The sequence below is a fragment of the Vidua chalybeata genome, chromosome 5 (assembly GCF_026979565.1).
Source record: "Vidua chalybeata isolate OUT-0048 chromosome 5, bVidCha1 merged haplotype, whole genome shotgun sequence".
Lineage (NCBI taxonomy): Eukaryota > Metazoa > Chordata > Aves > Passeriformes > Viduidae > Vidua > Vidua chalybeata.
Window position 1 is genome coordinate 4,997,613 of NC_071534.1, and position 136,906 is coordinate 5,134,518.

Consider the following 136,906-nt stretch of genomic DNA (forward strand, 5'->3'; position numbering starts at 1 on the left):
CCATCTTGCCCCTGTGCCTCCCACCAAGCTGGTGGGTCACAGGCACAAAGGCGCAGGTGTTCCTAGCTCCTATATGAAAACCCCTGAGTTCTTGGCTGTAATTTTTGTCTCTCTGTTTAACCATGGCACTCAGCTCAGACTTCCCATCAAATGGTTTGTAAACATGGGCTCATCCCCCTTTTCATTACTGCAGGCCCTGGACTGGCTTTCCTCGCCTACCCGCAGGTTGTCACACAGCTGCCCTTGTCCCCACTCTGGTCAATCCTCTTCTTCTCCATGCTGATGATGCTGGGTCTGGACAGTCAGGTGAGAACAACTCAGGGATAAAGTGGAGGAAGATACAAAAATGTCTTCAGGTACAATTGTGGTGCCCCCTTCTGCACTTGGGACAGTGCTGAGCAGAGTGGGTTTTTACTCTCTCATGGTGTGAGGGCTCTGCTTTCCTGCAGCATTTTGGCATTGTTGTTGATGCCAACAACAATGCAACCCTGAGCAGAGCTGCAGCCTGTGCCTGGGTGCCCTGACTGCTTTGCCATCCTACCTGATGGCAAAGTTTTACAAGATACTTGAGGGGGAAGAAGATGTAGCAAAAGGTCTCTACCCTGATCCCTCAGAGCCCTCACAAAACAAACCAAAAAACATTATCTCTGCATTTTTACAAGTGGTGATAGGGGTTTTTTTCTGATAATTCAGCATAAAAGTAGCTACCCAGTGAAGCAGTGAATTGCAGCATGCCTTCCTTTTGGAGTGTATCAAAATCAAAGGCTCCTGTGAAAACCTGCACTTGGTCTGTCATATCCACCCTTGTGCCCCCTTGCTCTTCTCTTGCAGCACAAACCACCAGTACAAAATGGATGCTCTTTTGGATTACAGGTTGTGTTCATAAACCCAAGCCTACTTCACAATCAGACTTAAACCTATTCTTGAAATGTCACACCTGGTTTCCAGGAAAATCTAATCAACCAAATCTGGTTTTCAATCATATTGCACTCTCATAAACACTTTATAAAGCTCATGAATGCATTACCATAGACATAATTTAGGAAAAAAAATTCAAATAAAACCTGACTGTTCTGAAAGAAACTACGTTTACAGAAAAAAAATTATCTGCATTGGTTATTCACTCAGTGCTGGCAAATCAAGACATGACAATAAGCCCTCTAAGCACTCTGTGGAATTTATTTGCTGCATTTGCTTCTGAAATACCCCTTGAAATTCTCCACATCCCTTCTGACAGCCAGTTTCAGAGGGCAGACAGTCTGTTGGGAGGCTATCATTGCCTGGAGGAAGAGGCTGGGGGTGGGGAATGAAGCAACAAATGGAAAATAAGCTTTTAAACAGCACAGCTAAATACAGGTTAAGAAGCTTTCTTGTCTGCATGCTGGAGCTCTGCTTCATTCAAACACACCAGCAACAGCATGGCAGCTTATGCATATAAACCAATGAACGCAGGCTGCTACAATGGCTGCAATTCCACATGCATTTTGAAGCACTCAGTTAAAAAAAACCACGGTTTTTCTACATGCTGATTACATATCCTTTGTGGCATTTGCAGATGGGGAGCAAGCATTTTTCATTTGGGTCAGCAGCCCAGTTCATGAGGCACAGCAGGGCCGTAGGGCATGTCCTGCACCCCGGGGCTGCTGGGCTGAGACTGTCGCTTGCCACCGGCAGGGCACAGCTCTGTAGGCACAGCGGGAATGCTCGGGAGCCTAGCAGGGGAAGGGAGACTGGGCTGAGATCTGTGTTTGTGATGCAGCCACGAGCTCCAGCCCTTTAGCGTCAGTGGGAGTAAGTCCAGCGAGTCTCCTGCAGATGCAGCACAGCTCCATCTGCTCTTCCTGCCAGGGTGCTCTGCGGTTCCTCGAGTGGGATGAATGACCTGTACTGACAGACACCTCCCTCCTGTGCCCTCACTCGTGTGCCTTGGTGTTTCCTCTGCTCTGATCCCATCCAGACCCTCTTTCATTATATGCTTGTGCTTCCTTTTAACCTACCAGTTTCCAGGTCAGGCATTTATTGCTCAGGGGAGCTGGCAAGCCTTGTGACTGCCAGCCTGTGTCTGTCCCATGTGAGGCTGCCTAGCATTGGTTGGTCATGAGGATTTCCAGCTGCCAGCAGTGAGACCACTCTCATGGCTCTCTGCTGCACATCTGGCAGCTGTGGTCAAGCTCCCCACGGGTCCATGCATCCCAATAGGGTGCTCTGTGTGGCTGAGGAGGGAATAGCAATTGGGAGAGGGTGGAAAAGAGACTCTCCTTCAGACAAAGGTGCCACACCTGCATTGACTCCCAAACTCGGATTACTGGACCCAGCAGCTTGTGTAATGATTAGGCCCCTAAAGAGGAAAAGGAGCAAAAGAGAGAAGTTAATGGAAATAAAATGCTTGGGAAAGAAATAATATCATGGGGTGAGGCACGAAGAAGAGAGGAATGTGTGCTTAAAATTGTTGCTGGATAGGGTTGGTGGGAAAAGCAGAATTTTTTGGAAAGCAAACTGCAGTGGCAAGAACAGGAGGCACCAATGCTCAGCTCCTTGCCACTCTGAAAGCAGCATGCTTTCATTCAGGTGTCTGCATGTGCAAGCAGCCAAGGTTTGGTCTGTAAGCTGGGAAAAGTGAGCCCCATGCCAAGCAGCTGCAGTCCCTGGGGCTGGAAAGGTAAGCCTCCTCCAGGCTGCATCCCCTATGAAGTCTGAGGCTGTCATGAGGCAATTTTCAGTGAATGGTATGAAGATCATTGCCTGTTCCATGGCTAGAAAAAAACAATGTATGACCATTTGTTTCTCCACTTTATCTGTTACACAGGAGCTTAATTCTGATAGGAGACAAAGAGAATTCAACTCACTTTGTAGCCCTGTTCCTTACCACCCGTCTCCCTGTCTTTCCCTCTATGCATTCCCTGATTTTGATTGTTCTTCCTGCACCAAAGGGCTGTCAGCTATACTCCATCCAATTATCTAAGGCATCATTTTCTTTGCTCCTTTCCTGCTGGACACCACCCTCTGCCCACGACCAGGGCTGTTCCCCTCCAAATGCATTTGCCTTTCTGGTCTCAGATCCCCTGGCCCTGCCGTGGCTCTGGCAGTGCCTGGCCATGCATCCATGTGGAAGGAATAGTTTTCAGCAGTGGTTTTTTAGTCATGCCATCTCTTCACACTGTGGTGCCACCTCAGTCCTGACTCTTCCAGACAACAAGCCAGGTGGGATGGGGTGAAGCACTCACTGTCAATGACTATAAAGGCAGCTTAACCCACGCGTGAACGGCAAAAAGATGCTTTAATGGCACTTGTGTCCAACATAAAAAGCTTAGCTCATTAAAAATCCAAGTGGAAGCAGTTGAGCTTTGATGCTCTGGGAATACTGGCTTTCCATGTGGATATAAAACCCTGGGCATACACATCTCCCTTTGCCTTGCTTTGCCCATGTGGAAGCCAGCCCCAGCAGTCAGCAGTGTGCAAGCTCTTCCACAATCCCTGCCCAGCTATAAGTTCAGGCACTCCATTTTTTTTTCCATGCATCTTCCCAACCCTCTGCTGCTCTTTTTGGTCTGTATACCTCTACCTTCACTCTAGGGGATTTTTTTCTTCCCAGGGACGGGGAAGTCCCTGACATCAAAAAGAAATGAAACCACTTTAATTTTCATTGCACTGGCTTGTACATTTGCTCAGCATGACCAGGGAAGCCAGTTTGCTGCCCTCATAAATTCCCAGGGTTGTTGCTAGAGGAAAGATGTGCTCTATGAGAGGGTGTGCTACCTGTAGTTTCTGGGAGTGAGATATAAAAGTAAGTCTCACAATTTATCAAGAGATAGGAGAGAAGAATGCACTTCACAAGGGCAGTCAAACTGCCCTTGTGCCAGAAGGCAGAACTAGTAGGAAAACTGCAAGGCAGCACTCATGGGGATTTTGTTATGTGTTATGGTGCAGATGACATTATTATACTGTGGCTGGTGCAGCTCTGCACAAACCATCCAGGGATTTCCACCTCTAGAAAGATGATGGGATTTCTAGAAATCCAGGGATTTCCACCTCTAGAAAGATGATGTTCTTTGAAGATGGGCTTTTGGTCTGCTACATGCATTTAATGTTGCTTGAAAAAGTGAAATGAAGTCGAGGACTGGGTAATCAGAGATGTTATTTACATGCACATGAGATTGGGTAATACAGGTCCTTATTGAGCATTTTAGATCATTGAACAGCACAATGCTGTTGCCACAGGCTGAGAAGAGCAAGAAGGGAAGAGCAATAAAGGTCCTGCACATGTCCCAGCAACAGCCAGACACACAACTCTGGCACAGGGCCTGGCAGTGTGGGGAGCAGGGCAGTGATAGGGAGGCCCTAGAGAGTTTGTGGGAAGAAAGAGGAGGCTTTCCATGAGAAGCAAAAGGCAGACATTTATCTGAGCTATGTTTAAGTATTTAACTTTGGTACTCCTAGCTCCATCTATACTCAGTGGAAAGAGAGATGAATTTTCAGAAGATAGTTCAGACCAACTTTGTGCAGAGATGACTCTTCTAGAGTCTGCAGAGTCTATAAATCACTAAGGTTCTCAACATTGAAGTTAAATTTGTACAGGTTAAGTTACTTATATATATATCCTCAGTGTATGCCTTTTCCCATAGTTCTGCACTGTGGAAGGGTTCATCACAGCCCTGATGGATGAGTATCCTCAAGTCCTAAGAGCCAGGAAGAAGATCTTCATTGCAGTAGTCTGCTTCATCTCTTATCTCATTGGATTCTCCAACATCACCCAGGTACAGTTTGTACAGGCTGTGCTTGTACCTCCATTCCTGACACCTTTCTGGCCACCTGGCATATCACAGCACCACCAAAGCTTTGGGAGAAGTGACAGCATTTCTCCTGTTCTGGGTAAAGTGGTTTGCTCATCACTGCTACATCTCAAGTGACTTAGGATGCCTCCATAATTTTACCATCATCCTATTGTCAGTCTGGCCTGTTGTTCTGCTGTTTGCAATAAGGACTCAATCCAACTGAGCTCAAATTTAGGGAATGCTTATTTCAAAGAGTTAAGATAACACAAAGAATACCTGTCTGTTGGGGCTTGAATCTCTGGAGCTGAAGCCGAGCTTCACATGAGGGCTGAGGGGTCTGGAGACCATTTGTGGAGCAGTGTGGGTTCATGAGGAGACAAAGCAAAACTCTGGGGAGGGGCAGAGCAGACTAAATGAACTCCTTCTAAAGCAGAGAAATCAAAGAGATCCTAGTGAATTTCTTTTCTCCCCACCTTGGGCTATGCCTGAACAGGCTGACTAATTGTCTGCAAGAGCACATCAGTTTTGCTGCTGGGATCCAAACTCCAGTGGAAACATTACTCTACTGTCCAAGGAAATAGACGTTAAACCAACAGACATGGACAGTAGCAATCCAATGCTGGCTGATATTGTTGATCATAATCTATAACTGAACTCCTTGACCCTGTTTTTGTCTTTTCAGGGTGGCATTTATGTCTTCAAGCTGTTTGATTACTACTCAGCCAGTGGCATGTGTCTTCTTTTTCTTGTCTTCTTTGAGACCATCTCAATTTCTTGGTGTTATGGTAAGCACAAAACACCTTGTTACTTTGTTTTCTCTGTGGGCATGGTGACTTACTGAAAAAGCCAAAGCCAGTGAAGACAATAACAATTTTGCAGCCGAAAATAGCTTAGATTGATAACTTCAGAAAATCAGGAGTGGAGGGCTGTCATCTCACTTCTCCAGCCCTCACAAAGACCTCAGCACAGACTGGCAGATGCCCAGGGTCCTTCCCTCTAGGCCCTCAAGAGGACACCAGGAACATGGAAGCTGTTAGCATGAATTTGTGTCCCACTACCCCATCCCCTCCAGCTAATGCTTCTCATGCCACACTGTCACCCTCTTGCTGTGCCTGGCCTGTGCTCTGCCATGAGAAGAGATGAAGAGCGTGGTACAGAGATTTTTTTTTTTTTTCCAATACTAATTTCTTCTTGTAGGTGTGAACAGGTTTTACAGGAACATTGAAGAAATGATTGGCTACAAGCCTTGCATCTGGTGGAAGATCTGCTGGGCCTTCTTCACACCTCTTGTCTGCCTGGTAAGACCTGGGGAATCCTATGTGCAGGAGCAGGTCTAGAAAGGCCTCTAGATGGGCTGTAGGGAAACATTCTGTTCTCAACCCAAGCACAGGTCTGGTGCAAGGGAGTCCCAAGCAGACTGGAGATGGGTAAAGTGATACAGGAACCTCTTTCACTCTGCCTGCTGGAAATCACCCGTAAAAAAGTTCTAGATGATTGCTTTTAATTTAAATAAGGCCATCGGTTCTTCTTTTTTTTTTTTTTTTCTTCTTTTTTTTTTTTTCTGAGATGCCAGAAGATAAGCAAATTAATGTAATATTTTAAAAAGCAATTATTGGTTCTGGCTTTCAGCTACTCCAGGTTCAGCCTCTGACAGGCTTATGAGAACAAAAGCTATCACCAATTGCAGGATAACTGACTGCAGAGCAGTTTGGCCTTTGCAGGTTCCTGCCCTTCCAGCAGAAGTAGTGCAGGGAGTGGTGTGATATGAAGGCTCCTGAGACCAGCTGTGAGGATGCTGTTTACTTGCATAGGAACTGCTGTGGAGGCACTGTGGAGGCACTGCTTCTTCACTGCTTCTAGTGAAGAAGGAAATGTGGGGTATTCCAATTCCAGCTTACTGGAAAGCTTAGGATATCTTATCCAGCTTAGGATAAAAAGAAATTATATGAAATTACCAGTTGGTGGGCTGAAAGAATCTAGACTAATGAAAAGAGCTGTTGGGTTCCTGTAAGGCTGTTGGGCGCTAAGAAGATAATGAAGGAAAGAATGGCGGGACCCCAATTTTGCACTTTCCCCTGCAATGGCTGGTGTTCTTTTCTAGGGTGTGTTCTTCTTTAGTGTGGTGGAAATGACCCCTCTGACACTGGGAAAATACGTCTATCCTGTGTGGGGACAAGGCATCGGTTGGCTCATGGCTCTGTCCTCCATGCTTCTGATTCCAGGGTACATGCTCTACTCTTTCTTCACCTCAACAGGGACTCTCCGGCAGGTAGGAACAGCTTCACCACCCTGCTCTCTGCTCCCTGAACTAAACCTGGACCAAGCAGACTCTGCTCTGACAGAGTTGTCAGAGTGCACCAGGTTGGTGCTACAGGAGCTCTGTGCGCTGTCCCCCCCAGGAGAGAGGAAGGGTTCAGATCAGTCCCAGTGCACTGAACAGCCTCCAGTGACACGGGCTCGCTGGAGAGGACCTGCCTCTAACTCTGGGAGCTCAGCTGAGCTGTGGCTGGGCATGCAGATAGACCTTCAGATGGTCTACCCTTATGTCTGTTGTTCTTCAATGAGATTTGTGCGACCATCACCACAAAAATGTAGCCCTCCTCCCCTGATTACCTCTTTGGCATGGTGCACTGGAGCCATGGAAGAGTTTGGGAAGAAATCCTTGAGGTTTCTTGATCCAGAGCAATCCCAGCTCCTGGCAATTCCTGTCTATGAACATGTTTATTTGGCACTCCTCAGCAGGGAGATCATCACCTCCAAGCCTGAATCCTGAAATGTCTCAGGCTAGGCTCTGCTAGCAGCAGAAACAAGTGCAGGGGTGGTTTGTCATATGCCTTTCACAGAACACTCAGTGACTGAGGCGTTAGGAAGCAAGAAAGACCCACAGTACCCACCACACTAGTCTTGTTTAAAACATTTTCTTTAGTAATTGGAGCAGGATTTTATGAAGCAGTGAATCATGAGTCTCTATGTCATACCCAGTACTTACTGTTAAGATTTTATGTACAGTGTTGACATTCAGTCTTGAGAGCACTGTGCCCCAAATCCCTGGCTCAGTGCTTACAGTTGTAAGAAGTCACCCCAGGAACGTTGATTTATGGCTTTCCCAGCCCAGGAACAGCAACCAGATGCCATCTAAATCACATGAGTTTATTTTCAAGATGCTGTATTTTTAACAAACTTTGACTCAAAGAAGTCGTGGCTGGAATTACTGGGCTGAGGTCAGCTTCAGGTTCTCTTCCTTTGAGGTGAAGTTGCAGGTGGATTTGAGTTTTCTTCCTTCCAGCATTCCATTTGGATGGGCTCTGATGTGGGTGAACTGGGTGGGTTTGGGATCTCAGATCTGCTTTCAGTTTTTGGTTTCTCATCTGAAGCTGGGTTTAGGTACTTGTCCTTCCTGCAGGACTCAAGCCAGGGTATTATGTCAAGCCACTTTGTTGATTTTCGGTTTAAAGCCAACTGAATTCCAGCTGTAGAGCCTTTCTCAGACATTTACAGGGCTCCTTATTCACTCATAATGTAAGTTGGAAAAGGGGAGGAGGGAAGCTTGAAAGTACAGGTATGGGTTCAACCCTTTGCCTAGTCCCAGTCCTGTTTCACTGGAGATGGAAGAAAGCACACCACAGCATCTGGTGGAGCCCAAACTGATCTGTGACCTCTCCGGAGCAGCTCGACTCCTCCTGACCAAAGGCTTGTGCCAGTTATATCCATAGTCCTTCTAAAGTGCTGTGTATTCCTGTGCTGCCCCAGGGGCTTGGAGGGAAGCTCCTGAGTGTGTTTCCACCCCTCCCCTCAGCATCTTGTTCAAACCATCAGCACCAGTAAGCAGCATGAGTGGCTGATGTGCACCCTCCCCGTCTGACTCTTCCTCTAACATTGCCCACAAACATCACGAGACCCAGACCCCCTCTCAATCATTCATAGACCTAGGAGTGAGCAGCAGATGGCAGCAGGAAGAAAGTAGGCTAATCTGTGTGTGCATGTGTTGGTATCAGAGAGACAGAGAGAATTTTTGGCCTCTTATATACACAGATCCTGGATTAATTTGTAATAGAGTTGGAGCTGGAGGGAAATTAGATGCCAATCCTGAATAAAGTGGTTTTGACAGACAGGAAAGATTACAAGTAATTTTGATCCTACTGAGCCTGAATGTTAGAGGGGGAAAAAAATACAATGAATGGCAGAAGCAGTTCAATGAACATTTCAGGGAATTCACCCAGAAGCAGGCACTTCAGTGGTATTGGAGGGTAGGAGTTTGTTTCCCTTTACTGGAAAGAGGTTCTACTTGTCTTAGTGATGTCTCTTCAGGTTGGGCTTAATCCTCCTCTGCATTCTCTTCTGCAGCGCACAGCATCAGTCCCTCCCTGACTGGCAATAGTGATTCATTCTTTTTCATCACTCCTGATGCTCAATCCACACGCCTCCAGTAATGGTTGGCTCCTCCATATTTTCGTGGGCTCTTGCTTCACTTTACTTGACTCTGCAATTTCCCTTTGATCAGCTCAGGCTGACAGGAATTGCTGCTGTGCAAAGGTTTGTGCAGGTAGATCTTCTGACTGGCATCAAAGGCACAGACCTTAAAGGCACCTTGTTAACCTGCTGTAGTTACTTAGTAATGCTTTGTAATCAACCCTAATTGAAAAATAGGTCTACTCTGAAACCTGTGGCGTTGCAGCTCTCTCTTCTTCCTCCTTGCAGCTGGTCTTGCCTGGTAACAGTTTGCCTCTTATCAGGATGTTCCCCATATTTCAGATAAAAGGAGGAGCTGCTGTGCTCTGTGCAGCATCAAAGCAAAGGTGACTCGCAGAGGCTTTTGGGGTACTACCAAATGCTGCTGGAGGAGTCACTCCATGCACCATCCCTTTGCCCTGCAATCAGGGTCACCTCTGAGCCATGCCCTGGCTGTCCCAGTGCTGCTGCCCCCAGCCCTGGCTGACACACTCTCTCCTTTCATTCCCGGGCAGCGTTTGCAGCAGATGACACAGCCCAGGCCAGAGGTGCACGCTCACAACAATGGTCTCCAGCCGAAGACGTCCTTGAATGGGAGGAGCTCCGATGCCGCCGTGTAGGAGGAAAGACCCAACTCCTCGCTCTGCCCTGTAGTTGCTCACTCCACATTGTCCCTCGAGCTCCTCTGGCACAGCTTGCTGTCCCTGGCTCTGCAGTGGCTTTTGTTTGTCCAAGAGAGGACCTGGTGGAGGAACCTGTTCGTGGCTCTTCCGCCTGGCTGGCTGACCAAGGCCCTGAACAAGCTGCCACCAGGGCATTGTGTGGTGACCACCTTCATCCTGCAACATCCTGGTCCAGGCCCTCAGGGAGGAGCAGCTGGTACCCACATCTTCCTCCTCCTGAGGAAGATGTCTCTAGAGAGCTTAGACTGATTGTTATCCACTTCTCTGTTTTTCTTGCCTTTCCATGTGAAACTCCACAGAGCATCCCCCAGCACACAGCTGTGTTTCACCCCAGAGATTGCTATCACTAGGTTCAAATCCCAGATGGCTGTTGATTGATGGAGCATAAAAAACCAGCAAATACATAACTGGAGGGGATAGGCAGAACAAAGGGTTCTAGTGCAGAACAAGGGGTTCTAGTGAGAAATCCTGCCTGCTGGTAGCTGTAGGACATCACCCAACACCTGGAGAAGGGCTTGGGGACAGTGTGTGCTGCTCACAGAGCCATGTTTCATCCCTGCACAGTCTCCAGACATGTTTGCTGCATCCATTGGGGCTGGCACTGTGAGCCAGAGCCCAGTGGAGCAGTCAACCTTTCTTTTCTGGAGCATCCTGCCCTCTGTAGCTGTGTGCAGTAGCCACGCCCTGACCCTAAAAAGCAGCTAAAAGGGTAAATGGAGGGCTCTTTGCTACAGGCTGTTCAAGTCTCCCACACTGACCACAACAAGCTTCATGCAGGGGCAAGGCTGTGTGATAAAGAGATTTTCCAGCACTGTGAAAATCTCCACCCAAGATAAAACAGGGTAGTTCCTGCCAAACACCCTCCCTGGCTGTGTCCCTGGATGGGAAACAATCAGATGGAGCATGATGCCCATGGGTGGTTCAGTTTATACTTTTTTTAGGAAGTGGCCACTCCTAAATCCCAGCTGGTGGAAGGCAAGAATTCCTGAGGCAGTTGGCAGGATGTAGCCAGCGTGCTTAAACTCACCCCTGTGAAACAGTGCTGACTTCCCTTGGGACGTGTCTGTTCAGCCAGATCGGTCACTGGCACGCCCCAACTCCCAACACATAAACCACAGAGGGCTGTGAGCTCTTGTAGATGGTGCTGGAGGAGTGCAACACCTTGGAGAAGGCTGCAAAGTGTTTCAGAGCCTTCCTTAAACAGCAGCATATTTCTTGGTAGTAAAGCTTTGTGAAAGGAGGTGGCTGATCATAGTGCCACGTGTAGGTGTGACAGTGATGCTCCCAGTTGTGCCAGCCTCCAGTGACCCCACATAGAGATATCCTTGTACACAGAGTGTTTGATGAGCACACGTACTGTGACTTAGTGCTGATTAGTCCCTCCCTTCCCCTGGCACAGCATTGCCAGGTCTGCTGACACTCCCAGCTTTAGATCAGAATCAACAAACTCATAAATGAGCATTCAAGAAAAGATACGTCCCACCCATCTTTCCTACCAAAGAGTCTGGTCTCAGAAGTGACACACTGCAGTCCCCCAGGCATCCTACTGCAGGTCACAGATGAATGATGAGCCTTTGCACAATTCTCTTGCTCTCCAATGGTAGTTTCTGCAGGTTGGCCCTGTGCTGCTTGTCCCTGTGACTCACCAGAGCATGGGGCCAACCTACTCTTCTGCCAATCTTCCAGCCTATGGACCAGTAACAGAAGGAAGAAAGAAGTTTTCTGGTGAAAGCTAAAGTCAGACCCCTTTGGGAGTGGGTCCCCTGCCAACTCATCGGTGCATCTTCAATTAATGTTGCTTCAGATGTGTAACCAATCTGTATTTGTATGCATGATTCTCAGCAGTCATGGCTGCTGGGCATTAAGTGCATGTTTTGTGGTCTCCAACACCCTCAGCTGAGATCACGCCCTGTCCCACCTGTAATTGTTACAGTGTTTGTGTCCAAAAAATTGCAGCTGTTAAATAGACATGAGGAAATGCTGTATTTATAGGCTTAGTCTTGTAAAGCCAAAAGCCAAACTGAAAGCTGCAATCATAACTCATCACTATTAATCTCAGCCAGTTACAGACATGTCATCTTTCCCTGTCCTTTAATTGTCTGTGCTATGTAGCTGAACATTTCTATTTCAATTTCACCTATTTTTATGAACCGGGGCAATAAGGAAACCACTCTTTATAAACATGTATGTCCTTATAGAGGGACATCTGTGCACAAAAAACGTGTTTAAGCTCTAAACTTTGCAGCAATTACCCTTACTAGAGACCTGCTTTTGCCTGTGCATCCAGGTCCCATATCCTCCCTTCCCTCAAATGCAGACTGAGGGTTGCACAGTTGGGTGATGGGCAATGGACTCAATTTTTGAGTGAGGCCATAAAACCATGGAAGACTTTGTTTCTTCCAACTTCATTGGGGCAGCTCAGGTCTGAGGAAGAACAAATCAGTGTAAGTGGTAATTTTTGTGTCTCTTGGCCAAAGAGCTTGATTGCTGGCAGAGCTGTTCAAAGGTTGTTTCCTCCAGGGGAGTAGAGAAGGAAGGGTCTAGAAAACAAAATTCTTTCCCTGGTTGCCAAGGAAATCTCTAAATCCCCAATTCCTGTTTGCTAGGATTTTAGCCCCAGCATCTCTCTGACCTGTGGCCTTACCTGTGGCACATTGTTCCAGATATAGCAGCAGGGGCTGCTCATAACAACAATATTTGATGAGATGTAACCATTTGCTCAGTTTTCTGCTTGTGACCTTCTCCTTTGCCCTCTCTCTTCTGCCCTGCTCCTTTGTGTTCTCTTGCCTCAGTCCTTCCCTGCTATCATTTGTCAAGTGGAAATTATCTACCTCAGCTTTCTTCCTCCTGCTTTCTTAGTTCCACTACTGTAAAATTGCAACTTTCCCTCCTTTCTCTTCTGCTTTCTATTCTTTCCTCATTTCTATCTCTTTCTATTATCACCAGCCTCTCTTCCCTGTTTCTCTCATGTGCTCTCCTTCCTGCATGCCTGTGGCTTAGCCTCTCACTGTGTGCATGCTCAACACTTCTGCCTACTGAAAGCTGGAGCTCAGGATCCCACAGAGGACCCCAGCTTTTCACAGGATCCAGTCCCTGAGAACCAACTTCCATCCAATATCAAAATTATAATGAAGTTCCAGGTATTTCTCTTCCTCTTTGCACCAGAAAATGCTGTGCCAAGGAATACTATGTCCTGGTATTACTAGAAAGACATTTCAACCCACATTCCACCAGTGTGCAGAGCTGTGCCTGTTCTGAAAGATTTTGTGCCCTTTCCTGTTTTTGCACTATGTTATTTCCACCATGAATATTTGGATCTGTGAAGTCTGGCATGCATAACCTTGCAGCTAGGAATTTGCCCTTAGTTAAGCTCTGTCTGATAGACTGACCCCTTCTCCAGCATTTCAGACTCATCCCGTCCTTAGTGCTAGAAGAGCCTTCCCACCTCCCCGCACAGGTTTTCCATCTAGTGAGATGTCAGGGGTGTTGCTGGACCCCCTTAAGCTCATCCCACACCTCTGAAATGCCACTGTGGGTGGGTCTGTCAAAGCAGCCATATCTGTTCATTGACTGTAAGAACTGCTCTTGTCCTGTTCCCAGGATGCATCGCATCTGCTGACCACCACTCTGCTCCTCATTCCTTCTGGCTCACCCAGAAGAGAGGATGCATAGCCAGGGTGTAGATTGCTCCCCTCTCCTCACTGCTGTAGTTCAGAAGGGCATTGTGCTCCCCCGTGCTCAGCTGCATCACTCCTGCTCTGTCCCCTCACCTCCCCAGCACCTGCCAGCCTCTCCCCCACACCATAGGCAGCTGCTTAAAATAATCCTTTATGAAATCTCTTAATTCTAAGAAGCTATTTAGGGACCTGTGTTCAAATCCCTCTGAAATCCTCTTTTTCCTGAGGCCTGCAAAATATAAAATAAATGCCACTGCCCCCATCCTCTGCTGCAGCCATGGGAAAGGCAGGATTGTTCTGGTGCTGCTCAAGAGCTGCTTCCCCTGGAGACCCAGGTAGGATCCTCCCCCCTGGGAGAGGGGAGCTCTTCCTGCTGCCATTCTAGCAGATGTGTTCTAACAGCTGGCAGCTGGTTATAAAAGACTTGTGCCATGTCCATGACAGGATATGGGGCTGTGTGGCACTGGAAGGCTTTGGCTGGCCAGCCCCTGTGCAGCTGGTAATCTCTTCACAGTTCTATTAAATGGTGTGTAGAGAGGAGTTGTGTTGTGCATCGGGGGTGCCCTTAAAGCTGGTGTCATTCTGGATGAGCAATTTGTCCTTATCCATTGCCTCTTCCAGTGGGCTTCTCTTGGGACTGGAGGATCCTGGTTGCATTTGGTGGTGATGGCCAAATGGGGAGGGGGTCTGCATCACTGATGGGATATATCCACCGTGGTTTGGCTTGTACTGAGGGCTACCAGCTTTCACCAAGCACTGCCTGCCTTCCTCAGCAGCTGAGACCATGAGGTGTAGTGCTCATCTCTGGGTGTCTACTGGCACTGGAGGCCACATGGTGTGCCCATAAAACACAGCAGAGGATGGGGTGCATCCCGACATCCCCACTGCAGCCCTGCCTGAGGCAGCATTGCCACAGGCTGTGTGGGGCTCCTGACAAGTGTGTGTCCATCATCCCAGTGATGCTGTCAGGTGGGAAGTGTCCATGTCTGGAGATGCTCAGGAGAGGTTAGTGCTCCCCGCGCCGATACCTGACAGCCATGACGCTGATGGAGATGCCTCCTGACAGCCCAGCATGATGCCACTGTGCTGCCAAGAAAACGGCACCAGCATTCACTGCGGCCCCAGGGACCAGCCACAGGCCCCCGTGGGGTGGCACGTGTCCCCACCACAGCTCCCAGGAACAAGCAGTCCTCACCCCCACAGCTGCAGCCCTGTGCAGAGTGGTCATGGAGGGATTGATCCTGGCCAGGCAAGGGGTTTCTGCTTCCAGATGAAAAAAACAACTCACCAGGAAAGGACTTGTCTGAATCACTGCTGTAATGATATGGGGAGCAGGCTGGCCCCCGAGGGTCCCATAGCCAGAACACAGGGGCAGGTAGACTGCTGGGGGGCACTGCTGCCTGATCACTGCATCTCCCACAAGCCCAGGACCCACTGGCAGAGCAGGGCATGGTGGCACAGCTGGATGTTTTTCTCCCTTTGAAGGCTGCATGGCTTGGAAAAGATTCTTGGACACTTTGAATTGCATCATGCTGTTCAGGAAAATACAAATATCCCTGCACTGACCCCACAAAGAAAAGCACCTGCTAGTTTTGTGCTGACGCTGCTGACCCAGATCCAGAAAAAAACTGCTCCATATCTTTCCAGATAAAAGGTTCTATTGTGTAAACTCATCCCTTGCCATCAACCCAAAGAGCACTGCCCACTGTCTGCTCAGTGGCTCCAGAGCCCCTTACACAGACCTGGGAGTACATCAGCCCCAGGGCTGGCCCCAGGGTGACAAGGGCAGGACACCTGCCCTTGGTGCCCACAGGTGCCCAGGGTGGCACCTGTGCCCCCTGCCTCAGCACACAGGCAGTGCCAGCTCCCTGCTCTGCTCTCTGCCCATCCTCAGGGACCCCATGTGCCTTTGGGACACAGTTTGCTCCTGTCTGAGTGCTCCTGCCACCCTCTTTTCTGTGCATCCCCCTCCAGCACATGCCAGAGCTGACTGACACGCCTTTAAAAATAACTCCTAGGTATGAAGGAGGGCAAGAGATGGAGGGGGATGACCGCGCCTGGTTGGAGAGGGACAACACCCCCATTTGCCCGTCCCTGCCCTCCTGATGGTGCCGCTGTGTCCTGGCCAAGCAGCCGCTCTGGGTCGCTGCCTGCCCAGCCCGTGACACAAATGCTTTGCTGTGTTTTTGAAGCGCATTTGGTGCTGCAGGGGGGAGAGAGAGCTGACATCTCTGTTCCCTCTCTGCACTTACTGCAAATGAAAGGATTAGGAGTTATAATCCAAGATTCTTATTTTTAAGCGGCTTTTCAGCTCTGTGAGGGGAACTTGAGCGTGATGCTCCTGGGGGAGGTGGTGACAGAGCAGCTGTCACAGCCCCAGTCACCGCAACTGCTTGGGCGTTGGCAGCAGAGGCTCAGTGGCACTAGGGTGCTCCAGGCTGTGGAAGTGGCTGTGGGAGCAGCACTTCTGCAGGGAGAGGGAGTGTGTGTGCAGGGGGCTCTGCAAGCCCAGGGTACAGGGGATATCCCACCACTGGGCTCTTGCCTTGGCACCAGGGAGTGCATCCAAGCACTCCAGATGCCACCATCAGGTTGCACTGATGGATTTACAGGGGTTTCCAGATGTTTTGAGCTCTGAAAAGGTGCTTTTTCCCAAAGAAAGGGAAATGGAGGACAGGTCTATATTAGCCAGCACTGTTTAAATGGGAGCTATCCGGGTGGGCAGCTCAGCCATGGTGAGAGATGTGGCAGCCCAGCCCCTCTAACAGCATCCCAGCCATTGCCTGGGGATTATGTGCACCCAGCCCCGTGGGACTGCCCCCATCTCTGGCAGCACTGTAGACCCCAGGACGATGCTCCAGCTGTGGGGACTGCTCTGCCAGGCAGAGCCTCGGGATCTGAGTGAGATCGGCTGCTGCCGATCCCCTGTGGCAGCATCTGCTCTTGGGATGCTGAGTGTCAAATTGCACCAGCCCAAAGCATCCTGCAGCCCTTGGAAAGCTTCTGTCCCCCACTGCCAGCAGTGTCTGCTTTGGGGAAATACACGGATCTTTCTTCTTTTGTATTTGTTAACTCCTTCTCCTTCTTCCCACTGCATTCATGACAGACCTGTGTAAAATGTTAGCAAACTGCTGGTTTTTTTTCACTGGCATCTCTGCAGCCTTTGCCTCTGCTAATTATTATAGCCGTGCCTCTTCTAGGGCAAGCTGACAGATGGCTGGGGTTTTATCTTTGAACAAGCTATTTAAATAGGGCTCTGGCTTTTCCCTTGCACATTTCTTTCCTGGCTGCATGTCCTGAGCTGCTGTATGGGTTGCCCTTTTCACTAGGGATGACAGAAGTTGTGAGTTGAGACTGAAGGCTGAGGTCAGATCCCAGGAGATGGGTTCTTTCCTTTTAGAAAGAAAGGGAAGATCATTCTGCCCTGCTTCATGTGGCCCATAGAGTGCTGTCATTTGGATTTAGCATGAGAATAATGTTGATAACACGCTGATGTTTTAGTTATTGCTAAGTAGTGTTTACCCAAAATTAAGGGTCCCATTCTCTGCCAGTGAGGAAAGGCACAAGAAGCTGGGAGGGAGCGTGGCCAGGCCAGCTGACCTGAACGGGCCAAAGGGATATTCCATACCATAGCATTTCATGTCCCATACATAAACTGGGGGGAGCTGCCTGGGAGCTGCTGATCATTGCTGGGGGATGGGCTGGGCATTGGTCAGTAGGTGGTGAACAATTGCACTGTGCATCTTTCCCTCATTTTCATTATTATTATTGTTGTTGTTGTCGTTATTGTTATTAAACAATTCTTATCTCAACCCATAAGTTTTACCTTTTTCTGATCTCATCCCTATTCCACCAAGGGTGGAAGGGGAACAGAGAGAGCAGCTGCAAGGTACTTAGTTGCTGGCTGGGGTTAATCCACAAGATAAAGAAAATGTACTGAAAAGTCAAGCCTTCCATAATGGGAGGGAATAGAAAGGTGTACATAGAATATCAGGATGGGTATATATCACTCTAAGTGTTTTTACTGCTACAGCCTTGGTCCTACACTCCTGTGGAAGAAGATCCTTCTGTTCCCTGTGTTGTTTTTTGTTTGTTTGTTTGTTTTTAATTAACTTGATATTGTTTGGGACACCCTACCCTTGATGAGGAGGAAGGATTAGGAAGACAGGATTCTTGTTTGCAAAAAATTCATTGATAACTGTGCCACGCTGTAAGATCCCTAGGCTGGAGTATGGGTGCTGTATAAAATATGATCCAGCCCTACATACCTAAGAACATTCCCAGCTCATGGACTGTATTTGGTTTAAGATAGAAAACAGCCCCGTAGCCAGCTTTTAACCTCAGTTGCACTCATCAGGTGCAGAAAAGTTGCTTCAAGACCCACCAAATGTGACAGAGCTCCTAAACTGGTTAAATCCCACAGCCCTGCTAACCATGCATCATCATCCTTGAGGCATCTGCTTATTTGCAGGCACCTTTCCCAGGTCAGGCAGGTATATGTGCATGACTCCAGGTTGCTGAATGAAGGATCTGGGCAGTCACTTTACACAGGGGCACCTCTTCCCCAGCAGCTGGTGATGACAAGAAACCTCAGTCTGTGGGGAACAGTGGAACCTGACCCTGATCAGCTGTGCCCCAGGCACCCCTTTTCAGCACAATTTTCCCAGAGTACCCCAGATGAGGTGTAAAGGGACCCATAATGACCTTCACACAACAGTGACACTGCAGGCACGTGGCAGCTCTGGGTCTGTGGTGACCTTCCTGCCACCACACTGCTCCTGGAGGACTCCCCTCTCTGTGTAGGTATTGGGATGGGTCTCTGATGCCTGAAGCAGCACCTTCAAAGCAGGAGGCAGCAGGCTGGGAAGTGCCGAGTTCAGTGGTGAGGCTGCATTTTGCTTGACAGGCGTGGATAGAGCCCACTTAGAGCAAAGCAGTAGAGGAATGTGCTTAATTAAGAGTCCATCTGAAAAGTTTCAGAGAAAAATTGCATCTCAAGATTGTCTGTGGAAAAGAATGGTGTATTTTGATCAATTCCAACCACACTGTGTATCAGTTATTGCACATAATGGATGCTGTATAGATATAACAGGGTACGGATGCACTGTGACAATTGTGGCATTTGCTTTTTGGGTTGTAATCCTTTATAGCAGCACTACCTATATATGTCTACATAGTATCCTTCCCAGAGACACTTGCCATCTTCCAATTAATAATCTGTATCTGTACATTGGAGCAAGTGAGGAGTATTTCACATATAGACAATCTGGTTTTATTGCTTTCATCTTTACTTTACAGCCAGGTGTGTGATCTGAACATCAGCCAGGAACTTTAATAATCTTCTGTTTCAAAACATCTTAGAAAATGCCTGTTTGGGATGGGCTGATTTATAATATATCCATGGCACACAAAAACATGAATGGAAGCCTCTGAATCCCTGGGAAATATCCTGTCTGTTTCTGGGAGGGATTATACTTCCAAGTATTTCATGGTGGGCCTGGGGATCCAAGGGATTCTTTGAAGCCAGCAAAGAATTTGCAACCTATAGACAGGGCTGTTTTTAGCAGGTGCAGTCTGAATCCAGCATCTATCGGATCCAGCTGCAGAGATGTAGCTTGCCTTCCCCCACTCATTGCAGAGGAGAGCTCGCTTCATGTGCACGTGCTTGATTCTCTCTCAAAGGTCAGTTTCATTAACCTTGGGGTTATGCTTTGTGTAAATATGCACTTATATCTGATCTGCACAGGAAATGTAATTTTCCTTACGTGTCTCCCATCCAAATGTTCACCAAGCCTGAGCCTGCGTGGCTGGTGAGATGTGCTGCAATGGTGATGCTGCGGCCAGCAAAGCTGTCCTGCTCAGCCAGTACATGGTGCCTATGCCCCGTAGTTTTGTCCAGCACGTTCTGTAGAGGTACCTCCATGCTCTCTCAGGTGTAGTCCTGTGTGTTGGCAGGTGGTGTGAGCACTGCCCCACGGTGTGTGCTGCTCTCTGGTGCACAGGTTCCTGTGTGGCACAGGCAGCAGCGAGTGCTCTGCGAGGCTGTGCGGGCCTCCCTCCCCAGAGGTGCAGCCTGCACAGCCGAGAGCATCCAGCGAGATGGAAGCAATGAGCTGTGGCACAGAAGGGCTCTGCCTTTCCCCTCACCGTTTTCCTCTCCACCTCCTTGCAGGGGTGAATTTCACAGTTAAGTTGCCACCTCCTGAACAAGTTTATTGCTACCTGTTTTCCTCTGGATCTGATCCTCAGAGAGCCTGAGCACTGAGCTAGCTCCTGCTGCTTTTGACAAGAAAACAGCAGTAGCTGGAGCAGGCAGCCCCCGAGGCCAGCAGGAGTCCAGGATGCTCAGCACTCCAGCGAGCACCCCTTGGCGCATGGTTGTGCCCTGCGCACGCCGCTGGAGCCCAGGGACGCCCAGGGTGGGGGCTGAGGCAAAGAAGACATTGGAGCACAGGTGACATTATCTCAATATAATTTCTAAAACTCTATTGATTGAACAGATAAAATACCTCTGATCTATTTTTGTTAGTTTTGTTACAAAATATTAGCCATTTGGACTCTTTGCTAGGTGTGACCACACCACTTTTCCCAAAGGAAGCTTTTGTTGGTGATATTTACAGCAGGAGACATTTACAGACAGACAGGTGCTTTCAAAAGCCTACGCACAGGTAACACTTCTGTTGTTAGATTTTTAAAAAGACACATTCAGATGGGGTTGTGACTAGTGTTGAAGAGCTGGGTGACTTCAAAGCTGCTGTCCCAGGCATGGCTGCGAACGAGAGGGCAGGACAAGGATGGCTCTAGCTCACAAAACACTGCTGGCAGTCCCTGGAGCCTACACTAGCACAGTGAGGCAGCTGGTGGAGTGGGACACGGGGGGAGTTTGCTCAGCAACTTGCATTTCAAAGCAGAGACTCCGCCAAGCAGCAGCATCCTTGGTTTAGGGCTCAGATTGGTTTTGGAAACCTCAGAAACATGTGCACATAGTTGCAGGTTGAGCCTTCTGAGAAACAGGTAACAAAACTCTAACACTTTTGGCTTGGGGGCCCTCAAATGCATCCAAATCTGGTGGTACCTTTCAGTATGAGTAATGATGAAATTCGAGTTGTGGACCATACCCTCACCTTTCATCTACAGGAAGGAGAGAAAATGTGAACAGTGGGATGCTTTGAAAGCCTTGTGAGAGCACTAAGTGTTGCTAACCCAGCAGCCAAGACTATGGCATTAAAAATTACTATGGCAGCAGAAAAGCACTGCATTAAACCCAAATTGTTTGCAAGGCTCAATTCTCCTGTCACATTTTCCCATCCCTTTGCTACTAGTGCAAACAGATTCATTTCACTGGGCCTGCACCAGCATGACCAAGCATCAGTATAGAGCCTGATGTAACACAGCTCAGTCTCTCCTACTGTTCAGCAAAGCCACCTTCTCATTTGGCCACTGACTACCCAACACTCACTGCAGAACACTAGGTTTCTGTTTTCTCTCTCCCCCTTGCTCCTTTTAAATATAGAAGGTCATGAATTTGGCAGCAAAAATACACTGGTTCATTTGGGTTGAGTTAATCTCTGCAGCAGCTCCCTGTCTGACTCCTCCACCTGAAAGATTGTGCTAGGTTCATGATCAGAATCCCTGCTGTCAAGAGCTGGTGATTTTTCTTTGGGCTGGTCCCTCCAGGTGGGCTGTGGTACACGTTTTGTCCTTCATTAGGTTGTCGCTGAGATGCCCCTTCTAGCCTGCACCCTGTCAGTCTGTGTGCAAGGGTATCTGCTCCCAGCTGTACGGCTACACTGACTCTCTGTGTCTCGCTGGCATGTGGGAGGACTGCAGGAGCAGACACTACAATAGATCAGACGAGGTGCAGATATGTTTTAAAGTGCTTGTCATCCTTCGAGAACCAACCTTCAAAGGGAAAAATAAATAAAATCTGTATTTTGAAGTGAAGTCTGAAGGGCTCGGCTCCACAGTGGAATTTTGACCAACCTGTTCCATGACAACCTGGAACAGAGTAGTTATGTGCCTCTCCAGCTAAACCAAACAGAAGACGTGGTAGCCAGCAGGCTAGAAGACAGCAAGAGTTATCTACATTTGCTTCTCTGTCCAAAGCTCAAGGCCAGCAGTAGCCTTTGCAAGGTCAGGGAAACAGAACCAGCTTGCCCTGAGAGAATACTTTGCCTCAGGTACCTCAGCACTTCAGTTCACTCACTTCTACCCTGCATCCAGCGTGGAGAAGGGAGTCTCAAGCAGTTTCCTGATTTCCTCTTTAGATCCTTGTAGCTCTCCCAATCAATTATTAAAGCAGCAAACATCTTGTGTAGGAACTTCATAGGCATTGTTATAAATATTTTATCTAAAAAAATTATTTCCTCAAGTATCTTAAGATTTTTTGCTGTTGTCACTTTGTGTTAAATGTCAAGTAAAATCTAATTTATTTATTTTAACACACACACAGAAATTAATTGGCTCACTGCACTCTGGAAAAAAAACCCCAAACTAGTACTGCTGTTCCTCTCAGACAGTGAAATAACTACTGGGAAGGGAGGACAGTGCCAGTGCCTCCTGGACACCCATTCCACTGCAGCAGTGAGCAAAAACAACAGCAGCTACACACTGCATGACCAAAAATGGCAGATGCCACACATGCTCCTTGGGAAGCTATGGGCAGCTCAGATGAGGTTCTGGCTGCTGTGAGGCAGCAGGGTGTAACCCTGAAGGGAGTCAGCAGCAGACCAGGCCAGCTGTGCCTCACAGCTGGCTGGGGGGTGAGGGTCTGAGCCCTGCACAGGGGTGAGGACCTCTCCCAGCACCCAGTTCAGGATGCAGAGCATCCAAACTGCCCTGGGGGGCTGGCTAGGAGTAAGCTTCTCTGGTCTGGAGGGAGACTGGGCTTCTATTCAGGGTTTTCTTACAATCTTTTCTGTCATCTGCTTCTGCAGTCTTCCCTGAGGCTCTGCTTGTGGGCTCCCAGTCAGTACATTTGCTATTGCAGATAGAAGTGGCAGCCTGGTGCCCAGCTAAGCAAACAAGTCAGACCTCTTGGCACAGCTGGGTCCATGGGTCATGCTCAGATAGAGGGGGACCTGGAAGTGAGCAGGCTCCTGCCCTGGAGGGCTGGATAAGTGCAGGAGACCTGTCACTCCAGCCCCTGTCTGTTTCCCTAACTCCAGGTCACATGTATGAACTCTCTCCCTGCACATTCCAGCACAGCCATCAAGCATCCAGGGAGCACTGAGGGGAGCCAAGCCCATCCCTGATGCACTGTGGCTTTTGTCACTGGCAATGGCCCCAGAGATCAGCACACTGGCACAATCCCTAAGGAAATTGCTGTGTGGCTTTTACCCCCAAGGTTAAAAAAAGTTTTCTGCATCTGTCTTTGCTGTCCCCCTTTTCCTGACATTTTGCACATCCCCACCACTGGCAACAACTCCTGCCATTCCTTACCCTACCATTGCATCATCAGCACCCAGTGCTCATGTCTCAGCCTTGCACGGGAAGGAAGAGCATTTCTGTCTTTCCCTCATAAAATAAAATAAAAATAAAGGCCCTAAAAGGCATTCTGTCCTATTTTAGAATCCTAAAGTCGATCTTCTTAAACCTCGAAGGAAGCTAGAATGAGTGAGTGAGACCAAAGCCTTTAAGCTAATTAATACCTTCCCCTCCCTACTGCACAAAGAGATTTTTTTTTCTAAAAATACATCCACAGCCCATTTTTAATGCTGTCTTCCTTCACATCAATGTCCCCAGTAAAGCAGAGGAGCTGAGCTGTCATCTCTATCTCAGGATCTGCCCCTCCTCTCACTTTGAAGCTGGGATAGAGACGGAGAGAGAAGAGGCCTTGGAGTCTGGTATCTGGGTAGCTTTCCTATAGGAAGGGCTGATGGAAGTAAGAATATAGGGGTAAGAGATACAGGCAAGAAATACAGAAGGGACCTCACATGAGTGGTCTCCAAAATGTCCCTTCCCTCTAGCACAGGTGGAAGAGCCCAAGTGAATGGAATACCCACCCTAAAAGGTGAACATAACACTCAGCTTTGCTTTCAGAATACAAAAATGCAGGTGGGCAGGAAGCACAAAACCAGCCAGAAGAAGGAAAGCAGAGGTGAGTCTGTTCTAGAGAAGGCAATCTCCTCTGTGTGTGAGTGTGTGTGTGTGTTTGTGTGTGTGTTGAGGTGGGAGGGCACCTTGGTGCTGTCTCTTTGGAAAAGTACACATCCATTCCAGGAAGATCCCTGGACTGAACCCCTCCCTTCTGCTCCCTCAGAACTTGGTGTTTCCTTAGTAAGCATGCGCATACATATGCTACCATATAGGTGTATTTACATGTGGTGAGGTCTGCTAGGTCTCATCAGAGGTCTCTGGTACAATGCTCCATCATAACAACAGAAAAAGTTTTGGTGTTCAGTGAGGCCATCTTTGTGTACTTGTACTGCAGCTCAGGACAGTCTCTCCTCCTCTCAAGCTCTCTTCCACTCGTGCACTCCTTCATTTGGAGCCGGCTGCTGCAAGGAGATAATACTTGGAGAGCGATGAGGAGGAAGCGTGGCAAGTGGTGCAAGTTCTCACTCCAGCTTAGCAGGTGGCAGTGATAGTGGCAGGGAGAACTCCACCCCCAGGAACGTCCCAAGGTATGGCACAGGTGAGTCCATTTCTCTCTGAGGCTGGCGAAATTTCAGGGTGGGTACAAACCTATGGCCAGATAAATGCAAGGAGGGAAAGGAAGCTGAGGGGTAGGAAATGGAAGACACGGTGCCTAGAAAGCAGCAGGTCATCAAGCCTCTGAGGAACAGGGCAGCAAAGTGCTACATGGAGACAACACGAGCACAGAAGCCAGCTGGGCTGGCAGGGTGTGAGGATGTGTGAGCATGTAGGTTGGCAGTTTCTAGAGATGGCTCCTCACAAATAGCATCATCTTGAGGGGAGAGACAAGGGTAAGAGTTAGGTCAGTTGGCTTTTTTTTTTTTTTTTTTTTTTTTTTGTTCTTGTTTTACTAAAAAATAAATCACAAACTAGATCTCTATAGGCAGAAAGGGTCCCTGGGAGGTGGTGGGGAAGGGAAGCGAGGAAGTCTGTGCTGTTTGGTGCTGGTGGTATGGCTACACGAGGCTGCGTGAGCCACTGGAATACCTGCGCCTCTGAAGCAGCGAGCTGGGGGGGCAATACTGGTGGGGGTGGTTGTAGGGAGGGGGTGGAGGTGGCAGGGGAGGCTGATGGACCAGCTTCATGGGGGTCCCAGGGAGCCCACTGCCCACACCGCGCCAGGGGGTGGAGGTGCAGGCGTCGGAGGTGACATAGCGTGTCAGAGTCTGGTTGAGGGCCGGCTCCATCCGAGCGAGGCACGGCTTGTCCAAGACAATGACTTTGACAATCTGCTGGCACTGTACAAGTGTCCCCGCCGAGGCGGGGTGCGAGGGCGCCAGTGCTGTCTCCAGCTGCTCCCGTGGCATGTTAAGACGCATGCTGGGCTGCATTCCACTCTCGGGCCCCAGGGCGGAGTTGTGCTGGTACGTTTGAAGCCTGTTGTGAATTGACACCTAGTTTAGAAACAGCCAAAGAAGCATTAAATGTTACAAGACTTTTCCCATCTGCTGCTACTGGCTGCCCTGAACCCCCACCACCAGACGACCTCACATGCGTTCAACCCTCCCTCCCTCAAAAAACCAGAGCAGGTACGACCCTGGCTGCACAGTCCCCCTCAACAGCCCCATTGTCCACATCCAGCCTAAGTGTTCCTGTCCTTTACATCACATCAAAGACAGCAGAGCCGGAGTTCCCGAATGCAGTGCAACTTTGATTATCCAAACAGCACAGGGAACACAAATCAATTCTAAGAGTGGAAGTGTCCGTGAGTTCTCATGGAAATGAACAGACCTTGAGGTCATGACTTTGTCCCCACCAGCAAAAAGGAGAGGGGGACCAGACCACAAGGTTTCAGATAATCGAGGCTGTACGTTTCAGCAAAATGACAGCAGCTGAATCTGAGATAGAGAGTGACAGAGAAACTCAAGCCTTTCCCAGTTCCCTGCCTTTCTAAGTAGGAAGGTACACCACAGGACTGGCTAATCTGTTTACAAAGGAAAAAGCAGAAACCTGACACAGTCTAGCATAAGGCAGCTCCCTCTGATCCATTTGATGGTTTGTCAGTGAAAGGAAATGATTTTCAAAAAAAAAAGAAAAGAAACAAAAAATGCCCCTCTAGCTCATACAATGATAAAAGAAATTCATGATGAAATGGCAGCAGATTAGATAATCTCAGAGAAATGGAAATGCTCCTCTACTGGCAGAGTAATACTTGGTCAGCTGAAAGCAGGTAGGGAAGCAGGAGGTCATGAGGGTTTCCACATCGAGATGCTTATAATGGAATCAAATAAGGGAGCTCACTGAGACCAGTCTGAAAAGGATGAGCTGGCCTGGACAGGAGGTCCCTAGCAGGAGAAGTGCAGCAGGGAAATAATGCTTCTCAAATGATGGATAAGGTTATAGTTCCTCCTGGCAAGGACATGGGCTGACGGAGACCCAAGCCAGAGCTAAATTGCTGGTGTAAAACAGAATGTCAGTCAAGTGACAAGCCCTGGGTAGGAAACAAGTGCTCGCAGGTTGGCGTGGCACTTCCAGCCAGGCAGGGGCACAGGTGGGACAGTAGGGCTGCCCTGAGGGTCTGGCAGAGTCAGCAGCTGCACCAGCAACTGGGAAGGAGAAGCTGTGAAGTGACCAAGCTCCCCACCATGCTGGAACAAGGATGAGCTGTCTGTCCCTATCCAGACATGGAGGTTGCTCAGACTCACCGCACAGCAGGACATAAAATATTGTGTCAATATTTATTCAGGTGATGGAACATCCCACAGGAAAAGCTGGTTGCTGGGCCACGAAGTGCCAATGACATTAGGATACATGGAAGCCATTCTACAGGGGGAGACACTTCTCCCAACAGGAATAGGAAACTGGCTGGCAGAGGCACCTTTCCCAGGAAGGGGTATCTGCAGCGAAATAGGGTGCTCTCCAGGGAAAAGAAGCAGCACCTACTCCCCACAGAGAAGCTGAATTCTTTAAGTAAATATATGTTGACAAGAGGGGAAAGAACTACCCTGGAAAAGGGAAGGTTCAGGACAATGGAGATATTTCAGACAAGAGAGAGTAGGAAGTAGCTGATAAGATTTTCAGTGTGAAGATTTCATTTTCCTGTTTCCTCACAGGCAGTGAGAGTATGGGTATATGTGAAGAAACAGGCAAGCAACTGGATGCTAGACATTCCTGCAAAGATAGATGTACACAGGACAGCCAAGCTCCCTACCTAGGAAGGTGAAGCTCTAAGGAAAGTCTGGTGTACAAAGGCCATGCTTAATCCCCTTCAGGGGGATGGAGAGACAGAGCTGCAGAGATAGTGCAGGAAAGCTGGGCTGTGGGGAATTTGCATGTGATGCTGCATGGAGTTAGCATGTCAGGGAAGTCCTTAGTGGGGTTTTCAGTCTCCCCAGAAGCAGTGGGGTGGGTTAGTCTACAGCGTTTGGGAGCTTGGTCCATGAAGGATGTTACAGTTATAGAAACGGATTGAAAATGCTTTGAAGTTTAGTTTGGATTTGAAAGTTGTATTACCCGTCCTAGCAGTAACTTTTAATTGTATCTCTGGAAATTGGTAAAATTGTCAGTCTGGCTGGGGAGGCATTGATTAAAACCTGAGAAAAGAAACAACAGAGAATGTGAGAAGTGCTGAAGTGAGAGAGAATTACTTACCTCAGCTGCTCTGCACTCTACTTACCTCCACTGTGCTGTCCGAGACCTTCTCCCCCAAATCCTTCTTGCCTTTGAAATAAAACAAAATATCTCACTCATGAGATCTGCCCCTCTAGTCAAGAGCTGGCCCTCATACTGTGGACTGGAGAGTTAAAGGGAGAAGTGCAAGGCCAATCCAGACCCTCTTGCAACCTGTTAGCTGCTTAGTGGGGTAAGTTTTATCAGTTTAGGGAAGAAAATTGGGCCGGGCTCTTCAGAAGTTACCCATGCTCTATCAGTAACAGCTCTTTACCAGGTCTTACAGCTACAGACTGGGTAATGAGACTTCAAGGGTTTTCCTAGGGTATTTGCAGAACTTATATCTCTTATTTCCACTATTAGGCCAAGGCTAAAGGGTACAAAACTGAACACTTCTTTTTGCAGTTATTCTCACAGAAACCAGTGAGAACACATTTGCAAAGGCAGCAATTCTAGACCAAAAAAAAAGTTGGGTGCGGGGTGCCCTCTTACCTGTTGGAGAGCCTTGCTTAGACTGCAGTTCCATCTGGGCTCCATTGGTCCTTAAGGAGAGATTCTTTGTCCCTTGCTGTTTCTCCAGTTCCCCTGCAAAACAGACATATGGAAATAAATTAGGGGAGGGATGGAAGGAAGGTTGCAAGCATATTGAAGGAATAAAATGGGAAGTCAGCAAGGAGAATTAATGCAAGGAAATAACAAGTGAGTGTCAAGAAGGGAGAGAGGAACAGCCAAGAAAAAACAGAAACTGGAGAGGATTTGATATGTGAAGAAACTTAGGTGTCTCTATAGGACCTTCTACATATGACCTACATTTATACAGGATTGGCTAGTGCTGCACAGATGGGGACCACTGCAGCTGAGCTATTTTGGCTCATCACTCTGTACATGGAAAGGCTACATGGACATCTTGTCTGTATAAGGCCATGCAGTGACAGACTGCTTGCCCTCAGGACAGCTCTGTTAAAGGTACGAGATCTATCCCAGCTATTTACAGGTCATATTTGCATAGTCAAAGGAGTATGGGACAGAAAAGAATCTTCTGGGTGTGACAGTTTAAGCTTCCCTGTTCCAGGCTGCTGTGTCTCACTCCCTGTTTCATAAGCATCGTAAGTAGTTAAGTCCTTCCATTTTTCCTGCTGGCCAGTGGTCACAGAGTGCTTTTTCATCCTATCAGTGATCCCAGGAACATCCTGTGCAGACTTGTGCTGCTCATCCTCTTTGCCCCTGTTCCTGAAGAAGACTTCCTTTATACTTTTTGCCTTTTGTAGTCACATGCAGTGTGATGGCATTGGAGTGTGAATTGTATGAGAGACCCTTACATTCAATTCGTATCTGTTCCAGTTCTGTCACTTCTGCTATTGACTCTTTCAGGTCTTCCACAAACTTCTGCATTTCCTCAGCACCCAGAGCACAGAAGTGTAGTACCTGCTTTTTCTCTGAGCCTGAAACTGGAGTCACCAGTGTAATGCCATGGGGGTAATCTGAAAAAAGATGTGGCAACAAAATAAAGAGGTGTTAGGCATTCTTGATGGAGTAGTTGGTTGTTTTGGTACATCTGAAGGACAGAGAGTTTTCAGCATGACTCCAGTGGAATTGGACACCCAGAGTTTGTCACACTGCCAACTGTGGGAAGCTGCAGCACGGCAGCCCTCCAAGAGAACAGAAGGACCAAGCTGCAGCAGCAAGGCAAGTGTCACCAGCAGCACAGTGCTGCCAAAACCAGAGAACTCTAGCTCTTAGTTATTTCTAGTGCAGCACTGGGCCTAGCAACGTGAGCACAGAGGTAAGACTGTAAAGCCTTTCTCAATCTGTGGAAGAGTAAACAGTGTTTATGAAGCCAATGACACTTCTTCTCCTGTGGGAGATGCAGCAGGAGAGGTTGTCTTCTGGGCTCAGAGCCATTGCATTCACAGTGGCAGGACTTGTCCCCAGTCTCTCCTTTCATCTGCAGAGAACACAGGAGGGGTATTGGCACAGTGTGGGTGGGGAGCTCATTGCACTCTGCAGAGAGAATGGTAAAGGGAAAGATGTGTATTTGTAGGTCTCTGCTTAGTACTCCTCACAAATAAAACACACAGGAATGTAAATGAAAGGCCATGCCCAGAGACTGAAAATAAACAGCAAAAGGCCTTATGTTTTGAAGATCAGGTTTGTGTGCAGGGAGGTGATGACTGGAGATTCAGCCAACAGAATCAGGAGAACATGAGAATGCAGAGGACTTGCCACACTTTTGACTAGACTTCCTCTATCATTTGCTCGATGGCTGCTGGTTTCAATCCCTTTCCTTCTTTTCTTTCACATTCCTCTACATTTAATTTCTGTCTTCCCTTGTCCTGCTTTCACTTCTCCTCCAGTGCTCCTACATCTGCCTGCCTTCCATGGGCAGCCTTCCTTTATTAGCCTTCCTTTATCAGTCTTTCCCAAACAAGCCAAGTCCTAACCTGTTATTTTCAGCCAGCCCTCTGCTCCCCCTGTTTGCCTGCCAAGCTCTTTTCCCACCTTGTGTCTCTCTCATCTGTTCAGATCACAAGATCTTGGTGACATTTGTTTTACTGTCTCTGCAGGGGATACACAACAGGGCACCTTTGCCAGAAGATCTGGGCACTCCCAGGATAGTCGTGGTACCCCTGAAAGCTGATTCCAGCTCTGATGGTGCCTCCTGGGGATGCTCAGGTATGAATGGCCCTTTAGTTCACAGGGACGTGGGAGCCTCTGCATGCTGCAGAGCAGGGTGTTGGGAGAGTGACTCATGCTGCCAGAAGAGTAGAGGAGGGATAGAAAAAACTTAGTATAGCCACAGTGCTGCTACATTTTGCCTTCCTTGCAGCATATTCTCCATGTGCTCACACTGGAGAGCATTGTGATCACAGGGGATTGTGCCCCTGATCCCAGGGGCATCAGCCAGGCTTGCTTGGGACTGCTGTGCTGCTCCTCTGCTTGTGCCAGCAGGAAGCCTGCCTGTTTCTGGAACTCCTGCACGGCACAAGCAGCCCCAGTCATGACACATCATGGCTCTATTCCCAGACCATCAAGGTCAGGCTGACTAGGGCTGGCCTCCCGCCATGCTTTGCTGGGTACTGTTCCAAGGGCTCTGCCTCTGCCTTGGGAAGCTCTCAGCAGGGCATGGCACTGTGCAGGGAGGGGGCAGCAGCACTCTGTCAGCATCAACGGCAGCAGTGGGGGCTGTGACTTTGGGCATGAGGGGAGAGGGGCTAAAGCTGGCAGCAGCAGCTCTGTCAACAAGATTCTGCACCAACAGTTGGCTTCAGGGAGCTCAGTAGGATGTATATGGGGATTGTTTCCCCCAGTCTTCACCACTGGTGTTGTCCCTGCCACCATAACAAGCCAGATCCTTCAGTGAGGCCCTTCTGCAGATGCTCAGACCTAGGAGGGGTACCAGGAGCTTCTTCTCATCACAGTGTACCTAAAGAGTCATCTCCTTGGCACAAGTCTCAGTTTTCTCTCCTCCACTTTTAACTCTGACAGAATCTCTCCCCTAATGCAAACTCACACATGCCCCTCCCTCCTTCTCCTTTTCCCTGCCAAACCCCTCCAGGAAACCTAGGAGCAGTGGACTTACACTCATTCTCAAAGAGATGGAACTGCATCCCTAGCAGGCCGACTGACTTGCAAAATGTGTATGTTGAGGAGCTTTTCTTCTTCGGGCAAAGCTTGAGGATCTGTTGGAGGGAGAGAAGCATCATTGGTGCTGGGGAACAGCGAGGCAAGAACAATGCAAACTGCTCAAAGCAAAAAAGCTCTGTTAAGTGTACATGGGAGCAATGTTTGCTGAATTACTGGCTCTTTGCTGGAGAGCTGCCTGGAATGCTGCACTTGTAACAACACTTCTGGAATCCTGCAGGCATCTCCCTGGGCTCACTCAGCTCTCTCCCAGAGGTGCTTGATTACCACATGTTGACTTTGAAAGGGTAATTCTTTTCACCAAGGAACAGATCAAAAGGCAAAGGGAAGCCTGTCATAAATACCTTAGAGCTGGGAGCAAGAGTGTATGAGAATGCTGTGCTGCCCTTGTACCTCAGCACTAGTTCTTGTGGATCTGGCTTATCCCATGGAGTAGAGGGATAGCAAGGAGCAGACCCTCTCCCCTGCTTGATAACTGTGCAAATGGCTGCAGAGGAATAGCTGGGTAAAGCTCTCTTATCCTCTCCTTCTGCAAAAGGGTTTGGGTTTAGCCTTGCATCTACTGCCACCACAGTTTTACTTCACCATTAAATTCAGCAAACTTCCATTTTGTTTGGCCTCCTTCCAGTCTCAGCATAACTCTGCTCTCCTGTACCTGCATAATTCCATTGCTGGGGCAGGACACTTTCAAAAATACTCTACACATTTGGGGGTCTGATAAGTACTATCTAGTCTGCTACATCCTTTAGGAGGCAGTGATTTTAAAGTGTCTGGCAGGAAAGATTTAAAGGGCATGAGAGGGCTCTGTCTACTGTAGTACAAACAGACAAAGAAATGAACCTCCCTTTCATGAAATGAACCTCCCTGCTGGCAAAGGCATGAGAGAGAGCACTAACATTGCTTGGATGGCTGTGGGATGTGACAGTTTGTTTTTTCAAGGGTTTACTGGAGTTACAGATTTAGTAGGTTTTTAACAGTGAAGGGTCCAGAGCTGTGTCTTACAATGTTGATGAACTGGGAGCTGTCCTTAGAACAGAGGGAAAATGGATGTTGTGGACTGGTTTCAGATTTCCTTACAGAAACCAGGGCAGGTTTTATTACTGCAGTGCCTAATTGCCAAAGCACACTCACCACCAGCAGGTCATTGAAGAGGAAGACTTCCCTTTGGTGAGCTGCCTGCTTCTGCACTTTGTTCACATCGGTCACTTCAAACAGGCGGCTGCAGCACACCAGCCGGCGGTGGGGCACCGACAGGACCTGCAGAGAGCACACAGGGGCATGCAGGGGCTGAAGGAGGGGCCACTGTGGGTCTCCCCCAACCTCAAACTGCACAAGCGTGGCCAGTGACACAATTCCACCCCCTCTGCCCAGACAAATCACCTCCTCACCACCGCTCCTTGCCATCAATTTTCCTGCTAGTGCAGTAACAGAGAAAGCCTTTGTGATCCGGGTAAATCAGAGGGCAGACTAAATGCAACCTTCTTGCTCACACATCCTATCTCTGCCTTCCAATCCTTGGGTCGCTGCTCATCCTCTCTCACCCCACTGGACATCTGCAGGTTTCCTGGGCTTTGAGAAATCATCCTGCTTTATTTTGGATAAACAGTATATATGTTCTTGCTCTACAGATTGGTTACTGCCAAAGAAGATGTCTGTACTTTGGGGATCTCTTAACCCCAGCAATTTTTAGGGAACTCATTAGAGACAGACAGGTAAAATTGTTTGCTATCACTTTGCCTTTCACTTCCTACACCCTTAAAAGGCCTGAAAGTTTGAAACACTGCAGACCTATCAGCTGAGCCAGCCAGGACCTGCAGTAAAATTCATGGGCAAACAATTACGCCACTAGATACTGTAAACTCTGGCCAAGGAGATGCCTCAAAATTAGGAAATAATGAGATAACAGAAAATAAAAAGTTTGGAGAAAAAGGAGTACATTTGTAGAGACATGCAAGGAAGGTATTACATAAGAGAAGAAAGGCATAGAGGAAAAACACAGAAAAGAGGGCAGGGAGAGAGGTGGGGGAGTGGGTACCAGCAGGGTTATGGGTGCTCACCGTTTTCATTCCAACTATGGACTTCTCCACTTTAGTGACGTAAGTTACATGGTCCTCATTAGATTTTAGCTCTTTCTGCTGGATCCTCTCATAGATCCCCACCACCAGCTCCCGAGGGATGTCAGCACCGTCGTCCACCCCTGCCAAACACAGAAAATGTTGGGCAGGCCAGCCAGAGAGAAAAGAAAAGGGAAGAACCAGTGGTCCCTGGCAGGTCACTACTGCCTCTGCACTGTGCAGTGCTGGGAAGGCTGAAGGGGAAAAGCAATACTTCACTTTAGGCTGTCTTCTTTGTTTCTCTAATGCATCTAATGCACCAGCAGGAGAGACTGACATCTCTAAGGCCAATGCAGTTGATTTCATTATTCCATTGCTCTGCATGGTGGCTCCTTTCCATGTGTTCCCTAAGGTTTTATAGCCACAATTTCACATTCACATATCTTGGGCCGCTCAGCAGTAACCCCTGCATTGATTTTGTATCATCAGAAGTGCTAGATGTGGAGAAGGCCTATGATGGGATTCAGCAGCTCTTCCTGCCAATGCAAGCATCATCTCTCATTGTCTGCTTGGTGACCTCCACCATTTTCCTTCTGTGTTGTCTCCTAGGAATAATACTTCCCTGCTATTCTGTTTGTGGTATCTCTGCCTTGACCCTGCCCCTTTCCTCTTTTACATCTCCTTAGATAATTCTCCATACTTTGCTGTCTGACCCTTCAGAGCCTGGCAGAAAAGTTTTTTTTTTTCACCGTTCCCTGAGCCAAACACTGAAAACCAAGTTTCCAGTCCTTCCTCCAAACTGGATTCCTCCAGTCATTTTATGTTGATTTTCCTCTGCATTCCCTCCAGCTCCCTGGTCTGAGATGTACTATCCTGAGTTATGCAGGTGAGGACCTGCTGAGAAATGGAAAGGCATTGAGATGTTCTGCTCCCTTACCTACATCCTTGCAAATGAATCCCAAATAACATTTCAAACACAGGCTGCTGAAGCTGCTGGCCTGCAGGTGAGTCTGGATTGAACTCTCTCCTTGTCTGTGATAGGGTGACATTCACTTGCTCGAATGAGTTGTGGTGTGTTGCACAATGGAAGTGAGTGACCTTCATTCTGATTTAATTAATTGTGGTGTGAACTGACAGTTTTTAAGGCAACTCTTAAGTGTAAGTTAACATTAAAAAAACCCTCCTCTTTTGTTAGTGCTATTAATTGTAATACTAAAGGCGGTGATGGCAGGTAGCAGACCCATTCAGTATCTGTGGAATTAACTTGAAAGAGGGCCTCAGTGTCACATTATACCAGTCTGAACCAGGTGACAAATTGTGGAAGGTGTGGGAGGCTGAGATGACGCTTTCTGAACAGCAATCAGGACAAAGAAACAAGTCAAAAGAACCCAGAAAAGTGCAAAATCTTAGAAAAGACGGGAATTTATGCTGGAAAAACTTTGAGGGAGCTTTATATGAATTGCAGATGTGCAGTAAGAGGAACTTGGAAAATGGCTGACCTAGGACGACCTAGGAATGAATATGGCTGGGAAATTAGACAATAATTTGTCTAGACATTATGTCAAAAAGGCCAAACAATACTGAGCTGAGTTAGTAGATCTGAAAATAAGAACAAGGGGGTAGCTCTATATATGAGTATGTTGTGATCACATCTGAAAAAGTGCTTTTAACAAGACATTACCAGGATGGAAAGGACTGACCTTGAAAATAGAAGAAAATTGATTTGGGGAACTGATGTATCAGAAATTGCAAAGAAGTAATGTATGCATGAACTCTGTCACGCCTACAGTTACTATAAGTAATTGCAGGCAATTAAGAAGGGGAAGATTTAGCCTGAATAAAAGGAAAATGTGTTCATCTATTCAAAGCAGCAAGTAGGGCTTGTTTAGCACAACCCAGCAGGGTCTAAGAAGGATGGAGCTGAACAATAAGAAAATGTAATACAATGGACTGTTTCCAAGCAATGAGATATCTTAAAAGATGAAGCCATCTCTCAAAGGAAAATGATTGGTTTCTGAGAAGGCTGGACAGCTTTCTGCAGAAAACAAAGTTAATTAGAATTTCCCTTCCCCAGCACCCTAGAAGGCATCTCAAAGGGCCTTCCATGTCTGGCTCACAGGCAAGCAGCAGAAGACCTGGAGAAAGGCAGTTCCACCAGGTTTTTCCTGCCTTCATCTAGGCAAAATTTAGAAAAGCAAGAGGACAAAAAAGATAAATCAAGGCAGAATCCTCACCTCTCAGATTGCGAATGAAGTCCTCCAGCATCATCTTCCTGTCAGGCTTGATGTTGGGGCTGTACATGTCTGTGTTGAGGAGGATGATTGCAAAGGCCAAGATGAAGATGGTGTCCGGGTTGTGAAACTGCTGGACTACATCTGGGTTACACATGCAGTACCTCTGGCTGCAGCAGGAGGGATGCACACACTTAACATGGAACATGGGAGGAGCCCTCTGCTCCAGCTTGGCAATGGCTTTACCACAAGCAGATCATATTCCTTTCACTCCACCTCTCACACATAAGAGAAGGAACCCACTGCTCTCTGAAGGCAAATTTCCCCACCAATGGCTGAAGTAGGGCCACTGAAACTTCAGCCTTCCTGTCCTCAGGAACCAAAAAAGCAAGTGAGACTGGAGTGGACTCCTCAGAGTGTGTCAGTACATAAGTGTAATACAGGAGGTGTCTGCTCCAGCCTGCCTTGCTAAGAATTCCTTTGGATGCACCAAGGGAGAACGGAGCAGCCCTGCAAACCCCTCTGCTTCTCTTCCTGTGAGTCACCAATGAACAGGGAATTCCTTGCTGGAAGCCATATCAGGACTGGCCTCACTCTGGCCCCTGGTAGCCTTCATGCCACTGAACATCTGACAAGGCCACAGCTGTGGCTCAGCAGTGGCACAGAGGACTGTGCCACTCCCTGATCCCCCTCTTTGGAAGGGAAGTCTGTGGGCATTCTCTCCATGACTGCTGGTTTTTTGCCTTGGGTGTGTTGTGTTCCCTGCCTCCCCTGGTTGCAGCAGTGGGGCTGCAGGGCTCCTCCCCTTACCTGAAAGCCTCGATGAGCCGCTCCACCTTCTGCGCCTCGCCCTGCACACGGATGTGGGCCTGGAATTTCCGCAGGGCTTCGTCCAGCTCCATGCCTGAGAAGTCCATCTCGTCCACCACGCAGCTGTGAGAGGGGGACACAGCCTTCATCAGAACATCCTCCAGCAGATGACGCCAGGCAGGCTCCTCCATGTGGTACTGAGGCCCAGTCCCCAAGGGAAATCCCATGGGAGGGGCCCTGAGACATCACTATGGCTTCCTGGATCCTGCTTACCATGGGCAGTGATTTCACTCAAGTGATTCCTGCATTCCTGCTGGTGAGCAATTCTTGTGCTTTACTATATATTTATATATATATATATATGTGTGTATGTGTACGTATACACCATCACATATATCACACCACCGACAGCACATACATTCACATGTGCATATACAGAGAAAGTATGGGTGTGTATATATATATATATATGTATTGACACTTACCTGCATCTATATAGATATATAGACATCTACACTGACATAGCTATTTAGACACCTGTATCAATATCAACAGGACCAGAATCAGCTCAGAGAAAATAGGAAATGGGAGCTGTTGTACGGAAATAACATGTAACATTACCTGCTCATCTGGTGTCACTTTGCATTTCGGCATGATTCACTGCCCACTGGAAATTCATGGCCAATTTAGATACCCCAAGAATACCCCAAGATACCTCTCTTATTTCCCACTAAAGCATTCTCATATTATAAAAGCTCTGTTGTTACAAACAACAAAACCTACCACTACAGTACTTGCTCTCTGTATTAGTCAAATAATCTACTTGTTCTTATTCTTACTGCCTGATATTTCAGTCACTTGTAACAACACCACCTTTCTCATGTGGCTTCAGCACATTCTGTTAGCATATTCCTACCTTTTGTGCTCAGGTCATTACTGCAAGCATTAATCAAAAGAAACCCCTGTTCATAATGTCCCTTAGGCCCAACTTCCCATTTCAGCAGAGTATGTAGGCACTAATGTCTGTATCAGCCAATTTGCTCCCCTGTTTATGATTCCTCTGCTAATTTCTCTCTCCTCCACTCTCAACAAAAAAATTCTCATGTCCAAAGCTTTGCTGAAGTCTAGATTTATGTTCTGCATGTCCCCTGTCTAGAAAACGAGTTTTTCTAACAAAGACAGGCATTGAATTACTCTATTTTCCACTGACTTTGTCATTATTCTTTCCCAAAAATAAATTTTCAAAACTGAAATACTGTCTGACAGATGAAGAAAATTATAGGTGCCAAAATCTCACCTTCCTTAAATAAGAAGTTACTAATTTGCTAATGGGACCACCTTGACATTAGAAGTGCATTAAAAATTCAAGAACTTCATATTTTCTGCTGCTTTTTATCTTGGATGCTACTTCTATTAGCCCCTTAGCCACTTTATTTAATTCTTTGTATTGTGTTTGGGTTGTTTTGTCATGTGGTAAAGGATAAACTGATCCCAAATTTAAGGAAGGTTATTAGGGAGGCAATTTTCCCCAAGACAGGTTGTCTGGGATTTTATGAGGAGTGGTATAGGGAAAAAAAGAGGGGGAGGGGATTAGCTCTCTTCTGGATCCTTCTGTTTCCTAGGATTATCTGGAAATTTTGCCAAAGAAACCTCTACTAATAAAGGGATATGCTGTTACCAGTTTCTTCCTTTCTGAGATAAACTGGGGGTGTGTCTGTTGGTCGCTTCTAAGTGCTGCACTTAGCTGTGGGTTGTTGGAAAGTGGTTTGTGAACTAAGCTGTTGACTGCCACAATTTTTATTCCAGCCTTGCTAGAATAAAAAATCTGTTGCACAGTTCCTTAAATGGGTGAGAGACAGAGTTCAAATGCTCAGAAACGTCCCTGCATTCCTCCATTGCCTTATTGATTCAGGAGTTATCATCATTTAACTGGGGTGACACCCACGGAATAACGTACCAAGAGCTCTGACTGAACATAAAGTGCTTTGTGTCTTCTGAGGTTGGATTTGTTACAACCTCAGCTAGGAATTGTGACCTCTTTTTCTGCATAAAGTCCATATAATCGAAAGTCAGAAACCAATAGGGAGCAAGGGAAGAGAATCAAAGAGGCTGCAGACAGGTGGGGTCAGTCTCTTCCACCCAGCAGCAACTGACAGAACAAGAGGACACAGCTTCAAGCTCCATCAGGGAAGGTACAGGTTGGATATTAGGAAGAAATTTTTCACCGAAAGAATAATAAAGTACTGGAATTGTCTTCCCAGGGAGGTGGCAGAATCACCATCTCTGGATGTGCTTAAAAAAAGACTGGACGTGGCACTTGGTGCTATAGTCTAGTTGAGGTGTTAGGGCATGGGTTGGACTTGATGATCTTAGAGGTCTCTTCCAACCTCATTATTCTGTGATTCTGTGATTCTGTGAACTGGTCTCATAGGAAATCTTCTATGAAATATTTTTTTATCTGTCCAAGAGGGTGGACTGCAGAAACACTTGGCAATAAGAAAAACTTCCTTCACTGCATCTTTCCTCTTTTATTTTTATTTTTCTCATACTTCTACTCAGTCCCTTGGGTTAACATCAAGGCATTCTGCTTCTTGGAATTTATCATTGATAGTAAAAAGTTTTCCTCTTGTTAGTCATTACTGTGTTCACAGCTGCAACCACCTCTGCACTTGGGCTTTTGTTATTACTTTTTAATCCTTTCCAGTGAGCAAGCATTTCTCAGCACTGACCAGGGTGATTTTGCTGCTATTGTCTGCTTCCAGACATGTGAACACTGAGTCGTTGCATGGCCCAGGGATACCCGCTAAGGTCACCCTAGTAGCCCCAGTCCACCAGCATTAAATCCTCTATCTTTTGCTTGCTCCTTCCCTCTTTGATCAGTCTTTCCCCCTCCACACAGGCTGCCCTAAAATATCATCCCCTTTGTGTACAAATCTCAAGTCAATGCCCTTAGTACAGAAAGCATTGAGCCTTCATTAGGACAAGTAGGACAAGGCAGCTGTTCATGGCTCTTTTCAAGTTCAAACAGGCATTGCTACTTGAGTTATGCTTGGATGCTCCTATGAGAGTTTCTCTCACAGACTGACTGATGCAGGTTTACTTTGTAAATTCTAACTCCTGTCTCTTCCATTTGTCTCTCAGTCCAAAGAACAGTGTCCCCTGTCCTGCTTACTAAGAAAAGTTGACCAGGCAGAAAGGACAGGTTAGGAAGAATGTTTGATTCGAGCAAAGTCAGCCTGTGCTTGGATTTGATTTATCTGACAAATCCTGTGCCAAAGGTATGAAGAACAGCTCCTAGAGGAGCCATCAGGTACCAAGCTGCTATTTCTGCTGTTAGACAGGCAGAAAGAAAGATGGATCAGACTTGTCTGTTACTTTTGTGTGCAAATTTGACACAGCAAAGTCCATTCAAAGAACCAAACAGCCTTGTGCTATGGGTCTGCCATGTTCCTCCTCCTCTTCTAGACAGCTGGAAGTTTTGCAGCCTTCCCTGACTTCAGATTCCTGCACAGACTCGCATTAACTTTCCAAATGCACTCTGGTAACTGTGCCAGACATCCCCTGAAATGCAGCACAACTTTTCTTCATGAAACCAGACCAAGGAGGTCTTTTCTTTCCAAGCTAGAGACCATGGAAGCTGACAAAGGATATGAGAGTGGGTGGCTCTCTGCATCCAAGGAATAAATCAAAAACTTATGTGCACATGCCGAAACCAGTGCTGAGGTCATTCTCCCACAAACAGCTGGACACCTGTGAGATGCCTGTTCCGGGAGGCTTCAGAGATGATGATACAGGGACACAGTTTCAACTCCTTCCTGCCCAGGAACTTACAACAAGCCACACAAATTGAACTCAAAGTGCATCCAGAGGTTCATTTAGTCCACTATCTGCAGGGATATGACTGGATACTTGGATCATGTTGTTGGAGTGAGCAGGAGGAATGCTGGCTCCCTGCCTCATGAACAAGGGGGTGGGGGTTGAGGACTCTTGGGCTACCTGTGTACATAAGGAGTTTGATCTGCACTGAGGCACCTCACAACAACAGGCAGAGAATTCCACACCAGGTTCCAGGACCAAAGAGTGGGCTCCTAGCTGTTGTCTCTGTTGTAGTCTCCTAGGCTACAGGGAAAAGATCCCCCTAAAACTATGTGGACATAATGGCAGAAGAGCTGCGAGGATTTAGCACAGGGCTAAGCATGGCAAAAGAGTCTGTGGCAAAAGGGTTCAGTGAAGACAGGAAGCAGCTGTATCATGTGGGGCTGGGATCTGCTCACCCAAGTGTAATGACCTATTTTCCAGCTTTTCCGCTCAGGTGACAATGCAGCAGGAGCTGGGATGCAACTAAAAGCATCTGTAATGAACCTGCAGCCTCCACTCAGGGAGGGAGCAAGGGGGGAGGCAGCCAGGTGGAAAGTTTAAAATCACAAGGCACAAAGATATTAATGAAAACCATCCCTTTTCTCAGCCTCCCTGATTCTACAAGCTTTCTGAAGGTGAATCAGGATTTGGGTGAATTGTAGAAGAGCTCAGCTCCCTGGAAGGAGACTGCCCTGCATGTGAGAACTGAACAGAAAGAAAAGTTAGCAGGACTCCCTGATTCCATGCACCAGTGGGCACAGGTGTGTGTCCCACTCCTGCCCTCCCCACCCTCTTGAGAAGTGTCTCCAATGGAGACCATGGCCCACACTAGTCTTCCCTTTCTGGAGAATGCTACAGGATTGGTGTATTGCCTATTTTTTCCCCAGGCTGTCATGCCTACTCACCCTCCCATGGCTGTTGGTAGCTCACATGGCTACTTGGGAATCTACTCCTTCCTGAGTTTCCCTGGGGACTAGGCAGAGTCAAGCTGCACATTCAGCCTGTATAGGCCTGGCATGGGAAGGCTGTTCTTCCTCACATTTGGTGTGTGCTACAGCCTTGCTTGCAGCTGGAGGTCAGAACTGCCTAACACGTTCTTCCCGCTGTCCTCTTTCCATCACGTCCTTATCTATTGCTCCTGCTCAAACCTTCCTGTGATGAAAGTCCCCTGCTGATCCTCTGTACCTTCCTCAGTAAGAAGGGGAAGGAAGGCTAGTTTAGGTTAACCTGACAAGTCCATTCTGTCTGTCCAAGAGGAACCTAATTCTTCTCTGAGAGGCAGTCCTTTTGCTGGGCTCCCAGCTCTGCATGTACCGAGAGCAGCTTTTATCTCCCTGACTTTCCATGACAGAGAGAGAAGACAACACAGCCTTGACAGACAGGAGACCTGCTCAACCCCAGGGAGACTGTCTCCAGCAGCAACTTCTACTCTTAAGACCAACCAGACCCCAACTCAACACAATGTCTCCTCTGCTGGATTCTCTGCCCATTTCTCCTCTGACAACAAGTGCACCAGGACAGCCACATCTGCACTTCCAAATCCCACAAGCTGAACACAAACCATCCAGTACCAGCACAGCTGACTCCATTCATGAAATCACTCATATTATCTTGTTCATGAATGAACTATGAATGGAAGTAATTCCTGAGTCAGGAACAGGTGGAGGCGAAGAATGGACTAAAGTGAAGGAAAGTATGAAGAAAGGAGAACAAAAGCAAAAAATAAACACAGAATGAAGAAAGGGTGCAAGAATGATGATGTGTCTTATATTAAAACTATGTGTTAATGCCTTGGGCCTGAATTTTCAAAGAAACAGAATTATTTTTCTGCAGTATTTGACAAATAGATTTGATTAAAACTGCTCAGTACCACATAGGTCCTTTAATGGGTCAGGCTACTTCTCTCCAGCTGTATTCCCTGGACTGGTAGATACTGAAACCCTGGGGCAGGTTTCCAGTGACTCCCTCTTGCTGGCTGCAGGACAGCCAGTAGAAGGAGATTCTTGGATCTTACTGGATCTTCTTAGATTCTTCTGGATGCTGATCACAGTGAATGGCTATTTTGTGAGATGCTTAAAATAGGTTAAAAGTGGGATTTATGCCCTGCAACACAAAATGCCTAAAAGCTGCACATCCAGACTAAACTAGCACACTGAGAAAAACAATACTCTTGAGGGCCCGCTGTCTCTCCATTGACAAAAGGAATTAATACATTTCTAAAAGACACTAAACTTGGTGGTGGCCAACAACAAGTGAGATAAATCCTAGTTTTAAAGACTGAAGTCTTTTCTATACAAGAAAATTACGTACTGCATCTTCCTAAAGAGACAGACCTGAGTGGTTCAGTGTTATCAATGCGTGTGTGTCAATTATAGTCAGAAACTGTTGAAAATCTCCTGCTCTCTCTGTTGTTCCTCTGGCTAGCATGTAGAACTACTTGTGAATTATCCAGACACCTTTTTTGAGTTCCAAGAAAATCAGTTAAAGGTTGAAAGGTAAGAGCAGGAAGATGGAAGTGAGACTATAATTTCAGGGCATTTACGCACTGGGCATGAAGGTGTGGGAAGGCAAAATAACACACCAAAGTGCTCAATCCTCATAAAATGCTTACCTCACCTAAACCCCTTCCCTTTTACATAAAAGGCTTTGCAACCAGCATAGCAGTTCTCTGGAGTTTTACTTTACTGGTGACAGTAAAGGGGGATCATTTTCACAGTGCCAAATGCCACTCTGCACTCCTGAGCTCTGCTGTTTGACAGCAGGAACAGGGTTCTCTGTCAGCCAGCACAGCTTCAATATCTGCAGAAGCCAAGAGAACTCTGCAGAGTACAGACTTATGTCTGGACATCACAGCTGAGTCTGGAGTTTGTAACCTGGGCAGCTCTTCCCTGCCTCCAAATGCACAAGGGAGGCTGACACTTTTGCAGATGTTTCAAAAGCTGTCCTATTATTTATTCATGTGCCTGAGTTAATTCAACCTGGATGCAATAGAAACATTGCTTACAATACACAATTGCAACATAAGTTTTCACATCAAGCAAAAGCTAAACTAACACAGCAAGTAGCATCAATAATTGAAATTGCTTTTGGGAGGTAGAGGAGGCTCCAGGGTCAGTTTTGGGATATGAAAGAGCACAGACATCTCTGCCTGCATACAGGCTTCCTCACTGCAGGTGATCAGAGCCTGTCCAAGCACTACTGCCTGCTCATGGCCACCCTGCCTGGGCATTTGACCTCAGCAGGACTAAGTGCCTGTTCTTCTTCTGCCCCTTTGGGCCACAAAAATGACTGTGGTCTTGGGCAAATCATGCAAAAGCTACTGTATGAACTCTCCTGTCTGCTGCATGCTCTCCAGGGAATACCATGTACCTTAACATTACTAAGTGTGGGTGGATGTGGGGACAGCAAGACAACCCTTGCAGAGTCTATTTTCCCGACCTGTGTCAGTGTTTCTGAGCTAGTTTGATGGGAGGTGGATGGGGAATGAGAACCAGACAAGGTCTTAGACAGTTCTAAAATGCCAAAAGGTCTTTGATCTGCCTCTTGCTCCCATAGAAACAGCTCGTAAGTTGTGACCAGCCCTTAGATACAGTGCACTGGAAATGCCAGCACACTACACTACACTGCCAGCCCTCTTTTTCCTGCAGTATGGACAGGAAAAATATCCAGGATTATAATTCTGGGCCATGATTTCTCCTTTCAATGCCTTATTTCCATTCATGGCACACTGCTGGGTATGCAGCCATTGCTGATCCAGCTCTCATAAGTGGCTGATGAAAATTTTGCTTGCAAAACCCACCAACTATGCTCAAGCATACCCCCAAGCTCAGAACTGGCACAGGAAGAAAGTACCTTCAAATGACACGGCTACAAGCAGCTGAATGTGCATATTTTTTTCTTCCTGTTTTAGAATATTCTACATATATTTTAAGTCCACTTTTATCTTTGCCTTTACAGAAGACGAATCAGGCATTTATTGTGAAGAGGGGATGGCAGCACAGATTGTTAGTGCAAGCATATCATCTGTTGCCTGGCGAGATCAGACACAGGTTTGAACCCTGAACTCAGACCCAGTTGTTTGATACATGCTCAAGTACACACAGTCCCTGCCCAAGACGTACCCATGTACACACAGCCCCAGTATCTCAGTCCCCATCTTTGAGCCTTGTTTTATGCAGATGTTAATAGGATGGGCAAGGTCACTCCTTCACTGAATATTTGGAGTGTTACCATGAGAGGGGCAGTGGAAGCTTCGAGTAATGAGCATGATGGAGTAGGGCCACCTGCTCCAATGGCCCCCATGCCTCATGCAGAAACAAGACAGGCAACCCCAGTGTAGCAGCTCCTGGGCACTGAGGCTGGGAGGCTGACACCAGGATTTGCAATAGGCACTGTTCCCAGGAGCTGCTGACACTAAGTTTGTAGTCCCATGTGAGGCAGAGGAACATGGTCATTTGCAGGGATGATGCCAAATTTATGATTACAAGGAAGTGTCAGCCTATTGTTGTTGCAATATTTCCATGTGCGTGCAGAGGCTAGGTTTGAATTTGAGCAGATTATCTGTGAGGGCAAGCAGCCCAAAAAATGCTTACTGGAGAAAAAGAGGCAATTACTTTTAATTGTAGTTCTCAGCGTGAAGAGACTGGACAGCACATGTGTCTTGTTGCTGGACAAATCAATACTTCTACAGTATATTAAAAAAAAAGAGATGGCCCAAAGGTCAGGTAGGTACCTGCAGCAATAAGAAGCAGCAATTGCAGCTGGAATTAATTTTAAAATTTAGGCCTAGATTTGGGTCTTGAACTTTGGCATCCCCTGGAGTCTTTCTCTGGAGTAGAAGTGGTATGTGGATGGGATTTGGAGCTTCTTTATGGTTTGGTTCAAGAGAAACCACTGCAAAATTCAAGGGAAAATAGAGAACATTTTGGAGAATGGGAGAATGTAATAAAAGACCAAGTGCAAAGGACTTCCAGCTTAATGGAAAGGCAGCTCTCACTAAGAGCTGTGCTTCTGCATAATAAAAGAAGATGCAGCTGAGTGCTGGTCATACCTTGAAATGGGTCTCTGAATGAACTCGACTTGAAAGAGGAGAGATGTGCAGGCTGAGAGATGCATGGCTTGTGACCAGGAGAGGCTAACAGTGAGAGAACTGAAGGTAACAATCCAGCAAAAGCAGCCACTGAACAGAAGCAGTAAGGAAACCTCAGATTTTGTTCTGAAAAGGGGCAGCTCAGCTTGTTGGAGATTTTGGAGTGGGGATGTTCCTCAGTGCTCCATGGCTGCTGTGGCAATGACAAGCCCTTAGTAGCATGTTTTCATATGCAGGACTCATCAGCACAAACAGGACCTTGTAATTGTCCACGTAATGCAGTTGGACAAACTCAAAGGGCCACTAATTTCCAACGTGGACAGAAAGAGAACTGAGTATGTAGCCAGCATTCACTTCTCTCTGCTCATCTCACAGCAAGAAGCAGATATTTTTCCTCCTCTGTCTCTCTTAGCACTTCCCAGAAGGCATCAGGGGTACTTTATATGGATGGGATGAGACGTCAGCCAAAGAGTTTCCCAGCCCCCAAACCTGCCAGCATCACTTGTTCTACCACCTGACAGTGCTGAGCTCCTGCTAGCTGAACGCAGGCCTCCTGAGGAAGGACTGAAATGAAAGAACTGATGATATGAAGGGTGACACACATAGCTGAGAAATGTGTTGAGGGATGCCAGATAGGGACTGGCAATGGTGGAGTTCCTAAAGAATGGTGGCAAAGGGGCATGGGGTGCTTGCTGGTGCAGCCAGGGGCAGAGTGGGCTGGCAACTCCTTTAGAGTGGAGGGAGGAGGGGAAGAGATTTCCACACTTACTCCAGAACATCCCTGTTGAACTGCTTCTTGCTGTTGCCCAGGAATTCCCCAATCATCTGGCGGCTGAGGCCCTTCCGCTGTAGCAGAAAGTGTGCCACCCCAATGGGGGTGTCTGGGATGAAGCCTCGGGAGATCAGGAACTGGATCCCTTTGTCTGGGTTTCTGGAAGGGAAGGACAGAGACATGGTGAGTTTGCATGAGCTCTTGGAGGCATTGTTGCCTCTGGCTCACCCCATGGCTTGCATCAATACAGCCTTTGGTATGTGCTGGGCTCCTATGCCTTCACGTGTGTGTCAGGAACGGGATTTGGGTTAGGAAAAGTGACTTGCTGTGTGCCCCCCTAGCTGCTGCTGAGGACAAAAAGATGTCATTTTTGACACAGCAAGTGCTGTGTCACTTGCAGCGCCTGCTGTCACATGGTAATCACAAGTGGCATCCCACTGCCACAACGAATCCTACTGCATTGTACCACGCCTCATTAGTGCCTCTTCTGCCATCCATCTGCTCCAGAGTCAGAGGCTCTTCCCTCTGTGAAGAAACTTAGGAGACATTGCTGCCATGGTCTATGGGCAAACGAGGCTCAAGGCTCCAAGGGGCATAACCACAAGCGGACACTATTTCTGTTAAACAAATAATTTTGTTTTTCATACATTTTCAACGTTCATTGTAGAGTGATACATTTTTACCTTCCTCACCTGAGCTTGATGTTGGCTGCCTGAACAGAAATCCCATACTCAGATTTGTTTATCTCTCCTCTACTTCCCCCACCCTTTGCTGTGTTTTTCTTCCCATCTCTATTGATTCATGCCCTCAGGCAAAAATCTTTGTGTGTGAGAAGGCACCCAGAGAATGCTTTGTCAGAAGAAGGGAGGGAGCAGCGTGCAGCTCCCAGACAGAGGGCTTTTCTCCCTCTATGGCTGTGAGCATCTCTCTGAGAACAGGTCTGGTGCTGAGTGGGCCTGATTGCCTGGCTGTGGGAGTGATTTTCTGCTTCTTAATGTGCCAGTGTCTGTGCCTGCACACACGGTTCTTACAGAAGCAGAGTGGTTTGGGTTGGGAGTGACCTTTAAAGGCCAGCTCCTCCAACCCTCCTGCAGTGAGTGGGGACATTTTCAACTAGATCAGGTTGCTCAGAGGACCTTCCAACCTGATATTGTATATCTCCAGGGATGAGGCATCCACCACCTCTCTGGGCAACCTGTACCAGTGTTTCACCACCTTCATTGTAAAAATCTTCTTCCTTACATCTAATCTAAACTGGCCCTCCTTCAGTTTAACAGCATGACCCCAGGTTCTATTGCCAGAGGCCCTGATAAAACATCTGTCCCCATCTTTCTGTCCTGCTTTATAAGCCCCTGTGTATCCCGAGAGTGGCTGTGAGCCTATGTGGTGCCTGTCTCACAGCGCCGACAAGAACAAACAGTATGTGTGGATTGTGCAGGAAGTTTTTCTCCTATATTTCAGTCTGCCCCACTGAAGGGTCTCTGTCATGGTGCACTGTGCTGAGGTGAATCACTGCAATGGCAGGAAGATTGCCACACTTCTTTGGTTCTCTGAGCTGGTGAGTGGAGAGAGGTAAGAGAGTGACTTCATTAAATGATGTCATACTTCCATCATTAACCCGAATTCAGGGTTCTTTGTCAAGGCTCAAGGAGAGAGTTTGCTCAGGCAGTTTCCTGGGGTGAGGAAAGAATAGGATGAGATTTCAGAGCACGTGAATGCATGATATGCATAGGCACAGACTGTGACATTGTCAGGTGGTGAAGTATGTGGGTGAGCAACATATGTCTAGTTATAAGGGGAGCTGCATTCAGCAGAATGGCCTGCTCCTTACAGGGGCCTCATGGACATGTAAAAAGTAGATGGGCTTGAAATAGTTCTGCTTACTCTGTAATGTCAAAAGAAAATATCCTGGGCAGTGTGGCATCGTTGGGGAGAGGGCTGCAAGAACAATCAGCCCATTAAATTTATAAATAGGAGAGATGCAAGATCTGATACTGAAAACCCCAGGCCTTCTTCAGGGAAAAGCAACAATGCACTTTATTTATTATCACACAGACCTATTGGTTCAGTGCTGAAGAGTACAGGTAAAGTTCCCTGCTAAGTGCAAAAGTGATAAGGCTGGGACACAAGTCAAACTAAGCACCAGAGATTCATAAAATGCACATCCACCTGCACACTTTGGTATTTGGCAGGGGACAGTATGGCATTCACAACACGAGGATGAACTCAGTTACACCTGTGTGACTCCAAAATCACTGGACCGACTTTGGATCCACTCCAGAGGAGTTGAGAGTTTAACATGGCCAGAAAAAATGCACACACTACCATGGATGTGCAGGTTTCAGTAGAGATGGTACACACCATGCCATCAAAGGATGCAGGATAAAACAGTCCAGCTGTGACAGCCCTCCTGCACTGCCTAGACTATAAGTCAAAAACTCTTTCACTAACAGCAGCCTTTCATCAGTTATTCCCAGGATTCAATTTGTTCTGCACAAAATCCTGATAGCAATACAGCATCTGCCACTGAACACGTGCAGATGTATCCCATGTAGTGCAGCATGCAGCTTTTACCCAGAGGTGCAGCAGACAATCCTACTCCTCTCTCTCCTGAGCCTGGTCCCTGCTATTCATTTTTGGTGTTGCAGGGGTGCTAAGCAGAGCCAGCAAATGCTGCGGGATTCCTCACGTCCTGCTGTCTTTCCCTCTGCCCACGCAGCCAGCTGCCCACACACACTGAGCTATTACAGCAGTGCTGCATAATGAAGCACTCGCCATTCCAGGGATTTCACCCCCTCATGGTGCAGCAGGGATGGGGAAAGTGCCACTGCATCGATGTGTTTCCAGAGGCCTGCTCCAACCTTCCAAAAATGCAAGGCAAGGCCAGAGAGACTGTGGCAGTTTCCACTAGAAACTGTAGCCTTTCAGCTGCTGCTCCAGGGAAAGCCAGCCAGGAAAAAGGATGTGCACACATGCACACACAGCCTCAGCTCCATGTCCTACGGATCAGTGCCCACATCCCAAACCCCACAATAGTAAAATTGCTTCTTCCTGGAAATAGACAGGGAAAGCAACAAACAAATAACTGCAGAAAGATTAATGGCCATCCCAGCCCCTTGGATAAGAAGCCACAAGGGAAGCCACATGTCCCCCAGATACTGCTCAGAGATTGAAAAAAGACATAATTCCCCAGAGCTAACAAGTTATTTTCCTCACTCCTGTCCTCCAACCTGTACTCAGAACTGGAAATACGTCCCTCTCAGTTCTGTAAGAGTCCCAAATCTGTCTGACCTAACATCACTTCACTTCTGCATGTGCTCTGAGACTGACCCTAAAAACATCTCTTCTTGGTCTCTGCTTCCTGGAATCCACAGCCTCCATGGTACACATATGTAAATACTGTGCATTGCCCCATTGTCTGTGAAAAACTTCTGCCTAGGACTGCATAATGATCAGTCCTTGCTTTGACTAAAATGCCCACGCTAACGTGTGGAAAAACGTTCTCCTAGTATGGGTACATTGCATCCTCATTATTAGGGGACTCAAATGGAAACAAAGACAGAGATATGAGAGCGTGATGATAAAGCAAAACCCAGTACTTCTAGTGGCTTGCTTAGATGAGAGAAGTCTCATCAAAAAGCAAATCTAAATCTTAAGGCTGCTTTCTCCCTATCTATGTGTGACCCTGTGAGTTAACCTCTTCTGATGGTAACCTCTGCTCTGCTTTTGCTTTCACATCTACAGCCTTCTCATAGGATATCAAACTCAGATATATGAGAGACAGGTGACTATACCTGGTCTGTCAGGTGAAAATCTACCCAGGTATCTGAAGGAAAATGACAGCCAGAGATGTAATTTTGTCATTATGACTCATACTGGGCTAGCTAAGCTCAGCTCTACCTCTGTCTCTCCCTCTCTTTACTTGGAATTGCCCCATGTTAAGTAACCAGGGCTGGATTTACAGTCCTAGCTATGTTTGTTCCTTTGCAACAGAGTGGAGCAGAGTGATCCCAGGCTTGGCTGGTGGATGCCAAATGAACAGCAACTGGAACTGAAGGTTCAGTGAATTGTGAGAGCATGGGCACTACTCATGGGCTTGTTCCTCTGTTAGGCAGAAGAGAAGGATAGTACTGGGGAGAATTTAGGGAAAGGGCTTCTGGGAAGCCAACCTGTGTTGTGCACTGCATACCCAGATGGTCATGCCCTTGAATACGAACAAGCTTCCCTGGAGATGGATCTAGACCAAGAGCCTGCCATCATCTGTTCCTGTGAGGAATAACACTGGCTGGGAAATAGAGGAAGAGTCACTTACATATTAAAGAGGTTCAGTCCAATGCGGTAAAGGCGTTTCCTCATGGTGTCTGTGGAAAGTGTGGGGGACTTGCAGCTGGCTGGGTTCTCGCAGTGGTACCTCGGGAGACTGAGGATCATGGCCTGCAGGGCTTCTTTTGAGGACACCTCAGAGGCTGACTTGGCTGAGGTGGAGGTGCTGCTGCTGCTCAGCTGCTCTGAGTTGTCTGCATTCTCAGACTCCAGGCCTTTGCTTTGTCCCGCCTCATTGCTTGCATCAAACTGGAGCTTCTGCATCGCCATCTCATCCGGCTCAGCACTGCTGTCCCCTGTGCCATTAGTACTGACATCCACCTCAGTGGAAGTGAGGCTGTTCTCAGGTAAGCTCTCTGGGGCAGACAGTAGTTCACTGGCTTCTCCCTCCCCTTCTCCTGGGCTTTCTTCAGCCTTGGTAGCTGGAGAGAGCCCAGCCTGGTTGCTGCTGCTGAGACAGTTTGCCATGGACACCGAGGTAGATGATGAGACAGAGATGTTCTTGTTGTCGATCTGAACGGTGACATCTCGAAAAGCCATCATGAGAGTGCTGCTGCTCTTCGGTAGAGTATCTGGCAGGAGACCTTCCTCCTTCTCCTGATCCTGTAGCTCAGCCTCTAAGTCTTGGTTTGGCTGCATGGAGCTAGCACTGAAGGTCTCCCTGATCTGGTACGAGCCCCCATCTTGCAGGGAGCACATGGTCTTTAGGCTCCAGGTGCTCAGGGCATCATCGATGGATTTCGCCAGGGACTGAACTTGTTCTGTGAAGGAGTCCTCCAGCTCAGTTAGCGCCCCACTGATAGTGGCTGGCAAGGATGGGGACCTCACCAGTGGGATGCCTACGAAGTTGTACCCCTCCACCAGGGCTTTCTCCGCGGAGAAGCTCTCCGAGTTCTGGACGCGGACTTTCCTCAGGGAGATGCGGCGTGGCATGCGGCTCTCCAGCAGGGAGTTGCGGATCTTCTCAAAGTTCTTGCTGAGCTGGTACTGCCGGAATGCGGTCTGGATGGTACAAGCTGCCCTGCGAGACACCAGGTGGCCGCCGTATTTGTGTTCTAGCATTTCGATCTGAAAAACAGAGAACAGATACGTTAGTTTTTGCTAATTGCCTCCTGATGTCTTCTGATTGCTCCACTTTCTACACTGATTACTCTTCAATGACTGTCAAAGGAACTTCTGACACTGAATTAACCTTTCCCTGCAATGCCATGCCCCTGATTTCAACAGAAGGTTCCCATTTGGGCATGACTGGCTAAATCATCAGCACCAGGAGCTTCCTCACAGCTGTAACAGGATCCTGCCTCTTCCTAGAATGCCAGTCATAAAATCTGGAGCTGTCAGGTGGCATTCCCTTGCAGACTCACTTCTGATGGCCTTTAGGGCAAGTTCATCACTGAAAATACAACGTTCCAGCAATATGTCTTCCTGCTCAGCGGTGCTCTGGTAATGTCAAGCATTATCTCTTATCTCAGAGTGTTACTAATGCTTCTCCCCTCCTTAGCAACCTTAGGAAACACTCTCAGCAAAAGGAGAAATAACTCAGAAAAAGGGAAGAAAATTTCATTTTTAAATGCAGAGAATGCTGGTTTGATCTAGTAGTTAGTGAGAAACATAAACTTCCATATAAGTTAGTGGAGGCTGGGTTTATTCTGAGTTTTGTGTTTTAAAAAGTACTCTGAATTCCAAAGTGTCTTCCTTTTTGATATCTGAGTTTTTCAGGTGCCAGCCAGCAATGAAAATAAAAATACCCAGAAAAAGAAAGACTCTCAGTTTTGAAAGATAAAAAAGTCTGAATTTTAAATGTTGAGGCAAGATAATAAAAAAAGTGGAAGGAGGATTTACCTGAGCTGGTAACGACAAACACGTGTAAATACATCAACACACACCATCTCAACTGGCTTCAGCAAAGCAGGTATGTATGGTTGTTCCTGTACTCTAGAATTTAAACTTCCTGGTAATCCCATCACTCTTCCTCTGCAGCTGGTTTTTCACTAACAAGTTCCAGGAGAATGACAGATGATTTGGTTCCAATGAGTGACTGACAGAGGACAAGGGGGACGGTGTGAAGACGAAGGTGTAAGATGGGGTTAAAAAAAAAAAGAAGAATAAACTCAAACTACCTTCACTGAGGTTTAGGCTGAACTATTAGCTATCATTGGCACTTCACAGGGCAGAGTGCAGGTGCAGACTGTAGCATTAATATGTGTCTGCACACATGTAGAAAAACCAAAAAAAGATGAAAGGCAGGACTGAGAGTGCTGGTGAAGTCAGTCCTGAATTAGCAGACAATAAACTGCATCAGTCATGTAGTGAATATAAGTTCGTTAGCAGAACCAAAGGACAAGCTTTACTGACTGCATCCTCACCCCCAGACATACCACTTGTCCCTCACCATGCCTTGTTGGCCCAGGACTCACAGTTTGAAAAGCTGAGCTCCACAAGATCTAAGTGCAAATTGCTTTCACAGTCAAAGTGAGACTGAGGCATGAGCCTCAGCTCACATAGCCATGTCATGTCATGTCATCTGCTTCCTTCTTCTTTTTCATAACATGATGTAAGTTACAGATAAAACCATCAGTGAGTGATGTCGGTACACGTAAAGACCTGGTCTGACAGCTATGAGAAGTGTAAATGACCTATGGAATCTTTCCAGTACTGGAAAGCAGAGGAAGATAATGTGACCTTGGGAGATGACAGGCAGAGAGGAACAACCTAAGCCCAGCCATTTTGTGCCTGCACTGGTATCCTGGCTGTGGAGCAAGTACTGGGACATTTATGGAAGAGAGTGGGATGGGGAGCACATCCGTTCATATTTCCCTCTCTGGACATGAAGCAGGGACCTTTGCCTTGTGCTCAAACACCAGGTAGGCTTCTGTTTTCTGTCTGCCTTGCCCTTGAGCTCGCAGTCTGTCCAAGGCAAACATCAAAGCCCAGCACTAAGAAATACCAGCAATTTTCTTAGTGATGGGGTTGGCCACCACAGTTGCAGAGGCAGGTGGCTCAGAGCTCTGTTTACCCCCAGTTTAAAGAACATTTGCCTAACACTTTCACTGCTGCCTGCCCAGAAATGGTCTGCATAAATGTTGCTAAAAATCCTCCCCCAATAATCATGGGGACAGTGTCATTTACCACAAGACCTGGCAGCAGGCCTTTTGGATAAACAAGGACATCTTAAATCCCACCATAAAACCAACACTCCTGACACATGTCTTTAAAGCTGGCCTGCCTGGAAAGAGACTGAACTATCCCTTGGCTCATTCCTTCAGGAGGAAGGCTCATGCGAATAAATGTAAATTACACCAGTAACCTGCAAAGGCCCAACCCAGACAGTTATTACTGACAACTGACCGTGAGCACTTAAAATAATGATCTGGTTAATGAAAATGTAGAGCTAATCGTGTTAGGAGGGAAAGAGGAACAAATGAGAGGGAGAGAATAACAGTAAATGCAAAATAAAGCAGAAGCAAGAGCCTTATAATTATCTGAGGTTTCCAAGGAGGTGACAGCCATTCTGAAAACATGAGATTCATATACTCTGATCTGATTAGAGGCCAAGACAAGATGCCATTGCTGATCTGAAGTAAAAGGCCAGTTTATCTCATGCAAGGACAGTGCCAAAAATGGCAGACTTTAATAGCTAGTGAGGAGAGATTCTTCTAAAAGTCCAAAGGAACAGAGCAAGCTGTCAGTACCTCGATAAAAAACATCACCAGCTTTTTGCAGTCCATAATCTCAGTCCTTCCAAAGGACTAAGGCATTAAGGAGCAGAACAAGATCTGAAGTGAGAGGACTCCTAGACTCTTCCTCAACTAGTCTGTTTTCTAGCTCAAACCAGGGGTGCAAGGCTGGGTTCTGCATGTGATCCACTGCCAACTGGCACTGTCCAAAGCAAGGGGAATCCTACACTATCTTTCAGCAGGCATAACAGGGACAGGGAGTGTTCCAAGGGATGCTTGAGAAGACTGGCAGAGCTATACGCAGCATCTCCATAGAGAGAAGTGTCCTCCCCACCTTTGGTAGCAGTGGGTCTCTGTCTCTTTTTCTTTGCTGTAGCCCAGCCATTTGCTGCTTATTGTTATCTGAGACGTACTAATTTGCTGTCAGCTCAAGCTAACTGATAGTCCAAAGGTGTTAAGGGTTTCACAAAGCTGTAGCCTGTGTTTTTCCTCTCTAGAGGAGGAAAGGGCGTCTGTTAGCACCACAGCAGTCACGGGTAATGGAGATGTAAGTCTGGATGGCTGGAGGAACCTTCTGTTCCCATCTGAGAGCTGAGAAAGGCCAGACATGATTGGCCTTCTCTCGCTCCTAATAAACCCCATGAATTACAAGTAATTGCCTACTTAAAGCTACTCTTCTCTGGGGAATGATCTGACAGCCGGCGCCAAAGGAAGGGAAAAGCAGGAGGGGGATTGGAGGGGATTTCAAAGAATAATTAGCTTTAATACATTTCTGGGCCTCAGTATGAACACTCCTTCTGAGCAATTGTGGCTGAATTAGAAATGGCTGTGAGATATCCACTGCCATGAGGGATTGCATATGAAGGGAGATTTAACAAGGTCAAGGCAAGCCAAAAGGCAAGCCAAACTGCAGGCCCGGATATGGCCAAGCATTTGAGGTGCACACCCCATGTCTTTGGTGCCCATAGGCATAAATTTATAAATCTGCCAGGAGAGACCACGGCCTGATCTTATTTTCAGTCAGCACTGGTTTTCTACCCAGGTTGCCACTGAGCATGGTGATGTGCCACCATGTTATAACCAGAAAAGAATCAGGCTCAGGGACAGAATCTAAGTCACTCAAGGCAATGCATGCATCATAAAAAATATAGAAAAAAAGACATACAAAGCATACATGTCACTCATTCTTAATGCTTCTCTCTCCAGCCTCTCACTATGGAAGGACATTGCTATAAGGGATATTTGTTAATGGAGTGTTTTCCTCCATCCATGGGGCACCTGCTGCCCTCCAGCACAGCCCAAGAGTATGTATGACTGAAAGCATGCTTCTCTTTCCTCTGGTCCCCTGCATTTTCCCAACATTACAATAGAGTCTAAGCACAGGGTAACTTTAGTACTTGAGTCTCTGTTCCAACCTCCCAGCATAGAGTACTTCTGCTCTGTGCACTGTTAGAATTCTCTGTTTCATGGGGTAGGGAGCAAGGAGAACCATGAAGCCACTCACCAACTCTCTAGGATGATGCTGAGGGGCAATGACTGGTCCAAGTCTTGCAGAGGAGGCTGCACTTTACCCTTCTTCCTTACTAGCACTCAGTCCTCTCTCAAAAGGTAAAGGTGACTTCAATTGTGCAGTGAGACTAAAAATGTCTCCTTGCACCTTTTTCTCTTACTGTGAGTTCCATTCCTGTATTACAAGTCCTGCTATAAGTAGGGTTCTACTGGGACAGCACTGTGCAGGTCCTATCACCCTTATTCCCATTTAAGAAAACTACCTGATGAGTAAATTGATAGGAATACCTATAAAAACACATACTACAGTGGAAAAATTAGTACTCCTCACTGCCTGAAAATCCCCTCTTCCAGAGATGAAGGCAGTTCACTGAAGACATCCATGAGTCTGGAGAGGCATACAAATTGTAAGGCCCTTTGCTGTAAGAAAGGTGGTTCCACCAAGGAGATAGGCTCAGTCCCTGCAAGGTCAGTTCTGCAAGGCACCAGACATTAATGAACAACCAGCTGAACATGTCTCTCTTGTTCACATGCATCCAGGGCAGATTTGGCCTCTGCTGCAAGAACAATGATATGGCAACATGATCTTAAAGCTAAAATAACACAGGACAGACAGTCCCCAGGACAAACCAGAGCAGCTGCAGGATATTGAGGAGGCTAAGAACATATATAGCAGTCAAGATGTGGCCCACCCTGAAGATATGTCAGTTAGCTTGTGAAGCCAGTTAATTAGTCTCTCTTATTTTTTTCCTGGTGTGAAGCAAGAATTCTGTCTAAGTATACAGTATTTTGAGAAAGACAGAGCTAGAGAGCAAAGGTGTCTTTTGCTCAGAAATCTATTGGGTCATTGATCTGACATGTATGTTTAGGGACAGCATCTGTGCCTTGAGGGAGGTGGTACAGAGATGTCCCAGAAGTAGCAGCTTCTTCTGTGGAAACCTCATTAGCTGAGACCCTTCAGCTGCAATAGCACAGCTTCCACTGAACTCTCCCCCTGTTAGTTGTCCTCCTCTCCTCACAGACTGCAGGGTCTGCATATCCTACAGCGTCTGACTGAGCTGCCTTCCCAGGGAAAAGGCATAAATTATGCTTTAGGTTCTGTTTTGCACAATAGCTCTCCTGGGCTGTAATCTGCAGAGATGAGGAGGGAGGGAACACATTCCACCTGTGAAGGAGGAGGCCAGCTGCTCTTAGCCCCTGTCCAACTGTCTCCTGCTGGGAGTCCATTGGGACATGCAGCTAGAGATGGGCATGCTTGTGCTCTGGAGCTAGGCTGTAGCCTCAGGCACATAACACAAGGCTTGCAACTTCTAGGACTGAATAATTTTCTCTTAGCCTGGTAAACTTGCCTATCTCTTCAGGATCCTCCTCTGGACTGAGGGCAGTGGTGGCAGAGTGCACAAACATCGTGGTAGATGCTGTGCAGGACACTCATTGAATAAACCCCACTTCCTCTTGAAAGCTCATGCTAATGCAGAAGTGTGCTGGAGCCTGCCCTGCATGATCCAAGATGGTTCTTGGAGACTCACCCACGAGGGAAGTAATTTGGAACAACCAGTTGCTGGGAGCCCTATTGACACTGTACACTTGTGAGCAAGGCACTACCCTTGGATGCTGCTGCTCTTGGCTGCCTGCAACCCATCTCTAACCCTACACTCACAACTGGGTTTCTAGGTCCATTTTGGACCACTGAATCCAGGCAACGAGGAGCAGATGCCAGCAGGTTTGGGTGAAAGGGTGACTCAGTCACAAGTAGGGAATCTACTTCCTCTATCAGCCTCACGTACCCAAAGGGCCAGCTAGGCAGGGCAAAAGCTCTCGGTGAACAAAAGGCTAAAAGTCATTCCACCACAGTGCAAATGCAGTCCCACCCGCCCCATCCCCTTCTCCCACAGCCTGAGGAGGAAGCCTTGGTACCTGTTTATTCTTTAGGTCAAGGGAGAGCTCATAATCGGAAGCAGCCGCGTGGGAACACGAGGCCGTCCCTTTGCTGCGCTGCACTCTCACTGGGGAGCCCGTGTGGTGGAGGCTCGCCTTCTGCACCAGAGGGGAACACCCCGCTGCCTGCTCTTCTTGGAGCTCCGCATGCTGGGCTTTTAGCGTCAGGGTGTCGGACCTGCCTTCCTGGCCACTCTGTCTGCCGGCCTCCTTCGGATCCTCCGTTTCACACCCGGCTTTCTTGCTTGTGGAACCGCTGGGATCGTCACTGTGAACAAAACGCAACGTTTCGCTTTTTTTATTTGTTTATATTATATTTGATTTATGATCACGTTTATTGCTGTTCTCTGTATTTGTTCCCTGAGCTGCGTTTTAAATGTCTAGGGAGCCTGGGCTGTCAGGGGTCTCCTCCAGTGATGGATCAGGATTGGAGGTTGATCCAGCCAAAGCTCTGATGCCTCTCTCTCTAAGGGCAGGCACCCCTCTATGAACCAATCCTGTGGCTCCTCAAACTGCCCGGTTGCCTCTGTTCCAGGTGCTGCAGTTGGAGGAGGTGGAGAGCCAAGGAGGGTGTCATGGCCTGTGGACACCTCTCCTGACGCTGTTGAGCCAGGGACGGGCGAAATGACTCGTACGATTTCAGAAGGCAAATGAGCATTTATTCAAAAGCACCTCTCTCTTTAATAGAGAACATTGTGAACATTAATTCCATTGGTCTTAAAGTAAAAACATTTCACCTTATTGGTACACTGGACTTAGGTCAGTGTGGAAGAACATATCTACTGACAATATGAATGGAAAGCAAGATAATAGATTGCTTACATTCCTGTCAGACTTTTTCCCAGGGTTAGCCTGGCAGAAATCTTTCTCTTCTTCTCTCTGACTGAACTGAGAATATCCACACTCTCCTGCCCTTTGGAGCAGCTGACAATCACCCCTGTGCACTTGCCGCCTACTGCTCAGCATCTCTGCACATCCCGAGTCCAATCTGGCACAGAGCCTGGATCCCAAGGAACCAGTTTTCCCTTGGAGTTCCTAAGGGCATGTGGGAAATGGGGCAGGGGCAGCTGAATGTTGCTGAGTTTCCAGAGAAACTCATGGAGAGCTGAGAATATAAAGGGGCAACAGAGCCAGCCAGCCCTGAGATCCTGACCCTTTAAAGAGTGTCTCCAATACAGCCATAGCAGACTTAGCAGAGCTGCCATGAAAGAAGCTGCCTCTTTCTCGCCCACAAATTGCCACTGAGATCTTGTGGAGAAAGGAAAGTTCTCTTTTCTCCTGTCAGCCACAGCAGCAGCTGTGTGAAACCAGGGCCTGACAACAGTGCACCCTAAGAGACAGGACATCTTGCTCCAGGCAGAATGGGATTAGCATAGGTCTGATCCATTGAAGTGATGAGGAAGTCTGTACTTAACCCTTCTTGCCAAGTATATTCCAAAATCATCCAATTTCAAACAAGATTTTGTTGTCCCGGGGTTCTGTTTGAACCATGAGAGTGTTTTCATTGTTACCTTAGCCTCTTCTTGTGGCTACTGAGGAATAATTTTTGATTTGCAAGAGTGTGCAAGCCTACATGGACTCTGGCTGCTACTGCACCAAGTCCATCAGACACAGTTCCACTGGTTTCCAAGAGATGAGCATTCAGCTGAGAACAATATCCAGTTTGGAGATAATTACTACAGAACCATTGCGGTTAATTTCACTGAAACCAAGGATGTGTATTAACTCCCATACTGAAACGCTATTTAATTTTTAAATTCCCTTCTGAAACATATCTCTTTCTCTTGGATTTGCTTCACATAAAAACAGTTCTGCTATCAACTAGATAATAAATCATTTTATGTTTGGTGTTGATGTCAGAGCAAAAAGAGGGAAATTAGATGTGATTTTATGTAGTGCCCAAATTACTTAAAAGCATTTAAGTCTCATTTTCAAAAGTGCTGTATGCCCTTAAGAGTCCAAATCTTCTAGCTGTAAATAGACTGCCTCCTAAGTCTCTGAGCACTTTTGCACACTTACTAGTGCTTTAAAAGGAAGTTTATTCTCTCCAGTGGCAGCTTTTCTGTTCAATAGATTAACAATCAAATTTAGAAATATTCCCACAGTTTCTAAGAGGGCTCCAAATCTGATAAGCAAGACACTACCACAACTTCAGAATTAAGAAAGATGAAGGATTTAAATTTAGAAAGTTTCTTCTTTTATACACATGCCTATAGTCACCAGTTAGACTTAAAAAATAAATTCACAGAACTTACGCAAATGCTCATACATAAATGCTATATAACCAGCTCTGTCAAAGAGTATTAAAATGACATATTTTCATAATCATCAGTCAGTAAATACATTAAAATGAAGCAAAAATCTGTTCTTTTAGGTTGAACACCTTATCAAAGTTTGCATTGTTCTATTCCTGATGCTACATTTTTTTCCTACACCTGAAGATATTTTAAACTCTTTATTTTTAATTCTTTCTCTTCTATGTCTATCCATATTGCAGGAAATCTTACTAAAGGACTTTTCCCTTACATATCTCACTGTAACATTTTTATTGGCAGCCTCTGTACTGTTCATTCTGATTTTAACCAGCAAAGCAGCAATTTTTATCCTCAGCCTAAGGGAAAATCAGGTGACATAGATTTGATCACATTTTCATTGAAGTGCATGGCAAAAGCTTCCCGAGCATTTCAGTGGGATCTGGACTGTGCCCTATAAAGCAATTTCAGCTAGATGCATAAGCTCTCATTCAGCAAGACACAGACACACACTCCAAATTGCTCAGCTGAGTCAAGGCCACAGTACCCAGTGTGCTACGCAGAACTTCTTTAGGGCAGGTCAGGGCCCGAGGCAGTCAGATGGAGAGCTCGCCTTCCCCTGACTTCCCTTGGAGCCTGAATGGATTCTAAATGCCAGCAAATATTCCCTGACATGATGGTCCTCTAAACACTGGCATATGCACTTAGCACTGTTTTTCTGAGGACTCCACTGGCTGGTCTGGGTAGAACATGGAGTGTGTGTAAGAGTTTGCAGCACTCAGTCCCGCTGCTCTGTAGGAGGGTTTCTTGTTGGTCTTCTGTCACACACAGTGTAGGGCCTGAGTGAGTAACATTCACAGGATATCCTGCATCCACTGGCAATATAAGAGTAAAAATCAGCAGGCTTTGTAGAATCAGACTAACCTAGACTGGGAGGGAAGGCTGGAGGTGTCTCCTCCAGCTCCCTGCTCAAAGAAGGGCCATTTTCAGAGGCAGATAAAGTTAATCTGGGCCTTTCCCAGGCAGCTCTTAAGTATTTCCAGACATTAAGGTTCCCCAGGCTCTCTCCCCAGCCTGGACCCATGAATTCGTGTTCCAGCAACACTGTAAGAGTGCTGTAAGAGTGCTCTGCCAGAGCTTTCCCCTTTATATGGCCATGGACACACATGATCTGTCCCTGAAGGCTGACTCCTTAACTCGACCTTGGATTTGCCACAGCACCATGGACCTACTAATGACTGGGCTCTGTCTGACCCTAGGTACCCTCACCACACCCAATTCTGACCCTGGCCAATGAGGCACAGGGTGTTGGACCAACCCAAATTGCTCAAGAAGCCTCCTTTAACCTCATTAGGCATTTAAGTTATTCTCCAAGACACAGGAAGGCCCTAAGACTGGAAGGACTATTCAGCCACAGATGTGTGAGAAGCACCATCCACCTCAGCACTGCTGCCCCAGGGCATTGCTGAGGCCCCTAAAGACTCTGTGCTGGGATAAGGACATCAGTTACACACACATACATATCAACCTTGCCTTCCTCCTCCATGCATGCTCTGAGCCCAGTGGACACAGCCATACAGAATGGATTGTGCTTATGTGTGGAATTTCCTCAGGGTCAAAATTCGGTCAAATCAAAATCAGATTCCATTGGAGCCCTCAAAGGCACTTCTCAGCTAGATGTTTTTATGCTAAATATAAAAAATTTAACCCCATGCTGGTTTGGCTGTGGTGCTATCCAGGATGCAATAGCAAACACTCCTGCTGAAGTGGGAATAGTTTCTACATATTCTGTTGTGGGGAAAAAAGTTCATCAAAATGGCTGAACCATTGAACTATTTTTAAGTTCTTTTAGTGTGAAAAAATCTGGGAAAAAAAAAATCCAGCAGACTTATTTCATCTTTGAACAAACCAGGGAAATTTCAGCTTCAGCAGTAAACTTCAGTGACTTTTAAGCAGTGGAAAAAAGGGGGTAAAGACTGATTAGCAGTCTGAATGTTACCATTACAGCCCTATGGTTCCACTTATCAAACCTGTATTTCTCCCAGGTTTACTCTCATCTTGAACCTCTTTCTTCTGAGGAAGTGTTTTGGGAAGGCCTATTCTTACTTTCTAGTAGCAATGACTGATGAAGCCGCAAATAAGAAACAAAATACACTGCTAAAGATCAAAACTGATGCTACAGTGAAATAAATAAAAACTTAACAAGCTTGACATTTTTCCTCTGTCCTGAGTGACACAGTTGATTTGCATTGGCAAGACACAGGGGTTTTTAACAAAAGAAGGCTCAAAAGCTGTTATGGTCACAGTAACAAAAAAACCAAACACTAAGGAAAGTAAGGAGGGGAAGGATAGAAAGTATAGCATGAAAGATCTCTGGGGAAAAAAAATGTTATTAAGCAAATTAGGAGGATTCACTTGCTTTCCCTTGGCCAGTGAGCAGTCAGACTCCCTGGCAGTGGGATGAAGAAAGAGAATGGAGCTATTGCACATACTGTTTCTTGGCTGAGAAAATTGATCTAACCACCTGTAATAATTAAAAGTACCACGCAGAGTCTAAGATGTGAATCCCAAAGCCCCAGCCAAACTCCAAATAGGTCAGTTTAGTTTGAATCCCAGCATCACCCCTGCAGTTACAGCTGTAGTAAGTGTTCTTTACTTGCTGTCCTCAAGTATCATATGCCACCATTAATCACAGCTTTTATAGTCATACAATCAGGTAGAGGAGGTTTGTAATTTCTTTGAATTCTGTTTGATTAAAAGTTGCAATATTAATGTAAATTGCTCGTAATCAGGTGAAAAGGAAAACTACAAATTCAGCTGTTCTCTTCTTCCTAGATGTTCCTACATGACTTTTATGACCCATAACGAGCCTAGTCACTGTTACAAATAGATTCCATCTGCTGTGAAAAACATCTCTCATGTTTCAGGTATGTCCTGTTCATTTGCACAGTTGACTTGTATATGCCTGCTGCAGACAGGTTTGTTAACAGAAATGGTTACTACAGACAATCTGACTCAGGGCTTATATAAAGTACTATCCCCAGTCCAGCATTTCAAAACAGGGATATCAGGGTTGTGAGCTGAATCCCAGTGCTTGTTTCAAGAAGGCAGGATGGTAAAAAAGCTCTCACTGAGACAATTCAGCTGGCACCCATAAATATTTTTATCTAGCATAAGTAAATCAGACTTCTGATACTTAGCTTTTATGTGCAGGTTTCTCGGGAAGATTTTATATAAGGATTAGAGTAAGGGAAGGATGAAGGGTAAAGGTGGAGGAGAAATGTTATAATAGTGAGGTTTTTTTTATTATTTCCTTTTTTCTCTCTCCCTGCTTTTATGGAAGCATAAAGACCAAATCAGTGACACTAAATTATCAAAAAGTGATATGCCCATTTCTAGCTGTATCAACTCCACATGTTCACACAGAGCTGTTGTGTCACTGCCTGTCCTGGGACAGATACGACTGCTTTGCATTTGCTACAGCATCAGGATGTTGCACTCCTCATCACCTCTTTGCTGCTGGAAATACATGTTTCCAGCTGAGAAAGGATCTGTGCTTCTAAATGACAACTGTGGAGAGGAACCATGGTTATCTATTGGATCTTGAATGCCAGGCTTAGACATTCCCATACTTCATGACATGAGAAACAACACCCAGCCTCTTCCCCTCAAACATCTCAAGGCCATTTCAAGGCAGGAACACACAAGTTGGATGCTCCAGATGTTACATTCCATTGCACCACTGTCAAATACCAGAATCAGTTCATGGTCTGAGAGGAATTTTCAGAGATCTCAGAAAAGTGTTTGCAGGGTGGCTGAGTAACTACAGGACTCAAGGACCAGAAAAGCTACTCTTCTCAAGGACAATAATGTTAGTCCTGTAAGAAATTAAAATTGAGCTTTCTCACTGATCACTCCAGAGCTACAGAGCTCCCATGTGGTCATCACACAAAACTCATCTCCTTGTGCCTTCTCTCCTTTTCCAACAAGAAAAAAATTTGCACATAAATAAGAGCAATAACAGAGTAACACCAAATAGCAGTCCTTCCTCTGGATTTGGTGGGTGGTTTAAGAAACCAGTCACTGAAGAAGAGAATGTTCTTGTTGCCAGGTACAATGGTTATGCAAAAAGGTCTAGCTAATCATACAGAAGGAAGCTAAGGCTGTGAGGTGTTACAAAAGTACTGCAGAGGCTGATCTTAGCTCTTTTTTTGTCTCTGTGTCACTACAGGAGAAGACCATATTTCTGTTTCCCATATATAACTTACCAAATGCCTTCTTCATAGTATTCAAGGTCAGTGAGCAGGATTGTGACCTGTAACTAAGGCAAAGACTACCTGGACTAGATGTGAAAACCACAAATTTTATGCATCCATTTCACAGTGCTCTTTATGAGGATTGGTTGGTTATAGTACATATACTGTTCTTAAATTGCTGTAAGTGATTAATGGCCTGATTAATTGTCTCTCATGGCCTTAGACTTATATGAGACTTCAAAGCTTCAGAGATAGCAGAATAAAAAAAAAAAAAAACCTTACAAAGTTCCATATAGAGAATTAGAAAGAGTTCACTAGCTAACACCAGTAGAATGGAGTCCAGAACCCCAGTCTGCAAGACCCAGTGCTTCCTTTGTCTTTCCTAAGCTTCCCTGCTCAGAAAAAAAAAAACCAAAAAAACCCCAACAACAAAAAACCAACTGCTGACTTAGCACGGTCCAAAGTGCCTTTTCAGTTTATTTCACTTCAGTGTTCCCTGAGGATACCCATGACATATGGTGAATGGGTTCATCAGAATTCAATGAAAAAAAAAAAAAAGGCTGAGACAGGCTCGGTAATATATTATGGGATCTTTTCAAGGTTCAGAGATTTCTGACATGCAGGGGGCCTGAGTGCAAAAGAATTGCTTCTGATTTGCTTATAAGTTCAAGTTCTAGGGTGATTTGGAGGCAATGCTCTCTGGGAGCCTGCTAAAACTGATGGAAGGCAAAAGTCTCTCACGGCAGAAAGGCAGGGAACTTGGAACTTGATCTTGGCAAATCATCCCCTGCCAGCCAAGCTGCAGCTTTCTCAGACAGTCTCCCCCAACAAAGACAAATACAGGAACAAGATTCTGATTTTGTCTACATTCACATAACACCTTGCAAAGCAGTGGCATCAAGCCATCTCCTCACACTAGTTTTACCCAGGAGGAATTAATGGTAATTAGCCAAGATCATTACCCATCCCAGAATATATTACTTATTTCATAAAAGGTCTGGCACACACACCTGTAAAATAGATTTGACAGTATGGTACAGTAAATATATTGGAAATCAATTAAATTTAACATCCTTTAGCACAGACTGAACCAGGCAATGTCTTTTCAGCATTACTTGAAGTTTTTTTGGTGAGATGTACATTAAGCAGACAGAGAATGCAATAATACTAGCAAGACCCTCCTGTCCCACAGGGACCAACATGCTAAAGTCAGAGCCTTCCTTTCAGATTTAGTCTTTAAACTTGATCCTCATGTGCTGTGCAATTCCCACATTGTTGTGCCTTTTTCTACAGAACAGCACTACAGGAACTAAATGTTTCTGAAGCAACCCATGCCATGCTGGTGCAGAGATGATTGTCCAGGTGTCAGACTGGGCTGGCTACCAGTCTGAGGGCCTGGCTCTCCATGACAAATTTTATCTACCAGAGGACTAATGCTTTTCCAAGAGGACAGACAGGCTCCTCCAGAGGGTGGCTTGGAATAACTAAGGCTGCTCTCACTTTATGAGAAGTGGTGCTCATGGTGCAAGGCTGGATGTTCTGGGTGGTGTGGGTGGCTGTCATAGTTTTTTTCTTATAGTTGTTACATGTGTCTGGATAATACCTCAGAATGGCCCTTGGGCCGCCTCTCTGGCACACCACTATTTCCTCTTCCCATCCATGCCTCCTGTTTCACCAGCTGCAGAGCACAAGGCTCAGCTTAGGAAGTGGAGTCCCTGTGTGAGCTGCCTGTCACACCTTGGGGCTTGGCACCCCAGGCTGGTTGCTGGGCTGTCTCTGCAGGTTAGACACAAGTCCCACAGCCTGGCACTGCAGACAAAGTTACTTGTGGCTGCTTTGAATGGGGCATTTGTGCTTCACTGAGGTGTGAAGAGCACCAAGTAGACACTGAAGGCATAGAAGGGCCTCCTCTGTAGGGTTTAATTACTTTTATTTTAACCCCAGACCTCTCTTGCTTCTGCAATGTTTGGTAAACATGACCTTTTAGAGAAAGAAAAAACAGATGGCACCCTGCATTAGTGTTACTGCCCACTCAGCACCCCAGGAAAGAGAAACTTGGCTTCTCAGCAGCAGTCTTTCTGCCACTTTGAGTCAGATCTCTTGGCTTCTCATCCCCGAGGCAGATTTGAACATCACCAAATTCGCTGACAAAAGCCTGCCGGTGCAATCATGCAGAAGATAGAATTTCACTGCTAAAATGAGATGAATTCAGGGCTGGGAGGCAGCAGAGCCTCTACAAGGCAAGGAAAGCTTGCATATCCCTCAGCCCATTGTTCTCTCAATCCAGCAATGAGCTGGGTGAGGGACACAGCTCTTGGCATTTATAGACCTGGACAAGGGCTTCTGTAGTCTTCTTTTTCTACCTGCTGTGGTGGTCTCTAGGTGGGACTGTACCTCTGGGCTCCTTCCTAAGGAATCAGGGTAATTGATTTGTCAAGGCAGAGAGTGAGCCACTTCCCAGGTAGATCTTGGTGTAACTTAGATAAATTTTGTTTCTATTCTCAAGTATCTCAGCTATTTCATCTTTTGTGATTACTGCATCCCAGTAGGAGGTCACTGCTTGTGTCAAACCAAACAGAAAGAAGCCTTGTTCTCCTCAACGTAAAGAGGAACACAGACATAAATCCTCATCCCCACCAATACAGACAATGCAAACAGCATTCACCAGCTTTATCCAGATTTTAACTTTGCCACTGTGTTCAGATCTAGAGGCTTGCATTGCCCTTTGGCTGAAGACCAAGACAGAAGCAGCATGGTTAGCATTCCTTCCACCTTTCCCCAATGCAGTGACCACCCCCACAGCCTTATGCAGTAGGCACAAAGCTCTACTTTTCCAGGTTTTAACCTATTTTGTCTCTGCTGCTTCCTTACACTCTGATCCACTTTATGTCACATTTCTTCCCTGAGGCCCCATTTCTTTTTCTATATTTTTAAAATTCCCATTTGGAAAACAGGATGACTTAGCAACTTACACATTTGGCCACACAGGCTCATGTTTCCCTATGGCACCTCAACTTTTCTTACCTGTAAGGATTGGAAATTATTCCTACCTCTGTTCTCTGTACTCAGACATGGAACTTGTGGGGCAATACCATAAAAAACCCATGAAGTTTGCCTAGACTCAACCAATTCTACTGTGTTGTTGAGCAGTATCCTGGCTGTTGTTATAAATGGCTTTATTCCTGTGGATTGCACCTTCCTCAGTGGAGGATCTAGCCCAATATGCTCTATTTTAGGACATTCTGTATAACCCTTATCCCCTCCAGTTGTGCTGTAACAACACAGCAATATTTTTCACAACACCATTCTGCACCATTCTGGTTTGTGCATCTCCACTGACCCTCTCACATCAGTGCATTCTGGGAAATTACAAGAATTGGTTATATTTTGCCAATGACCTCTGGAGGCATGTGGAAAAAAGCACTAGTAGTGTATACATAGGGTAGCCTATCTCCATCTTCCCTCTTTCTGCAAAAGAGGGAATGAGAGAGATTGCAGTCAGCCCAGACACACAGACAACAATGACAGCACCATAACCTGCTTACAGGAAAGCAGCACCATACCAGTGTGGGACACAGCAAAGGTGACACACAGCTCTAATCACCAGGCAATTTGTTTCCAGTGGGATGATGGTACAATCTGTGTGTGTCTAAAGAATCGATGTGCCAAGCAGAAGTTGTTAAAAGTTAGTGGAACACACTTCCAAGTGGTGTGGCCAGAATTAGGTTTCACAGTCTCACAAGAAAAATCTCACTGAACTCAGATCCTGTTTATGATGCTTTTCTTCAGGATGATGTTTTCTCACAGAAGATGGACTAGTCTCCAGCTGTTCTGCAGTTTTTGAACAGGTGAGACAACAGTTCAAAATACCTCCCAGCTTGTTTGCATGCACTCCCTCAGCTATCTACTTTTGTTTGCAAATTCAAAGTGGCCTGAGCAGCTGTACAGTGTGCCCCTCTTCAGCATTTCAGACTCTTCAGTTCTTCCTGAAGCATGTTAAAATCTGCCAGGGCCACATGCAGGAGAAGGAATTCTAGTGCACAGAGATGTTTTTCCAAAGGGAGAGCTTGTGTATCCAAGCACAGAGCCTGTTCCATAGGGGTGACCAGAAGATGAACCTTCATAGGAGTGAGTTAGTGTTGCAGAGCACCAAAAAGACAAAGGCCTCTGGATTGGCATCACACTACAAGAAAATGTGTAATAAAAGGCCACAGTCTCATTGTGTCACAGCCAAAGAATGCTGGCATGAACAGGATTATTCCAGCCAAAGGTCCTGCTCATTTATCTTCTGCTCATATTTTCTTGTTCCCTGCAGTTCCTTCTTTCATTTACGCTATTTTTTATCTTCCTGCTTTCCTGCTCCTTCTCTCCTGTTATTCTTCTTCTCTGTATAGTATGTTTGCCATCCATTTTTCTTACAGTAGCACTGTTACATTTGTTGGTATGTGTCTCTCTCTTTTTTTTTTCTCCTTGACTCTTCTTTTCCACCTCTTTGCCCTATCTGTCCCTGTCTTGAAAGCCATTAACAAGCATGTGGACAAAGGGTCCACAGAAAACACCCGTCAAGTTCAACAGAGCACATCTTGAGATACCAAAGGTCTGGAATGGCTCCATTTTGGGGGCGGGTGCATCCTGACAGATCAGGTCAGATGATATTAGCAGAAGATTAGGATGAATGGTGTGAGCTCCACCACAGTCCATCTGCCGTTACCTTACAAAGCATCTGTGCCCATTTTCTAGTGTTAGATACAGGGTGATTTCTGAGGCTGACATAGCTTCTTCCCATGCATGTCTGTAGCATTATCACACAGAAAAACACAAGATAGAGCAGGTGTTTATATTGCATTCCCCTGGTACCAAAAAAGTTGCCATGGTATGGACAAAAAATTCTTTGCAGTACAGCAGAAAGAACATGAGGATCATCTGCAAGCCAGAGTGAACTGCCTGGTATTAATGCCACTAATTGATCTCCACAGCTGCAGAATGTGGCTCCCACAGCTGTAAAGTTGGCTATGACTGATCCCCTTGCACACATATTAGCATGGCCCAAGAAACAGCAAGTGGGAGAAAAGCATTTGAATCCAAGTCTAAATTCCTCTAGGGCAGGACCCACATAAGCAACAGAAGCAACAGGGGAAAATAAAGAACTGGAAGAACATGTGGCCAGGCAATGGCTGGATACAGCTCCAGGCTCTCAGAAAATGTGTCTGATGGGCATCTTTGCAGTTTCAAAATAGGCTACTTCAAGTGTGTTTTCTTCAGCCTCCCTCTCCTAGCATCTTTCACCTTCCTGAAGAAAGGTGTTGACAGTGGCAAGCAAAGCAACCAGTGTGATGTGGAGACTCCAGATTCCACCACCAGAAATATTTTTTTTCCTGTTGAAGAGCCAGTCTATTCCTCACTTTACTTCTTCACCCTCATGTTCTCCACACTTGCCTGAAAGTAGCTGCACCAGCTGTTGGAGAGGAGCAGGGAAATACCTGTGTGGGAGAGAGTGCCAAAATATCCTGGTGGAGCTCCTTTACAGGACTGAGCCAATGCATCTGAAACTGACCTCCTGTTTCTTTGGATGCTTCCAGAAAGAGCCATTCCTCCCAGGTCATAGTACCAGAAGACTTCCCAACTATACCTCCCTGCAAGAGATTCCCAAGGTTGTTGGTAACTATGATGTTAAGGATGTTTTCTAGAATATTTTTTTGCATATAATTCTAAGTGTTTCTATATTTGCCCTAAATCTACATTCACTAAACGTCTTTGTGATTCTGGACATAGGCTCCTGCAAAGCAACTGAAGCTGCTAGTCCTCACTGTACAAAACACCCATAAAAAGTGAGGAATCTGCTCGCTCCCAAGCTTAGGAAGAGTTCAAATCTGGGTCTAGACATTACTCTTGGCCCACATCTTTGTGTCAGACTGAAATCCAAACTCTGAAAACTGTGAGCTGGGGGAATATTTATGTGAACTTTGTTGACCCATTTCTGCCTGTTTGCAGCTTCCTGCAATCTCCAATGGTACTATCTGGAACAGGATTATTAAGTCTAGGGGGATGGAAGAATGAGAGATGAGCTGTTAAGAAGAAATAAAAAAAAACTGCTCTTCGTGCCCATGACCTCAATAAGAAAAAAGAAATTAGAAGCACAAACAGGATGTGCTAGCAAAGCAAAAATGTTTCTCCAGCTTATGGGTGTTTTCAAAAGCAATGCTCTGGAGGACTTTGGGGGAGTGAAAGAAGCCAGACTATGAACTCTGTGTATGGTCATTTGTCCTTAGAGTACACAAGACCATGAATGTAGAAGCTTGCTTTGCACTGGCATATCCACATCCTGTTAAGATTGACCTGGAGTCTTCTGCATTAAGAATCAGAGAAAAATTCAGCCTCCATGGTGCACTAATTGTAGGAATATGCACTTGAGGCTGCCAGCTGGGGACCAATTAGGCAGAGTTGTTAGGCTTCTTTAAGTGGAAGAGTATGATCTGAAACAGACTAGAATCATCATCATGCTTCACACCTGAGCCAAAGCCACGGAACAGCTCTGAGCTGAGATGAAGCACTGACCTCCAGATTCTATATACAATATCCTGCCAGCAATCCTAAATCAGAAATTATAATTTCCCATTTCATGGATTGGATTTGCATTTGTCCTGTCAGGCAAGGTCAATCTTTCACAAGTTCAGATAAAATGTTGAGTAGTTCAGTTGTTTAACTGTAATGCTTAAAGAGTCACTGTCCCCCTGTGTATCAAGGTACTTCAGTAATGTCCAGAGTAAGCATCCAGTTGGTGAGTGGTTCAGTTCTCGACAACTTCATGGGCCCCAGCCTTAAGGGACATAGCAATCACAACCCAAACAAGGTCTTGGGAATTTCTCAGGAGGATCTAGCTGTTAGAGAACCTAAATTGACCCAAAGGCAAAGTAAGAGCTGTAGCAGAAGGAGAGATGCTCCTGGGCTACGGTAATGAGGAGTCAAAGAGGGACATGATGCTGTGACTGTGCCGTGGATAAAATTCATGGCTCCTTTGTGCCAACATCTTCCAACGTGACTTCACAGGACAAAGAACAAATGCATGTTCAATGGAAACGGAGAGTTCAGGTAGACATGAAGAGTCAGAGTTGTCCAGAAGTTAAATGAAACCAGATTTTGGGCTTTAAGCATGTGCTGCTGAGGGTGCAGCATACTCATGCAGCTCAGAGAGCTATCAAGAAAGGTGTTTGAAGGTTTGGTTTGAACAAACTGTCCAAAATCTACCCATCCACCTATCAGCCTCCCACATATGGAGCAACCAGCACCAAGGGCTTCCTCCAGCAAGAATGGTGGAATTCACATTTCCACTTCAATATTTGGGAAGTCACAAGTGGGGAAAGAAGGAATTTCTCCAGAAATGCAAGGAAGACTTGGAGAAGTAGCCAATGGTTCACATATCTCCTTACCACTAACTGGTGCCAGGAAGCAGCCAATCTGTTGTGGTAACTAATCCAGCAGACATTTTAGAAATTAGTCCACAGGGGTTCAAATTTTAAACTATATTGAGTTATAATTTCATTGGTCCACAATCATGAAGTAAACATTTTGTAAATTAGTGGCACTAATCATGTTTTAACCCTGATCTAAGCAGCAGTCTCCCTGTTGGAAAGTGTGGAAAATATGAACAGAGCCAGCTTTTCCAAAGATGTTTCAGATCCTAGCCCTTCTTCCAAGTACACAGCCAAGCCCTTCCAGAAGATTGTTCTCTCTTCCTGAGAGAACTGTCTCCTTTGCCTTAAAAGCAGGTCAGGTCTCATCTGCACTTCTTCCACAATGCTTCAGCACTCCAGTGCTAATTCCCAAGTCCACTGCCAAAGCAGACCTGCCCCTGATGCTTAAAGTTTTCTGTAGAACTTTTCCCGTCACAGGAGGAGAGGTGATTTTCTGCTGATTTCCTATTCAGCACCACTGAGGCATGGTGGGCATGCCGAAAAGCCTATGAAAGGCAACTGAATGAATATACTGTTCCCGCCAATTGTGACTCCATAATTTCCTCTCATTACTCTAATAGAAACAAATCTTTCTAATCTCAGCCCTATTACCTCACACAAAGGAAAATGGTCTGTAATCCCGTTAGAACTGGGCTGCTGCTGGACACATTTTAAGGTCATTGTTCTGGGATGCCAGTTTTCACTCTATGTGACTGGGAGAAGTGGGAAATGCAATTACTAGGCTATTCAAGTCCCTAGAATGAAACCCTGCCATTAATAGGCAAAAGCCAGAGAGAAAAAGAGCCGTTGCTTTATGAAATTACAGGGTTTGGCTAAATTAGAGTCTAATCAGCACCTCAGTAAAGGAGCAGGCTGAGCTCCTACTGCCATCCCTGGAGTTTCTTCATGTCACTCAACCAGATATTTGACATCCCCAATGGAAACCCAACCTGCAAGATGGCTTATGGTCATGAAGCCCGTGGTGTACAAGTCCAGTGGAAGCAATGGTGAAGGATTTATAGTGTCCTTTGATATGGGAAAGCCCTTAGAGTTCAGGAACAGAAATCTGCCTGCTGCTGCCATCACCTCATCCAGTACTTTGGCTTTGAGCTTTTTGGCAGAAACTGGGATCAAATCTGTCTCTTAATATTCATGGCCTACAGCACCAGTTTTGCTAATTGCTGGTGCAACCCAGCTAAGCAGCCAGGTGGGAAATTTGCATTGCTAAACTCATGGAGACGCAACTTCCCCACAAGGAATTCACACTCGGGAGGAGAGAAGGGGGCTAGCTCTGCTTGTGGCAGTCAGTGAAGCAAAGCAGAACAAGATGAGTGGGAATAATCTCAAACACCACATTGAGTTGGCCTCTGTTGAGTGGTTAGACAGTGACATGTTCCTAATCACTCTCATCCATGTGAAGCCAAGGCATTTTTAGCTGGCAGCAAAGAAAGAGCGAGAAATCTTGCAGAGAAATGTTAGAGAAGACCACACAAGAACAACAATGACCATCACAAACCACAAGCAGAGACAAACTTTTGTCCGAGACTGTTCCTGGCATTCAACCTCCAGCTGTTATTCCCTGCATTTTCTTCTCCTCCTGTCCCTCTCTTGAGCCGTATGGCTGCTCCTGCTGGTCTCTCCTGCTCTCTCACTGTTTTGATGTCCCACTTTCTCCTTCTCTGCTGTGTTTTTCCACAGTCTCCCAAAGGACTCCTGTCCCACAAGATGAGTCTGGGCTTCTGCTGAAAACAGAACTGTTCTTGCAGGTCCCAAACAGAAGGGATGTGGGCTGAGGTACAGTTCCCACTAGAGGAGGAGGAAGCAGCTGATCACCACTGGAGTCTCCGAGTCCCTTGAAGAGCTGAGAGTCACTTGCCTTTTTATGTTCTTTATTAGTTCCTATTCTCTTTAATCGGCTTAGACTGATGAGCCAAGGCAGCGGTAGGGATCAGCCGGGCTGTTTAATTAAAGGATTGCAGCTCAGCCTTGCAGTTTGGGGGTTTGTGTAAATGAGCTGCAAGTACATTATTTAATCTGCTGTGCTGAGAGGAGTTGGGGCATTAATGAAGCAAACTCTAATTAAAACTAGATGGCTGATGGTTATTAGTGGCATCAGTTCTGACAGGATTTATCTCATTTAGGGAAACCATCAGAAGGGGAAAAGAGAGAATAAACCCGAGCTGGTTTATCAGAATTCACAGCAGCACAACTTGTGACTGGCTGTTCATTCAGCAGGACACGGAAGAGCTGCACAGGGAGCCCCTATGTACCAGGTTCTCCCACCAGGAGCCCTGATAAGCTTATTTAGGGATATGCTTGGCTCACCCAGGAAGTGATTGCCTATTCAGGCTGTCTGACCCACATATTTCAGTCTTGACTGAGTTTTGTCCTGCCTTGGTTCAATGGGGAACCTGTTCATGATTTGAACAGGGTGACAGACTCTGTAAATGATATGATGTGCTTCTCCTAGAAGCCTAATGAGCTTCTAGGAAAGCTCAGTAGCTCCATATGAGCTTCTAGGAGAGCTGATTATTCTCCATATGGATGTCAGCTCCATGCTGACTCTGTATTTTTCCCTCTCTGACATTCTTTTGTCTTCCTCACTGCATTGTATATGTAACTTTGGACATGAAGGAAGCCCATAGCTGACTGTAAGACCTGGCAGAGATGAGGAGATGTTTTATGGCTAGCATAAATAGTGAGTTTAATAACTCTCTACCTGTTTCTCACCTTCAAATAGCCATGGTGGCTTCAACCATCTTTGTCTCTGCATAGAATATTGTGTCACACACAGACAGATTCAGGACTGCTGTTGGGATCTGGAGGCATTAGAAATGGCAAGGACACAAGAAAGACTGGGGGAAAAAAGTAAGGAATGCATGAGGTCTGCAGGGGCAAGCTACAAAAGACATCAAATGGACAGGCACAGATCAGGCATAGATCAGTAGGAGAAGCCCAAATGCAACATGCTATAGGGGTCATTGTCATTCATCCCCAATTCAGGATTTCCTGGCTCAGACTCATCTTCAGATGCAACTTGCCAAAGCTGTTAAATTACTGAAACAGGTGATCACTCCTTCTTCAATTTACCTGTCAAATCCCCAAAAAAGCAGGGCAGGCAAACTCAGGCTCAAGGGATAGGCAGGGCCTTTGGGAGTCAGCAGGACAAAAGGAAGGCCTGACAAAGAACATGACAAAAACGATCCTAGAGCTTTAGCCTGTATGACTGACAGCCTTGTAGAATAAGAACATTCTAGAAACTAAGGGATCTGATCATAAATAAGGCTGGCACAAGAATGGGGCAGGGTCAAGGTTGAGGGGATAAAGATAGAACACTACAGCAAAACTGATCCTTAGTTCTAGACAAACTAGAGCACTTAAACAAAACTCTCTCACTCTGGAAATGTAAGGGAGAGGTGGCTTTCCCTACCACAGAAATATCCATGGTCTCCTCCTCTGCTGTCTCCTTTTCTTTGCCAGCATCTCCCCATCTGCCATGATAGGGCTGCCATGTAAACTTCACCAGTGCCTGAAAGCCCTCAGCACAGACTGATCATGGGGGTTAACCCTTCCATCTTCATACACAAATGGGCAAGAGAGGTCCTTCTTTACCCTGTCTCCAAGTGTGGCCAAACCCTACTTATGAGCATACACACCCACTCATCTCTGTTCTCTTCACAGTTGTCCAGCACTCACACTTTTTCTTGGAAGGAAATCAGAAACCACAGTCTGCTCCAGTGAGTAGAACAAGACAAATGTAATTGTAAAAATGCAGCAGCCTCACTACTGCAATTCAGCTGCCCAGTTCTGTTCAGAGCCCTGCTAGTAACTCAGGCTTTTTACACCGGTGCCAAAGGTCAGAGGTAAAAGTCTAGCAGTGTAATGAGAGAAATCTTTAAAGAGAAACCTCTTTGCTGTTGTCAGAAGGGTGATGAGGCTGGGAAAACAGAGTAGGTCTGTAAGAGGTAAGGGTGGGAAGTCGTTAGAGGGGAAGAAGATGGCAAGAACAGAGGGACAAGGCCAAGTGTGGAAGCTAAATGCAGAATATGCATCTTGAGTACCTCTGAAGCTCTTTGGACCCCTTGGTCTTGGCACTGACATCTTTCACTGATGAGGAAGAGCTGAGAACTGCTGGTGTCCCCACACCTGGCTGCACTGGATACAAGCTGATGATAGTTAATAGTGCCTGTCTATAGCTGTTCTTCACTGGCAAGCTCACACCATTTGACACAGGTAAAAATACTCCCCCCACCCCATTTCAGGGTGTGTGACAGAACCCTGAGTTTTTTGGGTGACTTCTGCTGTACTTTAAATGTTATAGTGTGTGTGTCCAGGAACCTCATAGCGTGAGACAAATAATTTGAAGGAGAAGAGTGAAGCATGTGTGTGTCAGTGTCACATACAGTAAGAAGAGGTACAAGCATGAATGTGGGTCAGTGGAAGTGGATGTTTGAAGAGAGGCTGAAAAAACATTTTGTGTGTGTGTGAGTGGAGTTCGGGGGGGTTTGCAGGCAGTTACATAACAGTATGAACAATAATCTCCGGGAGGGAAAAGAGGGACAGCAATGCTGGCAACATGGGATGTAGGGGCAGATGGAGGAGGATTGGCATGTGTAATATGTGAGTTTTGTCTGGGGCAGGAAGATTAGTGATGGATGATAAGGAAGTAGAAAAAATAAAGGTCTTGCTGACAACAATTTCCCACCTTGGTGAGGAGTCTGGAGATGAAGGCTTCTGCTCTGTGTCAGCTGCTGGACAACAGAACTGGTGTAAAACAGTTTCATTCCTGTAAGAAAAAACAAACCACAGTGGGTCAGTGTTCACTTCACTCAGCAGAAAGCTCAAGGGAGAGTGCTATTTTTAGAGCTGTTCCAAGGGGACAGTGACTCCCAGTGATGATGAAAGAGTAGTCTAATTATTACATGAACATTTTTTACTCCAAGGTGGAGGGGAGCAGAGAGAAGAGGGCTAACAGTTCTATTCCCTTACCTTACCTGTTCTGCTGCTGATGTCAACCTGTGGAGAATGGGGCAAAAGTGCACTAACCAAAAGTTTTCCTTCTCACAGCATTTGTTTCACAATCCCATACATCTCACAAAAAACAGTTTTGTCTGTCTTTAATTCTATTTCTTTTGGGACAGAAACATGTCCTTAAATGTGTTTTCTTGTATATATTTCCTATATATTGTGAAGTAGTTGATTTTTTTCTTACCAGTGTCTAAATTACCTCAGCAGACATTTATTGTGAAGCCTCCCTAGAGCACAGAAGTGGCCTTAGCACATCACTTCTGGGCATTACCAGGAATAGTAGTGGAGAACTGATAGGACAAGCACAAGTAGGAGGACTGAGACCATGACAAGAGAAAGAGACCATAGAAGAGATAAGCAAAAAAAGTAATTAACTTGAGCAAAACAGGAAAACAAAACACTAAAAATGTGTTTATTAGATAAGAAAGACAAAAGATTTCATACAAAGTTAGAAATCATAGTGTTACAGAAATTTTAGACACTGGGCTCTCATTTCCATTAGATAGGTTTATTGCAAGGAATCACTTATGGTATTTGATGTCTTGAGCTTGATGCCTCAAAAGAGGGATGCCAAACAAAGAAATCCCTGGGCAATTATACCCTCATGACCTAAACTCCCCATACCTCATGCAACAGTCCAGATCAACAGCATTATTGGGGTCTGCGGTCTCCTTGCTCTTCATTGGTTTGGTGTTTTGTTACCAAGTGGTTGTCACTTTTTATTCTCCGTATCCTCCATATATCAGTTTCAGTGGAGGTTTTGGTCAGTTCCATAGTCAATGTGTTTTGGATTGAAAGACAGGTGTCTGCCAAGGAAGGTGGGAGCCTCCCTTGGAATGGAGAATTTGACCCCCTTCCCTCTGAATTATTCTTACTTTTGTGAAAAACGCCAATCACTTGTTTTTTAAAATTTTTAAAGTTTAATAATAATAAAATGGCTATAAAAATAGTAATACAATTAGAGTAATAAAAATTTAGAGTTAGGACAATTACAAGACAATAAAAAGCAAAGAATTACAGACATCCGGATGCTCTCGGGCCCTTAAGCCTGATAAGCATCCCTTGTGAACAAAGGAATAATCTTAAAAGCAATAGCCTGTTGCATATTCATACATCCCATACATGATGAATAAATTCCTTGCAAATTAAGAGCTTTTCTGGTTTTTGTCAACTTCTTCTCCTTAATCCTGGTGGTTCCGTAAAGATGGAGAGAAGGTGGAAGAATGTTTGTCTTTTCCAATAAGGAGGCCGTAACTCTTTATGGGCCCCGTCACTGCCATCTCTGTGAGAAGAATTTCTTGATTATCTCATCTATTTCTTCAGCTAGTTAAAAAGTATCTTACATACTACAGTTTCTATTTTAACATTGTGTTATAACCTAAAAATACATTTAACACACTACTTGAGAGACTTAACACAGCATAACTTTCCAACATTACACATATAATATTCATTGTAACATTTGTGAAAGGCCAATCATAAAATGCGCATTTTCCACACTTTGAACTTGAGGGGCTTTCATTCAAAGACACGGGAAAAAGGACTAACGGCAGGTTTATTTGCCAGTGTGTGTACGTACAACAGGGCAAACGAGGAACAACAACAGTGCCACAGAAGCAGGTGCGTAACGCGTGGCTACCGTGTACCAACAAATCCAGAGCAGGGGCAGAGAAACTGCAGCGCTGGGCAGCCACAGCCCGGCTCCTGAACAGGGCTGTGAGAGGCTCCCTTGGAGGGAAAAAGGGCTCGGGGTCCTGGGGTTCGCCCTAAGGCACCTGAGAAGGGGTTGAAGGGTGATAACAAGGTCTCTGTGCAACGGACGCTGCCACAAGCAGAGCTTCACTCGCGGTAGGAGAAGGCAGCACGAGACGAAGCCTCGCAGTGATGGTGAATTCTTCCCACAGTGGCTGTAGCCTGCTTCCCCTCCAATGCTGACAGCGAGAGTGTGAGAGACTGGGCAAGTGCTGGGATCATATTTGAGTCTATATTCAAGCAGACTCACACAAATACTCCAGCTCCTACATCCTGCTCATTTGCAAACAATCATTTATATTGAAAAAGACCCTTGAGATCATTGAGTCCAACCATTAACGCAACACAGCCAAGCCCACCACTAAACCATGTCCCTTAGCATCACATCTACATGTCTTTTACCTTCAGGGATGGTAACTTCACCACTTCCCTGGGAAGCCTGATCCAATGCCTGACCACCCCTTCAGTGAAGAAATTTTTCCTAATAACCAATCTAAACCTCCCCTGGTGTAACTTCAGGCCATTTCCTCTTGTCTTGTTACTGGGGAGAAGTGACCAACCCCCACCTGGCTACAACCTCCTTTCAGAGAGTTGTGGTGAGTGATAAGGTCACTCAGCCTCCTTTTCTTCAGTGCTCTCAGCTGCTCCTCATAAGACTTGTGCTCCAGAGCCTTCAACAACTACAAATAGAATATTTAGAAAAATAGACACCCCACATTTCAGCCATTTCTAATTCCAGCATTTCCCTAAATGAACTACACTGTTCTCTGCTTTTATTCAAACAGCAGATGCACAACTTCAATTCCTAATTGTACACGAAGAAAGCACAGAAGAGGGAGGGAAAACATAGGGAAAGGGAAGAAGGAACAAGGATGGATGAAAAACTGAGAAATGGAAGCTTGTATATCGATGAAATGCCTTGGTAGTTAATTTATCATGGTAGAAACATAAAGAAAAGTAAAAGGGAAACTGGGAAAGGAAGAGTGGTGTGAAGTTTCAGGGCTTTAGTCTCCTGTGGGCGTTTTAAGAACAAAACATCTCTCAGATCCTTATCAGAGTGGGCACACTCTGAGCACCACAGCTGCAGTCAGCTCTTGACTCTTATTCTCACGATTTTTTATTTGTGCTCCACACCAGCGTTGGGTGTTTTCTGCCCAAAGCAGAGTTGTCTTGAACATCTGAGATCCTAAGATCTCTGGAATAGTTGTGCCCCTTACTTACCATCACCAGATGCTGATCATGCTCAAAGGCAGAAATCTGCCTCCAGGCCATTTGGGATCCTTGAGTCCCACTCCAGGGGAAATGACTGTCATGGAGAACCCACCAGGGAGGTGGTGAGGAGCAGATACTGCCTGATGGAGGCAAATCTATGAGATGCAAATGGGTATTCCAAGACTGTACCAAAAGCTCTTCCTGTGACTGGAAGCAGGGAGGGGTATCTTATTATTCCTATTAAATCCAAGTTCATCAAATGCCCAGGAGAATTTGGAGCTCTGGGGCTGTTTGCACTCTTCTTCTACCACTTCCTTCTCTTTCTCTTTTGTGATGGCATACACCACAGGGACTGGGTTCCACCTTGGAGACTACTCCTTTTCATTTTCTTCTTTCTTTCCATCTCTTGATCCTGCTCATATCTGATATTTTTCAAACCCAAGCCCTCACTTTTGCATCAGAGCACTCAGACAGGAGCAGGGAGAGGGTTAACCTGTGGAAGAAGTTCACCCATTCCCACCTTAAGAGGTTGTGTGTTAATTGTTATCAGGACAAAGCAGCTCTCATCTGGGTGGAAAAGGCAAGTGTCCTAGAGCATCACTGCCACTTCTAAGCCTCAAGGAAGTGCTCCAGGAAAGCAACTGTTTTCCTAATGCTGTGAAGTCTTCAGGTAAGATGTTATTTTTGTTGCTGTGATTCAAGAGGGCCTGCCAGGGTTGTAGTGTCTGGTGGCTACCTGGATTTTATCACCTTGTGGTTTTGTCAGCGTTTGCAAGTTTGAGGTTTGAAGTGAGCCTTGAGATGTTTAGTATCTGTCATAAGTCAGGATAATACTTTTGATGGTGGTTTGTTGTTTTTTTCTTTTCCGCTCTATGCTGTCCTTTTGTTGTGTTTTAAAACAAATCTTACTTCATAAGTCAGAAAGGCTACATAACTTGAATATGTGGCCTCTGAGGAGTTAAAACCTCAGAAAGCATGAGTCTTGTTTTAGCCTTTGAAAAATACGGAGAGAGGCAATGTAACTTCACTCACTACTTTGGAGTGTAGATCTGTAATTTTGTTTCCTTTTAAATACTTCTGGTAGGTGGCAATGGTCAACCAATTAAGAGGGTGGGTTCAGGGCCAGCTTTTTTGCCTGCGTTTTTCTGTACATCCTCTACTTTTTCCTCCTCAAACCATTGCAGAGACTGAAATTAAGCACACACTATCATAGGCTGATCAGGCAGGTGATTGTGGAGATAATTTCTCGCCATCTACCAGGATACTGTTGAACCGTTCTTTTCCAATGTATTGCTTTAAAAATAAACAAATTATTATCTCTTGGTCTGTATACTGATGAAAGCTTGGAAGGGAAAACCAGTGAGAATAAAAGGTGTTCTGGGTGAGCTGGGTGGCACAAAAGAGGAAGGGGCTCAGGGTGAGGGGGAGGAGGCATGCTGGGCTAATTGCTGCCAGCACTATGAGACCAGTGTGTGGAGGAGCAGCAGAGGATAAGGGTAAGCACAGATGCAAAGGGAGGACTGAGAACAGCCTGAGCCTGTCAGTGTCTTGCTCCATCTAGCTGGGATGCAAGCTCCAGAGGCAAGGATTTGACAGTCCAGACCTATCTTAAATGCAGAGATAGCTTGGCCAAGAAGTTACCCATGCTGTCAATTGAAACATTAGCCCTCTCTCCTCTGAGAAAAAACAGCTGACTGAATTTTATTCAGTTGTCTTTGACATTGCTCCTGACAAGAGGTGTCATGCAGCCAGCTGCCTGCAGCCTCGATAGGGGTATCTGTGAATGAACTGTCCAGCCACAGCAATTCCTGCTCTGTGATGAGCTTTAGAGAGGCTTGTGCCAAACCTCCTGGCTAACACAAGCTGTCTAGTGAGCTCAGGAGTTAGCTCTACCTTTCTGGCTTCTCAGAAAGTTGGACTGTGCTGCAAAGGGGCTCCATGACTCATGCTGCCTTGGTCTTTCATCAATGGTTCCCAAGGAGATAAGCTTTTTTTTCTCTTTCTTAAAAACTGGCATTTTAGAGGGAACAACAACTGAGGTCCAAAACACTGAAAGTCTCTGTAGCTTGCACATCACAGGGCCAAATGGAGAAAACTTTCCTAAAATTCCCTTAATCTTCTATCTTCCCTTTGGACAAGTGCCTGGGGCTTTCTGCTCAGTCAGTGTTGCCCCCTAAACATCGGTGCCCACTAGTTTAGCACTGATCGGAGCTGCCTTGAAATAGAGATGCCCATCTGCTGAGAACTGTATTATGGTAAACAAACCTAACTTCTTTTTGTTCTCCTGCACCCCCACAAAAGCAAACCCCCAGACTGCATATGGAAAATGGTTGTGCTCCCTGCTCTCCAGCAGTCAGCTTTAATTAAACATATATCCTGTGTGGCCTGTTCCCAAAGATAAAGAGAAGCTCTGTGTTTTTCTGCATGGATGATTTTCGACTACAAGAAATGCCAAAACAAGACAGAATGAAAATTGTTCTCAGTTCGAGTACACAGAGTGTACTTCTCTCTACCATGGTGCAACACCCCTGCATCCATCCCACTGCTCTGGTAAGTTATGTAGGACTGGCATGCTCCATAAATGAAGATCACTGGGTTACCCCACTGCCCATACCTACCAGCCCCTAGATTCTGATCCTTGAGCCCTACTGGCCTGCATATCCAGCAGCCTTGCCCTTGGCCCAAGCACACAGCAGTTCTTAGAAATCTGACAATACTGAATCAAGCAATGTTCTATCAGTAAAGAACTAGTGCAATTCATGCAGCCTTTCTGGTTTCTCTTTAAAACTCCACCTTTTGAAGAAAAGCAAAGACTTTGACCAAAAGTCACTGGTTTTAGTGCTGGATATCTCAGCTTTCCTGGAGTCTTTTGCCACTTGTCTCTATCTTATCTTTTTTCAGATAGCTGCCAAGAGAACAGATGGAGTCACAGAAAATCGTGGCCTAGGAGGCGAAGATTAAAGGCAGAAAGAGTCAAAGAAGAACTGAAGTAATCTCAGATGAAGTTTTACTGGCTGTTATCTTTCGTAAGATGAGCACTGGAGAACCACAAACAGGAACTGTTTAGCAATGCTAAGTTAATGAAAGGCCAGTTGCAGTCCTCTGACTCTCCCAAAATGTAGCTCAATGCTACTTCTACCTACCAATGGAGCTGTGACAAAATCTAGCTAAGGTTAGCTGCAGACCTTACTCCTTCTACCACCTCCCTCCTGTGATAGATCTATTTTTGACTCCAGTCAAGCTGATCCTGAGAGTTGAAATGAGATCTCAAAAAGGCACTGTTTCCAACAGTACTGTCTAACAACTAGCTGCTTCTCCCCACTTCTTCACTCTTCACTGCAGAATAGCACAAAATTTTCTAGCTGTCCTAATGGCTCGTCTCAATTGTAGGGCATTAGACTAATGTTTTGTAGGCAGTTTAGTATGGGCAGGCTTCATATAGTAAGGAAACATCCATGATTAAAAAGAAATTAAAAGTAATTTCTGGAATTTAAGTTCATTAAGTTCCTGTAAAGCTGATGGCCTTCTCATTCTTACGGGATACTGCTGACAGCAAGAATTTGGTAAGATTCAGAGGGGACTGGGCATTTTAAAGATTATTAGAGTACTTAAGGCAGATCCTTCCCAAAGCAAATATGTAGGACCCAAACTTACCAGCATTAGAAAGCCCATAGCTCTTTTTTATTCTTTCCTGTTGAACATTTGATGTTGGCTATCTCAGAAAAACAGTTATACAAACCAGAACCACAAAAGTGACTGACTGAGAAAATTCTGTGTTAAGGGGCATGGGCCTTAGTAACCAAGATATTGAAGTGTAGGAGTGCAACAAGCAACTATTGTTGCCTGGAAATAGAACAGACCTTCCCAAACAATGTTAGAATGATAATATGAAAGCAAACCTTTACTTGAAAGCCTTCAGGTACACAATATGGCAAAATCTGCACATGGTACAGCAAGTCTACCATTTCTATAAGGTTAGTTGATTAGTATACCTATCATATATTGTCCAGTAAGGAGAGTAGTTGGTTAGGTAATATTTCCTTGGGTACTGCCCCTTTGGATTCAGTCCAGGGGCTTCTTTGCCCCACTTTATTTTGTCTTTCCAGATTCTGGTTGGAAAACAGAACGTCTTTATAGTTGGTTTTCTTCTTGGAATAAGACTACATAGTATTTCAGGAATGTAGTTAGAAGGTTAGCTTATTGTTCCATAATGTAGGGGAAAAGGGTAGTAAAATTAGTAGGAGCTATAGCCATGCATTAGCAATCTACAAAGCTGCAAATATATGAAAAATATAAAAAGCCAAAAATCTTTAGGCATCGCTATAATTTTATTTTTTACATTCCCAGCAACTACTACAATCCCAACCTGAGTGTTGCTGGGATTCAGGAATCAAGCATTTTCAGAACTTATTTCAGACCAGTGCCTGTCTTGTTCTGCCTATAACCCTCCACAGGCTTCCATATCTAGTTAATTGCATGACAAAAATTAAGATGTGTCTTGATGCTGTCTAAATTCCAGAACACAGTCCTGCCTAACAAAAACAAACTGATGAAGGAGCCCCACTGTGCAGTGGCAGCACAATGGATAAATGTACGACATACACAGACATGCCCAGCCTAGCCAGGATGCTCAGCTGCCCCTCTTTCAGTCCACCTCAGTGCCTATCATTCTACAGCTCTTCAGAATTCTCAAAGCTGTTCATCCTTTTCTCCACCACTCAAAGTCATGCTAGGAGGGAGGAAGAGGGGGGAACTTGAGAGGAGCATCTATTGTCTCTGCTTGCCTGCCAAAAATGAAAAATCAAATATGTTTTGTAGTCTGGAACTTGGCTTGCTTTGATCATCTCATGAGTGTTGGAGAAAATGTCTTGTTCTATTATATTTCTCTATATATTTGATTATTGAAAGATCAGTACTCATCCTCTAAAACTTACCTAGCACCTGCTTAATCATCATCTTCTTTTTTTGGTACAAAAATTAATTTAAAGTCATACATCCTTTGCATAGCATTACTATAAATTTCTTTTTTTAGTGCTTGGGGATGGGATGAAGATGGGATTCCCATTGCTACAGTATTTACAGTTTCTCACTCGATTTTAGAGACCCTATAAAATGTCTTAAAAGAAATTGTCCTTGCTAGCATAAAATACCATATGCATACACTACTGTTTGGAAGGTGACAATCCAATGTGACACTCTGACGCAAATGTGTGTCTCTGAGCTATTGTGGAGTTTTCAGAACAGCACAGCTTGGAAGGATAAGCACAAAGCACTGTGCTGGGGTAATGGAATTTCCTGTGTTGGAGGAAGAGGGTCTGAGCCAATGCTGCTGTGATCTGATCTCTTTTTGGTTAACTCATTGGGTGACTACAACCGATATGTCAAATGTGCCATTCATTTATCACCATCTGCTTCTAGGGATGGGGAGATTAATGCCATATCTTCCTGAACAGTTGGTTTCTCAGCTTACTTTAGCTCATATAAGCGTCAGGGATTTCTTCTGTTCATCTTCACTTCTACCTTGAAGAAATTCTTGGGGGAAAATGTGGCATGACTGGCAGATGGGTACATGGATTTCAGAAAGAAATTGTTGTACCAATTGTACCTTTGTACCAATTTGTACCTTTGTACCCATTTCAGTGCAAAGAACATGACCAGTAGACATGTGAATGTGTACAAAGAGGGTCTAAGCACCAATGTAAGGTGGCAGTGTTAGGCTTGGGATCAAAGCCAGCAATGTGTCTGGTAAATGGTGAAAATGAACTGTGGCCTCATATTAGGGCTCAGCAGGGTCTGTTGCTCTACCATGGACCTAAACACATGGTTTTCTCTTCGTGACAGGCTACTTGACATAAAGATGTCACCTGTCACTGTATTCAATGAAAATTGCTGCTGCTAAGTCCATTTTGTCACCCAGAAACCCTTGAAGGAAATCTCATCCATTTGTTAAGCCTACCAGGCGTGGTTGGGCTAACTGCCAGGTTTTCCTGCGTGCTGGAAATGGGCAAGAGTGGGAAAAGGAATGGGATGTGCTCAGGAATCAACTGCAGGGAGAGAGTCCATACTGGCTTCTGGATCCAGTCTGACTGATATCTCGTTGTGACAGCCAGAAGCAAAGTCTGGGGCCAGGTTTTGGACCCCACTTTCAGCATTTCTTATGCTAGCTAGGGCATTACTTTATGCAGTTTTGTGGCTCTTGATGCTTCAGCTACGATAGGATTAAATAACAAGGTGAACTAAGGAGGATCAAATCACCCTCAATTTATCTGTGTACTAATTCTGTTATAACCACAGGCAGTCTAGATGAGAGAAATTGTCCATAGGAGGAAACTTAAGATCAAATATCTGCTGTATAAAGTTTGATCCTTAAAGTAATTAAATGTAATGTATTGCGTGCACATGCAGTGCCTTCATAAAAGATAGCAGCTTGAAGGGATTTGGAAATAGTACTTAAATTGGACAAAACAAAACTGTCCAATTTGGGACATTTGGACAGCCTGGGAAAAGCTAGCTAACTCTCTGTAGAGGAGAACTTGTATCTCTGATGTTGCTGTGTTGGTGTCTCTTACAGAATTACTTGTTGATGAAATACTCTGTGGGTTTATGGGGGATGCTTCTCATGTTCCCCCTCCTATGTGCCCAGTGGAAGTGATTCACTCAGAAGTTTCTTTTCTTGCTATTCTTTCCTAAGGGACAGTAGGGACAGGGATGAAGGAGATGACAGTACTTGATAATCAATTTTCACGAAAAACTTCCTGGGGAGAAGAGAGTTTGTCATTAGCTGCTAGAGGGGTTGGGGGCCTCCATCTCCTGAAATATTGTTGAATCACATGTCAATTGGGAGTGCATTCACTCCATTTAAATTGGCATGGCTGTCTGCTAATTGGATTGGTGCCTGTAGGCACAAAAAGGAAGAGGCCAAAGTGGCCATGGGAGGAGGAAACACTGTATGTTGTGCTGTGCAATCCAATGTGCAACTTCAGCCTCTTCAGATCCTCTGTCAGTGGTGGAAACGCTTGATGACTTTTTGTGCTAGACAAGTCACAACATCATTTTCTTTGGCTTGCTAATAGGCTGAGTAGTGACACTCAGGAAAAGCAGCTACTGTATAAAGAACAGTCTGATATTCTGTGTGTGTGTACACATCTGATCATGTGGAGGAGATTCTCTAGTGACACACACAGCACTCACTGCAGTGAGCAGAGGTTTCATAAGTTGTAGCCAAAACTATACTTCAGATATCACAACTAGGAAGCTGCTAAAAATCCAAAGCATGTGTGAGGGGGAGTTTGTGTAAGTTCCTGAAATAATTTCAGTTAAATAATTACCATAAACAGAAACTGTGTCAAATAATTTCTTAATAGAAAACTATTTTTCCAAGAAAACATGTGACCTTTTCCAAGACAACATCCCTCACTTCCAACTATAATATCACCATTTTTTAAAGGTTATATATGTAAAGGAATAATTACATGTCAGCAAATGCATTCTGATAGAGATCTGCAGTTTGAAACATCCTTTCATACCTCTTCTATGTTGTACTATGAAAAGGACCTTTGTTCAAATAATAGATTAATAACTATATAAAATGGAAATAGCTCACAAAAGCTCACATTTAATTACACTGATAAGCATTCTCCAAATCCCCTCCAGTACTTCATATAATAATTATAGTTTGTCAGCCTCATACCAATGAGTATATGGTCCTTCTGAAGAAATCCAGAACCAGCACTCTGCCTGAATGCTCTGCGAGCAGAGCAAACACCTTTTTTCTTCTCTCCTATTTTGAGCCAATATGTATGAACACTAAAAAAAAGTGAAAGGCTTGTGTTTGAGGAATTGGCAACCCCTTCCATAATTACTGGGTCTGTGAGATATAAACAGAATTTAGGTCTCTTCCTCAGTAAGAATAAATTATTTTTACTTTTTGAATGTGTCAGAATTGGACTCAGTAAAAGGATTTTTATTATGACTGAGTATTTGATCTGTTTTTAATCAAGCTTACACTTTTTACTGGCTTCTCACTCATGCTTAACTCCTTAGTACAGGAAGAAAGCCCTGTGTCTTGGTTTGGAAAGACAGGTGTCTGCTAAGGAAGGCAGGAGCCCCCCCCTGAAATGGGAAAAAAAAATGTAGACCCCCTCCCTCCAAATTGTTATAAATTTGAAATTAAGGGGGGCTCTCAGGCAAAAATATGGGAGCAGGAATAACACTTCTTTATTAGGGAAGAAAATGAAAGGATAAAATAAACAATGCAGTGAACCAACACAACACTGACAGAGTCAGAATACAACCTGACACCCTGTTAGTCAGGGTGTTGGCAGCAGTGCAATTGGAATTGTGGCTGCAGTCCTCCTGGAGTGTCAGGTGTGGTTCTGCTGGAGCAGTGACCCTGCAGAAAGGGGTGCAGTCTTCCTCTGAAGAGGCAGTGGAAGAGGCAGCTGTTCCTCTGGGAAATCCAGTGCAGAAAAAGCTGTGCTGATGTTCCAGTAACTCAAGGCTATATCCAGGTAGAAATGCTTGGCTCCTCCCTTGGGGTGGAGCATCTCACAATGGGATGCTGCAACTTTTATCAGCCATGCAGTGACACTCAATGGCCCATTAACAGCAGATGTCTCCCAGGGGGGAGGATTGGTTTGTGGAAGAGATAAAGAAAACTGCCCAATTAAGAGAAGATAACTGCCACACCTCTAACAGATGACAACTGAATACATCTTGCCTTGCAATCTAGGACACCCTAGAATTTTCCAGAGGCTAAAATCAAAGTTTCCCTAGCACAGGAGAATGACACAAAAGTAAATGAAGGAATGCTGTTCAGTAATGCAGACTCTCATAAACATGCATAGCTCACCTCTGAGCTCTCTGTGCCCCTTGGCAGCACTGTCTGCTGCAGACCTCTCCCGGGCCAGCACTGCAAGGGCAGATGTGCTGCTGGTACTCCTGCAGATCTATGCCCCCACAGGCAGCTCTGCGTTCCACACTTGATACCAGCACAGCATGACAGTGAATTGCACCAGTAATTAAAGACAAGCCAAAAAGCTCGTTCCTACCACGCTGGGCTGATGCACTAAATGTCAATGGTGATATTGTTCTGCACACTCAGCAAGGATTTTCAGGATTGTTCTGTGCAGTAAGTCCTGCTGCCAAGGGCTGAGCTGCTCCACCTCTGCTGTTGAGGCTTGACACAAATCTCTAACCATTGACTGTGGTGAGGAAGATCAGGGCTTGGCTTGCAGAAGGCTTTAGAGCTCTGGTTTGGGGTCTTGGCTCTGGAAACCAAATTACTACCACACCTACAGGTATCTGGGGTTGCTGCATCAGTGACCTCATAACTGAAAGTGATTTCCTAATGGGGAAGGACCACAAGGAGAATTAGGAATGCCCAACTGGACATAGGTTGCTTGCTGGCATACCCAAGCTAAATGGTGCTGTTCCCTAATGATGGAGAGCTGAGTTGCTTCTGCTGTGGGAAAGAGAAAAGCAGAGAAAAAGTGCAGGCCCAGTTGCAGAGCTGACTCTAATGCCTCAAGGGACAGATAGCAATAGTCACCACTGCTTTAGAGGAAATTTAATTTGCCCATTTCCCTTCCACACACACCCACATGTTTCCACCATGCTTTGACATATGGAAAGCAGGCAGTGTTTGAGGCTGGTTGTGGACACAGCAGCTGGCTGACACCAAGAGCAGCTGTATTTGCATAAGTACTTGCCCTGGAAAAAAAGTACCATTTGGCACCAAGGCAAATGGGGAGAGGACACAACTTGAATGCTCAGCACATTACCATCACAGATACTTGGGTTTTAGTTAAGAGGAGATTTCACAGCTTCATAAAATTGTGACCTTGCTAAAGTTGCAGAAGAACAGATGGAATTAATGAGGTGTTCTAAGATTTGGAAAATGTATGAAAGTTGTTCCCTTTGCCCATCTTAACTGTTCAATAATTCCTGAGATTTATAACTAGTAGGACATACAGTGTTCTGTCAAGTCAATTTATCAAGACAATGACATTTTCGGTTGGTCTTAGTCACAGGAATTGGATTATTTTACACTCTTTCTGGTGCAGCAAAACTGGGAAAAATTACCACAAAAATGGAGAAGGTATCTCTTCTTAGCCTTGTATACAGTAATTGTTCCACGCCCTATCTCAGAATAAGATACCAATGTTGGCTAACATTCAGATATAGATATATATCTGCACTTGAATGGACCATGTTTTTTTAGCATTTATTGAGATCTCATAGTTATTACTGCCATAGGACAGCTCAAGTCTCTTTGCAAAGCAGTGCTGAATTGTATAAAAGGCATCAGTAGAGAAAAAAAAATAGGGTTTTTTTGCTGTATCAGCCATGGGGGTGTATCTGTTGGCCATGACTCCACTGCATGTTTCAGGTGCCATTGTTAAGGTGCTGCCTGGAGCAGTTGGCTTTTCACAGGATCAGAGATTCTAGCAAAGGTTAACCATATTAGAAGTTATCCCATAAATAAAATGTAAGGAGAACATACATGTACTGAGAGATTCCCCATTAGCAAAAAACCTGTAAGGATTCCAGAGGATTGAAAATTTTCCCATGACACACAGCAAGAACTCAATGTCGAGTCCAAGGTACAGAATCTAAAGGAGGAGTTTGGAGGCCTCTATGGAATTCTTCCTCTTTTCAGAGGAAACATATAATTAACTGCTGTCAATATGCCAGCCAAAGAAGGGTAAATAAAGCTTGCAGTGTCTTTGACCACCTACTTGCTTGTGTAGGCATCGATTCTACATCTAATCATCCTTTGTCCTTTAAGTTCTTCCAAGGCAGAACGGGTTTGATTGAAATGGAATGTACCCTGGCTGGCTATACACAATCCTTTAACATCATACTCCTGAATGCCAGACCTTGGCCTTACTAAACTGCTAGCACCTCTGTGCAGTGAGAAGGACAGAGAATGCTCCAGAACTGTGATGAGGCACCATATGGATACTGTTTCCAAACTTTTTAATCTTTCCCAGCACATACAAAAGAAGCAGCTGTCCAAGAGCAAGGGTTGAAAGGGAATCTGATTGTTATTCATCTGGGATCTCCTCCAGCTCCCACTAAAACAGTATTTCCACTGAGTTTGTATATAATCTGATTTCAAGTCTCATGCAGTGAATCCCAGCCAATTCAGCTCTTAAGGGTTGCCCTGACTCAAATGCTAACTATCTGCATCCAAATGAAGGCTCTTCTTACTTATGAACAGAACTTATTCTTCTGTCTGTAGCATGAGAAATGTAATTTATTGTCATTGCAAGTGGGAGAATCAATAAACAATATGGCTTCTTGCACAGCAACCTCTCATAGCAATGCCTATGTTGTCCTCCCTGTCTTCAATCTTTTTACATTTGTAACTAAACACTTTCAAATGGGGATATTTTACTGTGGGTGGCAGAATCGACAGCCTGATCTTAAAAGCCCCTAATGATTTTATCCTGAATATTTCTAGAGCGTGGGTTTAGAGAGAGATTATATGTGAAAGGCATACAATTCTGAAAAATCCATGGCTCACATATTATCCACAATGCATAATATTTATTTCCAGATCATAGAATACTGAGTTGGAAGGGACCCACAAGGATCATCGAGTCCAGCTCTTAAGTGAATGGCCCACATGGGGGTTGAGCCTGTAACCTTGGTGTTGCTAACACCATGCCCCAACCAACTGAGCCAATCTCATCCAGTACGAGCCACAAAAAGACTGAAACAACAGCAAGAGAGATGTCAACTGTCCCACTTAATCTCTCTTCAGTCTGTGTGCTAGTATTACCAAGTCCTACCTGACTGACTGTGTCCCAAGTTGATGCTGAGAGCAGGTACAGTTGGCAGTAGCAAGTGGTGGGTGAGTACATCACTTTCAGGAAAAAAAAAATAAGTACTTGCCCACTTCCTCACTGAGATCAGTGAACCTCTTGTGGGTGGCAGGAACATTATTTAGGAGTGTCTGGAAAGATCTTTGATTCTTGGACTGAAGACACTTTGAAAGAGGGAAGTGATGGGGGAGGCAGGAACAGAGCCCTGTGCTCCTGTGGTGCATCCCTTTGTGTGAGAGGTGATGATGATTTGCTGAGGCACTCCATGGAAGCCTGAGCCACCACAGCCTGTGCTATACTTGTTTTCTGAGGTAAACAGACCACAGTGATGTCAACTCTGAACTTCTCAGCAGGGCTAAATTCCATTTGAAAGGAAAAGAGCAGTAGGAATGATCTCTGTGTTTAGTTATCTCATATCTTGTCTTACATCATCCTCTCAGAAGTGTGCAGAAGGCCAAAAGGAGACCTCTGATGGTTGTATAAATGACCTGCATAACAGACTTTTCCAATTGTTGATATGGCATGTGGAAGACTGAGTAAGCTGTGTTCCTCTTTTGCCTAATTCTGAGTGACTGGAGAGGAAAACCTTTGCTCTGAATCAGTGGGAACTTGAATCTATGCCTCTCTCCCTTCCCAAATGAGCTCTAAATCCAAAAAACTTAACTGCAAAAAGTGCTAAGCTGGATCTGAATTTAAGCCACCACATCTTTTTATTAGTATTTTCACTGGCAAATTGTACCATTTCATTCATTTGGAGTGCCATACATCTCTACATATCTAATCATCAAAACATAAAAAATACCAAAATTAGTATCAGTCTTTATCAGAGACAAGAAAAATGCTCTCTCTGCTTTTTTTTTTTTTTTTTTTTTTCCCCTTGGCCTTTCTCTTACAAGCCTTGCCTCTTTTCAGGCTCCATCTTCCACCTGTTGGGAGAGAGAGTTGTTTTGTCACCAATATTTGTTGCTTTGAGCCACTGGAAAACCAGGAATTATGTGTAAGCAATTTAAAACTGCCCTCCTGAGAGTTCTCTCACCAAACAGTGTTTGTAAGTCAAACTGCTCCACCTAAACTGCCTCAAAGAGAAAACGGAGTTGTTAAGTCTGTGATTCTCTCCATCTGAGGCTCTCAAGTTCCACATCTCAGTTGGGACAGCACTAGGAATGTTCCAGTACATCTGTCTGATTCATCCCCTACTCTAACTTCTGAAGTTGTGGCACCTTGTGTTGTGTCTAAATTAAAATATATTAAAATTATGTATAGACATGAGCTTCAAAAGCTGTCTCAGAAACTGTCTTCCCTTTGTTACAAAGCACAGTCACACTCATTTTTTTTTTTTTTTTTGCTCCACAGAGTGCTGTCAAACGTGTCCAGCCATCCAGCACTCACTGCAGCAACAATGTTCATCCTTCAAAGACAGCGTTCTCAAAGCCCTCCCCAAACCCCACTGGTAGAGCCCTCATGCTACCCCCTGCAAGGGGAATGAGTAACGCTCACCTGTGCACACAGGGGAATGCTGAAGTGAAACCAGGCAATGCAATTTGTCCACTGTCACATGGCAAGCCCGGCTGTAGCATGAAGTTCCTACCCTTCTAACAGCTCAGTCCTGGTTTCTAAGCAATGGCCCAAGCTTCCTCTCTATTCAGCAACTTAAACTACTGCGAAGGATTAAGTAGGCACTTAACACCATATTGAACAGGAGCCAAAAGAATTCATTTCACAGGAGAGAAAGAAACCAGCACAAAGGATTAAACAAGTCAGGGGGTGAAAAAGCTGTGTGCTGATTAAAAGACAGAAACAACCTACACTTAACTGATAAACCTTGTAGCTGTCAAATCTAACCCTCCCATACTCCTTCCTCTGCCCTGATCTGTGATACTTTGCAGACCAAAAAGACTCTTTAAATAAGGAAGAAATTTCCCATAGAACAGAGTGCAAGCCACTTCCGCCCAGTAGCTCCCCTAAAGGTCTCCCTAAAGTATGTTACTTTACTGGGTAGTCAGCACAGGGTATAGAACTGGGCACCTCTCTGTGACAAGAATGACATCTGAGTCCTGGTGTTGTACTACATAACCTAAACTGTGGTTCAAGTAGAGTATGTCTGTCTCAAAAGCATTATGCTGTGTCTGTGTGGATTAGGCGTTATTCTTGCACTGACAGGGCTGCAGATGCTATGTAACCTGCCAGTGGGATAGCAAATGAGCTCACATAACCACTGAAAAGCCTTGAACCTGAGCAGCACAAACCTGGGCTTACAGGCAAGTGCAGTAAGTACATTTCTCTCTTTCTCAGAATTTTTTATTGAGGTGCACAGAGAGAAATGAAAAAGAAAACAATTTCTATTTCTACTCCTTGTTTTTCTCTTGTAGAATGTGTTTAGAAAATTGTTTACGCAGAGTGAACACTTAGTTAGATCATGGTGGATTGTTTAGGCCTGACAGCCAATCAGATCCACCTGTGTCTAAGCTCTAGAGAACAAAGTCACGAGTTGTGAGTTAGTTAGAAATAATAGTTAAAGAAAGTAGCATATAATATTTAGTATCCTCTTTTATATAACATATTAATGTATTATAACATAATTATAATAAAGAAATCATTCAGCCTTCTAAAATAAAGTTAAACATCATCATTCTTCCCATTGAGTTCACCAACATCTACAACAGATGCTATGTAACCTGCCAGTGGGATAGCAAATGAGCTCACATAACCATTGAAAAGCCTTGAACCTGAGCAGCACAAACCTGGGCTTACAGGCTGAGCAAAGCAAGCCATTCATTGCAAGTAGCAAAGACAACACAAAATGAACTGGAATGAAATGGTTCACCTCACTAATAAACCACAAGAACAGGAATGAAGCTGACCTGTGCTGCTCACTTGTTACTAACAGCCAGCTTCACTGACTTTTAACCAGTCTCCTCCTTTCCAGAAGACAACACAGAACCTCAATAATGCAGTGAGAACCTCCAGTGATTCCTCAGCACACAAAGCAAGCAATACCTTTCTGTTGGAATCACCCCTAAAGCTCACGGAAGTCTAGCAGCAGCACAAGGCTAAACGTCTGCTTGTAGGTTGAGAGTAGAGAAGAGGAGGCCCTTATGTCTTCTTATGGAGAAAGAACCTTTTCCTGCTTGAGATAAAACAACTCTGTGAGAATGTGTAGGTGTCATTAGGATTATTTCTTCCAGTTTCAAGGTTTACTTAAACCAAACGTTCTCCTTCTATTCTACTATACAGCAAAAAAAGCAGACGGCACATACGCTCAGAGAAAACCAGAGATAAAGGGGTTGTCTAGAACTTGAGTCTATTTCATGGTATCATAAAAAATTATGTCCTTACACCTTGCCTGCTTCCATTCAGGTAGAAAATATCTCAAGAAGAAGGAAGTGCAGCGTAAGTAATATACTTAATTTGGGATAATATAATAAAATGATCAAACTGAAAAGTTGCAGCATGCCCTAACAGGCAACACCAAATCTCTTTTGCTAACTGATCCGCCCTAAAAGCTACTGCAAGCAAAGGGAAAAATAAAATGGAGAGCCAGCAAAATAGAAATTTCAGCCAGCCAACAGGAACAAATACCAACAAATTTCCACATAAGCATTTGAGACATTTTCTCCTTGTAAAACAACTCACACAAATAAAATACAGCCCTCAAATAATGAGGTTTATCCTCTTCTGTGCTTGATCTCAACACACATTCCTTTACGTGGAACTCACAGTATGAAGAAGGAACACGAAAGTGACAAGCTGTACCACGTGCATAGAACAGAAAGCAGCTTTTTTTCCCTCCTTCCATGTTGTTCTAGCATTTTGCCTTGTCTTTGGTTTTACGTTCGAGGAATTTGCTAGCTTTTGCAGATGGGAATTCTTCTGCTGAGCCTGCCTGTAGGAATTGCTATGACTGTGCTTGCTCACATGGAATCGCTATGAGTTTTCACCCCATTGCAACTTATGTCACCCATGCTGAACACCACCACATCAGTGCTGTGCAGGCTCCCTCCTCCTGCAGACTAATCTTGCTGCTTGGCATCAATGGAGGAGCTTTCAGAGTTGAGGAGTACTGGCACACTTGAATACTCTGCTAATCCTCTTTCAAAAGGCATTGTTGCTATTGTTGGTACAATGAGTAGGAAGTTTCCTTGCTCTGTTAAAGGGTCCAATTAGAGGCAAAATTGTTGAGTTGCTTTCTGACAGCTTGCTCCAAAGATGCCATGACCCATTATCACTTCTGGGTGAAGCAAAAGAAGTCAAAGTATTCAGGGTATTGTCTAAATGACAATTCATTAAGCAACAACTAGTCAAAAATTGCTAGAATCCAAATAGCCTCCTGACAAGAAGTGCTTGTTTGGCTCAGAAGGAACATTAAAAGACTTTTAAATGTTGGGATTTTTTAATGACCTTTCTATGAACAATCTAGGAACAAAAACCAGTTTGCTGATTCTAAAGCATCTCATTTTATTGAAAGATACAGGTTCTCATGAGACCTTATCATACATTGAAAATGTGTGGGTGGTTTCTTAGCCAGTTTTAGTGTCCATAAATATTCTCAAATGTTGCCAGAGGGAGATTACAAAAACTTATGCTTGTGCTCAGTAGAAAGGAATTCTGAATTCTAACTTATCTGCTTGGAGACTAGCCACTAGATGCTGTTATTCGGGTAGCACAATCCCATCATCACAGACTGAGTGCAGTGTTTTCTCCCTCATTTAGCAGCATGATCCAGCTTGGCTTAGGGTGGCTGCACCTCACCTGAGAAATGAAGTCTACTTTCCTGTAAAAGGGTGTTAGTACAGTTCAGAACTGCCTGTGAAGACACTCATCTTCTCTCCCACACCCATCCCATCTGCTGGCATTCTGACCTCTGTTCCCCTGTGTCCTGGTTTGACAAGGAAGTGAGTTTTGTCAGGGTGTTGGGGTCAAACCAATCAGTGGTCAGATTTGAATATTGACACCTGGTTGTAACCACTGAAGACATTGGACACACCGCTGAGAACACAGGGGGTTAAAAGCAGAGAACGCGCAGGGGAACTCTCTGTTTTGTTCTGGTCAGTGAAGAGTGCAGACCTCCCCTGCAGGCTGGGTGGGGGAAGGAAAGACGTGTGGCCTGGGAGAGGTAGGCCAGGGGCTGGGGGACTGGAACTGGGCTGGACAGAAGGGTGGAGAGAAACTGAGATGTCTTTGTTCCTCCCCTAGGAAGGAGAGAGAGAGACAGAGAGCCTGAAGCCACCTGGAAATTTGATATCATGTCCCGGCAGTATGTCGGCAGAGGAGAAAGAGAAGGGGGGGTGGAAGGTGCCCAGCTGTGGGAGTTCTGGGCAGCTGAGATTTCAGCAGTCCTGGGAACCCGAAACTTTTAACCCCTTCTTGGACAAAGAAAGCTTTGTGAAACATTAATCCTCCTTGATCTGAAAGAGAAGAGAGACAGCCTGGGACCTGAGATGTTAGAAGAAGAAATGCTAGGTGGGAGGAGATGATGGAGTGGCCTTGGTTGGACTTTTTCTTGTGTAGCCATAGACTGAACCAATCTCTCCTGCAATAGAGACTGCATTCTTAGGGGGATGCAATGGTTTGAGCCAAGAGAGTGACCTGCTGCAGTGATTGTATGTGCAGGAGTGGAGTGAACAGAGAAAGATGAGGAGGGTGTGGTGGTGCCCTCTGTCTTCAGGGAAGAAGATCTCTGTTCTCGAGACCCTCGGCCCCAGGGGAGGAGAAAATGGGGGGGACTGTTGTCCTGAAGATGAGAAACTGAACTGTTGTTCTTTTGGTCTTTGGCAAAGCATCCTTAAAGGAACCCTGTGAGCAGTTTCAGTCCATGCACGGTGGTGAGAGCACTGTACATGGAAGGGGGATGTCACAATGGCAGACTTTCTCCAGGCAGTGCCATGTGTGGCATGGAAACACAAGAGGTCACAATTGTGTTTCCTGGGGGAGTCTATGGTGCAAGAGAGACTCCTCTCTCCCTTGATGGACTGAGAATTAATTATCTGAGGGGTGGAAATTTGATCAGGAATCCAGGGTTTTGTCTCACTGTGTGTTTTGTTGGAAATTGGGTGGGGGGGAGGAGGAATGTTTTGGAAGGTTTTCATTCTGAATTCTGTGTGTGTCTTTTATTATAGTTGTAGGTTAATAACGTTCTTTTTTTTATTTTTTAAGCTTGAGCCTGCTCTGCTCTGTTTCTGGTCGCATCTCACAGCACTCATTTGAGAGAAGGATATTTTCATGGGTGCACTGGCATTGCGCCAGCATCAAACCGTGCCATAGATATGAGAAAGACATTAGAAAACTATTCACTGATCCAGGGCGTAACACTTCCTCATTCGGTAGTGGTGACCATGGATACAAATGTGACTGCATTTGTATTGAACAGGGGGAGGTGTTAGAAATCTGATTGCTGGAGAAGATGTGAAAGAGATACAAATTAATGCCTGGATGCTAAACTTGAGGGTCTTGAGTCTTCAGCCAATGTAAGGGACACGGCTGGTCAAAGAAAGCAGTGAAGTCCTTTTCCTCTGTGGCACTACTAACGTATTTCATAAAATTAAGGTAGAGCAGCTGTTCGGAATAAGAAATATAGGCAACTTTTAAAATAGTCCCAGTAATCCCCTAAGTGCTTTATGAGGCAGGTAGTGGGGAGAGAAAAACAGAAGGAGTGCCGCTGAATGCCTACCCATCTATTAGGTGCAATCTGGCAGTCAGTATGCTGCAGAGCTGTATAAGGAGGAGCTTTGAGCCAGGAATATCTAAACACTTTCTCTTGTAATATATACTTCAAGATTATTCAAGGATTTAAGTAATTCTGGGAAGATTAACTGCTCTTTTTGCATGAGTGTTAATGAAAACTGAGCACCTGAAATGTCCTGGTGACTTTGGAACACTGAGCATTTTAAAGTCATTCAGAGCAGATGGGAACACTGCTGTTCAGATTCCAAATCTGAGATGTGCTGCTCCACTGTGAGCCCCTGAGAAGACAGTTTCTTTGCCTTTGAACAGAAGTCTCTTTGCAAATAAATGCTCAGATCAGTAAGCCATTTTTGGATAGGAACTAAGAGCTGCCCTGCTTGCAGGTAAGCTAAAGATACCATACATGACTGCAGCAAATCCTCAGAAACCAATGTTCCTTGAAAGATACCTGGTTTCCTTAAAATTATTTCACTGCCCTAAAGCAAGTGTACAGGTTGGATTTTGTGAGCTCCTACAAGAGCATGCCATTCTACTGCTTTTAGACCTCCATAAGCTTCTCTGTGATTCTTCATCACTTTGCACTAGCCTTCGTGCACTTCTGACTCTGTTGCAGCTGATTGGATTAGAAAAAGGGAAATTACCCTTTCATTTGTGTTTGATAGCTCTGTTTCCTTTCACAAGTGGAAACTGCAGCATTAGGAGCCTTTATATAAGAAAAAATGTGGAAACAGGCACAGATTGAGGCTCAGCTAGTTCAAGACTGGCACTTAGAAATGTTTTAGGGATAAGATTGGGCATTACTTGTGCTGTATCCTTGCCATGTTCAAAGGCACACTTCTCTCCTTTGGAAAGAACTGGAGTAAGATCCTTGTGTTTAGAATGACAAAACTCACAGCAAGGTCATATTCAAAGTGAGTCCAAAGCAGAAAGAGTGTGTCAAGTTTTTACTGCAGTTGTTAGACCTCCTTCATTGAGTTGGAAAGGTCTGTTTAGCTATATGCAGTAGGCCCACAGGTGAAGAAACTTCCTTGGCTGTTATAAGTGAGTCATTCTGGGCATGCAGCTGAAGACTTCCAACAAAAACTGAAGGGGATATTGCAATAAGTGGTACCCTTCCTTCTGAGGCACCACTGCACCTGAGCCATGGCATGGTGCTGTAAGGCTCAGTGCCCCCAGCAAGATGAAATGCTGAAGCTACTTGAACTCCTGGTAAGACTAAATGGATTTTTGTTGTTGTTATTGTTGTTCCATGCTCGTGTGTCTAAACATGGAGTCTTCTGTCAAACTCCATTTGGTTAACAAAAATCACCAGGGCACCAATAACAGCCTGGTTTCAGTTTGCCAGCCCAACACCTGTACAACAGATTTTGTGGAATAAATGGCAATTCTGATTACAGGGAACTGCTATCTTCTGTCCCAGAGGCAGCCATGTCTCAGTGGCAAATAATGGTCAGTCTGAGTGCTCAGAAAGAAAAAGGATTCTGTAAATGGAAATTCACATTCTTCTGGATTGGAAAAAAAAGTACTATGTCCCTCAGGGCAAGAGGGGAATTCCAGTCTACAGCCATTATTTGATGGAACTGTTTCCAATTACATATGCTCTGAACTCCTTAATTCAAAAACTCTTTTTTCTAAGTGGAGTAGTGCTTCTGAAAAACCTTATTAAGGCGGGGTATAGAGGGAGAGGATTTCTTAACTGCTTCAGCTACTGCTTCAGTGCAAGCTAGGAATGCTAAGAATCGCCCTGATAAAGTTCACACAACTATTTGAGACACAGGGAAATTTAATTGCACTACTGTGTAAGAGCCCTTGTAAAGTGCAAACCAAAGCCTCTAGCAGACCATAGATCTGGGATCATAGAGGAAGAGAAGTAGAATCCATTGGAATGGTCATGGGCACCTTGAGAGCATGCTTGGAGTAGGTGGTGTTGCCTGGTTGTATCAAAGGGATGCTCTGGGGATGATCTATGGGCTGGGTACTGCTGAGGGCCATGAAGAAAGGAAATGCATGCTTGATTTTCCTTAGGAATATTAAATAGCAAAGAGACTAAGGGTGAACTTTCACATCTGTGTACAGCTCCACATTACACTGATTCTGGAAATCTAACAGTGGCTAGCTAGAATGGATAAGATATTAGAGGTTGGAAGGATATTCTTTGATGTTCTTCACTCAACAGTTCAGTGTCATAACCTGAAATTTTCTGTCATGATCCTTAAAACGGGAAAGACAATTATTTGTGACCTTTCCTATCACTCTCTTCTCCATAATCCACAGCTGAACTCTTAAATCTCTGAAGGTATGTCTGCAACTAGCCTGACTCAACTTTTAGAAGCTAAACCCCAGCTGAGGCCAGGAGGTGTCAATGAGAATTTAGCAAGTGGAGAAGGAGTAATGGTGTTTTGAATCTTTATGGGGTTGGGGTTTTTTCTTTTATATACTACTCAATATTTCATAATCTCTGTGTAGATATGAAAGATGCAGACCATCCAGCTAAGTCCAACTCAACAGGTTGATCTTTTCATGTGCAAAGTGCCCTGAACAAAATTCTGTGGATACCTAGGAATAGACAGTTTCCTTAGCTGTGGGCTGCTGAGGTGTTACGGCTGGGGAGGGATTACTTTGATTGTGCATATGTAAGTCTGTGCCTTTCTTCCATTTGTCTTCTGGGAGATTCTAAACCCAAAGCATTTGTTGCATTCTTTATTGCTGTTCTTTAGCTTATGTGTGTTTTTTAGTTCTCGCTCTCTCCCGTGGACAGCTTGGCTTGCTTTCCAGGGTCATTGAGTTTCAGCTATCACACTTTATTTTTACAGTAATTAAGACTTGTGTAATATTCTTGCTTTCTTTTTGCTCCCTTTCTGTGACATTTTCTTGTTCTGGCTTCTTTTGCTCTTTTGCTGGAGGCTCCAAGTTTGTTGGAAAGGGTTTTGCTGCCTACAGTGCACACAGTATACAAGTGCTGTGGATTTTTGCCACTAGACATCTACAGCACAGCTGCTTTTGTCTGCAAGGAACTAGAGCCAGTGACTTTTTTACAGCTGATACAGAGAGCTCCAAGTGTCAAAATGAAATTAGGAGATGCCAGCATTTCCTTCACCTTCCTCAGCCTTTCTCTTGCTTCTGAAGGTTCAGAAAGATTGTGGTAGCCTCTGCTTCTCAAAAAGATCAAGGGAATGACACTCACATTTACTGTTTGACCTCAGATGAAATTCCTCTATCTTTCTAGCTATGTGATGGTTTTGACCAATGGGAGATTCATAGGAAGAAAAACCTTCAGGGAGCAAAACAAAAGAGGAAACAGTGTGATGGAAGTACCAGAGGTGGATGGAGAGTGTTAAAATGGGGTTTGGGCATCCCAATTCTGCCTTGGCAACTAATAAAGTTAGAGCTTTTACATCAATCCAAGGAGTACTCAAATGAAAGGTAAGATGTAGAATTGTTATTAATGGAAGGAAATGGAGAATATAGGAGGATACAAGAAGAAAGAAAAAAATTAATTTGTACAATCTTACTAAACTGAAATTCAAATGCATCTGGAGGTTGGTCCTCAAAGACAAATCCAGAGGCTCCTCCACTAATATGTTCCATTTGAAATTCCATAAGCTGTGAGGTAATTGTGAACCTCTGGGATCAAGCAGTACTTGAACATTTGAGAATGGGAAACTCGCCACCTCACCTGTAGCTCTCCTCAAAACAACAGTGCTGGATCTGAGAATGGGCTGTTCAACGTGCAAAGCAGTAAGCTCATCAGGTGCAGGAGCAGGAACTTTGGATGACTAAGTGTCATGTTGCACAATGTGCTGCAGCTTTGTGGCTCCTGGATGGCATGTGTCTCTGAAATGTAGCAGTTGATAACATTAGCTACTGCCTCATCTCCTTCTTCCAGCTGTTTTCTTGTTTTGCTTTGTTGTTTAATTATGCCAGCCTTCTGAAGGACAGGGCCATGCAGCAGTGATTCTGGTGTTTAACTTCCTTCATAAAAACCACTGTTGTCAGGCAGCACTGGGGCACGGGTGATTACTAGATCCTTTACATAAATCACTCTCCTGAAAGTAATTTTTCTTAACAAGTTCTTGTATCAATGTTCTCTTTATTTTCTCTCCCTGGGAAGGCTTGCTGTCTGTCTCAAGACCCTCGGTCTGTTAAAGGAGGAGGCTAAACAGAGGCAACTGATTAAGTATGCATGTATTACTACAGAGTGACTGTTGCTCTCCTGTGTCCCTCTAAATAAATGGCAGGGAAATGCAAGGTATAATAAAGTGTTTTGCTTTTTGCTTCTTTAGCATTTATAAAGGATGCTTGCACATGACACTGTCTTTTTAATTTCATATCTCCTTTCCTCTCACAGTTTTTATTCAAATTTACCGTCTTTTGTGTCAAATCCTTACTGAAAGGAACCTGGGGCTCTTCTCAGCAGTGTGTACCAGGGAAGAAGTAGGGGAAGAGGGATGAAGGCAGGGTAACTTACATTTCCATTTTCCATTCATCATCACTTGGTGATGATGAGTTTCTTTGAGGTTTTGTTATTCAAGTATGGAGTGTTGAAGGAAAGAAGTCTGTTGACATTCCTATTTGTAATTCTCTGGTATCCTTGACTGAATTAAACAAAAAGGAGGAAATAGGGTAACAAAGGCTCCATACTTATCATGTTTAGAAAATAAAAATCTGTTTGGGCTAAAAGTTAAAACACAAGTTAAAAAATAAAATATTTGCCCATGCATCTTTGTCTCACTTGTGCTAGAACCAGGATGGGCATGAACCTTGAAATATGCAGCAGTGCATCAAAATCTGCTGTGGCACTGGGACGCATACCACATCCATTACTACAGCTCATTGTTCTCACACAGACAACAGCCTTTTCTGGTGCAGTGCTACCCTTCTTCTTGTTTGTTTATTCAAGATCTGGTTTTCAGTTAGCAATGCAGCCTGTACTTCTACTAAGGCTGAAATAACTTTTGCTATTAACTGCTCAATCCAGCTACTAAAAGTTTAATTAAATCTGCACCTGTTGCCTGTCCACTAGAACATTAAGGGTCCCTGCTCTCTCCTTACTTCTGCCTGTTCATGGCTGTGGACTTCCACTGGGTTGGCTTCATTGTCTTCCATAGTTACTCTGCATTTTTGCCAAGGTATCAGAACATGAATGTCACACTAAGCATCTGGAAGACACTGGAAACAGAAAAAATATATGAGTTATTTTCTTTTTAGGTCTATAGTTTATTTTGTGGAAAATCTTTATTTTGGAGACTGGTTTGAATGCTGTTTGGGAGATAGCTTCATCTATCTTTTCTTAAAAACCTATTCTTATGTAATTAATAATTAAAACAACAACGTCAAAAGACTGATTGAGAAAATTGGTTTAGATTCTTCATAGTCAAATCCCTAAACAGTCATACACACACAGAGAAATCCTGTGCATGGAAATTCAGCAAGGCATTCTACCCAGGAGATTTTCAGCCAGCTATGGAATTGTCATGCTCTTTCCACCATTATAAATACAGCTTGGTGAGCGTCATGGGACATCCCAAGTTCTCAGGAGTGCATGGGCTGTGTGCAACCTGCAGGTACACAAATAGTGCAAGCATCCCCACATGGATGCCAGCACTGTGCCATTGAAACAGCATTCCTGTCTTGCAAAGCAGGCCAGGAATATCCTCAGTGGATGGACTTGCTATTATTAGCTAGAATACCTATCAGCAAATGAGACAGTTTCTGGCTTGGTACAAGTAGAGATCACAAGGCTGTAAGGACAAAGAACAACCTGAGCTGTTCAGTGAAAAGGAGCCCTGAGAAACAGAACTTTACAAAGGACAAGGGAAAGAGAGGGGTCAGTAGCAAGTAATCAGCCAATGCTTGCACTCATCATCCTGATGGGCAGGATAAAATTGAGATGTCACTTTTTCAGATCCCTATCAAGTTCTCTTTTATCTAAGTTCATAAATATGAAGCTACAGAGCCTTTCCCTCTTCATTTGAGGAACTTCTCTTTTTGCTTCATAATTTATATGAATATCAGCGCTTGGGGAAGCAAAAGATTAATAGCAACTGTCTGTGGCAAGCAGAGTACAGGCAGGTTTCCTTCGTGCAGCTCTGCAGCTTCTTCTCACCTGCATTACCAGCTTTAGCTTAGTCCTGAGCACCCCTGTTGCTGCCAGTACCCCCAAACCTTGCTAGCCCAGCCCTACTCATCCACATAGTTCTGCTGCTCATGCAGAAAGATAAGTTACTGCTTGTTCTTCCAGTGTGGATTAGATGCATTAGAACCCTGTCCTGATCTTTCTCATGCTATTCCAGTCTTTCTCCTTCACCCATCTTGCCACATGCAGCATCTGCTAGTCCTTTGCACAACACTCAGTTTTCATCTGAGTCCTGCAGCATTGCTTCCTCCAGTTCCCCATGCCTCTTCCTTAAAATGCAGACCTCTTGCATTCATCTCAGTCCTGCCCAGCAACCCCAACCTCACAAATGTAGTTCTGGATTTTCACAGCATCTTTGCTGAGCAAACTTGGATTTGTCACCCACAGAAATACCATCATAAAGGGTAGACAAAGACCACTAAGCTCACTTTAGTTTATCTTAATTCAAACACATGGTAGCCTACTGGGATGGTAGCCACTCTATGGTCTGCCATAGGAGATCTCCCAGCTAGCAGAGGGTAGTGGTAGCAGACAAAACCTATTATTTCAGTTTAAATAGGAGAATCCTCCATTGCAGGGTTAGTATTGATAAATACATCTCTGAAGTTTTATGCCAAAGCAAAGCCATGGCTGCTGCTCATCCCACAGCACCTAACACAGCACATCTGCTACAACAGCTCAGGAATGGAGGGAGGGGCAAAAGAGGATGTCTAAAAGAGTGAGAGAGAGGGACTCCTCCTAAAAGAGGAATCTTTTAGCTCCACAGACTGTGGTCTGAAGGTTGATACTGAGGAAGGTTACGCTTGATTTGAGTTGCCCATGTAACTGTGGCTCTTTGTTTCAGCATAGGGCAGGAACTGGGTGGCAGGTAGACAGCATTTTGCTTGCTTCAGTCTGTATTCTTCTTGCCTACTGAGAACTCCCACCTGTGGTTTTTCATACTCTGTCGGAAGTTTCCCAAGCTTGGCTCCTCTTGCTTAGAATGCTCTACTTAGTTTTTCATTCCTCTAGCATGACTCTTTTGCCTACTCAGAGTTTCTCCTAAGCTATCTCTGTGGCATTTTTAGTCCCAGGTTACTCTTACTCACTTACTCTTTGAAGCAGAAAACACAGGCCAAAAGAGCTGACTTTTTTCTGTATTCATCACTGCACCACTAAATAAAACAATTAAATGTGAAGTTCTTTTAAAAAACCATTGGGCAAATATCCCCTTCCATCTTTCCTTACTGATGATTTTGTTAATTCAGTGGGTTTCTGAAACCTATGTAAGTCACCAGCTATAAAAACTGAGTAGAGGTGACAGAAAGCACATCTCACTTAGACAATTCATAGACAATAGTGAGTGACTATATATGTTTATGTACTTTTGAATTCCTCATTCCTTCCGACTTCACTTGCCTGCCAGAGATGTATATCTAGAGGGAAAGGAAGACATATTCTAATCAGGATACAGGTGTATCATCCACATGCCACTTCATCCTACCTATCCTACTGTTCAGTACATGCTGGCATACCATGCTCCTTGTCCTCCCAAGAGCTGTCTGGGAACTGAGCAGCAGAACCCTTCCTCACAGCCTTGTTCTCAGCACTGCTATATTCAAACACAGCCACTACAGGGTAGCTCTCACGCTCTGCTCTCAAAGCAGATCTGTAGAACGGAGGTTCGGGGCAAAAAGAGGTTAAAATAGCAAGTGAGGAAGAGGAACAAAGGCAAACTCAGTAAGAATAAGCTGGAGGTGCTGTGTGAAGTTTGTAGAGGGGCTCTAAGGTCTTTTCCTGAAGGCCAGTATCATTCTTGCTATCTTTGCAAATGCCACTGTACTACAAGGAGGCACTCAGGTCCTAACTTTTCTTTGTGACTTTAACAGAAGGATTAATAATAGAGAAATGTCATTAAATTGGTCTTATTTTAACTATTTTTTGTGGAATATCTCCAACTTGTGCCACACAAGTTGGATCCCCGGAGAACAGTTACTAATTGTGCCTCTGGTTAGTGCTCACCTCAGGGAATTTAACAGCAGCAAATAACACCAGAATGGAGAAATAAAAAAATAGAGCTGGAAGATAATGAAGAGAGAGTGAGATTGTGGTACTCCAAGATCCTAAGTCTTTTCAAATTGAAGAAATCAGTATCGTCCTACAGTACAAGCTGAAAGGAGAAAGTAACCAACCAACCAACACAAATAACCCCTCCCTGGTAAGAGAAAGAAATTCCATAAACATCCAAGGCACATTCACATCCTGAAGACATGCTCGCCCTCGTTGCAGACCTCCCTTGCCACTTCTGCTGCTAACAAATGCAGCCTAGGTCTACACTGAACACATCCATTCACTGTGGTACAAGTTCTGTAAGAATTCCCTTGGTGTTCCTGCTCTCATCCGTGCACCAGAGTGTGCCACAGAGCACTTGGGTCTGTGAACCACTGGGTCTGCCCCAGAATAGAGTGGAAAATCAGGCAGGATGGAGGATCCATTTCAAAGTGATGTCCCTGGGTAAAAGCTAATCAGGATAAGCTAATGAAACTTGTTACCATCAAACCCTGTACCACAACCAGGAGGGATGAGCAAACACAAGTGCTCTTCTTATTACAGGACATTAAAATTCAGCCCAGAATCCAATTATGCCAGATATATCCATCATACAAGAGCTCTTCTTGGGTGAGGCAGAAGAGATCTGACAGCACAAGACTTTGTCTGCATGACTTGGTGATTGCATGTGCTGCTGTGATTGTGCCAGGTGATGAGGGGACAAGGCTGCAGACCCCTCTATGGCTCTATACTTAATAGGAGAACAGGGGGAGGGGAAATACAGCAGTGGCAGGAAGAAACTGTGTCTTGCTAGGCAATGTTTTTTGAAGAAGGTACTCTGTCAACTTATTAACGTGCACTTCTGTGTGTGATAATTACTTTTTGCTTCCCCAGGCTGCACGCAGCGCCTGCCTCTGTAAGAGGCTTTTCCTTTGGCTTCCATGAGAGGAATATTTCTAGTGTCTTCCATGTGCTTGCTAAGTTTTCTGCCATCAAAGAAGACCAAAACAGCAGAAAATAGGTTCTTAATCTACCTTTTTTCTCTACCCCTCATCATACTGTGCAACTCATAAATGGTTCATTGCTGCAAGAAACCTTGCTGGACTTGCATGTAATACACATTCACAGCCCTGCCAACGTGAAACCACATGTCTCAGTTCCTCCTCAAATTCAATATTCAGTTTTGTTTCCAGCCTCCACTGGTCATTCTTTCTAGTGTACATAACTGACACCGATCACGAATGTCTGTTAAGGACTTTTGGCCAAATTACAGATCTTTAATTGGCCAAAATGATTTCTGTTATCAAGCTGTCCAGGGAGTAAATCAGATTTCATTATTTAGAGCAATATTATTTATGCCATAGAAGTGACCTCATAACATTTAATGCTTCTTGTCCCGTTTGTCTCTTTCTTTCAAGGCACTGTGTCTACCTGACAGATGAGAGCCCTGGGACACAGGTTTTACTCTCAGCTTTGACTGGTTGGATGAACTCTAGCAAAACGTTTTCCATGTCTTCATTCCCTCCTGTCAAATGAGAACTGTCTTTGTAACAACTGAAGGGTCTCCTGCTAGACAGTAATGCAGAAGAGACATTATTATTATTGCTATTATTATTACTTACATTTGCATGGTATTTCTATTATTCATTCTGCCACAAGATCTTGCTATGGTTAGAGGTATACTAGCACTTACATGCTTGCTACTCGATGCACTTTTAGATATTGGTAGGGACATTTACTAGCAATATTCCACATGTGAGTAAGTGCATCACTTCCTAAAGCACTTTAAAATGTAACATTAATGTGTATTTGTGCTCATCTCTTAAATGCAAGTGTTTCTGGTGTTAGATCTGAGAGTTGGCCATAGCAGACTGCAATGAAGCCTTGTAAAGAACTGCAGCAAATACATGGGCTTTGATTCCTTTTATTTTATATTACTATTTGTGCTTGAGGCAGCAGGATGTAAATTGCTTAGTGAGGATTTGTCAGCATCTTAAACCTACATCACACAAAAGAAAACAAGTTCATAAGATGAAGACAATGAAGAAGGAGGCCTGTTGTCAATGAGACAAAACAGTGAGAGGTGTGTGAGGACAAATTTACTCTGGCATGTGAACAGGGAAAACACCTTTGTTCTGTGTGTGTGCATCCTGTGAGGGAACCCCCAACATTTAACCTGAAAAACAGAGGTATTAATGGCAGGCAGAGACATCCCAAAAATCGTGCTATCTGCAGACATACTCCTCTGTCCTTTCTTAGCACTCTGGGTATTCCTTGGAGATCTTCCAAGCATTGTCCAGCCAGGTTAAACTGCATTGTTTTATGAGATCTGATAAACCTCTCACCCCACAGTGATGAGAACTAGCCACATAAACTCTGGGCATACAGCAGTGGGCTCCTTCCTTATGCCTAGGAGTTGCTTACTGGGCTTCATCCAGTTGGTACCTGTTAAGGATAAAGTTTAGTGTTTGCTGTTTATTATTAATTTCTCCTGAGAGGCTTCATAAAAATAGAACATAAACCTCCTTCCCTCCCCCAGCATCATTACAGTTGCATGTGTAAATGAACCACGCATTCAAAAACTTCATAGGAGCCTCTGCTGGGGCTCCTGGCCCTTCTGCATTCTACAGCTTCACTGGGTCTTCTACCCTTACCCTTGTAACTCCTCCCCACTGCTGTCCACTCCTCCATCACCTCATAGCCTCCTGCACAGGTAATCTCTGCTGAAGCCCAAATTATGGCATGTCCTATCTCTGAGTGCTGCAGAGGCTTCAGGGAGCATGCAGATGTGCACACTGCCGGGATGTACTCCTGAGGCAACGCTCTAGCCACGCTTCTGGGCTTGGGATTTGAAGACTGGGTTAATACAGACTTAAAGCCAGCCTGAGGGTTGCCCTTAGCAGGGAGTAATACACACTGTAGATGCCTCTCATCCTCTCCTTCTCCTCTTCCCCTGCCACAGTACTTCCTTTCTTCTTCTTCCTTTTGAAGAGTACTTCCTCTTCAAATAGTTTGGCAGAAGTCTGATCCCTGCCTTAAAAACTAGTAGATTATTTCTTCCATTTTTGGGAGGCTAAATACCTTTAAATATCTGAGACTCTAACTCTTTGCCAACACTTTTCTTCCAACAAGGATACAATCTGGTATTCCCTATCAGTTTATACACGTGGCTGTGTAGGAGCCATGATAAATGAGGTGATAAAGGTGATATAATAGTTTCAGTCAGAGCATGTCTAGTGATGAAAATGTTTCTGTATTCAGTTTAACGAAAAGGAGAAACTCACCCCTTTCTCAGCAGTGAACAAGTGAACAGCTAACATGGGGATCACAGTCCCCATATGAGTAATAAAGAATTCTTGGGGGAAGCATTACAGCAGTTGGCTGTGCCGTCCCAAATGAATGTCATGGCAAGTATGCAGAGAATCTGACAGTATGCAGAACTAACTCTAACTGGTTCCAGTGGTGATGGAAGTCAGCTCAAGAACATCTGTAACATCAGAAGATGTGTATGATGTTATCTCACATCTCTTCCAATGTGAAGCCACCTAGTTAAATGAATTCAGCCAAGCAGATTTGCATTTAAGTGGTGACAGAATCTGGCTCTTAGACCTAGATTGTAAAATAGCATGAATTACTGAGCCATGCCGTCTGTCTACATCAGAAGTTTGACTGGACATAGATTTATTAGCACAGAACATTATAGAGGAAGATAACTTGAAGAGAGGTCTTTGGCATGAGAATCAGTGAATCCTCAGAGCAAAGGTAGGAGATTCCTCAGATTCCCTGCTAGTTCAGATGAAGGTTAGTTGTCCTGGATATCAAGACAAATCCAGATACTCAGCTACTATGGTGAAGGGGGCCATGTGAGTACCTAGGCAGACACAGGCAATTACTGGTGCCCTACAGGGAATGGATTTGCAAATTAAAAAACACCAAGTTAAAGGCAAGGACATCTGTGAGAATTCTGAACTGACCAAAGAGCTGAACTGCCCAAAAGAGGCAGAATCAGGATTCCTCGCAGGGGGGAAAAGAATCAAGAAAAGAGGGCTGAGCTTGGTTCCTTAACTGAGGTAAAAAAAAAGGAAATAATCTCTATAAATATGGAAAGATACCTCTCTTTTCAAAAATGCTATTCCTTAAAAAGTCTGTGAAGAACCTTAAGGCCAAACAACACTGCTCCAGGAGGCAGGCCGAAGGATGCTCCATGGAGGCAGGGTCCACACAGCACTGCAATGCCAAGATGCTGGATGTTGAGGTTGAAGAAGAAACAGTGTAAGAGCAATTCTCACACTGGAGTAGGATAATGTGAACCACTTCAGAGGAGTGCCTAGAAACCAACATGGCAAACAGACTGACAGCAATGTCCTGAATTTTAATAGAAAGGTCAGAATTTGAAGAAGCATCCAAAGTACAGCAAAACCTGAAGAATATCCCAAGCCCCCTTAAGATCTGGAGTAATTTCAGTGTCAATTTTCTACTTGTCTTGAAAATGACATAGATGCTTTAGTGAGCTTCAGCAAATATAAACTCTCTAGCAATAATTTCCTCAGCAGTAGCCCATGCCCATGCAAATGTTGGCAAGAGGTGTGTCCCCTGAATTCCTACAGTAATTCCCCAATTCTTCATTAACTTTAATATTTCAAGAATTTTAAGCAGCTATTAAAACAGAACACCAGTTCCAAGACAGGGTCAGAGATTTGGAGTGGACTGTTCAGCCACCTGATATACATTAATTCAAGAAAACATCTAGGACTTGGTCTGTATTCCCTGGGTTCCTAAGCAAAATGTGATTTCTGTGATCATATAATATTTTCCTTTTTTCCTCCTATGCGTGCGTGTCTCTCTTTCTCTCTGTGTGTATGTGTCTATATTGGTTTCTGCTTTGTAACTGCAAATCCCACAGAGAGTTTCAACCAAGTTTCAGTCAGTTACAGTGATTTCAGAGATACTAACCTCTAGCAAGTTCCATAAAAGTAGCTGGCAGGGTGTAACAGAGAGAACTTTGTAGGTTCTCCTATGAGGAAAAGGCTGCTGAGTGAACTGAAGCCATTTCTCCACAGAGAAGTCTCCATGTTGGAGCGAGATGTTATAAAAGCCTCAACACCAGGAGAAGCTTAGATCAGAACTCTCATCTTGTTATGCATCAGAACATGTAACTGTGACACAAATCTTCTGGAAGCTAAGCTTTATTAGGTCTGCAGATCACAGATCCCCTTGTTTTCAGCTAGAAGAGGGCAAGAAGGATAAAAGTTAATTTTGTATTTAAAAATCACTTCAATTTCATCAAAATGTTCTCTCTTAGATGTGATTAATCATGGAAGATATTGATCCACTTCTGTCTCTCTCAGAAAGTGCAACTTCAGACCACATGAAAATAAGAGCTGAGCAATGAGCATAAAATAATACAATAATACCTGTGTGAGAAGCAGGCTGTGCAAACACAGCACAGAGAAAAGGAAAAAAAATCATTATCTAAAGAGCAAATATATCTTTATAACCCTGAAGCAACAAAACTCCTACCACCTTATATTAAAATACTGTAAGAGACCATCACAAACCTATTACAGGAAGAATGAGAATGCTGCTTAATGGTTTTCTCATTGTTCACTGTTATCTCTATACATTGCTATCCATTGCTATTATCAGCACTCTTTTACACCAGTGGAGGGATGTGTATTTCTGTGTGAGGACAGATTCACAAAATCTGGTACAGATCCTCAGGTGATATAAATTGTCATGGCTCTACTGACATCAGTAAAGATGCGCTGATTTCCTCCAGCAGATTATTTGCTTTTCTGTATGTAAAAAGCACAGAAACTAGGTGCTGTTTCAGCTTGGCTCTGAGGCACTTCTGTGGACAAATGCTCATGCAAATACAGTCTCTTTTTTATGTGCAAATATACATATTGCCTTGCAGTACACATGGCAAGAAAGGACACAAGCTTTATGCTGCTTCCTATGCTGGAATTTAGAAAAAGGATTGTTCCTGATCTACCTGCCCACTCCTGTCTATAACAATAGATCTCCAACTGCTTTGTCACAGATCTTAAAATACACAGAGATGAAAGGGTCAGTCCAGCATCACAAGTCTGTTAAAAATAAATTTAGGAGGCATTAAAGTTTGATTTTAGGACTGCTGGTCCAATGCTTGAACTGAGATCTTAAATAGAGCCATTGGGCAGAACAAATCCAACAGTCAAGACTATCATTTTCTCACCCAGGGCTTAACTAAATGAAATTACATATTCCAGAAGAGATGAATACAAGAATAATACCTGTTTGTTTCAAGGTATATCTCTCTGAGGGAAAAAAAAAAAAAAGGAATATATATATACACACACATATATAATGTTTAAAATTAAGAAAAAAGAGAAAATTGTCACATTTCAGACTCTGTCTTTATAAATTACTCTTTTCTTTTTTTTCTTATTTGCTTTTATGTGGTTCCATGGAATGTGGACCAAGTAACAAGTACAGGCTACAAGTAATTCTAAAGCAAATAAAATATTTTCCATCTCTTAAACAGAGAATCATTTCTGGCTTTCTATAACGTTTTCCTAAGGGAGAAAAACAAAAGGTTTCATAACTGAGACTGGAAAAGGGAAATAAACCACTGCTGAACTAGGAAAGAAAGAAGGAAACAAGCAACCTAAAATGGCATTTGTAGGGAAAATAACAGGAAAGTAGAAGATTAATAAACCCTATGTACAGAAAGATGATGAAAGGCAGACAGTAGCTCTTTTTTCCTGTTTCAACCTGCATTCCAAGGCAAAAGGAAAAAAATACAGCTGAGAAATTTCTACAGTCTAATATATATATATATATATATATTTGTGTAGAGGTATTTTTGCTTGCAGAAGTGCACATCATTTTATCATGTGAACTTTTTTTTAAATGGGTAAGTAGATGCCATAATTAATAGAAGACCCAAATTCCAGCTGACAGGCTCTGTGCTGGCACTATCTAAGGACTAGATGAGCATCCTGAGGTGAGATTTCTCTGATTTATTCTGACTATAAGTGCAAATAATTTCAAATATGGCATTGGTGGGAATGTGTGCAGTCTGTCTCATGTAAGTATCCACCTGCCTAAACTGTGCACATCATTTAATGAAGGATGTGGAAGTGCCAGTTGCTGCAAAGAGTGGGACAGCCAGCCCAAGAGTCACCTGGCACTGAGGCCCTGGCAGAAATTCTCAAGGGCATTGTTAACACCTACTCAGCTGGGACATTTTTCCCTTAATGCTTTTCCAAGCAGCCATGTGTGTATTATTTTGAATGCCAACAGTGTTGCCATGTGAGTCCCCTGGTCCTAAAGTCTTCTCACAGAGTCTTAACTTGGATCTGCCTGGAAAGTGACAGCAAATGGGTCAATACAAAGCATATGGAAGAAAGGTACCCTTGCCACCACAGAAGTTCTAGTTGCAACAGAACATACAGCTGGGTGACATAAAAATATCACCATCTTATTTAAAAAAAATAAATTAAAAAAAAGCATTTGCATCCCTTATTATTTAAGTATTTTAAATTTTAGCTTTTTGCTGCTGTTTTCAGGCCCCAGCTCCTCTTGCTAAATGATGACTACAAGTCTTTGCTACTCCAGGTACAGCTCTAACTGGGTTCAGGACACAGATAGAGAGGAGGTTTCTGTCCAATGCACTGCTAGACAGTTTTTCACAAAAATTCCTTCCTTGATATTACTTCCTGATGCTCCCATCCCACCAGGAAGATTTCCCACAATAGAAATTTCAGCCTTGACAATGTATTGCTCTGGCTGGGACTTTATACAGCATCCTACTGAAGTTTTATCCCTGTGGAAGTCCTTGTGCTGTCCTTACTCAGCAATTTTATAGCTAGAACTTCATCCTGAACCCTTCCTAAGCGAAGTCCCTTTCTATCTCTCACTTCATCTATTATTTCTTAAATATTGTCGTGAATCACTAACTCCACACTCCTCTGCCCGGGATTTTACAGGCCCTGCTGTAGGTACAATGCAGATGTGTGTTATAAAGTATGTCTTAGCTGACTGCAATGGAAGCAGTATGGATTTATCTTTAAAATAGATGTAGTCAAGGAGAGTCTACTTTCTGTTTTCCTCTCAGTGTGCTCTTTATGCCAAAATCATCTAAGCAGGACTTTAGCATCTGTGAAGCTGTGCCAATGCAGACCTCTGTCATTTGAAACCTGCTTACAGCACTCGACTCCAAATAACTTCTGATGCTGAGACAGTACATTGCTAGCAGGGATTTGCAGGGCCCAGGGCAGCACCAATGCAACTATTTCTGGTGTGTGAAAGCTCAAGGGAGTTAAACCCTGAAATGTGCTGGAGGAAATCTGAGACACTGAAAGAAGAGGGCAAAAGTAGCATTCTTTGTGTGCCCAAAGTGAAAAGAATGGATATCTGGGGTACATGAGCCATTTGGAATTGTTCTGATCTTTTTTTTTTAATTGCTGCAGGTTTTTTTGTGCTGGTGCAATGCGGAAATATAGCAAAATATGTTAATGGTAAACCATAATATTTACAGTTGTTGTTAGCTCCTATTGAAATCAGTAGGATTTTTTCTAATGTCTCTACCCTGGAGATAACCCATAGAATAGTACATCAACGCATAGTTAAAAAGAAAAATTATGGAAAAGAGTACCTCTGCATATGCAATATCTTCATTTTAAAGTTACATAATTGAGCTTTTGAAATTAACAAAAAAACAGCAAACAGTCTCAGAACACAAGAGCAATAAGTGATTTTAACATCATCTTTTAAAACTTGCCTCTTTACTAAGATAAAAAATTCTATTCTAATTCAATACAAAATAAAATAATATAAATTTCAGTCTAATGCAAATCCAAAATGAGCTTTAAGACCTATGGGAAAATGTGACTTTAGAAAAATTCTTCTAAGAGTTCATGGACTTTGTTTTGCATGAGGAGTTATCTTGTAGACCAAACACGGGCTAATAATTTAAAGCCAGTACTTAGATCCATTATGTCATGCTAGACAAAGACTGTTTATATGTCTTCTTTTCACTGTTGATGACATGGTTAAAAGAAGACTTTAATGCCACTTTAATACAGAATGTTTGTGAATTGCAGCCATGTCTTTTGATGGAAGGAACTATAACAGATTATTAGCTATTATTCTAATTGTATTTACCAGAGTGAGTTTTCCTGCTAATGCCTGGGCTCAGAACAGAAGTCCTTCCATAGACAGCTCCTACTGAGAGTTTCTGTGACAAAAAAACAGCAGAATTTGGGTCATTTAGACTTAATCTGCTAAATTCAACCCTGTGGCATTTCCCTGATACTCAATGAAGGGTACTGGGGGATTGGCAAAGAAGGTTGTATTCTGATAAAGAAGGGATGGAAAATTTATATTCTCAGAATTTGCTGACACTTTGGGATGGTCCCTTAAGACAAGAGGCTGCCTCGTAAGGGTGATCTGAGCTATGCTAATTTAGCAACCTGTATTTTTGAAGTAAAACATTCCATGACGAATGACCTTATTTTTTTGTTTTTAAAACTGTGAGGTGCTTATGCAATAGCCTCCTAAGGTAGAAAGAGACAGATGCCATGGAATAATAATCAGCCTAATTCTTGCTGAAAATCTCTGCAAAAATCTTTCTCCTTTTCCTCCTCTCCTTTCATAGGTAAGCTGAGTACCATTTTTCCCACACAAAGGCATGCAGCAACAATTAGGGCCTCTGCATAGGTCTGGAATTCTTCAATTTCCAGAGATAATCTTGGTTTTGTTCCCTTTTAAAATGTAGGTTTTGTTTGGGTTTGGGTTGGGTTTTTTTTTTAAGCTTTAAAGAAGGAAAAGTTGTCAGTTTTTACAAAAACTAACAACAAAAATAAGGCTGAAGTTTTCTTTAAAATAAGAGAGATGCTTCTTTTGCAGAAGACATCCCTTGCAGAAGACTGTTCCAGCTGACATGAATAGTCACATGTGTCCAAAAGCTCAGGTCTTCACTTCTATCCAGAGCCTGAGGTAAGCTGGGCTGCAAAAAAAAAAAAAAACCTCAAACCTGACTCGAAATGAGCAAAATCCATGGGCCGTGTCTGAGGTGAGAAGGACCAGCACACGTCCACACTTAAACACATTGCCAGAACCTCCTGTTTTGTGAAGGCAGAGGAAATTCCATTCCTGGGCAGAGACTGCAGGGCACTGCCTGGGTGCTGCTTTAACCCTGGCTTTTAGCCACTGTATCCCAACATGCTAAAATATCCTTTTTGTTCTATTTAGAGTGGCCATTTTCTGTAGTGAGCAGTCAGTCCTCTATTCTTGGCTAAGAAAAAAAAATTAGATAACGCTTAATTTCAGAGTTTATAACAGGGAAAAACATGTTTGGACATGAGGGGGAGGAAGGGAGAGAGAACAGATACCTGGTCTGTGCAGGTATTAACATATATGTCCCCTGCTGTCACACAAAAGCAAAAATACAACTCACAGGTTGGTGAGCTGAATCATAAGGTATATTGGGCATCCTGTCAATTGGTGGTAAAAGACTCATCACCCTCCATCCAAGCTGCCTTTAAGTTAGATTTTGCAGTCTCTTCGATTTCCCTCTAACAGTCAGAGAGGAGACAGTATGAAACTCAGTATACACAATCAGTGGGGTGAAAAAAAGAACCTGCAAAAGTGAGAAATGTAGACTGTTTGGCATCTCTCATATTTCCTTCTCTATACAAAGATTTTGGTTTGCCTAAGCTATAGAAGGAAACAGAAGCAGTCTATTTTAATCTTCCTGAGCGAAGAACGCTGCAGGGATTGCTCTGTTATCCCCAGCAGCAGCCCTGACTTTCCACAAAAAAAGCTCCATCCAACCTTCTATCTATCTGAAACAGAAAGATCATCATATGATACATCAGCAATCAGTTGTGTTCTTAATGCACTTCTCTTTGTGCATTTTGGCATGAAGGAAAAAACATTGCAATTCTTCCCCCAGTCAAACCCCACTGCAAAAAGAGCTCAGATAAGGAGAAAGTATTTAGTCTTATGCAGAGAAATTGATTCTTCAGTCTGTGTAATGACGTATGTTAGAAACTCTGTGCAGAAGCAAGGAAAGCCCTTGCTGAGATGATGTTTCTTACAGAGCCTTCACTGCAGGGAGTCACTCCTTAAAAAACAATGAGGTTGATTATGCATTTTTATTTGGGTTTCTTAGTGGTTTGACTTGAGGGATTCAAACCATGCTATTCTGGATTTACACCAATTGGCATGAGTTCAGAATCTGGCCCCACTTCTTTTTTTAAACTCCAGCTATTTCATGATGAATAAGAGCCAGATCCTGCAAAGGCTTACTACCTGCATTAATACTCTGAGGAGCCCACTCACTTCCTCTAAGTTGTGATTGAAAAATTGAGTCTTACGGTGCAGTATTTCAGAAGCAAACATATGCTTTTTTGGGATTCGAGCATGCCTTGACCGTACCTATTCCTTTAATAGCATTTCTCTCAATAGCAATATCTTCACTGATTTTCATAGAATCACATGATAGATGCCGAGCTGTTATGGTGCAACTCTACTTACACCAGTGAAAAATCCAGCTCCACGTTGTAGTTCTGCTTGTGTATTCAAAACGAACATGAGAGAAAATGGTCCCTTTATTTAAATTGTCAAAAGAGAAAAGGAAGATGTTTTGGGCTTGTGTACTTCACTTGTGTGCTTCATATGTACTTGTGTGTTGTGCACTTCAGTTGTTTTGACATCACCATAACAAAGACAATAGAGACAATTCCAGGAAAGACTTTGATCTAGTTTTACTACTTATGCTAGTTTCTTTCTTATCTAAAAGAAGCCACAGCAGAAACTATACTCCTTCTCCTTCTAACTTTACTAACTCTGGCTTTCAACCAGAAAACATCCCCCTGCTTTCCAAGTGCCTAAACAAAGGAAATTACAATACTGACTGCAGCTGTAATTACCAGCTGGTGAACTGATGGCATATACTGAATACATAATCCAAGAGAATGTTGCTCTTCAATAGTAGCCCTTTCCACCTATAGTGCTGGAATGCTCATCCTTGTTTACTATACATTCATGCACACACAGTACATTTCAGTATCCACTACTAGTAGTCAAGCTTTCTTCACTGAAGACAAGAGACCAGCAAAAATTTCTTTGTCCTTTTGGAGAGCTGGATCAGTGTCAGATGCCACGCACCAAAAAAACCAAAAAAAAAAACCAACCAAAAAAAAACCCCAAAAACCACCAACCAAAAAAAAAGAACTTAAAAAGCAAACCACCAAAAAAAACCAGACAACCCACACGCAAGGGCGATAAGCACCCTAAATGTCAAACCTAAGTACAGCATCTGTATACATCATGTGCAATATAACGCACCCCTTACATCAGTGAGGGCAGGAAAACCCCAGCTCGCTCCAAGGAGGATGGGGTTTTCTAGACAGATACCAGCAACTTAAGGCAAGCAGAAGCGACCACAACGCTGCTGTGCTTTGTGAGGCTTCTCTGTGCCTGGCTAAACCGCACTCATCGTCGATCACAGACTTATTTATTTCTGACAGACAATGAGGGCACGATGCCGTGTGTGAGCACCGCGGGTGCGCTGCCCAAGGGGCTCCAAACGGGCTGCAGACACTTCTCCAAAGGAACCAGCGCAGTGAACCGGGAGGCTGATGCGTCTTGGAAGCAGCATCCTGGCTCCTCTTTGCACTCTGCCTGCTCTCCCCGAGAACGCATCGAGGGAGGGATTCCCCACCCACCCACACACTGCCTCTCCCTCCTTGCGAGGCTGCAGGGGGGTATAACCCAGTTCCCGGCTGGATGCGGGCCCGGAGAGAGCCGCTACCCGCCCGCTCCCCGCCGCCACCCTGCCCGCCCCCTCTCCCCTTTGCACTTACTCCGCTCTCCGGCTCAGGACGCCTTTGCCGATGGCCTGGGGGGTCTTGTGCTGGAGCAGCGCGGCGCAGCAGCCCTTGTCCCTGCCGTCCTTCTCGGCGGGGTGCTGGTGGGGCTGCGCCGCGGGGTGCTGGTGGCCGGCAGCCCGCCCGCCGCCGCCGGGCCCCGCCGGTGCCGCTTTGCCCGCGGGCAGCGGCGGCTGAGCCGGGAGCTGTTGGTGGTGCTGAAGCGGGTCGGGCTGGCCCGGCGGCGGCGGCGGCGAGGGCTGCTCGGGCGGGGGACCCTGGGGCGGCTCGGCGGGGGCCGCCGGCGGCTCGGCGGGGGCCGGCTGCTGCTGCTGCCCGCGGAGGCTGCGGTTCTCGGTGCTCAGCTCGTCCAGCCGCCGCTCCAGCTCGTCGATGCGCTGGCGCTGGGTATGGATGAGGCTCTGCTGGTTCTGCACGATGGCGGTGAGCTCCTTCAGGTAGAGCACGGCGCGCACCGGGTTCTCCAGCAGGCTCTCCATGCCCCGGCCGCTGGCGCGGGCCCCGCCGCCCGCCCGCCCGCCCGCCGGCGCTCCGGCGACAGCGGCGCGGGATGCGGGCGCGCGCCTCGCCGGCCCGCGCGCACGGGCACGCGCACCCGCGCCTCGCCGGCGGCCGCGCGCTCCCGCGGACGGGCAGGAACGAGCGCGGGCGGGAGGGGCCCCCCCCTCCCCCTCACGGGCCCGCCCCCGGCCCGCCGCGCACGCGCGGGAGGCAGCGGGGCGCCGGGCGGGGGCCGCGCACGGGCCGGGGGCCGCGCAGGGGCCGGGGGCCGCGTCCCGTCCGTCCCTCGGTGCCGTCCCGCTGCTGGTCCCTCGGCAGCGCTCCCGCCGCCGCCCCCCTGCCCACCCGGCCGCGCCCGGGTGCCGGTGCCGCCCGGCTGCGCTGCCCAGCGGAGCGGCCGGTGCCGGGGCGAGCCCTTCGCAACCCCTCCGGTACCCGGTCCTGGTCTTCTCCCTGACTGGCGTTTCTGGGTGTTCATGTGCTTTCTTATCCAGGGTGGCTTGGTGATTTCTTTCGTTTTTTTTTTTTTTTTTTTTTTTTTTTTTCCAACGTGACTTAAGTAATTGTGTCTAGTTTTGGCTGCCGTGTCGATAACGTCCCTGTCTTTAGCTCACCTGATTAGAAGCAGGATCATTGAGGTTGGAAATGTTCTCCAAGATCGTGATGTCCAAGCTTTGACTGAAGAGCACCATGCCCCCTAAACCATTGCACTTAGAGCCACGTGTGCTTGTATTTGGGACTTCCAAACTTCCCTGGGCAGCCTGTGCCAATGCTTAGCTACTCTTGCAGTGAAGAAATTCTTTGTAATATCCAACCTAAACCTCCCCTGGAGCAACCTGAGATAATTTTCCCTTGCCGTGTCGCTGGTTTCCTGGGAGAAAAGCCTGATCCCCACCCCACTACAGCCTCCTTTCAGGGAGTTTCAGGGAGTGATGAGATCTCCCCTGAGCCTCCTCCTCTCCAGGCTAAACACCCCCAGCTCCCTCAGCCACTCCTCACATGACTTCACTTCCAGACCCTTCACCAGCTTCATTGCCCTTCTCTGGACTTGTTCCAGCACTTCAGTGTCCTTCGTGTAACCTGAATGCAGGGTTAAATCTCCCAGAAGCAGAGAGATTTCTGAGGAAAATGGATGTTAAAGGAACTTGCTTGGAATTTTTGGTGTCCTTTAGGTTCTTTGGAAGAAAGCTAGGGCTTACTGCAGAGTTTTGCTAGGGGCCTTTGCTGTTAGACTCCATGCAGGTTTTCTTCATTTCTCAAGAAATACCTTCTCTTGCCCTTCTTTATCCACACCCATAAGCATTTGCAAACCTACAGCCTTGAGTCTGAGAGACTATCTGTGTGCTTTCTATTGCATTCATCAGTGAATAACCTGGTTAAGGGTAATAAAATTACTTTCAGTAACTTCTGTGTAGATCCATGAAGTTACTTCTGTAATGGGTAAAATCCTACCCAATCATTGTGAGTGCAGAAGATCCAGGAGGCATCACGAACAGTCAGGTTTTAGACAAGCATGGCAGTAGATTTGACTCATAGTACAAGTACTCTACAAGTAGTGTAGAGCTACTCTCATTTTGCCTTTTCAGATCAGCAAGACCTGCTCTGTAGCAAGGAGTTCATGAAGTGAGGAAAGAAGAAATGTGAGAGTCTCTGTTTCAGATGAACTGAAAGGTGTATTTTCCAGTCTCTTCTGTTCACAGATAGCCTTAGGAGTGTAAAGTGATGCAAACAGATTCACCAGGATTAGAAACTGTTCACAGACTTCTCCTAAACCAGAACTGCTATTCACAGTTCTCTTGCAAGCACTTAGAGGTGGCTTTGGAGTGTCATCCAACATTGCCACATTTCTCCTGTGTGTTGGGGGAAGACCCCAGAGTGAACTCCAAGGATATGAGCATTCAAATCCGACACACTTATGTTTTTATTGGAAAATTGTATGGGAAACGTTCCTGCATCTCATTGCCTAGTGTGTTGTTGATGTTTTATGAGAGGAAACTGGCATTAATTAGCAAGGGGAGGGATGGTTATAGGGGAATGTGAAAAAAGGCGCACACAGGAAGACAGGAGGTGAAAACAACTAAGCTATATTTGGGGAAGAGTGGAAGTGATCATTTGAGAAATTATGCTGGCATGCTGTCTGCTTTCAAAGGCACTGCTGAACAGCAGTATTTCAGTCTTGCCTGACAGGAACAGAGTCCAGGGACAGCAGTGGAAATAACATGCTTTATGCATTAGTAGATTCTGGGATACAAACAGGGGTGGCTATGTGCACGTTCATACATCTAAGAACACACACACGGCATTGGTAGGAGAGATTTCAGGCACAGATTGTTTATTTGGTAGAACAGAGGAGGCTGTTTTAAATCTTAAGGCAAGCCCTGTGCAGAGTTCTGGTTTTGCAGTAGACATCATGTTCATTTGCAGCTCAGCTGGATAAAAGAGATGAAGAAGTAAGGGTCATAGACATCACACTGGCCTATTTAGGTAAAGTCAGCCATGTGGCATGTATTCTTAAGGAAATACTAATGAAAAAGAAAAAATAATCCTGATTTGATGATTGGGGCTGGGGCAAAACAGCTTGGAAGTCTTGTGTCATGGTGCTTCAATGCCTATCAGAAGATGTGACTTTTACTGCACAGAGCGAACCTGATGCATTCACTCCCTGTTTCTGCACCTTTAATTTGCTTGATCAGCCTTATTAGCCTAATTTGTACTAATAAATCTTTGTCATAAATTAAACAGAGACCTACTACCATGGATTGGTAAGCTAAAACCAAGCAGATTAGTAGGAGAATAAGAAACAAACCTGTTTTCTGTGCAGGTGTCGTAACTGGTGGACAAAAAGGTTACAACCTTCCAGGTTTCTAAAGAGAGCATGTGCCAAAGGAAATGCAGCAGAATGCTTTTGTGCCTAACATGAGGGACTACACAAGGATTTCCTTACAAAACTTCAAGAGTTAATAGAGTTGCATAATCCTCTGTAATAAGAAAACTCAGTAAAGATGGAGTATTCATCCAGGAGGAGTCTGCAAGCACATCACCAGAAACGGAATGTCTTCTTTCTCTCTGTGAGAAAGATCCTGCATAGCTGGAAAACGCCTCCTCTTTTATCCAGCCATCATTGTGGCCGTTTGATTATGCTGCCACAATACCTAGCACACATCATTTGCAGAGCTCTGCGCACTGGCGAAGTACTGTTCTGTAGAAGGTGAATGGTAGGATTGTAGCCGTCAGAAAAAGGGAAATGCAGACACACAGTGGTTAAATTATTTGTCCAAGGCCATTCAGGAAGCTGGGAGAGAGGGGGGAGAAACATGATGACACCACACACACACAACACAACAGATCTCTGATTTCAAACATCTTTGGCATTTAGCACAAACTTCAGGCCATTAAATGTTGCTGCTTCTCTCTTTAGGAGAGATATTATCTGGAAAGAAGCAATGGCAAAGATAAGGAAAGCCTGAATTCTGTTAAAATTATTTTACCGTAGATAATTTCTTGGTATTGTATTTTTCAAAGTACTGATTATTTTCAGTCCATTCCAGAAAAAATAATAATGAATAATAATGGATTAATTATGTTCTTATGGAATAAAGTAGCTTCCTTATCCACTTAGCAAGGTGCTTGGGCATTGCACAGACAATTACAAATAAAGTGCAGCAGTAGTAATTAAAATAAGCATGCATTATAAAGCCACAACAAAATGCAAATTAATCAAGCCCCAGGATTTAATGGAAAGGTCTAATATGACATGATTTAATTTTATATTTCTTTAGCTATTTAACTCAGAGTAAAATTAATCCATAAATAAAGGTGATACATGATAGGGAAGGTAGTAAGAGTTTCAACTGCAGAAAAACTTTCACTGCAGAATGTTCTTGTAACATTTCCTGAGAGGTCCTAATCTCACTGTAATTTTCAACACCTCACTGAAACTTGATGCAAACAAATCATTCCAGCCTTTTTCAGAGTCTTCCCATGTTTTTCCATCTGAAATTCTGTTTGAGGCATTCCCTTCTCAGTTACATTCCTATCTCCTCTTGGACAGGAGTTCATCACAGCAAACCCAGGTAGTCTTTTCCTCATTTCTTGCATTTGATCCCAATTTCCTCCACCTTCCATGCCTTAGCCTTGCAAGGTAACAACCTACCCCTGGTAATTCAGTATCCAAAGTGCTTCCAGTTGGAGAAGCAGGGCATATAGCTGAGGTTCCCAGCTATGATTCTGTGGACTTATTATCATGAGGTTATTATAAGATTTTTATACTTCTGTAAGACCTGCATTTCTATTGTCTTTGTTTGAGAAGAAAGAGAATTTAGGAAGGTGTGTACAAGGACACAGAATACAACAAAGATTATTGGTGTTTAAGATAAAGTCCTTGATACTTAAGGAAAGGCACATTTAATGTTGGCCAACTCACCTTAATTAATCTAACATTTTCTCCCCTTCTTCCTGTTAGAAGGGCAAGTGAAATCCCCACAGCTGATATTTCCCATCAGATCTAAGTTCTTAAGGAGAACATACAAGGAAGCATAGCACAAACCATATAAAACCCTACAGAACTAGAGTAAAAGATGGAATGTAAGAGATGCAAGAATCATGGTCCTGTAGTTCCATCTTTCATTCAGATTTCTGGGGGAAGACGGGGGCATTTTCAGTCTCACTTGGAAGTTAGCAGCTGCTCAAGTAAAGATTCTCATAACTGCTTGCAAACAGCCTGCAGACCAAAAAGAATTCTGCAGGAATTAGATTAATAATTTCAAAATAGAGGATAGAATCAAGACAAGAATAATGTTCTCATGCATAATTTATGGCAGAGGAAAATAAAAGTGCTTCTCCGGAATGCTTCTTTCACACAGGCTTCTTTCACTTGAGGCAGCATCCAGAACTATTCAGATCAATGAGATCTTTCAACATCCTCAGTCCAAGCCAAGTCACTATCTGCTGACACCCGTTAAACAGATGGATAAAATGAAGCTAACACAAGAGAAGCGTGTTGCCCACAATCACACAGGACACTGCTCAGTGCCTGTAATTAGAAACCATTGGAATCAACAGTAGTGTTTCCTCTGCTTCCAGTGAACACTGAGTAAAGGTGGGAGTGGTTCTCTGGCACCCCCTAGTCCAGCACCTAAAAGCCAAGTGTTGTGGTCTGCAGTCCTGACATCTGCAGCAAGGTGAAATCTCTCTGTCTCTCTTGTGTTGCAGCTGTTGAATTGTTAATTCATATTAAATATACCATAAAACCGGAAGCAGTGGGAAACACCTCAATTTATAAATTAAACATAAAGAGCTGAGAGGCAGTAAGGGCAAATACTTCCGTTTCTTTCAGTTTTGGTTCGGTTTTTTTACTCTTCAGTTGAATACAGCTAGAGTGCAATATAAGTATTTAAAACAGCTGCTCATCAGGAGAAATTACAAATTCTGGATTGTAGGCTTACTTGAGATGTGTGGTTTTGACACATTTTAAAGTCTTGACTGTATTTGAACTGTGCTACTGCAGCCCTCTGTTATTTACTGCAAATTAAAAATAATCAAGGTCTCTCTTCAGATTGTGCTTCCCCTTTTCATGTTGCTAAATGTTACATTATTTTCTGCCTTTTTCATGAAATTAAGCCTTGATCACTTAATTGATTAATTCTAGAGAGCAAAAGCTACACAGAGACATTTTCTTCAGAGTCAGTCAGGTTTTTGTTTGAGCTGACAATTGTTCAGTCTTTTGTAAATACTGCAGTAAAATGAAAAAAAAAAAAAACAACCCTGAATATGAGCTTGATTTTCCCAGTGTTATCTGACTGGCTCCTCCAAATTTCGGAGGAGACAAGTTCATGTGATCTGACCTTGTGTAAGATACACAGTGAAAAAAAAAAAAATAAAAAGAAATGGAATAATGGTAAGTGTAATTCACACTTCTACTAGAAGTTTTTTCTGTAATGGTGAAAATCAAATACTGTCAAGAGAACAAAAAACATTCATGTACAGGATGCATTTCAGCTCAGGCTACAATACAGCATTTTTCTAATGAGCAGCTGTTTAAAATATTTATGTCAGCTTAGCTCTTAACTGAAGAGAGAGAAAAAATTTGACAGAAGAAGCAGCATTTGTCCCTACCACATTTCAACTCTTTATGTTTGGTATGTAGAAGACATTTTCCCTTTGCTTCTAATTTTGTGCTGTCTGTATGACTTAACAATTCAACAGCCTCAACACAAGAAAGTTCACCTTGCTGCAGAATTCAGCTTAAAGAAGGTAAGACTGCAGGCCATAACACCTGGCTTTTAGCTGCAGGACTAAAGAAGAAGATACCAGAGGACTCTTCCTGCCTTTACTCAATCCTCATCTGAAGCAGAAAGAACCTTTTCTGATTACAGACCCTCAGTGCAGTCCTGTTTCACCTTGGCAGTGTGGCTTGTTTGTCTGTGCTCAGGTTTCATAACAGGGGTAAGCAGATGCTGACTTCTCAGGGAAATTAAGGCCAGGACAAATCAATAAAGCATCTGGTCTGATGTGCTGCATACTGTATAATCTCGTGCAGCTTGGAATACGAGTTTAAGAAAAATGTATCTCCAGAAATGCTTCTGGTACTACTGGAAAGATAGTAAAAGGTAGAGAATTTGTCTCATTCCATGATATTTTGTCACTGTAGTTAATTTCTGTCATGGTTGAAAAGTTGGAATATTTTTCTTTTATTAAGTTATTCTTTTTATTTTCCAGACATGATCAGTTATGTCATTCTCTACCAGGGTAAAGAGCTCCTCAATCCTAAAGTTTTTTCTCTCCTTGAAGTTGACAGATCAAATCACCTGATGATATTATTTTTAGCAAGATAAATTGACTAATCTCTTTAAATGATGCAATTTTCTAAAACTTTGAGTCTTTGGGGTTTTTTGGCTTTTGAGGTAATCTTTCAGACTTCCTGCTATGTAGCATGGTCTAACTAGAGGCAGCCCAAATGTTTGCTGAAGAGGTCACTGCTGAGATGTACTCCTATCTCTTGTTGCTCATTATTTATGGGGTCAGGCTTTTGCTCAGGTCAGCTTTTGTCTTCAAATCTGCTTGTAGACAGGATCCCTTCTGCTCAGACATGCTCTCTTGTGACAAGTATTTCTGTGTTCTATTTTGGTGTCTGAAAGAATTTCAAGGAGCATATGAACAGACAAAACTCAAAACTGAAACAACTTGCTCCAGACTTTTCTTTGAGGAACACTGCAGAATTGTTTCAGACATCCACCACCATCCACACAGCTGCAACTGACTCCACAGGGTAGAACCTCTGCCTCATGCAAAGGACACAAAAGACCCCTCTGTTTTGGGAGACCCATAAAGAGAAGGAGATAGGTCGAATGGTGGCAGATCACAGGTCTAGCTTTTGTGTTGTATGAATTAGCTTAATGTAAGGTTAAGCTCTGGTGCAAGCCATTCGGTCTTGTGAATTTCTTCACAACTGATGGCATTTTAGCAATGGTTGAAGCCAATTTGGTGATAAGGAAAGCAGCTGAAAACTCACAATATTTACCTTGTCCAGAGAGAAATTCCCCACTGATTTTCTGGCTACCTTATTTGTACACCTCTCAAGTAAGAGCAGCCTAGCAGATCATTTCAGATAGTGAGCAGAAGTATCTTCTAAAACAACACTACACTCATTTTTAAAAGATGAAATAAAGAAAACAATTCCCACAGCTCACAGCAGCACTGCTTTGTCGTTCCATCCATTGCAGAGATAACAGTTCAGTTACTCATTCCCTCTGCAGCACTCTCTGCAGCGATCACCTTGGGAAGCAAAGAAATGGCAAAGGACAAAGGGTCTTGTCCCTAGAGGGAGGGAGGGCTAAGGAGCCACAAGCAGTAACAGTGGCTGGATGATGGGGAACAAAAACTGATGTGAATTGGGCAGCATGACACACAGGGAGACCGGTGGAAGCGACAGAATGCAGGGACTGAGGATGCACAGGCTGTCAGTCACTATGCTGGGCAGAACTGAGGCAAGGGGAAGGCTGATGTTTGGTCTGCAGGCAAGACTGGTGTGGAAATTGTGGAAGAAAAGTGAATGTGCAAAAAGAGGCACAAAGTGCTCTCAGTAAGCTGAAGAGAATGGCTGGATATTTGTTATAAAGACATGCTGAGTACAGTCAAAAGGAAGACTCAAAACTTGAAAGTTGGGTTGAAGTCCATTTTGTAAGACTTGAAGAGCATACAGGTCTGGATCCTAAAGGAGTCAGAGCTATTTGCTGATGACTTATGATTTGTTTAAAAGCTTCCCATCTGTTCAGGTTTGTACTCTGTTTCACATTGAAATTACTGCTGGATGGATGTAATAGAGTGGTGATTTTGGACACATTCTCACTGGATTTTAACTTAATGTGATATTTTGGGCTTTTTTACAGAGATCAGCACAAAAAAGGCAAAGAACAACCAACTGTGACAGAATATATAAAACAGAATGAGCTGCCTACAGATAAATGAAAACAGTCCAAAATAATAGAGACCAATGTGAATCATGACCAAGAAGCTTATTTGTAATAATAAACATGTCATCTGTGTCAGATAAACAAATCACAAATATTTATTAAGATAACAAACTGATTGTAAATACAGAGACATCACAAATTCAGATCATGTCTCTCAGTGATAGTAGATATGAATTAGCAGCCATATCTGCCAAAATAAATCTGGCATTCTCACAGAGGCATCATTAAAAAAAAAAAAAAACAAACAATAGTAACAGTAATAATAAATAAAAAGAAGGAGAGCACAGAGGAGAGGGCAGACAAGCATTGTTTTTTTCTTCCACTAATATGACACAGTTTAGAGAGATCAGGCTGCATTAGTTCTGCTAAACATGATATAAGCATGACAATGATAAGAAAAAACTGGAGGCAGGGTTGAGGGAGAGGCTTCCCTGGTAGCCACAGTTCTGACCCCAATCCTATAAGCTGCTCCAGGCAAGCAGGTGCATGAGGCCTCACTTTGAAATCAGTGAGTTCAAGCCAAGCACAAAAGTCTGTCTAGCTGAAGCATCAGCTGCCAACTTCCACTTACCTCCTTCTGCCAGTCTTGCAGATGCAGGTAACACTTTATTGATATGGCCTGAGTTTTGATATAATGAAAAAAATATTATATTTATTCTTTAACTCTGAGTGTGAAATGAAGCCAGTCAGTTTTAAAAGACCAAAATTAATTTTCATGAGGACCTAAATAAAACCAGTTGTTCTTAATGCAAACCTGACATTAGTTTGTCATGTTGTCCTGAGCTCCTGGAAATCGAGAGGCTGAGATTCTGCAGCAGGGGGGGTTCTGCCATAATACACATTCTTGTGTTTCAGACCATAGATTTCAGGACATAAACAGTACTATACCAAACTGAACAAATCAGGCTTGTAAAATACCAAATGTGACTGAAACAATATTGGGCTCGGCATTAATTTTTTTTGCATTTCCTTCTCTTCTGTGAAGGCAATGGTGTGTCCTGCTGCCTATATTCAAAGGCAGAATGGAGAACTCTTAATGTGATAATCTGCCTGCCCTGGTTGGATTTCCAAAGAGGAAAAGGAGCAAAACTATTGCTAGTGCTGGTCCAGAGGGACTGCTCTGTAATGAAAAAGACAAGGTAGAACGTTGTGCCATTTGCATGACTATCAGGAATACAGTCAAGAGGATGGGGCCACACTCTCCTCAGAGGTGCACAGCAACAGGATAAGAGTCACAGGGGACAAACAGAAGCACAGGAAGTTCTATCTGAATATGGGGAAAAACTTATTTACTTTAAGAGTGACAGAGCAGTGGTACAGGATGTCCAGAGAGGCTGTGGAGTCTCCTCTGGAGATATTCAAAACCCAGCTTGATGTGATCCTGTGCAACCTGCTTTAGCAGGGAAGTTGGGCTAGATGGTCTCCAGAGGTCCTATCAACCCAGGCCATTCTGTGATTCTGTGAATTAAGCCCAAAATATAGTCAGGACCTCTCAACTGTGAATCCAGTTGCATAATAAGAGGTAGGTGCTGCCCCAACTGTCCTCTGGACATAGTGCCACCACTACTATACCAATTTGAATTTTAAGGAATATTCTTGTAGCTGGTTTATATTTTTATTTTCCTTCTAATAAGTCCTACATGCTCATTTTGAGCTACACTCGAAAATCCTTCTCTTCCTTATGTTTATATGATTGGATCCTTTCAGATATTCTTTCTGCCCTGTAGCAGTTGTTCTGGGAAGGTCCTGAGCCCTTTGACTCTTCCTTACAATCCAGATTCTTGCTCCTAATGCTGTTGCACTGGCCTGTCCTGGCCATCCCTGTGCTTACCTATTTCCCTGCATGCCAGAAAGGTCAAGTCCCTGCTCCACCCACGGGCAGGTCCACAAAGGCAGGAGTGCCCCAAGGCTTTGCAGGCAGAGGACACAGGTGCTGTCTCACTGTTCAGGGCAGGATGCAGCCTGTCGTCAGCAATCCAACTCAGCGCCTCTGCCTGGCAGCAAAATACTTGGATAAAAACAGACAAAGAGGCCTCCTCACACAAACCTACAGGATTTCTGGGCTCAACCCTGATGCTCAGGACTCAGTGAGAAATTCAAGGTCATATTCATATTCTGTGTAGCTCTGAGAACAAGTCTTTTGTTGTTGATTGAAGCTCAGCCTGAGCTGGGAGGTTAGGAGCTTGGCTGTGGCCGTGTGTTCCTAATGAAAACCTTTGGTTCCTGGCTCATTTTAGTGGATGTGCTCACCTACAGCTGAAGGCCATGATAAAATGAATGTAGTCATAAATTGTTTGTTTGTCAAACTGAACGATAAAAAATTATTTGTGAATTTGGGATGCACTCACTGAATATTTTTGAGATTTAAAACAATGAGGACTACATTGTGTTAGGTGTTTTCCCTAAGCCCTTTGTCTTTTCCCAGGAACAGGAAAAAATTAAAGCCTGGAGTAATCTATAGATGCTTAGCTCTACTACTTTTCTAAAAAATGAGCTATGCTGTTATACTGGCATGTAGAAATACTAATAGAAGTACTTGCTAAACAAATGCACTGGTTTTATTATGAAACAATGAGAAAATGCTGTTAAAATATATGTTGTGTTGCACACTATTATTTTGGCCTCTTTACATCACTCTAAAATGGTAGAGGAATTAAAGGCTGAAGTGGGAGATATGCATCCTACTGCTTTGTAAATGAAAAGAAAAATTACATCTGTAGGTCTTTGAATTAAGTAGGGATCTGATGTTATAACACAAATGCAAAAAAAAATCATGTTTCTAGAGAAAAATCCTGTGGAATTAACATGGCACCTTGGCATACAGCTATTACAAGGCAGTTAATATGGCATAATTTTAAGGACCACCAGGACATTTGCCCTGCAGCACAGAGGAATTGTAACAGCCTCATATAGTAAGCTTTGATGTGAAATATTATAATAACCTCATATAGTAAGCTTGATGTGAATACTGAAGAGCAATACAAAGCATCCAAAAGACTGAAATGCAAAACTAATAGTTTCATTGGAAATGTTTAACATGTATTTCACTTCTCATTCAGAAAGAAAATATTTCAGGCAGGAATTTTGAGTTTTCACTAAATTTCCATTTGAGTAGAAACTGGGGAAAAATCTCTGAATGTAATGCCTAGGCTCTTCTATGAATCTAGTCCTTTGTTTTTATTGTACATATTTGGAAAAAAAGGTTACAGAACTAATGTTGGTTCCAACCAAAAAATAGCAAATAACTTAGCCTGAAACTATGAAAGTTTTATTATTTACCAAATACACTGAAAATAATGTTTTGGGCATGTATTTGGAAAAAAAAGCAGAGTTTAATTTTTTGGTTCAACAACTAAATCAAATAATCAATTATTTACACAAACCAACCAATCTGAACATCCCCTCAAATCCTAAAACACGAGCTAGCTATTGACAGCAAAGAGTTTGGATGAACTTCTCACAGGTGTGAGTCTTATTCCTAGGAAATACTGATTTCTGTTATTTAGTTTTTATTTTTGAAAAGTTGAAAAATTGTTTCCAGCTTGAAACTAAGTCTGCAGGAACAACCATTTATTGAAGTGCAAAGTTAATTTACGTACAAATTTTTCTTAATCACATATTACTTAATTTTCTGAAATATGTTTTTAGGAGGCAATGTCAAAAGTACAATTAAATGGTGCAGGACTGAGTCCTAATTGATGGTGACAATAATGAAAATGAATTATTTATCAAAGGCTTATTTTTTTCTTTTTTTTCCCCCCTTGCTTTTACCTCTCATTATTCTGCTTGGAAAGAGATGTCCTAAAATGATTTGAGTGTCCTGCTGTCAGTATTCAGACAAGCATTTGTCAAAATGTCTTAATACCCACTAATATTTTCAGTAGGCTTTAAATAGACCATCTTTCTCTCCAGTTCCTTTTAGTCCTAATCTTTAATGTAGGGTCTTTCATCTCTTTCCATGCTTCTCTTTTTATTACCTTTCCAAATGTATTCAGAAATCCCCTAATTTGTATCCAGCAATGACTTATGTATTGAAGCGTTAAAATGTACATTTAAAAACATTGAAGCTAATGTTGGAAACTGATAAAATACAATTAAAGTTCCTAGTTTAAATATTTGTGATTTTAAAAATACGAAATTTTAAAAGAGCTATTTTTATAAAAAGGAAGAAATGTTTTTGAGAATTCCTTTTTTTTTCTTCTCCTTTTAGGAATTAAAAGTCCAGAAGAATTAAGAACAAAACAAAAAAAAAGTAATGTCCAAAGCTGGGGAGTGAGTACAGTGAATTTTCATCAGAGTGCTGATTTTTAATTGAGACTTTCAGGATGATTAAAAAAAAAAATCAATCTTCAATTTTTTTGGAAGCAACATCTAATATTTAGCACCCACAGTGTTATAAATAAACTTAAAGGATGTCAGAATCTAAAGAAGAGAGATCTTCACAATGACTCACTCACATGCTAGCTGGGAGTTGTAGCTGGCTCCTTCCTCCTTGGGTTCACGCCTTCTTCACTTGGCAGAGGGCAATCAGTGAATTTGTGGCAACTCCTGACTTTGTTATGGCAACAGAAGGGCAGCCAGCAGTGGGGCTCATGGCTGCAGCAACGGGGAGAAGCTTTGAATAGCTGGCTTCTGGCTTGAATATGAAACGGTAGCTGGGACTGCATGGCAAATAGCTAGGTGCTACAGAATGTGAGTGTGAGATTGTGTGCATGGTTGGTATAGAATGTGAGGGTGTGACGGGGTGCTGCAGATTCTCTGAGTCTTCTATGTGTTGACTTTAATGGTAAACAAGTAATTTGGGCCTGCTGGGAGCAGGGCTAAATGGATGACCTTAGAATACCTGTTGCTTTTCTTTTAGTCACGGCTGTTCTTAATATTTCTCTCTTTCATTCATTTTTTTTTATAAAGGCATGGTATGGGAGGTTAGATCTCTTGCCAGGCAGCCTAGCAGGAATGCTCTGTTCAGTTATGCAAGAAGAATGGATTTGATCCCTACCTCCTGTTACCATGCTCTTAGGAATACACATCAGAGAAATAAGAGCATTAGCCTGCAGCCACGCTGCTGTGCTGTGCTCCCACAGATCTCACGTGGGCAGTGAGGGCAGCCCCACTCAGGACTCTCAGGGTTGGGGGTGCTCTGGCAGTGTGGAAAGGAGCCAGAGAGTAAAAGAATGTGCATGGAACACTGTCCTCATCTGTGCTTCTCTCCAGGGACTTTCTACTCTTTGTGGTCTATATTTTTTACCATTGTTTCGCTGATATACCTTTATTTCAGAAACGTGCTTTTTTTTTTTAAGTCAACAAAGGTTATTACTGTGGGCATGCAGAATTGTGTGGATGCATTGTGAAGAAAGGCACTTTGAAATTCACTGCTAAGAGTCTTCCCAGTGACACTTCAGACAGAGAACTTTGCAATCCAACTTTTCCTTACCAATCAGTTCAAAATGCGTCAGAGACACTAGTTCAGTGCAGTCATACAAAGAGGTACCATCTTACTGTGCCAGTAATACAAGAGTCATTTTATACTCATGTGTGCACTGAAGAAGTTGCACTTTTATTGTTTATTGGGGGTGGGATGGGGGGGGGTTGTTCCCAGCATTGCCTGAGTGCTTCAGCCTGAGCCCTGTGGGAAACACTGTGGCACGCTGTGCCCTGCAGAACTTACAGCCTGATGGGCAGTGCAGGCACAGGGCATCAGAAGGGCTCTGGCACTCACAAGGAATAAGTAATGTGATGCTGGTGAGTGATGTTTAAAGCTGTGACTCCAGGGCTGAGCAGTAGGCTTGGATGATAGCAGAGAAAGTGTAGAAGCAGAAGGAGTTGAGGAGAAGGAGAAACAAGAGTGGTCGAGAAGGGGTACAGGGATGGGACTTTTATCAACTCAAGGCTCTAGTTTGTTCCATTCCACTGCATTTCACCCCAAAGCCCCACTTCTAGGGGAAGAGTAAAGCCACATGTTTGTGAAGAAGTGTGTGGAAAAAGTGTCTCCAGATACCTGAGTGAGAAGAAAGCTTGTGGAAAAGGAAAAGGGGCTGCACTTCGCCCTTATTTTATCCCCCTGCAGTAAGAATACCTCAGAGCTAATACAGATATTCATGTTATAGTTAGAGCATCTATACGCCTAGGGGAAATAAAGGTACTTTGGCTTTTACTTTTCACTCCCAAATGACAAAACACTGTTTAGTTTTGTCTGGTTTCAACCTCTTGTGAGCATACACTGACTGCTGGTGTGCACTCAGACGAGGTGCTAATTGTCACCAGACACAGAACAAGGGACAGCGTTCCTTCCTGCCTGTTCTTCTAAGGAAACGCTACAAGCAAAACTTCAGAGTCAGACCTGAAGCAAAATCTGAGATCCAAACAATTCTAAAGGTTAAGTGAGTTCGACCCTACATCCAACTGCAATAGCAAAACATCCCTCAGATCTGAAAACCCCCAAAACAAGAGGGATGTCTGGAGTAAGAGCTGATTTGTGTTCGGACCTTGTACAAAAGTGACTCAGTTCTGCCTGAATGTTTGACAAATGCTGTTCAATAGATTACAAGAATTTCCAGCACCTTCAAAACACAACCACAGCAGCATTCTGTAGTCCCCTCACCTTTGCTTTTTACATTTTGCCTTCAGGTTCTGAGTTTTATGTTATTAAATTTTGGTATAAAACATTATAATAAATATTAAGCAGCAACATTTTCCATCCTAAAAATATTAAAGATGGAAAAATATTATTGTTTCCCTTCTTCTAGCGAGAAAAGTGAGGTACTAATTACCTGCCCAAGGTGACTTTGCTCAGTAAAAGATAACAGAAGAAAGAGCTTTTTACATTTTGCCTTTAGGTTCTGAGTTTTATGTTATTAAATTTTGGTATAAAACATTATAATAAATATTAAGCAGCAACATTTTCCATCCTAAAAATATTAAAGATGGAAAAATATTGTTTCACTTCTTCCAGTGAGAAAGGTGAGGTACTAATTACCTGCCCAAGGTGACTTTGCTCAGTAAAAGATAACAAAAGAAAAAGCAAGTTAATTTAATGTTTTGAAGGTTGAGTGTTTTGGTTTGGCCTTTTTTTTATTACTTCAGAAAAAGCACTCTGGTGCGAAAATGCAGCTTCAGAAATGTGAAAATGACTTCAAATACAATGTGAATCTAAAAGGGTTGGCTGCTGCTCACAAATTTGTGGCTGTGACACAACCATAGATGAGTGATCAGTTTGTGTATAGATAATTGCAGTGGGTCTAGCCTACAGGGAAAAAAAAAAAGCTTTTGTGCAAGAGTTCTGGACAGGGTGGAAGCACTTGAATATTGTAGTGATGGAAAAGCAAACATACAGAAGAAGACTCTAGACAGTAGTGCTCCTTTTGTTGGAGGAGAAAGATACTGTGTGTGACTTTTTGTTGGCTGGAAGTTGTCAATGCAAGGCAGTGCAGCGTGAGCTTGGTGGTCATGGGTGCCAGTCAGAGATCCCTGAGAGTGGTGCTTGGTGAACTAAAAGGGTCTTGTCCTCAGGACCACCAAAAACAGCCAGTGAAAGGTTATGAAATGTATCCAGTAAACATTCTCCTGGAGAGAGAAGAAACTGTGTCCAGTATTCCACTGGCTGGGAATGAGTCAAGCCCTGCAGCTGGATGGAGACCGGTGCCTTTGCACTTGAACTAAACACTGTGTCAAGCAGCTGCTCTCCTGATTTGCCTCCAGACTCTTTCTGTGCTGTTGTCCAGACCTGCTTGTGCCTGGTTAGACAGATCTTGTCTGCACAGGTGTCGGAGTCTCCCCCGGATTGGGGTGACCCCGGGTGGTGGTAAAGTCTCTCCTCCAACCCTTGCCTTCCAAGAAAGACTCAGTAGTCTTCAGTCGTCTGGTCTCAAGGCAGTTTATTGCATGTTATCTCAAGGCACACAAACTCCCTGACATTCGCTCTGACTCCTTCTCCCTCTGCGTCTCTCTCTCCGTCTCCCTCACCCAAGGGGCTGGTGCCATCTTTTATATCACACATTATGTATTAAATGTTTATAGTTTTTCCCCAATGCCTATCACCTATATTGAACAGTGACTTTCTACTCTAAACCAATCTGTGAGTGCCAACATCACCAAGAACATGGAGGATAGGAAGGAGAAAGAAGGAGGAGAGGGCACGCCCAAATCCTTCCATCTAAGAACTTCTGACCCCCATGTACAAAACTCAGACCCCTCTGTACAAGGCCTAAAACCCCCCTGTACAGCACTCAAAAATCCTACCTTTTACTTTGTGATTACTTCTATTATAATATCTAAACTTTTGTGATTTCTTGTTCTTCCTGCAAAGTTGGTAAATTGTTCCATGGGTCAAATTCAAAACCAGGGTGCCAGGGTCTCAGAGGCTTCTGACCTGGACCCAGAACATCCAAGAGTGTCTGAGGGACACCTTGGGTTCTGAAACACAGGAAAGAAGTCTGATATATGACAGCATTACCCAGGAGTTCACAACTGTTTACAGGTTCCCATCCACTACCAGGGTCTTCCTAGTGCTTTATCCAGTCCAGTGCTACCCTGCTATTGCTTCTCACCTAGGACTTGCTGTATCCCTGCTGCTCTGCCCACCCAGCCTAAGATTCAGTCCTCCTTTTCTCTCTCTCTGTTAGCTCTCTTTTGTCCTTTAATGATGGATTTTGCAAACCTGCTGGCTCCTCTTCCTCAGGTTGGGAGGGGGACATGGGAAGGGACTGTGTCAGCCTGCCATCACCTCTTGCTTTCTCTTGAACTTTGTAAATGGTTTGAACTGGATTTCACCAAGTAGAAAAAGGATTTGGCGGGTTTTCCATCAGCAGTATGTAATTAAAAAATGGGTAAGAATAGATTGGATTGTTGCTTCTTACATCCGCTTCCCCATTTTATTTTTGACAGGTCCTGACACCCACACACACGCTCCTTGCTCAGACTCAGATAGATCTCATTTTTTTTATCTGCTTTGAGTTTTTGGCAGGATTTTCCATTCCCCATAGAGAGTTTCAATAGCTCCTGTCCTGCTCCTTAGTGCTCAGGCCTTTTGCCCTTATGCTTTCCATACTTATGGGTCTTATCAGGCCCATCATTAAAACATCACAAAGGCAAGAACTGTACCTCCTGCAGGCTCTGAAACACGGAAGCTGCTGCTGGCTCCTGATCTCCTTTGCAACTTCACTGGGTCCAAAATCACTGCCCCACTTCAGTCTGTGCT

At 44.5% G+C, this 136,906-nt stretch overlaps 2 protein-coding genes and 1 long non-coding RNA gene across 7 annotated transcripts in view; 2 read left to right on the forward strand and 1 right to left on the reverse strand.

The window, feature by feature from the left end:
- LOC128787775 (sodium- and chloride-dependent GABA transporter 1-like) overlaps positions 1-10,039 on the forward strand; it is a 22,854-nt gene extending 12,815 nt beyond the window's left edge. Inside the window, exons 9-14 of the mRNA XM_053942205.1 lie at positions 194-306; positions 4,623-4,754; positions 5,455-5,557; positions 5,970-6,070; positions 6,874-7,041; positions 9,737-10,039. Coding sequence (XP_053798180.1) covers positions 194-306; positions 4,623-4,754; positions 5,455-5,557; positions 5,970-6,070; positions 6,874-7,041; positions 9,737-9,841 — 722 coding nt within the window. The 3' untranslated portion in view covers positions 9,842-10,039. The remainder of the gene's footprint in view (positions 1-193; positions 307-4,622; positions 4,755-5,454; positions 5,558-5,969; positions 6,071-6,873; positions 7,042-9,736) is intronic.
- A 9,997-nt stretch (positions 10,040-20,036) lies between these two features.
- IQSEC3 (IQ motif and Sec7 domain ArfGEF 3) lies at positions 20,037-119,217 on the reverse strand. 5 transcript variants are annotated; one of them, XM_053944260.1, is made up of 15 exons: positions 118,715-119,217; positions 75,895-75,975; positions 57,210-57,498; positions 50,096-51,174; positions 45,781-45,942; positions 36,065-36,187; positions 35,258-35,424; positions 33,027-33,166; positions 32,101-32,226; positions 30,908-31,007; positions 28,647-28,808; positions 27,820-27,912; positions 27,335-27,378; positions 27,172-27,251; positions 25,005-25,095 (listed from the first exon to the last, which is right to left on the reverse strand). In XM_053944260.1, exons 1-14 carry the CDS (start codon positions 119,215-119,217, stop codon positions 27,177-27,179), a joined length of 3,144 nt encoding a protein of 1,047 aa, XP_053800235.1. In that variant the 3' UTR covers positions 25,005-25,095; positions 27,172-27,176. The 5 variants fall into 5 exon arrangements, with proteins under 5 accessions (XP_053800232.1, XP_053800233.1, XP_053800236.1 ...); XM_053944259.1 differs by having other exon boundaries at positions 25,022-25,112; XM_053944257.1 differs by lacking the exon at positions 27,172-27,251 and having other exon boundaries at positions 20,037-25,112.
- Positions 40,272-41,659, forward strand: LOC128788923 (uncharacterized). Its single transcript, XR_008431265.1, has 3 exons — positions 40,272-40,376; positions 40,530-40,683; positions 41,274-41,659. It is a non-coding gene; the product is annotated as an uncharacterized LOC128788923 (long non-coding RNA).
- Positions 119,218-136,906: the final 17,689 nt, after the last annotated feature.

Coding starts and splice junctions, on each gene's coding strand:
- IQSEC3 (XM_053944257.1), bottom strand. CDS start 119,217: ATGGAGAGCCTGCTGGAGAACCCGGTGCGCGCCGTGCTCTACCTGAAG. Junction 36,188..45,780: donor TTCAACAGGGATGTTCTGGA/GTAAGTGTGGAA, acceptor CCCCTCTCACAG/CTGCGTGGTGGACGAGATGG. Junction 27,913..28,646: donor GGAACAGATACGAATTGAAT/GTAAGGGTCTCT, acceptor TCTGTTTTGCAG/GGGAACTGGAGAAACAGCAA.